Source organism: Mauremys reevesii, linkage group 2, assembly GCF_016161935.1.
Source record: "Mauremys reevesii isolate NIE-2019 linkage group 2, ASM1616193v1, whole genome shotgun sequence".
Lineage (NCBI taxonomy): Eukaryota > Metazoa > Chordata > Testudines > Geoemydidae > Mauremys > Mauremys reevesii.
In genome coordinates this window covers 245154183-245298361 of record NC_052624.1, presented here as the reverse complement: position 1 = coordinate 245298361, position 144179 = coordinate 245154183, and the positions used below count along the sequence as shown (strand labels likewise).

The following is a 144179-nucleotide window of genomic DNA, read 5'->3' as shown; positions in this document are numbered from 1 at the left end:
ATGGTACCCTGAAGAAACAACCTGAACAGACACTGGGTGTGACATTAACATACCTCCCAAAGTTTCAGGTGGCTAAAGTGGAACGCAATGCACTCAGGTTTGGCTTGACTGCCCCTCCGTAGACAGAGACAGAGGCATGGCTGGGCGAAACCTGAGTGGTGCTGTGACCCCGTGCACTGGGTCACAATGCTACTCAGTTTGGGGGCCCTCTCAAAGCAGGCCCAGGGAAAACTGCCACTTCCTCCTCTGGGCGGCCTTGAATGCAGGAAAATTTCTACAGCAACCCTGGCAAGGGGTTTTGGGGCTCAAAGCGAGACAGTCCCACAAAATCTGGGACTGTTGGAAGGTTTGTGTTGATCCTTTCTGGACTGGGAAGACAGGCCAGCAGCCTACACCTTCCTACATAGCTTCCCTTTATGAGGCTATAAACAGGATCACCACCCAGTCTATTTTTAGTTGCTTTCTTTTTATTTAGATTGGAAAAGACTAACACTGGGCATGTAGCAAATAGCTGTTTTAATTGATTCTACTCCACATGATGAGTTAGAAGCCCCACCCATGCACTGTTTATATTAAGTCATATCCTGAAGACCAATATTTTAGCTGTCAAATTAGGGATAAAATTGCCCATATAATTATCACACCTACACCTTTTTATTTTCTGGGTTTGGCATTCCCTGTCTGGCTTTGCAGTCAGGCCCAGCTATACTACTGCTGCTATTAATCTGTCTTTCAGGAATGTCATTGCCTGCTCAGCAAATTATTACATTGGAACTGCAGCTCATAAAATGCAGTAACTCCAAGACTATGTGCATGCTGGGGTTATGCCCCTTGCAGGTTTTGCCCAGATGACCACATCATCAGCATAGACTCAGACACAATCTGTCCATAGCTCTCAGTAGTGGAATATTTCTGGCACTAAATATATCTCCAAGGAAGTCTCTGAAAACTTAATCTGCCATAGAACCTATGAACTCTACAAACGTTTGCACATCCATGATGTGCTCATGTGATGCATCCAATTTTTGTAAACAGCTGTGCCTCTGCCATCTCGGTAATTAATTCCTTTTTGGTATTTAATAATGCACTTTGCTTATGTTCTCAGTAGGATCTTTGGGATCCATAAGTATTCTGAGGGCCATCTTTAAAAAAAGGCACAGAGAAACACAGCTCATCCCTGTAGTGGGCTTATCTATTGGCTTTATGCCACTTAATATAACCATTCATAATTATTTTCTGAACTTTAGTCTTAAGAGCACCAGTGCTCACCCCAAAGTACAGAGACCTGGAAAAACTGTCTACCCAGTAAATGCCGCACAGTAATGCTCCAAGCCAGCAGAGAGTGGTGAGATCTGTAAGTATGTGGGCAGACTTATAGGAAGGGAATGCCTCCCTCGTCTAACATTTTTATGATTATTCATGAAGATAGCAGAACATGATTCATTATAACCATGCCTGAAATCCAGACATGTCCTCCCATCATTATGTAAACGTAGCCCAGGGCCACAACATTTGTGAAGAGCCGCATCTCAGCCTGATTGAAGAAGAAAATGAAGTGGCAAATATAGAAGCCAGAAAGAGTCAGCTGGAGAAAAACTTAGCAGCAGGAAAGAGAAAGAATACTGGAATCATAACAATGAATATTCATTGCACATTATCCCCCAACAGTGTACTAAACAAATGAACAAAACTAATCTCAGTTGTAAAGTTTCAATTGTTTTCTGTACATATTTTTCTATTTCTCTATTCTTTTTGTCCTCTTTTTCCATGTGTGCCTCTCATTTGCATCCTTATTGTCATCCCTATAGTCAGCCTCTTTCTGTCCCCCTTTTCCTTTCCTTCCCTTCCCACAGCCACCATCACAGAAAAATTGTCCCTCATATTGTATAATAGGTGCTGGAACTAGGCGTGCTGCTGTATCCACTGGCTTGAAGTGGTTTCCATCATATACAGGGTTTACAGTTTGGTTCAATTGGCTCTCAGCACCCCCATTATAAAAATTGTTCCAGCACCCCTGTATTGTATATTTAATTTACCCAGGGGCTGATTTTTTACAGCTGAGTCTCACTTCCTGCACTCACAGGAAGGCTGTGGCATGTTCCCATTTGTGTACAGTTATTTGTGGGTGCAAAAGGGAGACTAGGTTAAGGTTCCTTTAAAAATCATAACAGTAGAGTCTGTGTCTCAGTCAGTTTTTCAGGATTACCTGTTTCTTTATGATCTTTGTCTGAAACTTTAACTATTTCAGATCCCTCTGTGTAGTCTGGTTTGCTTTTGCATTGTGTCTGATCAGTACTGTGCCCTCAACCATGAGTGATACACTCCAGCTGTCTTTACTGCTCTCTCTTCTGATTCCTTTTGCATTGCAGTTTATTGTGCTATCTCTGCCAGTGTGGTCCCTATAAATGTTATGACTTGCCCCAAAGCTTTCTGTGCATACATTCACTACCACAGTTTTAAAGCATATTCTTACACAATGATTTTTTCCTATATATACTTGACTACACGCAGGACATAGTTTTAGGGATTGCTTCACAATTTGTCTCCCTAAGTATTGTTGAGAAAACACCCAGTACAGTGCTTTTCCCTCTTTGTGATTGTGTCCCCCCTACTGCCATTTCAGTCTGTCTGTGGTTTTGCGGGGCCTCTCCCACAGGTCATAATGTGTTTTTCTCTCTGTTCATAAGCTTGACAGATTTCTTAGTGAATCTTCCAGCGTTAGCTGATTCTCTAAGCAAGTGCTCCCAAGCCTCCTTTCTGTTCATCCCCGAGAACACTTGATCTCATATCAAAAAGGCTCTCATGACTCCATTACTTCAGGAATAAGCTTTTAATCTCACATCTGTGAAAAGCATCAAAGGTTTCTGCAGTCTGCTGCATCTGGAAACAGAGCGTTCAGCATTCTGATGTTTCTATTTTAGTGCCGGTTAAAGAGAACAGCAGGCATCATGTTTGCTCAGGATGACGTCTAAATTGGCTGGACTGTATCTATTAGCAAGTTCAAGAATATTGTATATTCCAATTGTTTGAAACCCTGCCACAGTTAATGATAAGGCAACTGTTAGTTTACCAAACTTCTTGTTTGCTCCGATGGCTGTAAAGTAATAATACCGGTTTGAATGCTTGCCAGCTGCTATCCGTATTTCCAATTATTTTCAGGGCTGTTATGGGCTCTTATCATATCCATTATGTTCTATTTTTCTCCTCTCTTTACTTTATGGTCGGTTGGGTTGTCACTATGGAGTTCTCACACCCTTGTAGTACCATGTCATGGGTAGTCAGTAGTAATCCAGAGCTGTAAGAAATGGAGGTCTGAGGATTCAGTTCAACTCATTAAGGCTCATTTGTCATGAAAAGTGACACAAGCATTGCCAAAACTTAAAAAAGAGACATACCCCTTGGGTCTCTGTCAGAGTCAGTTGTAATCCATGAGGTGTTTGATCTCCTGTGTTCATTTGTCAGCAGTGCTCATTTCTGTACTGCTGGCAAGATGCTACATTGCATGATGCCATCTCTCTCCTTTCTTCCAGGGTCAGACACAGGCACTTTTTGATGAGATGTGTCTTATACTATGTGAATGCTTTTCTTGCGCTTGTTTGTATTTCTGATATTGGAGTAGAAAATATATCTCTGTCTCAGTCTGTCCTTTGTTACAGGGGACGCACAATCACTCTTCTCTGGGTTCAGACTATGCATTGTACCTTCCTGTTTCTGCTTCCAAATTATGGTGATTGATTCTGTATTTGGTGAGAGTCTGCCTTCGTTTTACATATTTCTCTCTAAAGGGTTGTCTGCTACTGTGATAGTTCTGTGTAGCAGTTTAATATTTTGCTGTTTTAGTTCTTCCTAATGACTCATATTTTTGTGTTTTAAGTGCTGTTCTACCCTCTTGAGCAGGGCCATTTGCTTCACCAGTCAGGCAATTAGCACAGTTGAGTTTGGGAAGCAATGGATCATGGATCATGTTTTTACATAGACTTTATTTTGAATCCTCTAGCATTTTGTGGTGGAAGGAGCAAGGGAACATACAAAGTTGACTTTTATTGATGGCCTTTAGTCATTATGGAGCCTTACTAGTTCCAATGAGCAGTAATGGCTAACTCTGTTGTAGGACTGTCCTTGGAGGTTATGACAAGAGAAATGTAGCTTACCATGGATGAAATCCATCCTGCGCAGACTGCCTATGCAAGATTGGGCAAGAGGGATAGAGGGGAATGGAGATGCAACACCAGAGGGCTTCTGCATCTCTTGAGGGTGAAGCCTGAGAGAAAGTCCCATTTGTTGGGGCCACTTTTGTCGGCTGGTATAAAGAGTATGTAACAAGGCATTGAACATTGGGGTGCACATGTGCATCCCAGTGTGCCTACTACTGCCCTTGGACCTTTTCAAACTGGGAGCTGTAGCCTCAGGGTACATGGTTAGGATCCAAAATGTGACCAGTTATAAGACTTTTTTGCGTCTTAGCTGAGAGCAGCAAACAAGAGAGGCCCAGGGGCAGATCAGCCCTCATGGTGGTGATGGTGCAGGGGAGGTGTTTACTGTAGACAGAAAAGGCTGCTAATGTGTCTTCTCTCCCATGAAAGCTGGGGCTACCACAGGGGAAAGGTGTGTCCTGTCCTGTCCTCTCCCAGCTGGCTGAAGCTGGTAAGGCCTCTGCTGGTTATTACTCAGTAGTTTCGGGTGATTTGTTCTGGTTTTGAGTTTGTGTTTTGGAAATAAAGCAAGCCCTGAACAAAAGGACATGGAGACCTGTAGCTGGGCTTTATTTTCTGTCCCTGCCTGGTGAATCAGCACACTGGCCTAGAGAGTGGCATTGAGGGTGAGCCAGGGCAGGAACCAGGGAATCCATGATTATGTGTTTGCAGTGCTCCCAGCATAATACAAAAGTGGTATGGGGGACCCTCATCCAAATCACCAATACAGTTTTTGAATAAAACTGGGCATCACACAACCATTGTGTCAGCTCATTGCTCACCTTCCTCCTATCCCAACCCAATGCTTTCCCTGTTTCTCATCATGCTTTCTTTTGTTGTCCTTCTGGTAGCTTTCAGCCCATCTGACAGTGTGCAGGGCCAAGTCAAATTGGATTAATTTTGTAATTAAGATGTGAGGAACAATATCAGATTCTTTCCTAATGAGGAAATATCATATATTATAGCTATTGCAGACCCTTTGATCACACGTTTTGCAAATTTCCCAGTCTTCCACTGACAAGCTGTAGTAAGCTCGATGTGTTGTCTGTGTGTTTGTCTGAAATTATGTGGATCCCCATATGCCATCCTGGAAAGTTTCATTTATGTATTACAGTTAGGCAAGAGTGGGGTGATATAGACAGAGAACCTGTGGTATAGTCAAATAACCTTCCTGCATCAGACAGTCTCAATACACTGTGAAGTCATTACAATGGATGACACACTCATTTAGGGCTGCATTAAGCCATAAAGCTCATCCCCGAGTAAGGGGCAGCAGGAGGAGCTCTGGGGGAAAAAATACCTCACAGTCATCTTTCCTTCCCTGCTCCATACTTGTTTCCAGGATAAGGGAGAAAAGGAGAGAAAGTAATTACTGCAGCCCATAAAAAGCTTTTCTTCTCCTCTCCTGCTAGCTAGCATGTATGTTGGGTGGGTGGGAGGAATCCTCATTCTTCTCTGGCCACCACCTCAGGGGAAACATCAGGCATGCAGCACCTACTCTTCCCTGCTGCCCACAATTCAGGGAGCCTTCTTTACCTTCTTTCTCTGCATGGCCACATTCTGGCATGGCACAATCGGACCCTTATGGAAGGTTCTGTGCTTTGCTCAGTCACCCATAACTTGAAAGAGCTTAAATTGAGCTGTTTGACCTACCCCCATAGTTTCTCAGAGCCTGCCTTGCCACTGACTTGCTAGGTGAAGCACTGGCATTCATGTTTGCCTCAGGGTATTGAAAGGTAATGGAATTTATTTACAAGTAGAGCTGTGTGAATAACTGATTTTTCAAACCAAAAACATCTTTTCTTTCAAGCTGACCCCAAAATAATTTTTTTCAGTGGACCAAGAAGAAAAAAAAATCATTTTGGTCAAACAAAACATTTCATTTTGTTTCTGAGGGGTTACCACTTTTTAATATTTGTAAATTTAGAAATTAAGTCATTTTTGAACAAAAAATTTGAAAAATTTCATTCAGAGAATGTCAAAATGTAATGTTTTGATTTTTTTCAGAAATTTTTTAAAGTTTTTTTCCAGCTTAAACTGTTCAGCAAATTGGACGTGAATTCGCAAAATGTTTTGCCCAACCTCAAACCTGCATTTTTCAGTAAAGAAAAGTTTCTCCTCTATTGACTATTAAGATTGCTAGCGTGGCCCCTTGTTCTCAGCAGGTAGTTGGTAGAATGGGCATTTCTGGATACCCATCCAAGCACAACAAAATTGTTTGTTAAATGAAACATGCAACCATAGAATGTTCTAGAAACATTTGTTACTGCTAAATATCTAGTTCAGACACTTCTTAAACATTCCTGTGTCTACCCCTACCCTTCAGCTGAAGCAATTCACATGGCTTCTGTGCATAGCATAGTGTGATTATAAGAATATAACGTAAGAACATAAGAACGGACGTACTGGGTCAAACCAAAGGTCCATCTAGCCCAGTATCTGTCTACTGACAGTGGCCAATGCCAGGTGCCCCAGAGGGAGTGAGCCTAACAGGTAATGATCAAGTGATCTCTCTCCTACCATCCGTCTCCACCCTCTGACAAACAGAGGGTAGGGACACCATTCCTTACCCATCCTGGCTAATAGCCATTAATGGATTTAACGTCCATGAATTTATCTAGTTCTCTTTTAAACACTGTTATAGTCCTAGCCTTCACAACCTAAGGTAAGGAGTTCCACAAGTTGACTGTGCGCTGCGTGAAGAACTTCCTTTTATTTGTTTTAAACCTGCTGCCTATTAATTTCATTTGATGACCCCTAGTTCTTGTATTATGGGAATAAGTAAATAACTTTTCCTTATCCACTTTCTCCACATCACTCACGATTTTATATATCTCTATCATATCCCCCCTTAGTCTCCTCTTTTCCAAGCTGAAGAGTCCTAGCCTCTTTAATCTTTCCTCATATGGGACCCTCTCCAAACCCCTAATCATTTCAGTTGCCCTTTTCTAAACCTTTTCTAGTGCCAGTATATCTTTTTTGAGGTGAGGAGACCACATCTGTACACAGTATTCAAGATGTGGGCGTACCATGGATTTATATAAGGGCAATAATATATTCTCAGTCTTATTCTCTATCCCCTTTTTAATGATTCCTAACATTCTGTTTGCTTTTTTGACCGCATCTGCACACTGCGTGGACATCTTCAGAGAACTGTCCACGATGACTCCAAGATCTTTTTCCTGACTCGTTGTAGCTTAATCAGCCCCCATCATATTGTATGTATAGTTGGGGTTATTTTTTCCAATGTGCATTACTTTACATTTATCCACATTAAATTTCATTTGCCATTTTGTTGCCCAATCACTTAGTTTTGTGAGATCTTTTTGAAGTTCTTCACAATCTGCTTTGGTCTTAACTGCTCAAGATAGTTTAGTATCATCTGCAAACTTTGCCACCTCACTGTTTACCCCTTTCTCCAGATCATTTATGAATAAATTGAATAGGATTGGTCCTAGGACTGACCCTTGGGGAACACCAGTAGTTACCCCTCTCCATTCTGAGAATTTGCCATGAATTCCTACCCTTTGTTCCCTGTCTTTTAACCAGTTCTCAATCCATGAAAGGACCTTCCCTTTTATCCCATGACAGCTTAATTTACGTAACAGCCTTTGGTGAGGGACCTTGTCAAAGGCTTTCTGGAAATCTAAGTATACTATGTCCACTGGATCCCCCTTGTCCACATGTTTGTTGACCCCTTCAAAGAACTCTAATAGATTAGTAAGACACGATTTCCCTTTACAGAAATCATGTTGACTATTGCTCAACAGTTTATGTTTTTCTATGTGTCTGACAATTTTATTCTTAACTATTGTTTCGACTAATTTTCCCGGTACTGACGTTAGACTTACCGGTCTGTAATTGCTGGGATCACCTCTAGAGCCCTTTTAAAATATTGGCGTTACATTAGCTAACTTCCAGTCATGGGGTACCAAAGCCGATTTAAAGGACAGGTTACAAATCTTAGTTAATAGTTCCGCAACTTCACATTTGAGTTCTTTCAGAACTCTTAGGTGAATGCCATCTGGTCCCGGTGACTTGTTAATGTTGAGTTTATCAATTAATTCCAAAACCTCCTCTAGTGACACTTTAATCTGTGACAGTTCCTCAGATTTGTCACCTACAAAAGCCAGCTCAGGTTTGGGAATCTCCCTAACCTCCTCAGCCATGAAGACTGAAGCAAAGAATCCATTTAGTTTCTCCGTAATGACTTTATCGTCTTTAAGCGCTCCTTTTGTATCTCGATCATCAAGGGGCCCCACTGGTTGTTTAGCAGGCTTCCTGCTTCTGACGTACTTAAAAACATTTTATTACCACTTTTGGAGTTTTTGGTTTCCTTTGGAGTTTAACGGGTGTGAACTCTGCATGGACTCTGATCATGGAATCACTAGTGCTATATCATCATAGGTAAAACAGGCAAACACTGCTTTTTCAGGAGCTACAATGAGTTTCATAAGTACAAGCAGCAAGCAAAAAAACCTGAATAACGAAAAAAAGACTCAAGTTAGCACCATATTCTATATCTGCCATTTATTAACAGAGCTGCCCACTCCCGTGTCTACTCTTTCATTGAATTTTTCAAGAAAAAAGCCTAGTAGCCATCATGTTGTTTGCTTTGCACCAGGCTGACATAAACCAGCTTCCTCATAGGAACATTTGGGCAATGCCCTTGGCCGTAACAGAGTGGCCAAACTATTATCTGGCTCCTGATACTGCTTCCCTTCAAGTCTGTTTCTTCCTCTCTGGTTGAAAAGAACTTGTTCCTTGGGTAAACAATACAAAAGGAGTGGAAGTTAGCAGATGAGCATTCCGCTCCATTTAAACAGCTAAGGATAGAGCATTGAAATCGGAAAGTTGTGAATGAGAGCTGGAGACGATAAAGTGTTCTGCCAATAAGGAGAAGCGGGGAGAAAACAAGCAAGCAGGGAAGGAATGGCAGTGGGAGGCAGGGAAGGGTTTTCCTCTCCTAGCAGATCTGCACAAGAGAAGTGGAAATGAGGTGTAGAAAAGAGAATGCCTAGAAAGGGGGGAAAAACCCACAAGAAGGAACAAAGAAAATTACTGCCATGGGCTGCCCCAAGAGACAGATGTTTATGTAAAAGGTGCGTTGAGGTGGGGGGAGCAACAAGCACAACAGCACTTGTTCGGGAATTTCATTTTGAGTTAGAAGAGGAAATATAAGAGGGGGATGAGAGGGAAAGTGATGCACATGGTGTGGCAATGCAAAGGTAAGAGTGGTGCTGAGTGAATGGGAAGGTGGTACTTGCACTCTGATACTTAAAGGGTTACCCCTGCTATGGGGAGAATAGGGCAGGGGAGTGGTACATCTTTTAGGTGACAAATCTGAGGAACTGTCCCAGATTGAGGTGTCATTAGAGGAGGTTTTAGAACAAATTGATAAACTGAACAGTAATAAGTCACCAGGACCAGATGATAATCACCCAAGAGTTCTGAAGGAACTCAAATGCGAAACTGCAGAACTACTAACTGTGGTTTGTAACCTATCATTTAAATCAGCTTCTGTACCAAATGACTGGACGATAGCTAATGTGATGCCAATTTTTTTAAAGGGCTCCAGAGAACACCCCGGTAATTACAAGCTAGTAAGCCTGACTTCAGTACTTGGCAAACTGGTTGAAACTATAATAAAGAACAAAATTGTCAACACATAGATAAACATAATTTGCTGGGGGAATAGTCAACATGGTTTCAGTAAAGGGAAATCATGCCTCACCAATCTACTAGAATTCTTTGAGGGGGGTCAACAAGCATGTGAATAAGGGGACTCCAGTGGATATAGTGTATTTAGATTTTCAAAAAGCCTTTGACAAGGTCCCTCACCAAAGGCTCTTAAGCAAAGTAAGCTGTCATGGGATAAGAGGGAAGGTTCTCTCATGGATTGGTAACTGGTTGAAAGATAGGAAACAAAGGATAGGAATAAATGGTTAATTTTCAGAATGAAGAGAGGTAAATAGTGGTGTCCCCCAGAGGTCTGTATTGGGCCCAGTCTTATTTAACATATTCATAAATGATCTGGAAAAGTGGGTAAACAGTGAGGTGGCCAAATTTTCAGATGATACAAAACTACTCAAGATAGTTAAGTCCCAGGCTGATTGCGAAGAGCTACAAAAGGATCTCTTAAAACTGGGTGACTGGGCAACAAAATGGCAGATGAAATTAAATGTTGATAAATGCAAAGTAATGCACATGGGAAAACATAATCTCAACTGCACATATAAAATGATGAGGTCTATGTTATCACTCAAGAGAGAGATCTTGGAGTCACTGTGGATAGTTCTCTGAAGACATCCACTATCCATTAAGAAAGAGAGATAATTAGACAGACAATATCATATTGAAATGGAGAGTTCACTCTCCCATTGAACCTTTTCTGCCAATGGACTTTGTTTTTTGCCCTACCTGTGGTTTCTTTAGTGAAGATAACACAACGCATCTGCTACAGCTGACATGGAGCTGGTTTCAGCATCTGGACCAACAAAGCATTTAAAAGAGCCCAAAACACACAGCATCATCCACTTTCCATTAATGTAATGCAAAACAAAGACATTTTAAAATTGAGATGTTTAAAAAAAGAATCTATACATGCCAAGGAGGAAGGTAATTTTCATCATTGTTTAAAGAGATCAGGAACTAGTTTCAAACTTTGGCTTCTATAAGCCAGTAGTTAAGATTAGCAGTTGTTATAATAAGACAATGTTGTTTATTGACCATTCTAATTTACATATCACCTGATAAAAGCCTGGTGGGATAGAAGGGGGATGGGAAGTGAACAATTACTACTTCATCCATTGGGAAAGTTTTCTATAACAGAAAAATTAAAAATCATCGATAATGTTAAACTAAAGAGTGTAATAAGTACTAGCAGTGTTAGTATTTTACAACAGTGGGGAAAAAAGTTGCAACTGCAATATATGTGTGTACATAATTAAAATTAGAGTACAAGCTCTTACAGGGAGGGGCAATAACGATTTGTTTGCATGGCAATGAAACATGCTGTCAGTGCTGAAAAAATAATTTACCCCCGAACATATTGGCTAGCCAGTTTCCTGGGTTAAGGGTGAACATCTAGAGATGTCCTTGCTGTAGATGAGAAAGGATGTGGTTTCGTAGGAAGTGGGACTCGTACAGAATTCAGACTCACCCTGCTTTACCCACGGAATGAGAAACAAAACTTGGAGAGTGACAGTAGCGACTCTGTCCTGGCACAGATCCCAAAATTTGGAGGCTCTGCATTTGGCAGTTAGTTGGGTGTTTTAAAATGAAAATAGGGCTGTGGAGAAAGAAGGGTGAGAGACAAGAATGGACTTCAATGCAGAATTCAAAGATGAATGAACTCATCCCAAAGTATGCTTCCCTTTTAAGCAAGCAAACTTTAAAGAAGAGGAACTGATAACTGTTCAAAAGAGTTAAGTAGCAGCCAATAAGATTATTCAAATTCTCCATTAACATGACTAACCTTTAGCATAATAATAATGAAAAAGCTCTGATCCCTTAGTCTTCCAGACATTTAAAAATATTTTAAACATTAAAAAAAAGCAAAATACTGCTGAGAGAAAATGTTATTTCACTTCAAAGGCCTGGTATTTAGAATGGACCTTGCTTGGCCTCCTTTTTTTGCCTAAGCAAATGCCTGAAAGCCAAAGTGAGGACACAAACTGTCTGATGTCTGGGCAGATTCACTTAAGGCAGTGGCTCTTAACCTTTCCAGACCACTGTACCCCTTTCAGGAGTCTGATTTATCTTGGGTACCCCAAGTTTCTCCTCACTTTAAAATTACTTGCTTACAAAATCAGATATGAAAATACAAAAGTATGATAGCACACCATTACTGAAAAATTGCTCACTTTCTCATTTTTACCATATTATAAAAAATAAATTGGATTTAAATATTCTACTTACATTTCAGTGTATAGTATATAAAACAATATAAACAAGCCATTATCTGTATGAAATTTTAGTTTGTACCGACTTCGCTAGTGCTTTTTATATAGCTTGTTGTATTATCTAGTTTAGTTGACGTGCCCCCTGGAAGATCTCTGTGGATCCCCAGGGGTATGTGTACCCCTGGTTGAGAACCACTAGCTTAGACCATGTCTACATGAGATGTTAAACTGGATGAGTATGTTTGCACTAAATATAGCAAATTAACTAATCGAACTGAAGTGTGGCCCACACTGCTTTATTATACTGATGTAAGGTAGTTTGTTAATCACTGTGTCCACACAGCTCTGCACTTCTCTGAATTAACCGTACAGCCTTCTGAGCAGATATCTCATGGTGCATGATCTACCACTTGCCTCTATGCATTCTGGGATTTTCTTCCATTATATTGCATTGCATTATAGCAGGGGTCCCCAACATAGTGCCCGCGGGCGCCACGGCGCCCGCGGGGGCATCTTAATGCACCCGTGTCATGGCCCCCGGGAGAGCACCCGCCAAAATGCCGCAGCAGCATTTTGGCGGGGACGCCTCTCAATGACGACGCTTGTCGCCGACAAGTGACGTCATCGAGAGGCGTCGCTCCCGAATTTCGGCGGGGACGCCTCTCGATGACGTCGCTTGTCAACGGCAAGTGACGTCGAGAGGCATCGCCGCCGAAATTCGGCAGTGGTCCTTTGGCTGGCGCCCAGCCGAAAAGGTTGGGGACCACTGCATTATAGAATGCCTACCAGAAGCTACAGGAATTCTGAGACTTAGGGACAAACTAATAAACTCTCATGATTCCTCCCCGGTATTCCATAATTCATCTGTATTTTGCTACCGCCATTTTTTATTTGCTGTCAGGTGGCATGGATGACACATTGCTGAGCACTGTGATAATGATAGTCATTAGAATAAACAGGATGATGCACATATTGGCAAACACACAGCTGACTGGATTTGGGTCAGAGGGTTTTGGATGCCATGGAAATATGACTACTGGTGGAGGAGGGGCAGAAGGATGAAACTGAGCAGTTACTTCTGCAGCTTTACTCAGTAGAGTACTGCTTCTTGGCTCAGTCAACTAGCACTGACTGGGGGAACAGGATAATGATACAGAACTAGGATAACCAGCAGCAGTTGCATAACTTCAGAATGTGGAAGACTATTTTCCTACAGTTCTGTGCGAGCTCACTCTGGAGCTGCAGCGGCAGAACACCAACATGAGCTTTCCCCTCAGTGTGGAGAAAGGTGGCCATCACAACTGGGAAGTTCACCATGCCCGCTGGCTCCTGGTCAGTAACTAATCAGTGTGGTATTGGTAGATCAACAGTTATGGGTGTTGTCATGGAGGTGTGCAGTACTATTCACCAGCAACCACACACCGCACCATAGTAACTCTAACTCAGGAACTAATCCATGCAACAAACCTCAATGCCAACTCTGCCCACATATCTACACCAGCGACATCATCACAGGACCTAACCAGATCAGCCACAACATCACCCGTTCATTCACCTGCACATCCACCAATGTAATATACGCCATCATGTGCCAGCAATGCCACTCTTCTATGTACATCAGCCAAACTGGACAGTCCCTATGTAAAAGGATAAATGGACACAAGTCCATATTAGAAATGGCAGTATACAAAAACCTGTAGGAGAACACTTCAGACTCCCTGGACACACAATAGCAGATTGTTTATTGCCAACGAAGCATGGTGCTAGTGCCCTGGATCAATGGTTACAGGTACACTAACACATGTATGCCCATGACAATAGACACCTGTAGCTCAGCCCAACATGCACAGCAAAATAAACCAATGTTTGCATTCAGCCAAGTTTCTGAAAAAGTTTAACAATGCTGAGGATGTGATTAGAAATGCCTTGCAATCTCTATGCATTTTGGAATTCCTGTAGAGCCTGATTTTGGCAATTTACCTCAACAGTTAACTGTACCTAAAATCTCATTTGTAGCAATGTATTATGACCCAAAATACATTTTTTCTACTGCAGTTTTTGTCTGTTGCTACAACATGCTTACCATGCACTGTGATGCTGACATGGGTGGAACAATGATAGACAAGGAGGGAAAGGAGTGAATAGCATGCAGTTCTGAAAGAATGGGATGGGGCAGTCCTGGTGGCTGATGACTGGGGGATTGGGCACTTGAGGGAAAGCCTTTATAGCTTTAACACTCCAGCCTGGATGCCAGTTTTTTGGGGGGTGGGGAGGTTGCAATTAAAAGCAGAGCAGGTAAAACATGGAGACAGACTGTCGGAAGCTGGACGTGATCACTCAATAATTGCCTGTTTTGTTCATTCCCTCTGAAGCACCTGGTGTTGGACACTGTCAGAAGACAGGTTACTGGGCTAGATGGATCATTGGTCTGATCCACTATGGCCTCTATTATGTTATTACTGTAATTAGAAAAGCTTAAATCCCCTCTCCCTGTAAAGCTAATTGTAATACAGCACAATACTTACTAGCAGAGGTCCCCTTTGAAGTATTTTCAGGGTGGCTGTACTTGTGGGACTCTTATGCAGTCTGAGTTCACCATGCCCTACAATTCCTGGCTGTCTGGAAAACTGTGCTTCTGCTCAGACCCCATACTATATGTGAGGTCTAAAGACACTTACTATGCCGTCCTGGGGTGCTTGCACTGTTGTCTGGTTTGCTTTCTGGAAAAAAATGTCCACCACATCATTCTTTTGGGGTGGGGGAGTGGAAACAGTCAAGCTGCTCATAATATGGACAAGTAGTAGGAGCATTACCAGAGGTCCTGTTCTTGTCCCTTGTCTTCAAATACTTCTGCAGAAGTTCCTTTGTTTTGACTTGGTACTGGGACAAGATCTGGGAGCAGCCACTCACCTTCATTTGCTCTGACAGCATCTTGTAGATGACTGCATTCCAGTTACACTTCTCTCCAGCTAGGACTGGATATGCAGCTCCCCGTCGGTGGTAATCAAGACCAGGAACTGTGAAGGGATCCATGCCAAAGCGGGCAGTGTTGGGGGTTGGGGCAGCAGCATCACTACTATCCTGGGAATACAACTGAATGTGTTAACTCAGCACTACCCGGTATTGAAGCGCATGGTGAAGATGATGCTCCCCCTCTAGCGGTGGAGACACAAAGGTAAACTGATTCAGGCATAAAGCAGTTCACTATGGGATAGCAGGGAATGCTTGATAGAAGCTAGGTAGTTAGGAATGTGTCCACATGAACCTTAGAGGAATTATATCCTGAAGAGTTACTCCTGTTTCAAAGACGATTAATTACTGTTACCTAAGAAACCAATTTTGATTAAATGATGCTTGTACATGGATACAAAGCACTTTAAAAAAACAAACCAACCCCAAACTAAAATTAATCTTATGCAACTTCCCAAAGTAGAGAAGCCCATAGAAATGTACATCTATACCCGCAAAATGGTACCTCCAGGCAGTTGTGGTTATAAGGGAAACTGAATACAAAAAACCCCATCAAATCCTTAAAACCACAACCTTAAGTATCAAAGTAGACACCGTAGCAAGTGTCATAATTTAAGATTAGTGCTCCTCTTTTCCTTCAAAGAATCCTGGCCAACAGTCGTCATATTCACTTTAACATGGATATATCTTCAGAATATGAATTAAATATAAATTGTAAAGTTGAAATGTTTAACTTCTATTTAACAAGTGTTGTGAAAAGTTATTCAGGGCAGCTTCTACAGAATTAGTGTGTTTTCTTCAGTACCTCCATCTAGGAGGCATTTATTTTTGTAGTAGAAGCAGAAGTGGTGGGGTTATTATATACCACTGCTAGAGAACTAACCACAGTGCATTGGGGCTCACATCATCTATCCCATAAGACAGATAGAAGTAAACACCACACATTTGAAGGTTAGGTTGCAGCAAGACAGACTATAGGAAGGGTATATATTTGCATTAAAATGCAATGGTACTGTGAAGTTGCTTTAGGCAAGTTAGGAAGCAGGAGTGCCTCAACAAGTATCAGTTACTATTCTACAACAGTGTTCTCTCCCACAGCACTTAAGTTTAAATGTGGTCTTCACTTCACTTCAACTATAAACAAAATTTAGGCAAGAAGTTAGTTCTACCTGACTTCAGAAATAGTTCCTCCCATCTACTCCTGGGGGAATTCTGGGCCACTGTGGATGCACAGACTTTATGTCCCCCACAGATTTCTTTGCTTCTCTGCAGAAAAATGACTCTCTGTTGGGGAAGCAAAGGGAAGTCACAAGAGTGGTCAGGCAAGCTCCCCCTCCCACAAGCAGTGTTTTGGGTGCCCAGGGAAGCTAGCAGAGCAGTAAATCACTATGGGGCAAGGGGCAGGATGGGGAATACCTGGCAGGTAGCTGCTACCCTGCACTAGGCTCAGCTGCTAGTCCCGGCTGGGCTGGGGAGGATGGGGCCAGGTGAGACCCATCCCCAGCTTTCTCCCCCAGCTGCAGGAAGCTCTGCAAACTCTCCCCCCTCTTCCTACATCCATCACTCCACAGCTGCAGGGGGAAGGATCCATGTACAGGGAGCTGCTCCCCCATCCATCCAGACCACCTCATACCCAGACCCTCCCACCAAGCCTCACCCCCCCCAAATGAGCCACCCACACCCAGATCCCCACTCCACCCCACCAAGCCCCACTCCCCCAGCATCTGGACCCCCCTGCCAAGCTCTATCCCTCCCACACCCACCTGCTGAGCCTCAACCACCTTCACCTGGACTCCCCTGCAGATTCCCATTACCATTGCACCCAGAACTCCCCAACAAGGCCTTGTGCACACAGAACTCTCTCAACCCACACCTGGATCCTCCAAACTAAGTCCCTCCACACTTGCATCCTGCCTTGCTGATCGTACCCACCCGCACCTGGCACAGAGGGGCAGGGCCCTGGGGTGTTTCTGGGGCAGGCCTGGTCCTTGCGCTGTGCCAGGGTTGGGTACAGCCTCACCACTGAGTCCGTGTCCCAGGGATAGAGGGGAGCTGCACAATGATCTCCCACCTCTGTGCTGCCAGTGGACTGTGCTCCCCACGGCTATGCTGGAACCTCCACATTCATTTGACAAATAAAATTTGCAGAATTTTAAAATAGTATGTGTAGAATTTTTATTTTTTTGTGCAAAATTTTTAATTTTTTGGTACAGAATGCCCTCAGGAGTACTCCCATCCTCCTCTTCTACATTCTAAATCCCACCACCAAAAAAACCTTGGGAGTTCCACAGTACTGACTTATATCATTGCATCAGATATTTGTGCATATTAGACACATTCATTTCCTCATTTCAGATTGTGTATGGTCCATTGCATGTCATATTCATAATAAAAAAAGGTGCAGGCCTCAAATTTAATAGAAAACCGTTTGAGCTTGACAGTTAGTGTTACCCTCCTCTTTCTTCTTGCCTGGTCATACCCAGGCTCACCCCTCTACCATCCATGAAGATTAATAGGAAGATCAATACAGGATATACACAGTAATAATAATTAATAATAATAAGTACAGGAGAGACAAGCTTCAGGGTAGCTAGGATCAGAATTAAAGACAGCAATATAGTCTAGTAGCCAAGGCCCAGTACTGTGAGTTGAGACCTGCATTCTCAAACTGGCTCTAACTTGGTGTATTACCATGGCAAAGAAGTCACATCACTCCTGTTTTCCTACCCAACCTTTTGTCTGCCTTGTCAATTTAAAATAAGATTTTCAGAGCAGGGACTGTCTCACTAGACAGTGTTGTACAAAGCCTTACAGAATGTAGCTTCAATTCTGGCAGTACTGTAATGTGTTCGAACTCTCCCCTGTAGCCAGGCTTTTAGGGGAAGAAAGGCAAAATAACGTTCCTTGTGTGCTGCAGAACAAAGTGTTACCTTATACCAAGTGATGTCTGTATAACTGATTTTTTTTATTGAACTCTATTAGAAGACTGTTGTAGATTATGTCATATGGCATTCAACAAGTACAGTTATACTGCTTCAATTCACTGCATACATTTTGAGTAAATCTCCAGCCCCTACATAAATACTGGTTCATTTGATCCTGTATATGTGCATCTTGTATGAAAGAAAGATCTTTTTTATAACTGAATATTGTACACAGAGGATCAGTCTTAGGTTTAACAAGTTAGGATTGTACCAGACCCCTATTGAGAGACATACATTAAACATTTCAATATATGTATTATGTTTAACAGTAGAAAAGTGTAATGAAGTCTAAATAATGTAACAGCTTAAATACATTTCGTAAGGGAACAAAAGACAGCATAAGAGAAGACAAAAAGAGCATACTGACCTATCTAATGACATTTAGTCATTAATATGCAACATACAAAGCCAATGATGACTAACAACCAACACTTGTTTGGGACATTATAATTTGTTCTCTCCTCCCCCCAAGGTCAGGTTTGCCATTCACATTCCAGACAACATCCGCAATTTGGGGTGGGGTAGGGAGGAAGGAAATGAATCAAGCTCTGCTGTAAAGATCAAGTTTCTTCTACCCACAGAGGGAAGACCAGCATATTTTGTTAAGGCTGCAGGCAGTTAAGGCTGCACAGCATTTATACAATGAAAATAGTGTGTACTATAAACAAGTTCAGTGGTTGTAGTAACCTTACTTGGTAGTGTTAATGTTTATTGGAAAACTCAAGTAGCTTAATGACCAACCAAGACAGGAAACTATGTTTTTACAACATATATAATATTAATTGGACTCAGAAGATTCCTTAAGTAAGTTAGTTATAATGGAGAACTCCAAATGGGAGTTAAATACCTTCCTGACTTTTTTTTATAATTATAATGCAACATAGAAGATACTGAACAGGGTGACCTAAAACTGCTCCAGGGCCTCTAGAAACAAGATCACAACAACTAATTACTAAGCGAACACATGTAATCAAAGTTTCTACAATAAAAGCCAGAATGGTAAGTTTTTTAATTCAAGGAATACCACTAAGTGTATAAAGGGCCACTGATGCTATTTGAGTTGAGAAAGCCCTCAGTTTCATATTATGCTTATTTAGATAAAAAGTTAAAGAGGGACTGAAAATGTGATATGATGACCTCTATGCCAACTTTAGTAATGTGTTCAGTAGTTACAGTTGTATAAAATTTAGTCTGAAATACCATGTCATCTCCTTTTAATTTTGCAATTCAGTTATTACAATACAGAGAAACATTTAAGAGACTTTCTTCTATCATGAAATTGTGGATGCAAGAGAACATGCATTCACTGATTGAGTTCTTTCAAAGGATTTACAGTAATTGATGTTGTAATGCCAAGAAAGCAACTATTGTTATGCATACAACATGCAGGCCAGTTAGTTTTCTCTATTAGTACACCTATTTACAAGCTATTTTAATCTTTATGATGTTTTCAATTTACTAACCTATATAAAACATGAGTGAATTTCCCCTGATGTTGATATTTAAGTAATCCAGTACGTGACCCAACTGAAGCTACCACAACAGAAGTTAACATGAGTGCCAATTTACTGAGCCACCAAATAGCTAACAGTGATTTTCTAGTCTCTTCAGAAGTTCATATTAGAATTCATCATGTGATTAGAGGAGATTTTTGGTACCAAACAGTAGTATTGCCTGCCAAGGATGTGACCTTTTGAACAGGCATCACAGTTCTGACTGAAAATACTTCCATGTTTTGCAAAAAGCAGTTATAGTTTCATACTGCAAGCTGAAGTCTTCCATAATGGAATTTTCTTATGCAGTTGATTTTTCAGAGATGGCAGAAAGATATTATTGCCCTTAAAGTTGTGCAAAAAATCCCCCCCAAAAGCAGAAGACTATCAACATGAGGGAATTTAAGACTGCATTTGTATAAGTTACTATGAGATCCCAATATGCTTAACCAAGTTATCTTAAGTTCTGGTTGATTATGGCTTAAAGAGTTGCATTTGAAAGTTAAAAATACATATATATTTGCCTAGAATGTTAAGTGAAGAATGACATTGTCTAAGCAAAATTGGGAAAACTCAAGGATAAGAATTTATCAAGTTAGTTTCTTATTACTTAAAGCATCTTCCTTCCCCTAGGGAGAAAAAAAAATAAAGGTCAAAACACCACACATACATGCAGAATAACCATATCTACTTTGCAGACAAAAATTCATTCTTATCAGTTCTGATATTCAGCAAGATTCCGATCTTTATCTAGTAAGATAGCCATATAGATATTTACAAGCAGGCTTTGTTTCATGACTAGTCAAAACAATGTGATGATTAATAGAGTTCTCTATCCCTCCCTCTCACCTACCCCTACCAAACCCAAAATATTGTTCTAGCAGCATTCATTGATTCAATAGTGCAAACTTGTTTCAAGTCCCTCTTTCCATGTTGTGCCATCTTCTTGGAAGACTTAGTTCAATAGCACTTTCCACAGTTAATAAAACTTTGGGCAATTGAGGGAGAAATATACTTGCACACATTTTAATTCCTATAAGCAGACACTCTGGTTTGCTCACCAAAGTATATTTTCGTCTTCTGATCAGACTAGTCATTGTTATGACAACTTTGGTAAACTGTACATAGATTTAAAATTCAGAAATCCTCATTTTGACATGCACCTACAATATGAGAGTTGAACTGCACCACAATAATTGTAATGTCATCTCTGTACATCCTAGCCAACTCTTCTGGAAGACTAAGCATCTTGGACAGCCGTTCATGATCGACAGCGCCAAACTCATTATTTCCCACTGCATGACGTATCAGATGAGTTGCTGCATTCTGATCTTCAAATGCCGAGGAGATTCTGGCTCTCCTTTCTGTTAGAAGACCGTGCATCTGTCCCAGAGTTACCTTATAACCACCAACAGCTATTGGCTGTTGGTGATGAACTCCAGTAAGATACTCTCCTACAATTCTAACCACATCCTGCCTATGCATGGTCTCCCACAGGCCATCTGTAGCCAACACCAGGAATTTATCTTGAGGCCTTAATTTGTGATGTATGACCTCTGGCTCAGCTGTGAGATATGGAGGAGTGTGATAGTTAGGAGGGATAAACTTGGTATACTCATTGTCATTCAACTGATCTGGTCCCGATTCTATAACTCTCTTCTGAAGTTCAATGCTCCATTTGAATTTCACATCACCAAAAGCTCTGAAAGGCATCAATAAGCCTAACAGCCTATCTTGTTTTACAACACTTTTCTCTTCAGATTTTGGGTGCTCCAGTTTTACTCGTTCTATTTCACTTTCATTCTGTGCATTATGATCATAGGACAGAGTGACTGCAGACCAAGATCCATCTTCTTCTTGAACACCAAGCATTGCCCTGCTGTCACCAGTATTAGCAATATGCAAATCAACACCATCTACGTGAGCCACGCAGGCGGTTGCTCCTGAAAAGGCCACTCGCAGTACCAAGTAATTGAGAAAAGAGTTTGGATCACCCACTTGAGCTTCTAATGAAATATCATTATCAAGCCTCTTGAAAGCATTAATTAAAGCCTCTTTTACATCAGTAGTCTCTCCAGTGTTGAGGTCTATGAGCTCCTGCCAGTAAGTTCTTAAACTGTTGAAATACAGTTTGGAAGCTTCCTTACTAAAATAATCATTGGGATGCTTGTGCCACTGTAGGATGGGCAACAGGGCACGGCCACTCTCCACTGCATTTTCTATTTCAAGTAGAGTCTCATGAGGTAACAAAGAGACAGCAATGTAGTAGAAGAGTCTTTCACTGACAGCCTGAGCACAAGCACAGCCTGCGTGGCCATCAAATACACCTAGAAGCATTCCTCTTGTTTGTAAGCATGTTGCCGCACTCCTCCTGTCTTCTATTGGAGCATTAGCAGGCAACTGGTTGCTATCAAAGCCAAGAATAGAACTTACATTTTTGCCATCAAATTCTGGGACTTTAAAGCTGTATTCATTTGCCTTCAGAATGCTGTTGACCTGTGGAGGAGTGAGGTAAAATCTCTGTGGTGTGGAAACATAGCTCCTTGCATGGATAAACTGATGAAAATTCTCTTTTGGACAGAGCGTTGCAAGTTTCTTCTGAGGTGCACATCTCAAATGATTGTGAGCCAAATGAGGTGACAAACAACAAAGATGTTTGTGATGGCAGTAGCACACTGCATTGTATATCCTGCCAATCTCACAGTTACGAATCAATGGAAACAGTTGAGTTGGTGCTGGCATGGCATCAGAGAATAATGGCAGTCTGGAGCTTCTGACAGGAATTGCTGAAAGACAAGAGGGAAAAACCACACACTAGTAGGTTTAGTGAAGCAGTTAGCTTTAGCATAGATAGATTTGTATCATAGAAAGCTTAGCTATAGAACAAAATAAGTTAGCGTTTCAAGACAGTGAAGAAAATAGTAAAGTTGATGAAACTGTACACCATTATACACCCACACCCGGAGTCCTTCTAGGGAAGGGGAAGAGGGAAAGGCGGTGTAAAAAAAATGCTTGCAGAAGTGTATCATCTTGTTCAAGAGCAATGTGAACTATACTGTACTTAAATATTTGATTTAGATATTTTGGTCTTTGGTACCAGACACAAGGTAGGAAGTTAAATGAGAACCATCCTTGTATGGTTAGGAGGGTTGCCAAAATGAAAGCAGACTTTTGTGAATTTATTTCCCAGTCTCACTTCCTGGGCCACAGGATGCTGTGGAGAGAGCAAAACTAATCCCAAGTTAGAAGTGCTGAGGTGAGAACAGTGCCTCAATGCTGGCAGATACAAGGAGCAGCTCTGAAAGTCTTCAAACTGAGGGCACATCTACACTGCCCTGCAATTTGGACTAAGGGGGGCACAAATAGCAGTGCACACCAAAGTGCTGCGCTTTAACTCACACATGTGGATGCTGCAGGTGCAAACTGAGTCTGAGTCCCAAGTGCACACTAAGTAGTCCTCTTTGAAGTTTCTACAGAAATAGAATTAAGTCCTGAGAGCATTAATTAAAGCCTCTTCTACATCGGAAGCCTCTCCAGTGTTGAGGCTCCTGCCAGTAAATTCTTAAACTGTTTAGATTAGTTTGGAAGCTTCCTTATTAAAATTATTGGACTTTGAAGGGAACATTAGTGCAAATGTGAGACCTTTAGGTTTATGCCCACAAGGTCCACATGGGAGAGTTACAGAGCAACACTTAGGCCACATCTACACTACCTGCCGGATCGGCGGGTAGTAATCGATCTATTGGGGATCGATTTATTGCGTCTCATCTAGATGCGATAAATCGATCCCCGAATCGATGCCCATACTCCACCTCAGCAGGAGCAGTAAGCTGAGTTGACGGGGGAGCTGCGGCAGTCAACTTGCCGCCATGAGGACGGCCAGGTAAGTCGAACTAAGATACTTCAGCTACGCAAATAGCGTAGCTGAAGTCGAAGCATCTTAGATCGATTCCTCCCCCCCCCCACACACACACACCCCTCTCCCCAGTGTAGACCAGCCCTTAGGTGCACACCGTGGGGCAGTACAGTAACTCCTCACTTAAAGTTGTCCCGGTTAATGTTCTTTCGTTGCTGATCAATTAGGGAACATGCTCGTTTAAAGTTGTGCAATGCTCTACGTCATTTGGCAGCCGCCTGCTTCATCCACTGCTTGCAGGAAGGGCAGCCCATTGCAGCTAGCTGGTGAGGGCTTGGAACCAGGGTGGACCGGCAGCCCTCCCATCAGCTCCCCGCTCCCCTAAGTTCCCTGTGCAGCAGCTGCCCAGCAGGCTAGCAACTGCAGCTGTCCCTCCTCCCACTGCCACGTGCTGCTCCTGCCCTCTGCCTTGGAGCTGCTCCCCGAGAATCCTGCTTGTTGTGCGGAGGGGGGGCAAGAGGGGGACTAATGTCAGTGTCCCTCTCCCCCCTGCTCCTGCACCCCGCTTACCCTATCTTCCATAGAGCAGGGGGGGACACAGGACAGGGCTCGGGAGGGAGGGAGCTTGCTGGCAGCAGTTGTGTCTCAGCAAGCTGATCTAATTAACAACGCAGTGTACATAAAGGGGAAATTCACACTCTAAAAGGCAGCAGGAATGGAGGGAGGGGAGACAACATTGAAGAGACACACATACACACGCGCATCTCTCGCTCACACACGGTGTGTGTGTGTGTGTGTGTGTGGGTGGGTGTGTGTGTGTGTGTGTGTGTGTGTGTGTGTGTGTCTCTCCCTCCCTCCCTGCTGCCTTTAGAGTTTGAGTGTGAGAAGAGAGGCAGAGCCAATTGCTAGTTCATTTTGCAGTGCTTGCAGGCTTTGCCCCCCCCACCACTCCCCCCCTGACTCCTCCACCTCAACCAACCTTCCAACCAATCATCATCACCACCACCACCCACCCACTATTATTAAAATTGTTTAAAAAAAAAATTGTGTGTGTGTGTGTGTGTGTGTGTGTGAGAGAGAGAGAGAATCCATCCTAACCCTCTCATTTACATTAATTCTTATGGGGAAATTGGATTTGCTTAACATTGTTTCGCTTAAAGTCACATTTTTCAGGAACATAACTACAATGTTAAGTGAGGAGTTACTGTATAGATATAGTCCCCTATCTAAATTAGGCCTTCTAGAGGAGCCTACACAAAGTTATGTGCACTGACAGTTCTATTAACTTTAGGAATGTCCCCTTAAATTGAGAGTTTGAAAACCAAAGATTATAGCATAAATGAGCCAAGAGATTCATACCTGGAAATTAGGTCTTATAATAATAATAATGGCCTTCTGCCTTGTAGAAACAACTTGAGAGCATCTACATTTGCAATTAATATAAACTATAGTTTGTTCCAGTGTCTTATTCTCAGGGAAAAAGTGTCCAGAATAAGATGTTAGTGTTCTTTATAAAAAACAAAGAAAAACCAAATCTCATTACAAAACTAGTGTCTCACTTATAAACTAAAAAGGGATTTTTTTTTTTAGTTAAGGCTTTTATTTGCAAGCTTTGTGCAAAAGGACAGGATGACAGATTTCAAATCCCTACTCTGAGATTAATAAAGTGGCTTCTTGCTAGAAAAGTTCAAGACAGGATATCTACTACAAAGGAATCAAGAATCAAGCAAAAGTATTCTACATAGCAACTGAATAGATTACTCAAGAATATCTCCCCTATGAAGAAGCTAGGTTGAAGATGCACTGACCACCACCACATCCCTCCAGATAATGGTCCCTGCTAAAGTCATCCAATTAAAAATCAGTACATAATTAGTAATGTTACTAATCAGAGTTGTGTGATGCAACTAACTTCAACAGTATTAAAGAATACATTTGCCCAGCTGCAAAGGTAGTCACATAATGAACCAAGTATTTGTTGAATAAACTGACAAATACTGATGCCAATAAAACATTTGGTGATTACAATTCAATCAGCTCTATTACTTCTCAGTTTCATTCTACTTTTTCTTTTTCTATAAGATCATGGTATCCTCTTCATGTGTTATCAACACATTTCCTCTTCCTTCTCTCCCTCCACACTCTCCTCTCCTCCTATTTTCCCCTCAAAAAGTTCCTCTCTCTGTCTGTGTATTTTTAATGAAACACACACACTTCCTCTTTTTAGCTTCAGTCTCTCCCACCTATCCCGCTCCCAGCCACATTGCTCAGAAGTTTTACCAGAGGCCTAATACGCTGAACACTATTCCTCTTAGTAACAACAGGCTGCCACCCCAATCCTAAGTGAACGTGCAGCAGAGCAGCCAGGGCTCTCTCCAACCACAGACTACTTTGAAAGGGCAGGGTGCTAAAATTCTTACCAGCATGTTGTCCCCAGACTCAGCGCAAGGGCTCCATCATTTAGGTCAGCCTCCAACTAACAAACATCTGATAAATTTGAAGCTGCCCTCCCAGACAGGCTTTAGAAGGAATAATATTCCCTGTCATTTTCTCGGCTCTTGCCATAAGGTAAGTTGGTGTGAAGGTCTTCACTACTCTACCCCTCCTTCAAATTTCTGTATACAGCTATGGTGGTGGTGTCTCTGATACTCTACTTTTCTAATTCTGTTTTTGGATCTTCATTCACTGTGAACAGCTTTAGTGTCTGCCTCAGTGAAAACTGACTCAATTGTTGTCTGTTTCCATTGCACCTTATGAGGCTCCTAAAACCAGCTGTGAAAACTCAAAAAACTTCTGCTGTTGTTCCCAGCTTTCCCCAGCTTCAGCAGACGTACTGAAACACACTTGTCTGTAGACTTAATAAAAAAGCACTGCACTGGTTTACACACAATTCATATCTGGACCATAATATGGTCTAGGTTGCTTGATTTATTTATTTTTAAAATTAAAGTGAAAGCTTACAAACTTGTCAAAGTTGATGGCATTCACCCAAGAAAACTTCCAATTTGACCTGGGCAAGTAGGTTGGAAAGGACAGGCTTTAACACACATACACAAAGCATTCCACTACCACTTCGCTAGCTAACTCTAATAGTCCCTTCTACTACAGAAGTATGCAGAAAGTTCTATATACATATTACTTTTGAGTGTCATGTTCACGTAGCATCTTTTTTAGCAAGACAAAAAAGTCTCAATAGGTTCTTTAGGTATACTTATGGTCAGAAAAGTGGATATTGGGTGTTATGCATTTGTTCTTCATCAGATGTTTAGTGCATCAACATTTTATGATTGCTAGTTTCAAAGTCAAATTGTGTTCAGTTTCACAAATCACCCTACCCTAGCAATTTTGTAGAAAGAACTCTGCTAAGTTTTTGTTGTTTGATCCATGATGAAGCAAAAATACAAATAATGTTTTGCAGCTGTATTGGCTCTGCAGTGCCACCAGAGGTTAAGTTAGTGAAAACCTTATCTGTATCAGTTGAAAAACCCCACACCCATCAACAACACAGGGAAAACATATAGAGAGACGATGTGACATTAAAAGAGAAAAGCACTGAAAGGGCAGGCCCACACTTTTCTTTTTTGTTTTTGTAACTGCAAACATACTTAAGCTTTTCCTTGCCCTATATGCTTTACAGCAGATCACAGCCTATACTGACATGTGCATGAGCAGCCTATTTTGAATGTTAGCATAATGAGCCAGGATTTATTAAAGTTAACGGTTAAGTGATGTAATTCTGTACCTTATCAATGAATTGAGCACAAGTCTGCTCAGTTTCCCCTATAAACACTGATGCAAAGTATGGCCTCAGACCACAAGTAGGCAGCCTACTTTCATGATGGTCCACACAAAGTATTTTAAGAACCAAGTAGTGAAAATTTGGTACAAGACAAAGAAACAGGAAGAACTCAAAGGCAAAATTAGTTGGAAATATTACTAGTCAGCTTGTCAAGTGATCAGAGCCAAGCCTGCCTTAAAAGAGCCTCCAGGGCTTAAATGGCCTGGAAATAACACTTTTCAGACCATAAATGCTTTATAAACATTGTGTTTATAGCTATACAGATTCTGGATTTTTTGAATAGTGCTTATCACTACAGTAATGTACTATTTAGGTATTAATATATAATTTTATAACATTTTAAAGGCACTGGAACATTTGTTTTAGTCAATATATTAAAAGTCACCATATTTTGGTGCTACATAAAAAAATTGGTTCCTCCCTAAAAAATACTAATGATTAATTAATTGCATCAGAAACTCCCATATCTTACAATATGAAACCAACCCCATTCCGGTTTCAAAAGCCAGTCAGAGCTGTTCAGGAAAACAAACGATCAGTCTAGTCTATTGAGAAGGGATGTTGGAGAGAGAAGAACCATTAGGCAGGAGTTTTAGCTGGTCAGGTGTCAGCCCCCATTAAGAGCCAGCTAGCCCTTCTCTCCTGCAGGCAGTGGTTCTCAAACATTTGTACTGGTGACCTCTTTCACATAGCAAGCCTCTGTATGTAACCCCCCTTCTAAATTGAAAACACTTCTTTACATACTTAACACCGTTTTAAATGCTGGAGGCAAAGTGGGGTTTGGGGTGGAGGCTGACAGCTCCAGATCCCCCATGTAATAACCTCATGCCCGGAGTGGTCCCAGCCCCCAGTTTGAGAACCCCTATCCCTTCCATAACTCCCACCCGACCCCAGTCCCAGCTACTCAGCAAGGATGAGTGCGATACATACCGATCCGCCTGGGCCCAGGACACACACACATTCTCCTGTCACAACAAGAAGCCGCCAACATCCACAAAGCAGCAGGAGCAGCCCAGGGAAAGCAAGGCAGAGAGGTTACCAAGGAGAGCGCGGAGAAAGGAGCAGCCGCCGTTCTCCAACGTTGAAGCGAGACACGCACAGGCGGTTTGTGCCGCCAGCGAGCAGCCTTAGCAGCAGCCGCCGCCGCCGCACATCCTTGAGGATGGAGCGCGAATAACCCTACAGCGGCCCCCGCACCACAGCCCCCGCGCACATCAGCCTCCCCCGCCGCACCGGGAGGCAGCGCGCGTCGCCCCGCCACCCACCAGCCGGCGCGACGGCACCCGTCCCCGTCACACACACCCCGCCCGGCTCCGGACGAGCGGCACAGCGGGGCACAGTGACCCCCCGGCCCGGGCACTCACGCAGCCCGCCACACGCCCTGGCCCCGGGCTGTGTGGACACGCACCTGGCCAGCTCTGGGGACCCTTCCCGCGCTGCCTACGCGCCCAGGAGCGGGCGGGGGGATGGCGCGGAGCTGCCAGACCGGCGCGCCCCGCTCCCGGCTCCTCCGCGCACCCAACCGGCAGCGACCGAAGAACGCCCCGCAGGCGGCTGTGATGACGCGCCGCGGATTATAACCCCCTGCTGCTAGGGCCGGGCCGCCCATTGGCTGGGGGGAGGGGAGGAAGGGGCCACATGACGCAGGAGGCGCGGAGGCCCGGACTCACCGGCGGTGCCGCGAAGCGGTCCCGGCGCAGCGGACCGTCCCCTCCGAGCTCCCGGGCGTGACCCGGCCAGAGCGCGCGGGGCGGCGCGAAGGGGGAGGGGCGCCCACAGCTCTGCCCCTTTGAGGCGGGCGCCCGCCGCGCGAGAGTCGGGTCCCTCCCCCTGAGCCGCCGCCTAACGGGAGATGGGGTTGCCTCGCCTCAGCCGCCCTAGCGCGGGCCCCCGCCCGACCTCTCCGCAAGGGCAGCGGCTGGGCCAGGCAAGCCGTAGCGCCTCGACTCGCTGCCTGCAGCAACGTCCCTCCCCGCGGGCCCCGGCGCAGAGAGCCCGAGCCTCTCCCGCTGGGACCCTCGGAGCTTGCCCGCTCTCCTTCCTCAGCTTGGGGCAAACGCAGCCTTGCCGCCCCCTGCTTTCACCGCGGGGAGGGGGTTCTTGCAGTGCTCCCCCAGCCTAGCCAGTTTCTTCTGGCCATTTACTGTACTAGCGATTTGGCTGGAAAACGGAGCTACTCGTAAAGCAGCATTGAACATCTGCCCTTCCGTGGCCCCTATTGTACTGGCCTATTTTTAAATACCACCCTGCTGAAAATCATGAGAAGGTACCTCCTGAGCTGGGCAGCAGACTGGAAAACTAGAGCGTATTGCAAATTAGAGAAAACTCCTCTTTCTTGAGTTTGCACTTCTGGTTTATGGACTGGCCTCAGACTTCCTGCTGTAGTCTTCTTACATGTGTCTAAACCACTGTGCTCTTCCACAAGCTGCTAACGCACTCGCAACAGTCAGCTAAAGTGCAGAAGCTTGAGGGGGGGGGGGTGTTTTCCCTCTTCAAAGATTTTATGCATAAGGAGAGAAAGGGAGAAAAATCCTTTCCATCAACTTTCTCCCTGTTTGTACAACATTCCAATTTAATCAAATCTATTCGGAATTAAATTTTGAGTTTACAGAATTAGAGATGGTATCTTTTAACAATAGATGTGTAAAATTAGGATGGGCAGACATTAGGAGGATCGCTTCTGGGATTTCTACCAACCACAAAAATGGGTGATGTGAATAAGACTGAAAAGTTAAAGCTAAGGAAATGTCTGGCGTGTCTATTTGCTTGCTAATGTGAAAGTGTCCACGTCGAAAAATCTCGGGACACAAAATTATCTTCTCAACCCTGGAAGCTGCTCCTCTTGATGTGATTGAGGAACAGAGGGAAGGTATGGGGAACTTTACTCAAAGCATTACCGTTACTGCAGCTGTCCTTTGAGGGGAAAGCAGGTGTACTGTTTGCGAATTATAAATTAATTTTAAAATTACAATGCAATTTTCCTGTGGTCTTCACAAAATACTTTTTTAATAGGAAAAAAGTATTAATGCTCACCTTAACATCACAGCAGACTATTGGAGCCTGCACAATAAAGCTTGGATATTCTGTCTTTTTATTTAGCTTATTCTTGTTTTGTCCTCAGTCAGGACCAGAGACTTTTAAGTACTTAACATGAGCAAAGCTTTTGTTGACTTGCTTACCTCTATACACATACATGGTCTTTTCACTGTCTCCACCCATTCCTATCTTTAGGCTGGCAGAATGCCCACTCACAAGTTTGAACCTTTGCTCTGGCATACTCTGGATGCATTTAAATAACTAGACTGTGCAAAGTTAGAAGTAACATTCTTTTTGCAAATGAAGTGCTTCTATGATAAAATTAAAACATTGGCACTACCTGCATTTTTATCCTTCCTTGTATCTGTTAGTATATTAACATTTGTGAAGTGAAAGCAGTAAATTAAATGACAGGTGGTATTACTTAAGTCCCTTTGAGATGTCAGAATGTATGTACTTGGAAACTACTGCTCACTAACACTTTATATGAAGGTCAAATAGTAGAATATAATGGAAAAATCCTTAAAAATACTGCAATTGTCCAAAACATTACGGTTTAAAATAGTAATATTGTGGTGTGCTGGGTGATTGTGGCATAGTATCTATGTAGGAATTTATGCCATGTCCATCACTGTGGTATTATTGGATTGTATGTTTTTTAAAGCACATTTACTGATCAACAGGATGACCTTTAAGGTGAAGATTATTATAGGAAACATATATGAATAACCTAGCTATGTCTGATAAACACCTCTGTACATGAAGGATTTCATCAAAGAGCATAGAAGATTAATCATTTATATTATTTCTTTGTAGCACATAGATAAAAGTAGATTAGCAAAGTGTGCTAGGACTATGAGGGATCAGAACTGATTAGTATATAGGCAGGCGCAATCAAGACATTAATTTCCCCCCATCAATGTGTGAAAAGATGAGAGAATGGAGTCAGACTGCCTCTGAGTGTACTTGATTGATGATGATAACTACATTCTTTATGGGCATGCAGAAATGGGTTAGTATAAAATCACCACTGATCTCATGCTATACATGGATGGAAGCATGAATTTTGGTCATGTAATGCCCAGCGGGCATTAGTTACTGAATAGTTCATTGCTGCTTCAGCAACTCAGACAGCCAGTATCTGATAAATCCTTTGAGATACAAGAAGCATCCAAAAATCATGGCTAGTAGCCACAGAGCAACATTGCAGCAGCAGTGGTCCAGTTGTCATTCTAAAATGTTCAAGGTAGGAGCCACCATCGTGTTAGAGGTAAAAATGGGCCAAAATAAGTGTTACTGTATTTGACTATGTTCCTAAATCTCCAAGTCCATTCCACTACAAATTGGAATATGAGAGGGGAAGTCTTGCCCACTTCACAGTGGCAAGGTAGTTTGCTTCTGGCTGTAAAATTGGCCCACCAGCACAGAAGAGGCTAAAGAGAGCCTTTGGGCCCAGCTAGCCCCTGCCTGTTATAGCAGCAGCAAATGCCAGGCCTGGAGGGGAGAGAAAAGATGGGAGCCTGGTTCAGTTTGTGGCTGACTTGTCAAGAGGCAGGAACTAGCTGCTTTCCTACCTGAGAGAAGGCTCGCTAGCCTGCCAGCAGAGGCAGCCACTAGGAACCAAGCATTGTCTTTCTAGCCAAAAGAGAAAGAGACCTAGAAACACCCAGCCTAAGGGGAACCTGGATGACCGAAGCATGGAAACCTTGTGGGGGTATGACCCCACCAAATTTATGGCTGCCCCACCCAGAGGAACCTGGGACCACAGCAGGCTGCTGCCTAGGGTGCACAAGGAGGCACTACTAGAGACAAGGCAGGAACTTGGACTGTAGGGGTCATGCTGGAAACTGAAGGGGCAACAGTAGGAAGTAGCACAGGATAGTGAACATAGACTCGCTGCTGTGAGCTCCCCAACTCAGGAGTTGATTTACACAGGGCCCTGAGCTGGGGCCCAGTGGAGTAGGAGGGCCTGGGTTTCCCTACCCCTTGCCGTAAAGACTGAAGCACCTTGAGCACAGAAGTAGGCGCCAGAAAGTCAAGCACTCCAACCAGTAGGCCAACTGGCCCTTCAAGCCCTCTATTACAGAGGTACATAATCATCAGCCCTCTCTAGCCATGTGGTAGTTGAAGTCTGGTGGTGCCATTTGGGCTCATCGAAAACTGAAGGACTAGATGTTGAGAGGTCCTGGCTCAAATTTCTTTGCCATTCTCCTTCCTCTTTTGTAAGTAATGTACAGAAGCAAGGGCAACCCTGCCAGTTGAATGACTCGTGTCAGTGTCATACAGGAGATCAGACTGGTTAATCATAGTCATCTTGAACTCTGTGAATTAGCTGAACTGATATTAATTAATTGTCAGTTTGGGGAATGTGGAGCTCTTGCAGCCTTGGACTTAGTCAAATGGAAAATAACAATTAGCTGGGAGTACAGAGTGAGATTCTCTTCCTGACAACCGTACTTCAAATGTGAGGGTTATAGTCCTAGAGAAGCTATTTGAAAGGGGTTCTTGTCTCCACCTCTGAAGAAAATGATACCTCCATAGTCTGCTCAGGAAAGATGAAGTACAAAATAAGAGATCATCATATATAGCACTTTTACTCTTCAGATCACTTACAGCCATTAATTCTTTTGAAGTAGCAAGATCGATATTATCTAAAGCTGATCAGGAAATTGTTGATGAATTATTATTTTTCAGAAAATGCCACAAGTTTGATTAAGGTTTTTCAGGTCCAGAATGGAATTTCTAGTCAAACTTAGAGAGGGAAAGAATGCCACCCCCAAATAACCAAAAGATCAGTGGTTAGGGAACTCACCTGGTATGCGGGAGACCCTGGTGAAAGGTCCTGCTGTGCTCAGTTCAGAGCTAGGACGTTAACTTGGGTCTCTTGCATCCTAAGTGAGTGCCTAACCACCTGCCTTCAGCCTCTTGTTTTCTTTTAATCTCTCATATTGAAGCTGTTCCACTGTGTATAAATAATTAAATATACATTGGGCCAGAGAGAGACCAACTCTAGAGCACTGACTCAGGCAGAACAGGGACTTGAATATCAGTCACCTACATGCAGTTGATTGCCCTGCACTATTGGCTGTTCTGGGACAGGAGCTTGCTTCCTCATTTTTTCATGAAAAGTTTCAAAGTCTCATTTTCACTCTGCATCAGAGCACACAAACTTTTAAACCTCAGTTTTTTTGTGCATAAAACAGAATTCATATTTTCTGGCCAGCCAGAAATGGGTGGGGAAATTAAGTCACTCCACCTCTTTCCCTCATTCAAGGCCAAGGTGGATACTAGCATGAGCTGTCAGAGAAGTGACGAGTCTCTGGCTCCCACTGTTGTGCTCAAACCACATATCTCGCTGAGAGCAAGATAGTAAGTGTCCAAATAGCAGTGCAGGTAAAGTGTGATGTAGACTGGAAAAGTTTGATAGTTAAGCTAGCAAGAGATAGAAAAGGATTTGACCATAACAGTCTAATATAAATTCTACAAACAATAGATAATCTGTGGCCTTCAAATTCATGCTAGTTTATTGGCTTGCCAAGAATTGAGTTTCTCTATCTGAATGGAATGTTAGATTTTCCCCTCTTTTGTATTCTGGCTGACCAAAACATTTTGTTCTCTTTGAGCAATGCTCATTTTTGTAGGAAATGTGCCAAAGAATAAAAATATATTGTTCTATGATTGGTTAGCATTTGATGTCACTTACTGCTGGGGATGCAAGTTCCCAACACTTCTTATTACTTAAGACATGGAGCATCTAGCTGTTTCTCTGGATGAATGATTTATCATCTAAGTATACTGAAATACATCAGTTCCTTTCTATTGTGTCTGCAGCCAACAGTGGATTGATTCTGCAATGCAGAATTATAGGCAGCGATGCATTATTACAGCAGTCAGAGTGTTTCAGTATTCAACCCTGAAGCCTCTGACACAGATTTCCTGAAGAACTTTAGTATAGCTCATCAACACACGTTTTCAGTCAGGTGTTTGTAATAAACTTCTGGTTTAAATATTCACATAATTTTACTGAAAGTAAGTTCAGGAACACTGGGTGATACTTCAACTGATTTTGCATCCCCTGCCTACTTAATATTGTTGCAATATCCATCTTTGCATAGAATAAGAGGCACACTGCTTAAAAATATGCCAACTTGCTCCTATGGCTTCCATGCCAAAAAGCAGAACAATCTACTATAAAATCTTTCTCAAAATTCTGTGCACAAACCAAACTTTTCTACTTAGCAGGCTGTCATACCAACTGACAGCCCAAAAATGGTCTTACGCAGAGGATCCATAAAATATTTTGTGGGGAGTGGGAGTGGATGTCTGTGTGTGGCCTGAGGAAATATGGGAGAACAGGGCAAAGCCAAATACCTTGGCTACTATCCTGGAAAAAACAATGCATAAAGATGCAGTAGCACCTCCATATAGCATATTAATTAATATATGCAACCATGCAACTAGGGCTGAGAGTCTTGCCCAGATAATATTCCTGGTTTTGGATGGGAAGGAGGGCTCTTTAGCTGCTGCATTTTTTTTAAAGTTGACAGATATAGCGTATCTGTGGTTTGTCCCATTGCCTTTTATATGATATAATCTTTCAAAAAAAGTTAACTAAATTTGCATCTACTACTAGCTACTATCCAAGGGAGGGATTTGTTTGCATTGTTCCTAAGGAAGATTAATATTATGCTTAGTAATAGACAAAATATGTTGCGTTTATCTAATCCTCCTAAGACTGAAAAACATCCAATATTTAATCATTGTGACAGAGACCCCTTAATGGTTCTCTACTTTGTCAGCAGCTCATCTGGCCTCACATACTGACTGCACCTAACACTCTTGTTATAATCCGTATCTAAAAAGTATCATGTAAGAGATAACTGGAAAATTAATAATTCATCGATAATTAGTATTCTTGTGTGATGTATGTATGGGGTATGTACAAAGAGTTATGGATAGGTACTAGACTTACAGTTTAGAATGTGTTTGGCAAGCAATTCATAAACCCACTCTGCCCTAGACAATGGAATGTATTTGCTTGTCTAACTAGCTCGGTTGTCAGGCACAGACAATGAAGGCATATTTACATAAAATGTAAACAAAGCCATCAACCATGTGAGTAGGAGAGAGAACCTCAACTATAAAGATGGGGTCTGAACCTCAAATGATAAATAATTGAATTGATTGTATACAATATTACTGTATTATAACAGTGTATCATGCAGTCTTTTATGAAAGCTAATGACACTAATGGTGATTAATAGCATTGTAAAATGTATGTATTAACACTATATGAGGAATTGTGGATACTTGCTGAAATTATATTTCAAAGTCTGTGACCAAACAAAGAGAGAAACAGGTTCTCACCCAGACAATATAAATTAAGTATTATGGAATCAATGGAAGCCCTATTCATATATGAATCAGCATTGAGATGGGATCCACAGGAAGGGAAGAACAGCATGAGGTCACTCTGCCTCTTGAAACTGAGTCAATGAACTCAGCGATATGAGGGGACCCAAAGATTTTCGTTAATTTTCACCTAGTAAGATGATGGAAACCAGCACCGTGTACTGTTATGGAAGGTCCTGACTTTGACAAAGTCAGCCCTGGCTGGAAAGAAGAAAGATTTGTAAGAAATCAACCTTGAACAAAGACTGTAACTTGTTAAGTTAGTTCTTAGACATTAGAAAGCATATTTTATTTTTATTTGCTTGTTTTTTACTTTTATTTGCATTTTTGTCTTTATCCCTTGTACTTAAACTCCCTTAAAGCCCCCCTCTTTTTGATTAAATAGACTTGTTTTACTTTTCATCTAAACCCAACCCAGTGCTGTATTTGAATTTAAGCAATTGTTAATTCCAGTAGAAGTAATAAGCTGTGCGTTGCTCTCCTGTAACTCTAGCGCCCTTGTGGCCTTAAAGGCGAACATAGGAATGCAGCAGTCAGGACTGGCTCTAGGCACCAGCAAAGCAAGCACAATTCCAGGGGCGGCATTCTGGCCATTCTCTTTTTTTTTGCTTGGACAGCATTCTGGCCACCCATTAAAAAAAAATTTTTTTTGCTTGGGCAGTTGCGCTCTTGGAGCTTGGGATGGCAATTTTTTTGCTTGGGGCGGCAAAAAACCTAGAACCAGCCCTGGCAGCAGTGAAAGTCCCTTTCACCCCAGGAGCACTTGTTCCAAATTCCCCAGAGTGAACATACATACACACACACTGGAAGAATACAATGAATATAGGAAAGGGAAATATTTATTTATGGGGGAAAGATAGGGAGAGCGGTAAAACAGGATTGCATTCAACACAAGGCCCCACAGGCCCAATAAAGGAGGGTTTCAGGGCAGGTGGTGACACAAACCAGCAGAACCCCAAAACATCACTATCATTATCTGTTATTTTAAAAATTGGATGGCTCAATTGGACATAATCTTCCATTTCTACTCCAGATCAGTGTAATCAAGAGTTGTTACCATCTGGAAGGCTGTTTGGTGGCCTGTGTGGAGTGGTTTGTTGGTATTAGTTTAGTTCCCTGTGGACAAGAATACCTATTACAGAAACCACCAACATAAACGGTACCACTATGGACTTGCAGCAAGGGCAATCTAAGGAATGAGGGCCAGAATGTGTCTGGCTCTTATATCAGTCCACAAGGGGACGAGATGAAGAAGCTACCCCAAAGTGGGAAAGGAAGAGGTGGCCATGACACCTCATCCTTGCATTGACCCAGAGAGCAGAATCAGTACAGCTCAGTAGAATACCCTGTACTTAATGAAAAGGGATAGCAGTGGATGTCCTCTTGCCCCCATGGACTGGGGAGTTCAAGAAAGAATTTTTCTTTCGCAAAATATGTGTGGCTGCAATCCAGAGCTCTTTCTAAATGGGACAACTAAGGCCTAAATGAGCATGGAGACTGAAATATCCTCTCTGCTAGACCTGGTGCTCCCAGTCAGGCTAGAGGCATGAGGTATGAGGAGGCTCACATTACTGCTGCACTTCAATTTGTTCTGTAAATAAACAAAGGATTTCAGCATTCAGGGGTTGAGCACTTTCAACTTCCATTGAGTTGAATGTTAGGTGAGGGCATTCAGCACCTTGTGGGGATAGGACTCCAGGACTCACCAGTAAAATGCTATCTGAGCCTTTTCTAATAGTATGTGTCACGGACTCACAGATCGTGCCCACTCGTGGCCTCGTGCGGTCCATGGGGGGTGCCCCTTTCAGTGAGCAAGGGCGACTCCAGGCCCCAGCAAGCCAAGCACGTGCTTGGGGCGGCATGTCAAGGGGGGTGCTCTGCCGGTCACCGGGAGGGTAGCAGGTGGCTCCGGTGGACCTCCCGCAGGCTTTGGTGGAGCCGCGGGACCAGTGGACCCTCCGCAGGCACGTCTGCAGGAGGTCCACCGGAGCCGCAGGACCGGCGACCGGCAGAGCGCCCCCCCCGCAGCATGCCGCCATGCTTGGGGCGGCGAAATGTCTAGAGCCGCCCCTGTCAGTGAGACAGCCTTTCTCGGGGGTCCACTCTCTCCCGGGGTCAGGCCCCTCCAGCTCCTGGAGCCGCACCTCTCTGAGCCTTAGCACACCTGTTTCTTGCCGTGGGCCCCCTCAGGGAGTCCACGCGCTCTGGACCCCCCCGGGACTCCTCAACCCCGAAGGGGTTGATGCAACCCTGCTCTCTAGACCAGAGTGCAGGGGCGGCTCTAGACATTTCACCGCCCCAAGCAGGGCAGCATGCCACGGGAGGTGCTCTGCCGGTCGCCGGTCCTGTGGCTCCGGTGGACCTCCCGCAGGCGTGCCTGAGGAGGGTCCGCTGGTCCCGTGGCTCCACCGGACCCTCCGCAGGCACGCCTGCGGGAGGTCCACCAGAGCTGCCTGCCACCCTCCCGGTGACCAGCAGAGCGCCCCTCGCGGCATGCCGCCCCAAGCACGCACTTGGCGTGCTGGGGTCTGGAGCCGCCCCTGCCGGAGTGACTCTCAGCTAGCATAAAACAGGAGGGTTTATTGAGAGTTGAACACAGCACAGGAAACTCTCAGGGCCTCAGACCTGGCCTCCCTCAGCACAGCACATCCCAGTCCCCCTGCAGCCAGGTGGGCTCTGCCTGCTCCTCCTCTCCAGCCCAGAGGCCCACCTGCTTCCCAGCTGGGCCTCCGATATCCCCAGCCCCAAGCCCTGCCTCTGCCCATTGTCTTCTCTCCAGGGAAACAGGGTCATAAACAGGATGGCTTGGGTCTCCTCTCCTCTCAGCCCTCCTCTGGCCCCCTCTGGCTGGAACCGGCTGGTCAGGTCACCGGGGTCCTCTCTTCGCAGCCCATTGTCCTCCCACTGGCCAGAACCGCCTGTGACTCCTGAGCTGGGTCTCCGGGTCACCAGGTCACCGATCGCTGGGGTCTCCATTCTCCAGGCCGTCGGCCGGGGTCCCAAGTTCCCTCTCCGGTCCTCTGTAACAACAAACTCCCTCTTCCCTCACCTCGTTAGACCAGTAACACCCGGGGACACTGAGTCCCACCCCCTCTGCATGCAACCCACTGGAAAACACAGAAAAACCAAGAACCCCCCCGCCCCACTTCATCACAGTATGGTTTTGCAGTTCTTACTGAAATTACTAATAGAGTTTCACTTGGCAAAGCCTTCCAGTTCACTTTGACCAGCTTCCTGATTTATGCAGCCCAAACCCCTTTTCTTTCCTGAAAAAGCTATATGTTCAGTGAAGCAGTATGGTCAGACACCCACTCTGTTTTCTATTGTATTGTACTGCATTATACCTGCTCATGCCTTTGGTCTATTAGCTGTTAGAGCTAAGGACTTTATTATTCATTTGGTACATTTAAGATGGTATATAATTGATAATTTTGAATCCCATCAGAGTGATGATAGAAATGTATTCGGCTAGCACTCTAACTTGCTGACATTAGCATGAACAAAAACTTTGTTCAAAAAGGGATTAAGGTTAAATGTGACATCCCACCATTGCAAACTCTACAAAGCAAGTAAATAAGTTATGGGGCATCTCTTAACTACACCCTACTGCCAAACAGCCTGCTTTTACCTACAGTAACAAACTCCACACTGTCACACAGAACTTTCTGTCTTCAGCTGATATAGAAAGAGCCACATTAATTTCTTTCACAGTATAATGCAAAATCTTAATTAAAAACTTAACAGCACTATCAAATATCCAGGGTTGACATTGAGCAATAGTTAAGTGTGCTGTGCATTATGTATTTGTGGAGGAAGCTTGAGGGGGTGAGTAGGTGGACTAGAATACACAATATTTAGCCAGCCTTCAGCCAGTGCAGTTGCCTCTATGGAACCAAGCAGCAGAGACGATAGGCCACCAGTATTGGGGAATCAATTGGTACCACCTCTCAGCTAAGTACTGTCCAATGCTTTTTTCTTAGCATGGAGGTCTGAGTTGAAGATGCGTATGGAGATAGAGGATAGCCCAGAAATTCAGATTTGGAGCCAGGCTTGGATTCTGAACCACTACCTCAGAATTCAAAGTTCTTAGGAGCTGAGGTTTTAGTTAAGGTCCCATCTGCACTTATAACAATGGGGATTAGAATATTTACCAGACAAAAGTGGTCTGTCACCCACTCCTATTTATTCCAGTGGGAGTAGACAGATAGTTGTAGACTCAAGATTTCTGACTGCTTTGGAAATAACACTAGACAAAACCTAAAAGGATTTTTATAGGAGTTCCCAATTTAAAACCTACACACAACAACCCTGTGCCCCCACCCTTTTCTTTTTTTAGAAACTTCTTTGATATTAAGGGCTTGATGAGTTAGCTATAATGTTTTCCTTCTTGGTTAATAAGTACAGCTATTATCTTATGTAAACCCCATTCACATAAATATTTACTCTGTGCTTTAGACTTTGTCTATTTAGTTTATATGAATATTTAAAAAAAAAATCTAATGAAAAGTTAGTTGTTGTGCCCCTTGCCCCTAACTTCTGCTTACTTGTCTGGCTGACTGTCCTTGTAGTGTGCTGGAATTATTCAGACTACAGATTCATCTCTGGAACATGCTTTTGGACCACTGGCGAGCTCTTTTTGAATTGACTGTATGTTATATAATCAGTGTTTTATTTTCCTTTTGCTTTTGATCATTTTGAGGGGTGCTGATTTCTTAAATTTTGGCAGCCTTTAGCGCTTATGTGAGGCTCTTTTTTGCACTGTTGTAGAAGTTGGTGAGCTGCAAAGGTCATGGGAATGAGTTATTTAAAAACTGACACATGCTGGGTGCCAGCCAGTATAATATAGATAGAAGCTCGAGGGGGCATTTTATGGTTTAAATTTCAGCTTTGGCTATCACAGACTAATCAGGCTTTGTCAGTACAGTTTGTTAACAAACTGCACTAACATACCGCAGTAAGTATTCCTGTTTCTCTTATGTGTATTTACACGGATATAACATTAATGGTACTTTAAAATACCAAATATATTAACAAGCACCACCATCATAGCCACATTTTAAATAATCATTCAACTTTGATATTTACTTCAACCTTTGTTTTTCCTTTATATCTTTCAAAGGCAAATGCTAGATTAATTTCTTAATCTACAGTTTATCAAAACACCTGTCCTAAGCATCAAACCAACAACAGAGGGCCACATCCATCCGTCAATATCTCACCAGAGCTCCCACAGTGAGTCTGACCGAATAATATAAACATCATTCAAAGGAGAAATATGAAAATGGATGAACTTGGAGGTGCTAAATGAACTTTTCCTCATCCTCTATGGTGAATATATTTAGACCAATACTGAACTATCTGGAAATAATTTGGTTTGCAAAATCCAACATCTGCCACTTTGCTGGTAATCTTTATCTCCAGTTTCATGTAGCAAAATGTTAGTAATCTTCATGTGATTGCATCCGCCCTTAGCATAAATAAGATAACAAGGGTGCTTGCATCTGGGAGTATGAATAAAAATAATTTAATCAAATCCATTGAAAATTTATAAAAAACAAACCCAATGATTTTCCTTTCCTTTCCATTGTAATTAAATACATTCACAGATTTAAGATATGTGATTGCATGTATGTTACATATCAAAATGATAGAGACACCTTACATAGAATCCAAATGGTAATACCTGGGATACATATGAAGGGTAGTACTTGAACATATTATTAACTAAAACTGTCTGTCTGCAGTGGCAACATACTTTTTCTTAAGATACAGAAGCTTAAAGAAAAGAAAGCAGTAAAGAGAAATACTCCATACTCCAGTACAGCATACCTCATACCAATACCTCATACTCCAGTACAGCAGTTTCCCTCTCACCTTACTAGAGGTCAAGCAACTGGAACACAACATGGACTGCAGACAGATCAGTCCTGGCACGCATACAACACAGCTGTGTATCTAATGCTGTATGCCAGCTACAAGCTTGCATTTTCTAGATCGTTGAGGACATCAGGATCACTATAGTCATTTCAGGGAAGGACAAACATGCCCAAAAGATGCAGTTATAATAATCCATGCTCCTTGAAGCTTTAACTTGCACATATACTAAGGCGCAGTAAATGCAGAAGCGTGTTGTACTATAGTGATATGAAAACAGGTGTGATGTGATGTGAAATGATAGCAGTGATCGGATGCAGTGATGTGAAACCAGACAGTTCTCAAGCTATCAGCACACATTACGCACTTTCAAACAAAAAGGGGTTTCTTGCCATTCATTTTTCTTATGGATTTAAATGAAAAGCAAATGAATCCCTTGAATAACTAGAATTGTGTTTCTTCTCATTAACTTTTTATTTGGAGCCCATTGTCTTTCTGGAGTTAGTGTAGCGAGCTGGAAATGATGCTTGGATCAGAAAGCCTTGCTCATCCAGGGCCAAATCCTGACTCCCTGTACAAAGCAGATACATAGGACCTATGTAAGGGTATGTCTACACTACGGGATTATTCCGATTTTACAGAAACCGATATTTGGAAACAGATTGTATAAAGTTGAGTGCATGCGGCCACACTAAGCAGGGGCGGCTCTAGACCCCAGCGCGCCAAGCAGGCGCGTGGGGCGGCCCTTTCCCGGGGGGGCGGCATTTGGCTCCGGTTGAGCTCCCGCCGGCATGCCGGCGGCAGGTCCACCGGAGCCCGGGACGAGCGGATCTGCCGCAGGCATGACTGCGGCGGGTCCCCTCTTCCCGTGGCTCCGGTTGAGCTCCCGCAGTCATGCCTGCGGCAGGTCCGCTCGTCCCGGGCTCCGGTGGATCTGCCGCAGGCATGCCGGCGGGAGCTCAACCGGAGCCGCGGGAAGAGGGGACCCGCCGTGGGACCGGGGAAGGGCGGCGCAGCGCACCGCGCTGCTTGGGGCAGCCTGATTTCTAGAGCCGCCCCTGACACTAAGCACATTAATTCAGCGGTGTGCGTCCATGTACCGAGGCTAGCGTCGACTTCCGGAGAGTTGCACTGTGGGTAGCTATCCCATAGTTCCCGCAGTCTCTCCCGCCCATTGGAATTCTGGGTTGAGATCCCAATGCCTGATGAGGCCAAAAATTTGTCGCTGGTGGTTATGGTTAAATGTCATCAGTCAATTCTCCCTCTGCGAAAGCAACGGCAGACAATCATTTCATGCCCTTTTCCCTGGATTGTCCAGACAGACGCCATAGCACGGCAACCATGGAGCCCGTTCAGCCTTTTTTCACTGTCACCGTATGTCTACTGGATGTTGCTAACAGACGCGGTACTGCAGCGCTACACAGCATCCCGTTGCCTTTGAAAGTTAGCAGAGACGGTTACCAGCCATACTGTACCATCTGCTGCCTTGCAAGTTGATAATGATGGTTACCAGTCACACTGTACCGTCTGCTGCTGTCATGGGTGCTCCTGGCTGGCCTCGGTGAGGTCGGTCGGGGGCGCCTGGACAAAAATGGGAACAACTCCCCAGGTCATTCTCTTCTTTAAGTTTTGTCTAATGGAGAGTCAGTCTTGCCTAGAATATCAGGCAAGCCTACTAAAGAACCAGAGAGACAAAGGGCCACTCTGGGTCAGAGCCCCAGACATCCCGCAGAAATGATGAGCTGCATGCCATTCTAGGGGATGCCCCTGCAACAATGCCACCTGTTGCTTCCCTCCTCCCCCACCCCTCCTGGGCTACCGTGGCAGTTATCCCCCCATTTGTGTGATGAAGTAATAAAGAATGCATGAATTTGAAACAACACTGACTTTATTGCCTCGGCAAGCAGAGATCAAAGCGGGGAGGGGAGGGAAACCTCCAGCTGCTATGATATTCCAGGCAGAAGTGAATCTCCATTAGCCAAAGCTTAAAGAAGGGAATGACAAGGAGTCATTTTCATTTTTGCCCAGGCGCCCCCGGCAGACCTCACCGAGGCCAGCCAGGAGCATGCACGGGATGACGATGACGGCTATCAGTCCTACTGTACTGGCTGCCGTCCGCAAGGCAAGGGAAGGGAAGGGGATGCTGCTGTGTAGCGCTGCAGCACTGCGTCTGCCAGCAGCATCCAGTAGACATATGGTGACAGTGAAAAAAGGCGAGAAACGATTTTTTCCCCTTTGCTTTCACGGAACGGGGGGGGGGGGGGGCAACAACATATACCCTGAACCACCCGCGACAATGTTTTTGACCCTTCAGGCTTTGGGAGCTCAGCCAAGAATTCAAATGGATTTCAGAGAGTGCGGGAACTGTAGGATAGCTACACTCGTCAGTCGCCCCTCCCTCCGTGAGCGTCCATTTCATTCTTTGGCTTTCTGGTACGCTTGTCTCAGCGCCTTAAGTTTCATGCCGCACTGTGTTGAGTCCCTGTTGTGGCCTCTGTCCATGATAGCCTTGGAGATTTTTTCAAATGTTTTGGCATTTCGTCTATTGGAACCGAATTCTGATAGAACAGTTTCATCTTCCCATACATAGATCAGATTCAGTATCTCCCATACAGTCCATGCTGGAGCTCTTCTTTGATTCTGGGACTGCATGGTCACCTGTGCTGATCAGAGCTCCACGCTGGGCAAACAGGAAATGAAATTCAAAAGTTCCCGGGGCTTTTCCTGTCTACCTGGCCAGTGCATCCGAGTTCAGATTGCTATCCAGAGCGGTCACAATGGTGCACTGTGGGATAGCTCCCGGAGGCCAATACCGTCGAATTGTGGCCACACTAACCCTAATTCAAAATGGCAATACCAATTTCAATGCTACTCCCTTTGTCGGGGTGGAGTACAGATATCGATATTAAGAGCCCTTTATATAGAAATAAAGAGATTAGTTGTGTGGATAGGTGCAGGATTAATTTGGTTTAATGCTGCTAAATTTGAAATAAACTCATAGTGTACATCAGGCCTATGTGTAGGCAGAAAAAGAGTCTTTTCTCCACCCCAACCTGATAGCAGGAGTAGAGCAGCAGCACAGCCATTTATGGCTGTTACTACATCCCATGGGATGTAGTAAAGTCCAGTATCCTTCAACTACATGTGGTTTTGGCTAATAAATCTACAGTCATCCTCCCTGACCCACTTCCAAACTCTCTGTGCTGTGGTGAAGCAATGCTCCAGTGCACATACACTGGGCACAGCCCCCCTGCGTAGACTGTGCCTGAAGGGACGAGACTTTCTCATAAAGCTTTTCTCTGTAATATTTACTACAGGCAAGGCTATCTGAACCTTCCACTAAAGCCAGCTACATCAACCCAAAGGGGAAAGAGTTTACAAATACTTTAATTACAAGCATTTTTTCTCTCCCCTCTTTATCTTTATTCTCTCTCAGCTACTGATGTCCAGGTGGTAAAGACATTCTCTCCAGTAGAGACAACCCTACCAAAACCAAAAAATTGCATAACAAAACCATGCCTGATTAATTTATAAATACCTTCTCCCTCATTCCATTTGAATAGGGGTCTCTCAGATTAAGTTATGTTTTGAGGCTTTTCTAGTGACACCACACAGGGGATGTGGCCTTATCTTAAAGTCAGGCACAAACCGAAATGCCTGCCCGAAGAGCCAGGGATTTGTGAGATCCCATGTTATAGACCAGCAGGCAGAACAAATTGACCTAGAAGCAGACAGTACACAAGTAGTTAAACCAGGGGCTCACACAGTAGTTGACAGGTATTTTATTGCTCATTATGATTCCCCAAAGTGTCACAGGCTGCTCATAACAAAATAGCAAAAGAACACTTTATTAGCCCTAGCCTCTGATTTTGTGTACTTGAGTCCATAACAATATTCTTGTCACAAAGGCAGAAAACAAGAATGATACATAGAGCAGAACGACAGATATGGGAGAGGAAGGTCAGCATGATCTTTGTTGCATTCTGAAAGAAACGAGCAAGGGAAGTAATCAACTCACCCATCAGACCAAAACGCTCTGTACTTTGTTGTTGGGAACCCGAAAGGAAGATTTGGAATCTCAGGGTGTTGGGCAGAGTTTAGGTTATTACAGCCAGTTGGAGGTGGATTAAGATTTATTGGCACCCAGGGCACAAAGAACATTTGGGCCCCCCCCCACTCTCCTTGCCATAGCCCCCCCCCCCCCACCGCCCCCAGCCAGAAGCCGAAGCTGGGCCGTGACAAGAGCCACTCAGAGAGTGCAGGCTGCTGTGGAGACCTCTGTGGACCTTCCACTTGCCCTGGGCGGGGGCTCAGGATGTCTGAGAGCAGCCCCAGGCCCATGTCCCTGCCCCCCGGGGCTGCTTTCAGGCCCTCGCCCAGGGTAGGTAGAGGGTCTGGGGCTTCCCACAGCAGCCCAGGCTCCCTGTGCGGCTTTTACAATGGCCCAGCTCCAGTGTCCACCCAGGCCAGGGGATGGGGCCTCAGAGGGAAGAGGAGAAGCAGCACAGTTCTGGTGCCAGTGGGCCCCTCTTCTTGATCGGGGCTCCTAGGTGTGGGCCCCATGGGCCTGTACATTAATCCTCCACTGCATCCAGTCCTATAATCAAGCTGTTCTTGTACAGAGGAACACTGGGAGTTGCTTACATGAAGGCAACTCCATTGAAGCCAATGGGGGTGCATGAGCTACAGTGAGAGCAGATTTTTGGCTCAGTATCACAATCTCATGTTATACACCCAGAGAAAATCATAGCATTTTACCCTGTGACTGGTATTTCTTAATTTAATTCCTAATTTCACATTTTAACTCTCCTTTGCCTCTCACTCTGAAATTTTACTTACTTAATATTCTGCCTTTAACTGTCTGACTATATGTCCTTGCAGTCAACGTGAACAAGGAATGCGATGTTAATGTCAAATGGCTTCTTAAAATATAAAATACACACAAAGTTCAATTTAAAATAGTTTATAATCTTTGGAACATCTGCAAGGTAACATTATATGCAATTTATTCTTGTCTAGTTAAGGTCAGTAGCTTTTTATGCAGACTGCTAAATACAGTGAATGGTTACCATAGTTACAGCTGAATTTGAAAATTAACTTTATTTTATTATAATTCCAGCCTCTTATTGCAATTCTTCTTGCTCTGGTACAGTTAAAAATACATATCTACGTAATTAACTCTGATAGTCAAGATTTCTCTCTCATTCATTTAAAATTGCATTTGGCTAGATAATGGCTTAAAGACATTTTTAGGTCAGGAAATGCAAGAAGGTAGCTGCCAACTACTGTGAGCAGTAGTACAATATATTGTATTCCTGCTTTTCTGGTTTAAATTGGGTAGCTTAATATGTCATAAATACATATATATACATACCATAAAATAAATAGATTAAGTTGCACATTTTCCAGATTTATTTTAACAAATATGTATTGCCTGTATGTAATTGCATTATATTAGCATTTATTTTCACTAAAGGTCTGATCCAAAGGCCATTAAAGTTAACAGGAGATTCTTTCCACTGATTTCAGTGAGATTTGGATCAGGTCCTAAAATGGAATGTAGCAAGAAATAAGAGTGTATAACTTTACATGATATATACAGCAAAACAAATTCCTATTCCTTTGGATGGAAAAATAACATTCATATCCTCATCTCAAAATGACAACTCCATGAACTTTTCTATAGTTGTGAATAATTGATAATAATCCAGGACCACATGTCATAGTGAAAATAAATTGAGCCACCAGTGATAATGTCATTAACTTCAGGGCTTTTAGTGTATCTGGATCTATTAATTTCATGGGGAAACAGAAGCCTAGTCCATAGCCACATAAGAAATCACAGTCATTAGTCAACTTCCTCCATATGGCCTAGAGATTAGAAGTTTTGACCTTAGGCTGCAGAAACACAGGTTGCTACTTGGTGCATTAAAGAATTTTGGTCCCTGAGTGAGAACAAACATGAACAGCAGTAATACCTTCCATCCAATAGAGGGCTGTGGGACACATGCAGAAGCCAGTCATTACTCTGGGAGGGCATGTAAGATTTTTCCTCTCTTTGTAAATGTTTTCCTTGGATTTTTCTGATGCAAAAGGATTGCACAAATTACATTAAACTATTGATTATCTGACCACTTGGCACAAACCCACATAAAGTAACACTAGCAAATACAGTTGTTAACTTTGAAGGCTCGCAAAAGTATGGATTTATATTGTTACACAGTTCTGGTATAACATTAAGAAATCCTACAACTATCACTTTAAATATTAAAATTAAGCTTTAAAAAGTAAAAAAATATAAATGAGTAATAAAGCACTCTGACAGTATTAAATAAATTAATTTAATACATATTTAATTAATTTGCAACACATGTACTGTGATGGCACATACTTCACAGCAAAATAGAAATGCCGTTGTTCAACTATCCCTATTCTAGGCTTCTTTCCATCCTGAGTCTGAGTCATCTGATGAGTCATATAAGTAAAATGCGCAGGAATTCTGCCACAGAGGAAGAGCACATTTCCCCAATTACTCATAAGTAAAATATTTTTGGAGCAGAGCCTGGTGTGTGTTAGGAATATTAAGGGTGTTTCTGTTTAAAAAAAAATAAAAGGATCAATCATTGCTTCAGCTGCCATTGAATTCTTTCAAAAAGCATGCAGCCCAGATTTCCTTTTTAAATCACTTTTCATGGCTCTGTACGAAACAGAGTACAATACTGTCAATTTCAGGATCAAATAGAAAATGACTGTTTACTCATTCATCTCTGCATCATATTTAAAATCTATAGCCTGAGGACAAATTGGACCTGCACACTTGTCTGAAATGTGGGCTGTAGAAAGCTTATGGGTTTTAGAATCTTGAAGATGTACTTAGAAGATAAGAATTTTGAAGAAAGAAATACATCCCTAGCTCAATTAAAGTTTCTATTGTTGTACAAAATAATGTGTTGAATTCAAACCCTCGCAGCACTCTGATGTGTGGTCAGATTTCCTATACTAGCTAGAAGCTGATGTGGGTCAGGGAAAACCAATGCTGGGGGAAAATCACAGCTCTTCAAATAGTGCAGGACACCTTCTGCCCTCAGACATTCATGAACAACTCTCACTGACTCCCATGACATCTGCGGTTTGAGCAACTCAGAGATCAGAACTTGGGCTATCAGCAAACACTGCAGAGGTAGAAATTCAAAGAAAAAGGGATAAAAGTTGATCACTGTTGTATCTTTGGGTTCGATTAACCATGTGTAAATCAACACAGAACCAATTATGGAACAGAATAGTCCAGAATAGTCCATAATCAAAGTATTTTCCCTTAGTACATTACATCAGAACCTCTAGTATTTACAAACATTACTGCTTGTTAGGGAAAACAGTAGCATTATAATTAGGCTATGAAAAATGAATGAATCTCTGCATAAAGAGCACTTCTGATAGGCTCACTGATAACCTTGTAGCAGAGTCTCTACCACAGTTGCCAACTTTCACAATAAGCCAAAATCAAGCTAATCCCATTTCAAAACAAGGCCAAAAATAAGCCAATCTCCAAGAACCCCAACACTCTATGTGACTAGATCCCCCCAGTGTGCAGTCTGGGACTGTGGTGGACCCCCTGTGCACCCAACTCTCTCCCCACCTTACCCCTACTTGCCTCCCCCTTGCCCCTGCTCACTGGGAGCCAATAAAAAAAGCAGCAACAAGTTACAAGCCAAACAAGCAACAAGCCAAAAATTAGCCAACGAGCAAGCCAAATTTCTGTGTTTTTTTCCCACAGGTTTGGCATGTCTGATCTCTACTCAACACTGGGATGCTTCCTTTGATTGTGTCTGGGGAACAGCCCTGCTCAGTCTGAGGGCTGGTCTACACTAGGGGCGAGTATCGATCTAAGATACGCAACTTCAGCTACGTGAATAGCGTAGCTGAAGTCGAAGTATCTTAGATCGATTTACCTTGGGTCCTCACGGCGCGGGATCGATGTCCGTGGCTCCCCGTGTCGACTCCGCTACCGCCACTCGCTCCGGTGGAGTTCCAGAGTCGACAGGAGCGCGGTCGGGGAGCGATATATCGCATCTAGATGAGACGCGATATATCAATCCCCGAAAAATCGATCACTACCCGCTGATACAGTGGGTAGTCTGGACGTACCCTGACATCCTTTCCTGTCCCTCATTCATGCTGTGGCCCCTCTTACACTCCAGAAGTTGTGGAGGGCTCCCTCTTTGTCACTGGCCCTCCAGCCAGGTCCCTTTAGGGTTTGTGATGTTCCCTTCTGGAGTAAAAGCAGTAAAGAGTCCTGTGGCACCTTATAGACTAACAGACGTTTTGGAGCATGAGCTTTCGTGGGTGAATACCCACTTCGTCGGATGCAAGTAGTGGAAATTTCCAGGGGCAGGTATATATATGCAAGCAAGAAGCAAGCTAGAGATTTCCACTACTTGCATCCGACGAAGTGGGTATTCACCCACGAAAGCTCATGCTCCAAAACGTCTGTTAGTCTATAAGGTGCCACAGGATTCTTTACTGCTTTTACAGATCCAGAATAACACGGCTACCCCTCTGATACTTCTGGAGTAAGTCTCACCAAACTGGCTGTGTGGGTATCGTTCCCAGAAGTCCTCTAATTCATAGCTATGCCACTTCCCCAGTGGCTGGTATGGGAACCTGGGCCCACCCACTGCTCCAGGTTCAGTTGCGAGATGCTCAAATCTGCAGCCAAGCTCCCCACGGTTCCAAACCTTGCTGCTGTTTTGCTGAGCCTTTTCTTGCTCTTGCACTTTTCTGGGTAAGCCCTTCCTTCAGGCCCTGGGTCCCAGGGCTTTTACTCTCCCCCTGAGTTTCCCTGTTTCCCTCTCTAAGCCCAGAGAGTGACTGCAGTCTTCCACACTGCAGCTCTATGCCTTTTTTTTTTTAAATAGTGACGCAGACTTGACTGAATAGTCTATAGTCACTGCCAACTACAATTCCTCAGGACTTAGCGGTTTATAGCCTCTTGCTCTTCCCTGTGTCTTTCAGTAACGTAACAGCACCTTTTAAATAATACTCCAGTTCCCCAGTGTTGTTTTTAGTAAATCACATGATGAACATTTTTTTTGCCTTAAGATGTTTGAATTGCTCAAAACGCTTTTCTCTTTATCAAAGCCCTTACCTACTCATAAAAGGGGGGCAATTGTTTCTTCCACCTTACAGAGCACACATAGTCCATCTTTGTGTCTATTGATTCAAAAAAGATTTGTCTTTAAGCCGCAATGGCCAGTTACTACTAACAAAAGCATTGCACTAGTCCTATCCAGACTCTGAAGTATGTCGTAGTCCTCAACTCTAGGGGACAATTCAAAAAATTCCGGTTTTTCCCATTAATCCAATTTTTCCCCCCATTTCTATTTCAATTTTTCTGTAGTAGGCTTTTGAATTCCTGTTTACTCAAGAGTGTTTCTATGTTAATCTTTGCATTTCTTGCAGACTTTTTAGCTGCTTTGCCCACCATTTCATTCCCTGTTATCCGAGTATGCGCTGGGATCCAATTAATGCTGCGTGTATGCCTATCTTTACTAACTCTGTTATTAGAAACACAATGTTATTGATTAAATCATCTCTACATGCTGAGACACCCTTTTTTATTGCCATAAGGCCAGAGATGGAATGTGAAACAATGACCACTTCTGCTGGGCATAAATCCCAGATCCAATTCAGTGCTAGCATTAATGCTACTAGTTCGGCTGTCATGACACCTACATAGTCAAGTATTGTTTTAGATGTACTAATTCCAAATGTTGGTATATGATATGCCCTCCCTACTCTTCCAGTTTTTTTCTTTTTTACCAGTATGTATTTGACAAAATTGACTCCACTTTTCATCTATTCATCACTTCATTTTTAATACCTCTCTTTTTTACCCATAAGTTTATAAAATAAATCTAAATCCACATTTGCACATATGACTTTCCATTCATTATTAATTTTCCCATGACTGAAAGTTTTGACTTTGTTCAGCTTTCCCTCATCTTTCAACTCCTGCATCCACACTTTAACTCAAATGGCATCTGGAGTTCTAATGTCATGTGCTATAGTTCACCTATCAAATTCCCAACAATCCCCATAAATTTGTTTGGTACTTTCATCATTGTAGTTCCCATTACCTTTGGCCCAAAAAGTTAGATCTAGTAGTTTCATTTGTAGTGTAACTGGCATTTCACTAGAAGCTATCTGTAATGCATATATAGACGTAATAAATGCGCTGTACACAATTCCTAATGCTTAATTCTAATTTTTTACATGCTGATTTTGATGCCGACCCAAAAGCTTGGCAGCCATAGTCAATAACTGGTCTGATTGAGGCTCTGCAGACCATCAGCAGTGTTTTCTTATTTGCTCCCCAATTAGTCCCAGCAAGACTTTTAAGCAGGTTAATCCTTCCTGTACATTTATAATTAACATAGTTTATATGATCTCTCCAAAGTAATTTAGCATCAAATATTACCTCTTAGAGTTCGAACCTTTTAACTACACCTCTACCCTGATATAAGGTGACCCAATATAACGTGGTAAAGCTCTGACACGCTGCTCTGAGCAGTGTGTTAAGGGTGCCAGGCCAGGCCGGGACCGATGGGTTCAATAAGGGGCAGAGGGTCTCGGGGGGCGGTCAGGGGCTCCCCCTCAGGGTCTGGGAGGCAGGAGCTGTGAGAGGGCACTTTTGGGGGCCCCGCAGTCCCAGAGTGGCCCGGGGGATTAGCGGGGGGCTGGGAGCAGCCCGCTCTGCTTCTCTCGCCCTGGCCCCAGACATGTCGCTCAGGAGAGGGTGGTTGGGGGAAGGGATCCCCTGGCACTCACCAGCAGTGGTGGAAGTAGAGCAGCCCGGCCCCAGCTCACTCCACTTCCCACCGCTGGTGAGTGCGGAGGGGTCCTTTCCCCAACCTCTCCGCACTCACTGGCAGCAGGAAGCGGAGCAGCCCAGCCCCAGCCAGCTCCTCTCTGCCAGCTCCCAATCATGGCACTGCTGCCCGCTGCAGATGAGTGCAGGACCTTTCCCCAGCCACCCCCCAGCAACACGGCTCGGGCCAGGGCAAGGAAAGCGGAGCAGGCTGGGACCGCGTCACTCCGCTTCCCACTGCAGGTGAGTGCAGGGGGGCATCCTTTCCCCAATCTCCCCGCACTCACCAACGGCAGGAAGCGCTGGGGCTGGGAGCTGGCGGAGTAGAGCGGACTGGGGCCGGACTGCTCCACTTCAGGGGGTAGTGGGGGGGTGGATAGGGGTCAGAGCAGTCAGGGGATGGGGGGTTGCATGGGGGTAGGGTCCTGGGGGTGATTAGGGATGGGGGTCTCTGGAGGGGGCGGTCAGGGAACAAAGAATGGGGGAGGGGCAAAGCAAGTTTGAGATAACACAGTGAGATTTTTTGCCCCCCAGGACTGTGTTATATCGGGGTAGAGGCGTATACGTATTTGTTCTCCATACAGATACAGTTCACCTTCCTTTGCCTCATATTAAATGAGGATATTGATATAATAGGCATCATAGAAACTTGGTGGAATAAGGATAATCAATGGGACACAGTAATACCAGGGTACAAAATATATCGAAACGACAGAACAGGTCATGCTGGTGAGGGAGTGGCACTATATATGAAAGGGCAGGTCTACACTATGGAACTAAGTCGACCTAAGTTACGCAACTCCAGCTACGTGAATAACGTAGTTGAGGGGAACATCACAGGGGGATCCAGTGGATATAGTATTCTTAGATTTTCAGAAAGCCTTTGACAAGGCCCCTCACCAAAGGCTCTTAAGCAAAGTAAGCTGTCATGGGATAAGAAGGAAGGTCCTCTCATGGATCAGTAACTGGTTAAAAGATAGGAAACAAAGGGCAGGAATAAATGGTCAGTTTTCAGAATGGAGAGAGGTAAATAATGGTGGTGGTGTCCCCTAGGGGTCTGTACTAGGACCAGTACTTATTTAACATATTCATACATGATCTGGAAAAAGGGCTAAACAGTGAGGTAGCAAAATTTGCAGATGATACAAAGCTACTCAAGATAGTTAAGTCCAAAGCAGACTGTGAAGAGCTACAAAGGGATCTCATAAAACTAGATGATTGAACAACAAAATGGAAGATGAAATTAAATGTTGATAAATGCAAAGTAATGCACATGGGAAAACAATCTCAACTACACATATAAAATGATGGGGTCTAAATTAGCAGTTATCACTCAAGAGAGTTCTTGGAGTCACTGTGGATAGTTCTATGAAAACATCCACTCAATGTGCAGCAGCAGTCAAAAAAGCTAACAATTTTGGGAATCATTAAGAAAGGAATAGACAATAAGACAGAAAATATCATATTGCCTCTATATAAATCCATGGTATGCCCACATCTTGAATACTGCATGCAGTTGTGGTCACCACATCTCAAAAAAGATATATTGGAATTGGAAAAGGTTCAGAAAAGGGCAACAAGAATGATTATGGGTATGGAACAGCTTCTGTATGAAGAGAGATTAATAAGACTGCGACTTTTCAGCTTGGAAAAGAGATGACTAAGGGAGGAGATGATAGAGGTCTATAAAATCATGACTGGTGTGGAGAAAGAAAATAAGAAGGGTTATTTACTCCTTCTCATAACACAAGAACTAGGCGTCACCAAATGAAATTAATAGGTAGCAGGTTTAAAACAAACAAAAGGAAGTATTTCTTCATATAACACAGTCAACCTGTGGAACTCTTTGTCAGAGGATGTTGTAAAGGCCAAGACTATAACAGGGTTCAAAAAAGAGCTAGATAAATTAATGGAGGATAGGTCCATCAATGGATATTAGTCAGGATAGACAGGTATGGTGTCCCTAGCCTCTGTTTGCCATAAACTGGGAATGAGCAACAGGGATGGATCACTTGATGATTACCTGTTCTGCTCAGTCCCTCTGAGGCACCTGGTATTGGCCACTGTTGGAAGGCAGAATACTGGACTAGATGGACCTTTGGTCTGACCCAGTATAGCCGTTCTTATGTCTTTATGTTTGTAACTTTCCTTCTCCTTTGGCAGTGGAGTTTTGGCAATGGAGAACTTGAAAACCCATGCATGTCCCCAGTCAGAGGTCTCTAAATGCTTTGTTGAGTCTCTTTTCTGCCACCTCAGTATTCCTTCTCCTAATTTATAGAGCACAATCATCTGTGAAGAGAATGACATCTACCCTGACACTTATTTGTTTTGGAAGACCATTTATCATAATACAACCCTACCTCGATATAATGCTGTCCTTGAGTGCCAAAAAATCTTACCATGTTATAGGTGAAACCGTGTTATATTGAACTTGCTTTGATCCACCGGAGTGCACAGCCCCGCCCCCGGAGTACTGCTTTACCGTGTTACATCCAAATTCATGTTATATCGGGTGGCATTATATTGAGGTAGCGAGTATTAAATAAGGTTTGGCTTATAAAAATGGTACGCCACAGAGAAGTGTTAATATTATACATATTTGACATATTTCTCATCTCTGACCTGCATGTTGCTTTTGCTCAAAAATTCTGTAATCCCTACATACATTCTTCCCCTTATGCCTAGTGCATCTATTTTGTACAATAAGCCTTCTGTCCATGGCATGGCATACACCTTTTCAATATCTGGGGAAACAGCTATCATGAAACCCTTGTTTCTCACACTTTTTTGTATTTCAGTTTCTAATTTAGCAATGTGATCAATGGTACATCTTCCTCTCCTAAAACCACTCTGCACCTTATCTGTAAAACCATTGTTTTCCAAATAGACAACCAATCTTTCATTCACCCTTCTGTCCATAATTTTACCCAGACATGATGTAAGGGCAATTGATCTATAGGCATCCGCTTTTGTGGACAGTTTTCCTGGTTTTCATATTGGAATTACTAGTGCATGTTTCCACCCAACCAGTATCACTCCTTTTTCCAATATGGTGTTAAATAATTACAAGATAACATAATGTTTATGTATCTCTCTGAAAGCAGTTTAAGGGTTATGTATATTATCTTTACTTGGGATGTATTCTTGCTGATATCAATAGCTTTCTCAAGTTCTCACATATAAAATCATTCATTCAGTATAGCATCTTCATGTTTACCACAACTCCATAATAGATCATGATTCTCTTCAATGAACTGTTTTTTAATCTGGAGGAAAACTTCACTTTGGTTTTCATCATTCTCACCCCTTGGAAAGTTTCTGCTAAAACTTCTGCTTTCTCACAATCAGAATTCTTGTCAACTGTCTGAAATGGGCCACTCTCATTACCACTTCAAAAGTTATTTTTCCTCCCTTGGTATCCTGCTGTTAATTAAATAGTCTCATTAGACTGACCTCACACTTGATAAGGCAACTCACATCTGTTCATGTATTTATACCTGCTCCTGTATTTTCCACTGCATGCATCCGAGGAAGTGGGTTTTAGCCCACGAAAGCTTATGCCCAAATAAATTTGTTAATCTCTAAGGTGCCACAAGGACTCCTCATTGTTGTAGCTTATGAGCCACCTTTGACCAAAGATTGACTTGCGGGATTGCCATCACCTCGGTCAGAAAGACAAATCAAATCCAAGCCATGGGAATTGTTCCTGTCTCTCATACTAAGAAACTAAGACCCAAGAGTGAGACTTCTAATCAGACTGTGATCTTCGGATAAGCAGAATCACAGGTAAGTAATACTCCCTCTTCCCTGCCCCAAACCCAACACTTTAGAGGGTCAGCCCTCTCATTCTTTGCCTTTGGACACACAAGAGGGAGGATATAGGCCTGTATATCTCCCCAGCAGTATCTACATTGTTTACCAACAACAAAAAAATCCCACATTTTTTGTTTCTGCAGCAGTGCTGCAGAGACAATATAGCTGAGGAAGAAAAAGCAGGCACCATCAGAAAAATTGTCAGCTAAGCATTGATTGCAGGATCCTTTTGTTGATGATGTTTGGCAATAAGGTATGAAGCAAAAATGGAAAAATAAATTGCATACTTACACTTTGCTGAGACTATAGTTAGAAAAATCTTACTTTAACTTAAGTGATGAAATAGTTATAGACACCAAAACATTTTACAGAGTTACATTTCTGACCATAATTAAAATTTTAATTGCCTCGCTTTTATTTACTCTAAAATGCTTTAGTTTTTAACAGATGTGTGTAAATTAGATGTACCCTTAATTCCATTTATCATAAATAATAACCTCTCTATATATAGTAATGGTAGGAAGTAATTGGCATTGCAATTATTTGTCTGTAACTCTATATAGGAGCATGCCAGTAACAAACATTGAGATTATTAGAGAATAAAATGGATTTTAATTAATTTTGCCACAATATTTTCTATATCAACAACAGCTGTAACACCATTTTGTTCCTTTTACAGCCTCAAAAAATATTGACGCAGGGGGAGAAATGATACTGCAATGTAATTACAGGCACTTTAAAGGAATACAAGGATAAGACAAATAAATACAGTACAGAGACTGAAAAATCACACAAACAACAAACTCATCAAGGCTACAGATATAATACAGTAACAGATGTTTGATGTCATTAGTTTCTGGGGAAGAATTGGACAGGCTGTACATTTACAAAGCTGGTTTTAGGTTTCAATATCTGCAAAAAAATTTTAAAATCAAATGTTGTTCTATGACTTGCCACAGAGATATAGCCGCGTAATATTTCACTTTTCATATTGCTCTCTCATATCAGGTCCTGTTTCCAAACTTGATTATTTAGGGCTCCCTTTTTGCTTTTATTAAATAATTCAATAATAAAAGACTAGCTTTTGCTAAATGTTAAATAATTAAATAAATGCAAATATGTTACAATTGTCAAAGTTAGACTCAGGACTCACAGTTTGTCAGACCACTCTGTTTTATTAGCACAGCGCTTCTGCTAATAACACCCAGATAATGTGAGCCCCATGCAAGACACAAACTATCTTATTTATACAGATAAAAGGATGAGAACTTAACAAGATAACAAAGGGAGCAGAATCAGATAAGTTTACCTGGGCTAGGCATGCATATTTTATTTCCTTACTAATTACTACCCATCTTCTGTTAATGTTTTGCCATTAGCACCATTGTTTATGCCTAATGTTTCTTTTCCTGGCACCTGTATTTCAACATTTCTTATTTCTGCTTAAAGATACATACAACATTTCTTTAATCCATTCTTATTTTTACAATATAATTCATTCTACTTTCACAATCCCTCCTTTTGGTCAAGCTTACGCCATGACCAAAATTTTACTGGGTTCCACATATTAACCGTTCTTTATCTCTTTGTTCATCAGCAATATTCAAAATCATCATATTAGCACTCTGTTCTGGGGCAGTCACCTGAGTAGCATGCCTTACACAATTTTGGGTACAACAGGAGACTAACTGTAAACATACAAAAATTAGTAGGATTCCAAACAGGATAGTCAGGGCTCCCTGAAACAACCAGTTTCCTATACCACAGAATACTTAGCCACTTCCATAAAGAACTTGGCTCTTCATGGGGAATATATGCGATTTGTTCTAAGTGGCTAGCGTGATCTATTACCTCATTGGTATCGTCAGGTATAAACACACAACATTGTTTTCCAATGAGAGCACAGGTCCCTCCTTTGGCCGCCAGCACTATGTACAATGCCTGACGTTTTTGGAGGGCCACCTGTCGGACCGCCCCTGTTTCTTTGGCCAGGGCTCTTAAAACTTTCTCCAGTTTTATTTGCCATTATTTTAACTACTTCTTTTAACCTCAGGAGCCTTTTTGCCCGGTGTATTACTCCCCCAAGTGGGTTAAAGGAACTGCCAATAGTCTCTTCCCAGGTGTCATTACTGTTCCATATTGTATTAAACGGACGAGGTCCTCCAGTGAGGTCTGGGGAATTGAGTGGGATAGCCAGGACAGGAACATCAGTTTGACAGTGGGCTGGGATGTGGCTGCAGACCCAGCATTTAGAAATATTAAGGGTCTGAGCTATCCACACTTGCTGCTGGATAAAAGAATTGTCATTGTGGACTCCCCAGACCTTCAGACACCAACAGCCGAGGAACAGGCACCACATGTTGGAGGCAGGGCCCTTCTGGTTCTGACAACCTCAACTGAGGGAACTGTAGTCACAGTTTTATGTCCACCAGGCAGCAGGCGCTAGGCTCACTACTGCTTTTTCTTGGGCCTTGCTTTAGGTAGTTGTCTGCTTCTGGCAACCCTTTCGAGAATGTAGATTGTAAGGTATTGCCGGCTGTTCCTCTACGTCATCTTCTGGAGTCAAAATTGACTCTGCGTGGTCCTGAGGTGATGATTGGTTCGCTGGGGGTGGTGCATTCTTACACGGCAAAGCATGTATTCATGCTGCGGATGCCAGACAGTTTAACAGCCGTCTGGGTAGTAAGCAGTGCCTGATGATTCTTTGATACTCTTTAAGTCTTTTTGCTTCTTTCCTTGACTCTGGCTATAACAATGGCCTTCACACCTTATCTTTTCCTGATGCATTCATTCCTCATTCACACAAACAAGATTGAGAATACAAACAGTAGTATTTTATATCGAGCAAAAAGGCATTGCAAATTAAACCTTGCTAAGTTTTACAATGAATAACCAAGACAATTTACATTGAGACACAGGCCTTCAATGTTTCTCTAATTTACTTAACATAGACACAATAGAGAATCCTGTAAATTTGTAAGTGTAGCCAAGCCCTTAGAGAGGGCCCAATTTGTAATGCATATGGGAAAACAGAATTTTATAGTCCCAGAGGATCATTTCTTTCTGCTATTCAAAAAGGGTGGCTGGTAGGATGAAATCAAATTATACATTATAAACTCCAGCTCCTACATATCCCCCTTTTGACACTAAGATTATTAATCGCCAGTGTCACTTCTTATGTAGTAAAATACTGGGATGTGATTTGGGCCTGTGGCTCTAGCTTTGCATACATTTGTTTTATCCACCAGCATATTTTAAACATTTCAATTAAACACATACAATTTAAAACCAAAAACAATTAGGGGTAGTAACATAAGTATGCCAGTAGTTGTGGGAGACCATCCAGATAATATGAATGGTTCTGTTTCCCACATTGTTTTGTTTGTTTTTAGGAACTATGTTACCTTTTTACCTTTTTAAACAGATAATTGGTAACTGTTTGCCATTCAATGCTAAGACTGATAGAGAACTCAGCTAAATCAGTGCTTACAGTAAGCTGAGACTTTTTGGTTGTGGCAAATAGTAAATGTGATTATTGGTAAACACAGTACTTACATTACATGTACATTTGTCTACTGGTGGGTTGCTAACACTTTTATCCTTTTAAAACACTTCTTTCCAAGAATTAACACAGACATTGCCCGTTATACAATACTTTGATCTAATTATTAATTTTATCCCACATACAGGATCCTAGTGAGGTGTCTTTACTACAGGGCTTTGGAGCAACAGGCATGGATAAGCATACCCACTTTTGAGGAGTCCACTTGGTACAACCTCTAGTGTCCAATAGTTTCCCTTCCTCCCCAGCCCACTGGCTTGAGGTCTGAGGTAGCCAGAAGGATCCCAGGTGCAATCTGTGGAGTGGGCTAACTTTCCATATCTTCCAGAGCCTGTTGGTGTGCAATTTTAACAACAATTTCTTCACTTAACAAATTTTGTCTTACCGCACTGGAGACATACTGCATCCAGTTATATTGATAGGTATTAAACAATTTTTTTTTTGCTTTAACAGATGTATCAAAACCTTATTTTTTTTTTTATATTACCCAAAACATTTTATGTTCTAAATATCTGCATTTCAGTACATTTCATAGCTATTGAAGTATGATTTTTTTTAACTTTCATTTGTTTTTGTAATAGGTTGTTCTGTAGCTGGTATTAGCTTTTTCTGATTTTCTGAAAGACAAAAAACATTTTTCTACCCCTTTCAGGGTGGCATTGATTGTCGCTTAAAAGATTCCTTTCTTTTACAAATACCGTTGCTGATTGCAGGCAAAACAGAGGAATTACACCCATATTTTCCTGTGTGTTTTTTTTTTTTTTTTATAGGCAGGCCAGGTTTTAATGGCTTCTACTTTTTAAGGGTTATGGGGAAATTATTCCACTGTTGAGGTATACCACCTCATGAATTTAATAACTAAAGTTTTTCTTCTTATATAGCAGACCAAGTTTGTCATGTTTTTCCTGCTGTGTTGAGCTTTAAGTTTATTCACAGGTAATAGCTGAGAAGCATCATTACCATATTACCTTAAAGGATTTTTTCAAAAATCATACATACTATACGTTGTTACAGGGGTACTTACTAACATTACATTTATTTCAATGTTTAATATTAACAATAACATTAGCATCAAATCTATTAAAGATATCTTGTTATACCATGTTTTGTTTTTATTTAGGCAATTTCTTTTGTGCTGGCAGTTTTCACCTTCCTTTATCAGTTAGGTAATTTGCATCAACACAGGCTTGGTTTTTGGATTCAAAGCCATCAGCAGAGCTCAGAGACTCTGTCTTAAAAGGGACACAATCAACTTTCACCAGAGTTTTGATTTCTTTCCACTTTCAACTCCTGCTTACAAAACAAACAGAGATCTGAAAAAGAAAACACAATCTATTGCGGCTCTTTTTGGAGCCCTAATAGGATTTTAATTCAGTAGCATATTTCATTTGTATTTCTTTTACCCCTTTTTACAATATACACTGCACATGTCCTAGGGAAAAAGCACATTCCTTCTATACATTAGCCATATCAATTTTTACATACGATGTAACTGTTTCTTTTTTTTCTTACAGAGTTTTCATGTACCCTTATCAAAAGTGACAGTCTGATTACACAGAGCCATTTTAAGGCTTAATTTTTTAACATTGCTTCTTTTTGTTTTATGCACCTCACCTCTGCTGTTGCTTCAGAGGGGCACTGTTAATTTTTTTTGTTTTTTTTTTATTTTGTCCAGCTACGATTTGCCTCTTCCCACCACTGAATGAAACAATTAACCTCTTCTTTAGCCAATTTAGTTTTAGGTTGGCCGAGTTTGTCCTTTAAGATGTCCACTCGGTCTTTGTTCCAAGATTTTAACAGTGGCCACTGAGTTTTGGGATCCCCCTGAGTTAGCCTAGACCATTTTTCCAGAAATTTACAGGAGTCCGGACCCATCCTAAATACATAAAATGAGCCGGTGTTCGTTTAGGGAACTGTTCCGACTTAGACGTCTGGTTACCAGTACAGGAGGACTTTAGACACCAATCGCACAAGAAGGAAATTCGGGTTCGTCAGAGCAACACACAAAGGAGCCCACAGGCTACTGCCTCAATTGCCCTTGCTTTCACACCAGGGGTTTTACCCAAAGTGTGGTGCGGCTGCAATTGTGCAGATTCCACTCACTCAGACCGCAGGGACAGGAACCCCTTGGTCAGCCGATCCCCGGACAGAGATGGCACCCAGACTCAAACACTCCACAGGAAGACGGATAGACACAGAGACAGGACAGTCCTCAGTCCGGACAAAACACAGAAATAATTACCTGACCAGATTCCTGATGTCAGATCCTGGGATCCCTACCAGAACAGAGTGGGAACCAACAGGTTCAATGGCGTAGACTTCACTGTGGTCGTGCACCTTTCCGTTCTGGTGGAGGACCGCTCGGCCCAAATGCCCAGGTGCCGGCTTCCACGGTCGTCCTACAAAAACAGTCAGGAATCACACAGCCCCAGTGAAGACGGTTGCCATCTCGGTGGAACCTCCAAATTGTCAAAGTTAGACTCAGGACTCACAGTTTGTCAGACCACTCTGTTTTATTAGCACAGTGCTCTGCTAATGACACCCAGATAATGTGAGCCCCATGCAAGACACAAACTATCTTATTTATACAGATAAAAGGATGAGAACTTAACAAGATAACAAAGGGAGCAGAATCAGATAAGTTTACCTGGGCTAGGCATGCATATTTTATTTCCTTACTAATTACTACCCATCTTCTGTTAATGTTTTGCCATTAGCACCATTGTTTATGCCTAATGTTTCTTTTCCTGGCACCTGTATTTCAACATTTCTTATTTCTGCTTAAAGGTACATACAACATTTCTTTAATCCATTCTTATTTTTACAATATAATTCATTCTACTTTCACACAATGAACAAGAGACCAAAAATATATTTAAGGCTAATTTGTCAAATAACAAAATGTACAGTTGAGAAAAGGTTCTACTTCCTCTGTGCACACAAAGGGGAAGATTTTCAGAGGCACAAATAGAAGCTAAATGCCAAACTCCCATTGACTTCCTGTCATATTAATTTTGTGTCTGATATGTCATCTGTTGAGGATTCTCTTGCATTACAAGGGTGGTGGACTTGGTGATCTAATTTTTCTACCCAACACCATATGATCACAATATTGTAGCTTTGTTGACACAAAATTAGCTCACATGTACCATTAGATCAAGTTGATCAGGATGTTGTGGATCATTTTCAACCTCTGAAACTTTGTTGGATGTGAATCCTGAAATGGACCAGCATGCAGGTAACGTGGGCTTGTTGAAGAATACGAGGGATTATTCTCCTCTGCTGAAAACATCGGATATAAATGAGTGCAGTCCTCCAAACAATCTGCCCAAAATAGAAACAAGGGGCTTTGCTCCTATACTGTATTCAGCTTCATGGATGCAACTCCTCTTCACATCATTGGAAGCTGACATCCAAGAGGAAGAATTCTGGCCAAAACCTTTTGTTATATAAATCCTCATGCTAACTATCATCTATCCTCTTGCAAAGAGTTCTCCAGATAGGGGATGAGATTTGGCCAGTCATTTAAAAAAAATTTGAGAACAAATTTTTATGGCAGGTGGAGATACAGCATTTTGCCAAAAATTCAGATACCTCAAAATATGCTGTTTTGTTTTTAACCTTAGTTTTCATATAGCCACCTCACATCACACTAGAGTTACATCACATGGGCTAAGTCATAGCTGTAGTGTAAAATTCCAGGGTATTTCCTAGAAAACGACGACAAACTTCAGTAACTGTCATTTTTGCCTGCATTCCCAAACACACAAAAACCTGACTACAACAATAAAAAACCCTCCTAGGTCCTGGTGCAACTTTCCCTGAAAAACATCCATTCTGAACACATGAGTATGTGCAATCTCCGACCCATTGTCAGCGTTAAAACATAAACCACATGCCTGTTAAATGAGTTCTAACTGTACTTATAGGATATTCTTGTTGAAGAGATAAAGGTATGTGTGCGGTCCTGGGAAACTCAGGAGCAGAGTGAACTGCAAACTACTTTCAGTTCCCTGTTCCTGGCACCCTAGGCTTTTTGTTTGGTCTATCAGCTCTCATTAGGGCACTTTCCAGGGACAACCTCTGTGGCAAATTTTTCTGTGATGCTGCTGCAACTGGAGCATTCTGCTTTGTCTTTTAAAAGTCATCTAGAGCGCAAACATTCTGCACTGTTGCACAAAACAATTGCTCCTCCAGTGCCACATAAATGCCAAAAAAGCAGTTACTGGGAACAGCCAAGGGCCCCTGGAGATTGCTGCTGATAGAACAGAGTAGAAAGCTTGGCTTGGCAGGTGCAGGGGAAGATGAAGTTAAGACGCCTGTTTTTAAAGTGTTTGCATTGAAAATGCTCATCCAACCATTTCAATTTAGGGTGACATTCTGAATAGAAGAAAAAGGAAAATAAAAATAACACACAATGATTAAAAATCCCTAATGATGTGTCCCAGGGTGAACAGGGTATAAATAACAGCAGCAAGAAAGGGTGTTCTAAGAAATAGCATCCAAGTGCTATTGAGTAACATGAAGATTCAAACAAACAGCCTGAGTCCATGCAGACAGCTGCCTTCCAAAGGGCTTGTGCTTTAGAAGTAGGATGACCACATGTCCCTAAAAACCAGAAGATGCTCTATTTTCAGGACCCATCCTGGTGTTCCTGGTGGTTTTACAGAAAAACTTGTTTTGTCCATTTTTTTGAAAACTCCTGCCGACTTTGACTAGTTGAACAGCCAGCAGTGACAGCAGATGGGCTGAGTCCATATATATATATGGATCTCAAGGAGCGCATCCAAGCGCATCCAATCAGGCCTGTCAAATGTCCTGCTCTGCCATCCCCACAACACCACTCTGAACAGACTAACAGTAACCTCACTGGTGACACAGAGCACTTGGACTCCTCAGCAAACTCCTCCTCCTGTGCTGCCCTCTCCAGCCCCCTGATTTAATTAACCCACTATACATTTTGGCAATCTGGGCTCCTTATCCCACAGTCAGCGTAGCACAGACCAAGCCACAGTGTTGGCTCAATTTGGGGAACCCCCAGTAAATCACAAATACCATGTGTCAACATTTCATTTAAAAATATGTTAAAGAGTGGGTGAAACAGCATATTTCCTTGTGCACAGCAAAAAGCACTCCCCTTTCAGCCTTAGTAACATAATTCTGAGGTTATGGGTTCAAGCAGGAATCACCAAGTTGAGGTAGGCTGGAACACAGGAAAGCTGTGATAATATGGGCATTTACCCTCCAGTGCAACAGCACCAACCCCTTGTGACTGGGGAGTTTAGGGGGTTACCCAATCAGAACTTTAAAATCTATTGGGATTTCCTGAATGCATCTAACTGGGAAGTTAGGAATTCTCTCTCCAAGTTTCTGAAAAGAAATTGAAACTTTTATATGAGGAAACCAGTAAGACAATATTTTTAAAGTCAACACTGTTCCAAGACTAAATAAGCAAGAGAAAAGCTATTTTAAAATGTCCCTGTTTCAGTCTTGGCCAGATTACAACTTTCAATACTCATTTATACTCTAAAGAAAAATTATATTTTATAAATACATTATTTAATCAGGGCATTCATAACTTCCCCACTAAATAATTAATCTAACATGTTCTTTTTGGAGCAAACATTTTCATAGTCTGTGCCTCTAGACAGAAATGGGAATTAAATAATTGATGAGGTTTCAACATGTGCTTTTGTGGATTCTTCAGATATGTACATTCTCTGCAGCAGTCAGCTGGTGCCCAAATTAACTAGTAGGGCTGAAGGTAGCCAGTGCCCCTTGTCTCAGCTTCCTACACTGCTGTAATATGTTCATAGTGAAAAACAGGACAGTGCCTCCAGTGGTGTGATAGAGAAGCATTTTGGGCAGGATGGAAATAGAGGAGGGATCCTCTCTATTCCCTCCTCACTCTGGGAAAGAAAATCTGGGAATTTCACAGTAAAGGGCAGGGGGGGGGAGCTATAGTGCCAACGCAGAAGTAGCTTGGACAGAGACATACTTTTCAGAAAAAAAATTATGAACATTTACACACAAAAAATTTAAAACGCCATGTGATTCTTTGTAGCCATTGGTCACATTGACCCAGCTTGCCAGAGGAGTAACACATACAACACAATTCAGGAGGATTATTTTTAAAGCAGAAAATCTCAGTGAACACCTGATGGTCACCATATTTGTTTACAAAAGCAGTTCAGAGATGCCTGAGAGACATATTGAGCCAAACTCACCCCTGGTTACATAAGTCTTCTGGCCAGAAGTTCCAGAGTGCTCTCTAATCTTTCTATGGGAAAAAGGGGAAAGTGCTGCCATAGAGAGCTTCAATTACATAGGCTACATACCCACAATGCCTCTAGTGACACCTTGTGAGTCATCATAAATAGACATGAACTTGAATTTTGCGGGGTAGTGGACTCCCAGAAAGGCTCAGAGGAGAAAGAGCTCAATATGAAGTGGCCACGGTTCAGCTCAAGGGTCCTAAAACGTGATCTTGGTTCCTGTCATGGAGGACAGCTTCAGCAAGGCCCTGCCTACCCTGCACCTGAATAACTAATCTGAATAACTGAATAACTAATCTGGTTTAGGGGGTGGGACCTCTAGGTATTACCACAGGAATTCTCCAGTCTCCATTTTGCCTTCCCCACTATGCTTCATGGCACCTATCCCATCCGTTGGAGGAGGATGCCTCTCCGGTGCAGTTTTGCACCGCTCCCCCTTGGCCGTCCCACTAAAGATTGCCCTCCCTCTGCTCAGGCAGGGCATCAGGAGCATCTGAGGCACCCAGATCAGGGCCCAGGAGTCTAAGGTAGGATGCTTTGGCACCCCAATGGCAGCCTCAGTGGCAATTCTGGACCCCTTGGGCATACCATCAGGCCCAGAGTACCCACCCACGCCCCCAGCATCCCACTGTCTTCCAGAGGCAACTCTCAGCTGCCCACCCCAGGACCCTCCACAAAACCTGGACCCAGCCCCACATTCGCTTGTGGAGGCTATGCCCAGTGCTCATGAGAACCCAGTCCCCGAGGATCAAGAGGCCACCATGGAACCAGTCCTACCGGTGGCTTCCTCCTCGTCATCCCTTGACGAGGCGGGGGCAGGCACTTCAATGTTTGGGCCACCACCCATGGATTACAAGGCCCTGCAGGAACCCCTCCAACGAGTAGCCCTGAAATGAACCTCCAAGTGGAGGAGGGGGTCGAACACGAGGACCCTATAGTGGACATCCTGGCACCAGAGGGGCCCTCTAGGGTGGCCTTCCATATTATAAAAACTATTCAATCCAATGCCAAAACTATTTGGCAAATGCCTGCCTCCGTTCCTCCTACAGCCAAGGGGGCTGAATGTAAATACTTTGTTCCCACTAAGGGATATGAGTATCTCTTCACCCACCCTCCCGCATGCTCTCTCATGGTGGAGGCCATAAATGAAAAAGAGGCAAGGTCAGCAGGCCTCTGCACCCAAATCAAGAGACTCTAAATGGCTTGATTTGCTTGGAAGGAAAATTTATTCCACAGGGGGTCTCTCTCTCAGGATCACTAATCAACTCATGGTCCTGAGCAGATACAACTATAACTCATGGCCCTCAATCTTCAAATTTAAAGAGCTCCTCCCCTCTGAGGCACAAGCGGAGTTGGGAGTCATTGCCGAAGAGGGTAAAGTTGTCGCCCAGACTTCCCTTCAAGGCTCCCTTGATGCCGTGGACTCGGCTCTGGTGTCTGGGATTGCGATGAGGTGCAGTGCCTGGCTCCAATCCTCTAGTCTTCCCCCGGAGGTCCAGCAAACCCTACAGGACCTTCCCTTTGATGGCCAGGGCCTATTTGCTGAACAAATGAATTCCAGAATACATAGCCTAAAGGACTCCTTGAACACAATAAAGTCCCTCAGCATGCACACTCCAGCGACCCAAAAGCAGCCCTTTAAACTGCAGACCACCCCGTAGGTCCAGACAGGACTTCTCTTGTAGGAGAAGTAGATACAATTGACGCAAGCCATCATGTCCTCCCTCTGGGCAGGGCAAGGGGCAATTCAAACCCCTCTTCGGGCCCTAAGCACTCCTTTTGAATGTGTGCACGAGGACGGATTACAAGTCCACAACCCCGTTAGCTCCCCTCCTTTCGTGGACCGTCTATCCTGCTTCTACTGTGCATAGTCCCTTATTATGTCGGACCGGTGGGTGCTCCGCACGGTAGAGACGGGATATTCTATCCAATTCTGCTCCTTCCCAGTCTCCCATCCCCCTTACCCATCCCTCTTCAGGGATCCCTCTCACAAGCAACTTCTTGTCCAGGAGGTACAGGCTCTCCTCACTCTAGGAGCAGTGGAGGAGGTCCCTCAGGAGCTCAAAGGCAAGGGTTTCTACTCCCGATACTTTCTCGTCCCCAAAGAGAAGGGGGACCTCAGGCCCATTCCAGACCTGTGGGAGCTCAACAAGTTCTTAGTCAGCTTGAAGTTCCGTATGGTCTCCCTGAGTACAGTCATCCCTTCCCTAGCCCCAGGAGATTGGTACACCGCCCTCGATATGAAGGACACTTATTTTCATAAATCTATCACCCCAGCTCACAGACGGTCCCTCCGCTTTGTGGCGAACAAGGTGCATTATCAGTTCACGGCTCTCCCATTCGGGCTGTGCACAGCACCTTGTGTTTTCACCAAGTGCATGGTGGCTGTAGCAGCTTTTCTCTGCCACCACCACGTGCACGTCTACCCTTACCTAGACGACTGGCTCCTTCGGGGCTGCTCCCGTCAGCAGGTGGAATCGCAGTTGCAGACAGTCAGACACATTCGAACGATTAGGTATCATTCTCAATGTCAACAAATCGGTGCTCACCCCAACTCAAAGGATAGAGTGCACTGGAGCAGTTCTGGATGCAACTCAAGTGAGAGCGTTCCTGCCAGAGACGCGTCACCTGGCCCTCTCACAGATAATCAGCACCCTTTGCAGCTTCCCCACCACCATGGTGAGGCAGTGTCTCAGGCTCCTAGGCAATATGGCATCCTGCACTTAGGTGGTTCAACATGCCAGGTTATGCCCTTGCAAGCGTGGCTTGTGTCTGTGTATCGCCTGGGCCGCGACAGTCTGGACATAGTAATGACCATCCCTTGGCACACCCTCAATTCCCGGTGGTGGTGGCTGGATCCCTGCATGGTAGGCACCTGGGTTCCTTTTCACCCACCCCAACCCACCTTGACTTTAGTCACAGACGTGTCTGCATTGGTCTGGGATGTGTATCTTGGAAGCCTGACAACTCAGGGCTTATGGTAAGTAGAAGAACTGGCTCTGCATATCAAAGAACTCAGGGCGAGCTGCTGCTTTTCTAACACGCTTACAGGGCCCCTGCTTTTCTAACACACTTACAGGGCCACTGTGTAGCAGTATTGACAGACAACACCATGGCCAGGTTTTATATAAATAGGCAAAGTGGAGCCAGCTCGTCTCCTCTCTGTCAGGAAGCCCTCCTACTGTGGGAATTTTGTCTAGCTCACTCCATCCTTCTCCAGACCTCATACCTGCCAGGCATTCAGAACGTGCTGGCAGACAGTCTGAGCAGATGTTTCCTCACACACGAGTGGTGGATTCACCCGGACATCATCCACTTCATCTTCCGCAGTTGGGGGTTTCCCCAAATTGACCTGTTCACCACACGGGCCAACAGAAAGTGCCCAATCTTTTTCTCCTTTAGGAGTCACAGTCCAGGCTTGGTCACAGATGCATTCATGATTCCATGGTTTGGTCAGCTGCTATACGCCTTCCCACCATTCCCACTCATCTACAAGGTGCTTCTCAAAGTCCGCAGGGACAAGGCAGATGTTATTTTGGTGGCCCCAGCTTGGCCTCGCCAGTGCTGGTACCCCACCCTCATGGACTTGTAGGTTCAGTCACCAATACAGCTACCTCTCACTCCTGACCTCATTACACAGGACCATGGTTGCCTCCTTCAACCAGACCTTCAGTCTCTCCACCTCATGGCCTGGAGAATCCATGGCTGAATCAGGCAGAGCTCACTTGTTCAGATCTGATGAGGCAGGTACTTCTAGAGAGCCGCAAGTTGTCTACTAAGGCCACATACAGAGCAAAATGGAAGAGGTTCTCCAGCTGGTGCGCCCAAAGGCAGGTGCTCCTGCTCCAGGATCCCATCCCTTTTATTCTGGACTATCTTCTGTACCTGAAAGACCAGCATTTGGTTCTCTCAAGGTCCACCTTGTGGCCATCTCGACTTTTAACCCAGGTGATTCCAGGTGTTCACTGTTCGTGCACTGCATTGTGGGATTTTTCCTGAAAGAACTGAAGAAGACACATCCCCCCATCCCAGCCTGGGACCTTAACCTAGTCCTCTCCCGCCTCATGGCCCACCCCCATTTGAGCCTTTAGCTTCTTGTTCATTCCTCTACCTCTCTTGGAAGTTTGCTTTTCTGATGGCTATTACCTCAGCACAGTGCATGTCTGAACTACGGGCCCTCACCTCTGAGCCTCCGTACACTATCTTCATAAGGACAAGGTACAACTTAGACCTCATCCAGCTTTCCTTCCCAAGGTGATGTCCCGCTTCCATATTAGCTAGGACATCTTCCTGCCAGTTTTCTATCCAAAGCCACACAACAGCCCTCAAGAACATCTGCACTCGCTGGATGTTAGGAGGGTGTTCACTTTCTATATCAATCGCACAAAACCATTCCGCAAGACAACCCAGTTGTTAGTTGCTATAGCAAAGCGGATGAAGAGTTTACCAGTCTCTTCCCAGCGGATCTCCTCCTGGATCATGGCGTGTATCCGCACTTGTTTTGACTTGAAGGTTCCTCCGCCTGCCATCACAGCTTACTCCACGAGGTCGCAGGCCTCGTTGACAGCCTTTCTATCCCAAGTACCTCTCCAGGAAATCTGCAGGGCTGCGACGTGGTCTTCAGTGCATACTTTCATGTCGCACTATGCCATCGTCTACCAATCTAGGGATCATGCAGCCTTCGGCAGAGTGGTACTTCGGTCAGCAATACTTTGACTCCAACCCCACCTCTGAGGCAAGGCTTGGAAGCCTTACCTCTAGGATTTGCGCCGCCCCAAGCAGGGCAGCACGCTGCGGGGGGTGCTCTGGGGTCGCCGGTCCCGCGGCTCCGGTGGACCTCCCGCAGACGTGCCTGTGGAGGGTCCCCTGGTCCCGCGGCTCCGGTGGACCTCCCGCAGGCATGTCTGTGGGAGGTCCACCGGAGCCGCGGGACCGGCGGACCCTCCGCAGGCGCGTCTGCGGGAGGTCCACTGGAGCCGCGGGACCGGCGGACCCTCCACAGGCGCGTCTGCGGGAGGTCCACCGGAGCCGCCTGCCACCCTCCCGCGGGACGCCGCCGCAAGCGTGCACTTGGCGCGCTGGGGTCTGGAGCCGGCCCTGCTTGGAAGTCACCTAACTGGAACTGATATGAGCAGGGATGGTGCAAGGATGTTTCGCGCCCTAGGTGAAACTTCCACCTTGCACCCTCCCCCATCCCCGAGCCCTGCGGCAGCTCCCTGCGCCCCCGTGCCCTGAGGCATTCTCCCTCCCCGCAGCAGCTCCCCCATCCGCCCTGAGGCACCCACCCTGCGGCAGCTCCCCACCCCACCCTCCGCCCTGAGGCACCCCCCACGAGGCAGCCGTGTGGCAGCTCCTCACCCCCACTCCATCCTGAAGCACACCCCCTGTGGCAGCTCCTCCCCACCCAGCCCGGGGAGCCATGCGGCAGCTCCCTGCCCCAGCTCACCCCTGCTCCGCCTCCTCCCCAAGCATGCCATCGCTGCTTCACTTCTCCCGTCTCCCAGGCTTGCGGCACCGATCAACCTAGGCGCAACAAGCCTGGGAGGCGGGAGAAGTGACACAGCAACAGCCTGCTCGGGGAGGCGGAGGAGGGGTGAGCTGGAGCGGGGAGTTCCCCTGCGTGCCACCCCCCCGTTACTTGCTGCAGGCGGCCCTCCCCATGCCCTCCTGCCCCAGCTCCCTCCGCCTAAATGCCGGCGGTGACCGGGGGTGGCCGAAGATCCGGCCGCTGCGATCGCCGTCAAAGAAAATGCTGCCCCCCCCAAATCCTAGTGCCCTAGGCAACCGCCTAGGTCGCCTAATAGGTTGCACCGACCCTGGATATGAGCAAGCACTCGAAGAATTAAAAATGGTTACTCACCTTTTTGTAACTGTTGTTCTTTAAGATGTGCTACTCATATCTATTCCATTCCCCCACACCGTCCCCTCTGTCAGAGTAGCCAGCAAGAAGGAACTGAAGGGGGGTCTGGCCAGCAGGGTCACATATAGAGTGCCATACCGGCACCACTCCAGGGAGCTCCACGGCCAGCCCGACAGATGCTGCTAGGGAAAAGTTTCTGACAGCCGTGCACGCAGCTAGCGCACATACCTAACTGGAATAGATGCGAGCAACACATCTTGAAGAACAACAGTTACAAAAAGGTGAGTAACAGTTTTTAATTTCAACAGTCTTCTACACACCAAACAGGACAGTCATACAGAGCAATCTGGATAGTTTGGTAAGCTGGGCTCATTCAGACAAAATGTGTTTTAATACAGCCAAATGTAGTTAGACATCTAGAAACAAGGAATGCAGGCCAGGTCTACAGAATGGGGGGCTGTGTCCTGGAAAGTATCGACTCAGATAAAGAATTTAGGACTCATAGTGGACAAGCATCTGAACATGAGCTCCCATGGCAATGCTGTGACAAAAAGGGCTAACGCAATCCTTGGATGTATACACAAGAGAACAGCAAATAGGAGTTAGGGAGGTGATTTTACTTCTGCATATGCTATTAGTGAGACCCCTACTGGAATACTGCATCTAGTTCTGGTGTTCACATTTTTTAAATGATGCTGAAAATTGGAGAGAGTGCAGAAGATTCACAATATTTATTCTAGGGTAGGAGACAAGGTCTCCCAGTGAGAGACTTCAGGAGCTCAATCTGTTTAGTTCAGTGATCCCCCACGTGGTGCCCGTGGGTGCCGTGGCGCCCGCTGGGGCATTTATGTCCGCCCGCCTAGTGCCCAGCAGGGGAGAGAAGCCGTGGCCCTGCGCCTGCCGGGGACAGAGAACTCAGGCTGCGGGCACGGTGTTCTCTGTTCCCGGCAGTTGCGGGGCCTGCCTAGTGCCCAGCAGAGGAGAGAATCCAGGGCCCCATGCCTGCTGGGGACAGAGAACTCCGGGGCTGCGGGCGCCAGTGTTCTCGGTCCCCAGCAGGCGCGGGACCTGCCTAGTGCCCAGCAGAGGAGAGAATCTGGGACTCCGCGCCTGCTGGGGACAGAGTACTCCGGGGCTGCGGGCACCGGTGTTCTCTGTCCTCACAGCTTCTCTCTGGATTCATATATTATGTAATATTAAATATGATTTTTTTGTATTATTTAATGTACAAATACAGAATAAGCCTTGAAAAATTGTTGGCGCCCGCCACACTCTTCTGAAAACATAGATGTGCTACTAGTCACAAAAAGGTTGGGGATCACTGGTTTAGTTTATCTGTTCAGCAAGCTTTGCATGAAGCAGAAGGATTTCAATACAGAATTCATTTCTACACTGAACTCTGTCTATAGGCAGTGTTTTTTACATTGAACATTTTCTACATTGATATTACTTGTGATGCTCACTACTGATAATACTATATAATATACTAGTTTCCAACATTAATAAAATGCACATGTATAACAGATTTTATATTAGCTGTGACAAAGTTACTTCTCTACCTTGGTGGGTCCTGCACTTATTGGCAGATTTGCTCACCTCAGTGATTTTCCCCACAGTCTGGGTCAACTTCTCCTGTGTCTGATAAGGAGTTGGGAGGTTTGGGGGGAACCTGGGCCCGCCCTCTACTCCGGGTTCCAGCCCAGGGCCCTGTGGATTGCAGCTGTCTATAGTGCCTCCTGTAAGAGCTGCATAACAGCTACAACTCCTGGGCTACTTCCCCATGGCCTCCTCCAAACACCTTCTTTATCCTCACCACAGGACCTTCCTCCTGGTGTCTGATAATGCTTGTACTCCTTACTCCTCCGGCAGCACACCCTCTCAGCTCCTTGCACCTTTTGCTCCCAGCTCCTCACATGCACTTCCTCTCCTCTGGCTCCCCTCACCTGACTGGAGTGAGCTCCTTTTTAAACCCAGGTGCCCTGATTAGCCTGCCTTGATTGGCTGCAGGTGATCTAATCAGCCTGTCTGCCTTAATTGGTTCTAGCAGGTTCCTGATTACTCTAGTGCAGCCCCTGCTCTGGTCACTCAGGGAATAGAAAACTTCTCATCCAGTGACCAGTATATTTGCCCTCTACCAGACTCCTGTACCCCACTGGCCTGGGTCTGTCACATAGCCTTTTTGAGCATTTCAAATTGTGGAGTTCAGATTATTTTTAAGCAGTGAGAAAAAATTGTATTTATTTAAAATGAGAAGTACAGTGTGTACCTTTCTAGAACGTAAACACAGCAAAGTACATATTACTCAAACTTAAAGGACAAAAAAAAAAAGATCTGACCTGAAATTTTCATGGATTATGAACTAAAACCAGGAGATTATAATAAAAGCCCTGATATAACTAGATCTATAATGGGAGCTATCATTATGTAACCCACACACCTTCTGGGTGTGGTGTTGTGTGCCATCTAGTGGCACTGAGACCAGTTAGAGAGATAAAATTAATCTGCTCTACAGCCTTAGCTAACAGGCAGGTAGCTTTTAGCTCATGTGATAGAGGTTCATGCACTAAGCTCCAGAGGCCCCAGATTTGATCCTGTCCACTGATGACCGGGGTTTGTCAGCATTACAAGTGGCCAGCAGGGAGGCTGGGGGAGAGGGCCAGAGAAGAGCCCCACAGAGGTGTGGCAATCGGCCGTTGAGGCAATGAGTGAGTGCCTGAGTAGTGGAGTGTGTAAGGTACCTCCTATGCTCCCCTCCCCCCTCCCCCCACATACACACACAGGGTGGGAGGTGAACTCTGCGGATGAACCTCTGAACTCTGGGGCTGCACTGGTCAAGGATAGCAACTGTGAGTGGGGTACAGAGAAGGGACAGGCATATTAAAGGGACTTTTGGGTTGCTGGACTTAAGAACCTGAGGGGAAAAGGACACTGTCCAACTTACTTGAGGGTGGGTCTTTTGCTCATCGTTTGTTTATGAACCCTAGTTGTGGTGTTTTCCCAAATTAATGCTGAGTTACTTCCCTCCTTTTATTAAAAGTTTTTGCTACACCCAGACTCTAAGCTTGTGAGAGGGGAAGTATTGCCTCTCAGAGGCATCCATGGGGTGGTGGTGTGTATTGTTGAAATGGAACCCCTAGATACTGAACCTGGCCCTTGTTGCTGCTGGCTTCACTTGGCAGAAGGGTTACATTTTGGGGGGTTACAATTATAAATGCTAGACTTCCAGAGAATAGACTGTTCAATACCAGTATGTTGTTAGCATAACCATTCTCATATTTCTAATATTCAATACTGAGTCTGGATTATGCTGAGATTCAAGAATAACATTAAGATCAATATGAGAAGAAAAGTAGACAGTAAACCTTTCTGAAACAAATAATGTTGAACATAATTTATTCACCATACTGAATGACTGTCTTCATGCATTTACTGCCATCTGCTGACAGACGTTTATACTGAGATAGCCAATGATTCGATTCTGTGCATGAAACAAGCTGGTAACACAAGAAAAACCACGTTACATTTAGGGTTCAGAATGTTTTACGTAATCTAACCTTTGAAATATAAATGTTCTTATAATGACAAACTAATGGCATTACTATATATGTTACCAATGGTATTGTTATATAGCTACAACTTCATACAATCTGAGCAGATTTTGATAAAGCAAAAGCTCATGATAAATTTATTACATGAAATGAAAGGGCACATAACCTTCTTGAAAGTTTTGGTCTTATGTTTGAGCATGCTTATTGGGATATATGTGCAATTTCCCGCTCCTCTCTCTGCCAGATTCTTTCTTTTAGAGGACAGGACACATGAATGGTAGGGCCCTGCTTGAACTTTAAAAGCTCCTGCTCCCTGACATAATCAAATGATGGGTATTTTGACTTTGCCAACTCACAAGAACAGAAGTGAATGGGAGTGAAATTATTAGAACAGCTCAGAAACCCCTGATCTGTTTGCTGGCGGCAGGAGCTGGTGCAATTTTTGGCTTGGAGAGCTGATGTAAACATCTCATTTATCATTTTAAAGAAAAAACAAAGCTTTTTTACATTAGATAATTTTTTATTTATTATTTTTTGCACTATGTGCCCCAACCAATGGCAAAGAGTACATTCAGCAGTCATTTCTTTATTTCAGCTTCCCCAAAGCTGTACCAGCTGGCCAGCTCCTGTACTTGCTCTCTGTAATGAACCCCGCCACCCTCAAAAAGTAAAAGCATCATTCCGTGAGGTCACAACTACCTTTGAAAATGGAGCTGTCCAATGGAAATTCAAGTAACTGTCTATTATAGAGCACAGTTTTGCAAAACCTGTTTTATATCCCAAGAGCTAATCTGTTTTTCCTGAAAGAGATACGTGAGGGGTGCTGGAAAAGTGTCTACTTCAGTCCCTTTGCATGAGTGCAAATTTTCTAAGAATAATCTTTAAAAAACCCAAAAAACATAAGAATGGCCATACAGGGTCACACCAAAGGTCCATCTATCCCAGTATCCTGTCTTCCAACAGTGGCCAATGCCAGGTGCCCCAGAGGGAATGAACAGAAAAAATGGTTACTTACCTCTCGTAACTGTTTTTCTTCGAGATGTGTTGCTCATGTCCATTCCAATTAGGTGTGTGCACGCCATGTGCATGATTGTTGGAAGGTTTTTCCTCTAGCGGCACCCATCAGGTTGGCTGTGGAGCCCCTGGAGTAGTGCCTTTATGGCGGTGTATATACGTCCTTGCCGAACCGCCGCCTGCTCAGTTCCTTCTTGCCGGAATACTCCAACAGAGGGCGGGATTTGGAATGGACATGAGCAACACATCTCGAAGAATGGTTACGAGAGGTAGGAAACCGTTTTTCCTTCTTCGTTTGCTCATGTCCATTCCAAATAGGTGACTCCCAAGCAGTACTCTTGGAGGAGGAGGAGTTGGAGTTCATCTGGTCGCAGATTGCAGCACTGCCCTGCCAAACTCTGCGTCATCCCTGGACTGCTGTGAAATTGCATAATGTGAGGTGAAGGTATGGATAGAGGACCATGTGGCTGCGCTGCATATATCCTGAATCGGCACTTGAGCCAGGAAAGCGGCAGATGATGCTTGAGCTCTTGTAGAGTGCGCTGTCAACGTTGGGGCCAGAATCTTGGCCAAGTCATAGCAAGTCCTGATGGATGACGTGATCCAGGGTTATATGCATTGGGAGGAGATGGGAAGCCCTTTCATCCTCTCTGTGACAGCACTGAAGAGCTGTGGGGACTTCCGTAACGGCTTTGTGCACTCGATATAAAAAGCCAGGGCGCGTCTCATGTCCAAGGAATGAAGCATGCGATCTCTGTTATTGGTATGAGTCTTGGGAAAAAACACAGGTAGGAAAATGTCTTAATTTATATGGAACTGAAAGACTATCTTAGGAAGAAACGCAAGGTGTGGGTGTAGTTGCACCTTGTCTTTATAAAGACAGTGTAAGGGGGCTCAGATGTCAGTGCCTTGAGTTCGGAGACCCTTCTAGCTGAGGCGATGGCCATGAGGAAAGCTATCTTCCAAGACAGGCAGGGCAAGGAACGTTGCCACGGGCTCAAAGGAGGGGCCCATAAACCTGGCGAGGACTAGACTGACTCCCAAGGAGGAAGAGACTGCCTCACCTGAGGATACAGTCTATGCAGCCCCTTGTGGAAGCGGCCTACCATCGAGTTTCCAAAGACCGACCTACCCTCCACCCCTGGGTGAAAGGCAGAGATGGCGGCCAAGTAAAACCTGATGGAAGAGGTTGCCAACCCCTGCCATTTCAAGTCAAGCAGGTAGTCCAAAATAAACGGGATCAAGGCTTATGGTGCAGGAGTACCCTTCTGCATAGACCAAATTGAGAACCGCTTCCACTTGGCAAGGTAAGTGGCTCGAGTAGAGGACTTCCTGCTTCTGAGAAGGATGTCCTGAACTGAGTCGCAGCATTGAAGTTCAGACTGGTTTAACCATGGAGCTTTCACACTGTGAGGTGGAGGGACTCCAGGTTGGGATGTCATAACCTGCCGTGGTCTTGTGTGATGAGGTCCGGGAACAGGGGAAGGGCTACGGGCCTGTCCACTGATAGGGCCAAAGTGTGATGAACCAGTGTTGGCGAGGCCATGGTGCTATGAGGATCAATGAGGCCCTGCCCAGGTGGACTTTGAGGAGGACCTTGTGTATGAGAGGGAAGGGCGGAAACACATAGAGCAGGTAACTCACTCATGACAGGTGAAACACTTCCGTGATGAAACCTGGGCTGAGGTTCAGGAAGAAACAGAAGTGCTGACAGTTCCTGTTGCTCCGTGTCATGAATAGGTCCTAGTGGGGAAAGCCACACCTCTAGAAGATATCCAGGGTGATATCTGCTCTGAGGGACCATTCGTGCCCATTGAATGAGTGGCTGAGCCGGTCTCCTAGCTCGTTCTGAGCTCCGGGCAGATATGACGCCTCCAGGTGGATGTAATGGGCAACGCAGAAGTCCCACAGGTTGAGGGCTTCCTGGCACAGGGGAGAGGAGTGAGCACCACCCTGTTTGTTTATATAAAACATCACTGTGGCGTTGTCCATCAGTACCGACACACAGTTGCTTTGAAGATGAGTTTGGAATGCCTGGCATGCCAGATGGACCACCCTCAACTCTCTGATGTTGATATGCAGCGATAGTTCTGCCGGGGACCACATGCCCTCTGGCCTGATAGTGCCCAAGTGTGCTCCCCATCCGAGTGCTGAGACGTCCGTGACTAACTCTAGTGAGGGCTGCAGTTTAACAAAGGGTACTCCCCCGCAGACCACCTGAGCCTGCAACCACCAACCAAGGGACTCTAGAATCTTGGGGGGAGTGTGACTATTCTGTCTAGAGAATCCTGACTGGGCTTGTACACCTGTGCCAGCCACATTTGTAGGGAACAGAAACACAACCTGGCATGCTGGACCACATAAGTGCAGGCCACCATATGCCCCAGCAGTTTCATGCAGTTTCTGGCAGTGGTTGTGGGGAATTGGCAGAGGTTCTTGAAATTGTCCCTGAGAGCTTGGAAGCGGGCCTCAGGCAGGGATGCCCTGGCTTGCGTGGAGTCCAGGAGAGCCCCAATGAATTCTATCTTCTGCGCTGGGGTCAGTGTGGACTGGGCAAATTCAGCATGTGGCCCAAACTGAGAAAGATGGCATGAGTGAGGGCCAGGTGCTCCTCCACTTGTGCTTGCGACCTGGCCTTGATGAGCCAGTCATCTAGGTATGGGAAGACTTGGACCCAACATTTACGGAGGAAGGCCGCCACGATGCCCATGCACTTTGTGAATACCTGAGGGACCGCCGAGAGCCCGAACAGAAGTACCGTAAACTGGTAGTGCTGGGCATTGACCACAAACCAGAAAAATCATCTGTTGGCTAGGATGATGGAGATGTGGAAGTACACGTCCTTCAAGTCAAGGGTGGCGTTTCAGTCCCCTGGATTCAGGGAAGGAATGATGGAGGCCAGGGAGACCATGCAAAACTTTACTTTCTTTATGAATATGCTGAGGTCTTGCAGATCTAGGATAGGTCTGAGCCCGCCCTTGGCCTTGGGAATGAGGAATTATAGGGAGTAGAACTCCCTGAACTCCTGAGGAACCTCCTCTATTTCCCCAAGAGTGAGAAGCGATTGCACCTCCTGCTGTAAAAGAGGTTGCTCATGAGAAGGGTCCCTGAAGAGGGACGGGGAAGGGGGATGGGAGGGAACTGATTTAGGTAGAATATCCCACCTCTACCATGCTCAGTACCTAGCAATCTGAGGTAATCTGGGCCCAGGCATGGTAGAAGAGGGACAGACAGTTCGCAAAACGGGGGAGAAGGATCTGGGAGATGGACCGGTGCTCCATTCTTGGGCGCACCTTCAAAAATTAGGCTTAGGGCCAGGAGGCTGTTTGGACAAACTGTAGCCCTGGTTGGACGAGGATCTCGATGGCCTCCTCCTATTGTTCCTGCCCCTCCTTCTGTTGAAGTCCTGCCTCGTGCTCCCCGAGTAGAGGCACTGGGGAGGCAGGGTCTTGAAGGGCTTCCTCTGTGGAGCAGGGGTGTGGGTTCCTAGGGACTAAAGGGTTGCCCTAGAATCCTTCAGACTGTGCAGCCATGAGTCTGTCTGTTCTGGAAAAAGACCAGCACAGTTGAAGAGGAGATCCTGGATGGTATTCTGGACCTCCACTGGAAGGCCCGACACCTGAAGCCACGAGCTTCTGCGCATAGTAATCGCAGTGGCCATGGTCCGCGTAGCCAAGTCCGCAAAGTCCAGGGCTGCTTGGAGGGAGGTCCGGGCCATGACCTTGCCCTCTTCGAATATCGTGGTGAACTCCAAACAGGAGTCCATGGGCAACAACTCCTGGAACTTGGACAGGGAGGCCCAAGAGTTGTAAGCATACTGGCTAAGCACCACATGCTGATTGGAGATGCGAAGCTGGAGCCTCCCTGGTCGAATACACCTTGTGACCGAAGAGGTCCAGTTTCTTGGCCTCCTTGGGTGGGAGTGGGACCCGGCAGTCCTTGCCGCTCCTTGTGATTGGTAGCGTCCACCACCAATGTGCCCAGCTGGGTATGGGTGAAGAGGTGCCTCATACCCCTTCTCTGGAACAAAATAATCAGCATTCTACCCCTCTAGCTTTTAGTGGCATAGAGGCTGGAGTCTGCCAGAGCACCTTAGCTGTATTTACAATAGTCTTAATAAGAGGAAGGGCCACCCTAGAGGGCCCCTCAGGAGCCAGGATATCAACCATTGAGTCTGAATCCTCTGCGACCTCCTCGGCATGTACGTTACAGTTTTGTGCCACCTGGCGAAGGAAGTCTGATGGGCCCTGGTGTCCATTGATGGCAGAGAGGTAGTCGTCCCAGCCACTGCCTCATCGGGCGAGGAGGAGGAAGATGCCTGGGAGGGATTGGGTCCTCTTGCCCTTCCAGTTCCTTGGTGGTAACCAGGACAGTTTCAGGTGCATCTGCTATAGGTGTCTTTCCTTGCACCAAGGGTGGGGCAACAGCTCCCATCTGAGGGTCAGATTGCCCCAGGTCTTCCTCTCGGGACGCAGCCTGCACTCCTGGATCCCTTGAGACCTATGTGGCTGATGGGGTCCCATGGTGTCCCAAGGCCACCAAAGTCGCCCTTGAGCCTGGTCCCTGGGCCTGATGGTAGGCCCATGGAGTCCAGAAGGGCCACTGGGCTGGCCCCTGCCACTGGGGAGGCCATGACACCGTTGGCGCCGGTTGGGTTGCATCGCTTCTCAAGCGGTGCCGGGATCTAGAGCGGTACTGGCTCTGCCTGGAGATGTAGGATTCCACCTCTGACTCAGAGAAGTACTCAGATGCAGACCAAAGCGGAGGAGAATCCAACAATTCCGGAGATCGGTGCCGCGGTGAGGATAAGTGATGACCCATCATCGTGGGCTTGCCCCTATGTCTGATGGTGGCCAGTGCCACCATCGGTGCTGCCAACATCGGTGCCATCGATGTCGGTGCCATGGTAGGTGTCGGTGTCAGGGCATGGGCCTGGGGATTCAGCAGTCATGGCGATCAGATACCGTGCTGCTTCAAATGTGTCCAATGTGGAGGGAAGATCGAGAGCTTCTCCCTCCAAGTCCTCCAGCACCGGAGAGTACATCCACACCAGACTCGACAGCCCCCGTGTCATGGCCGGAGTCAACAGCTGTGCGACTTACAGGCCAGGTTTGGGGTGTCCCAACACAGGACACACCCCACTGGTGTGCTGTGCCGGCGAGCGGCCCCTTTCTGCCGCCCTCTTCTTATGCGGCACCGGCGATTGTGAACGGTACCGCAAGGTGGAGCTGGGCCTTGGGGCTGAGGAGCGGTGCCAATGGTCCTTACTGGAGTCCTTCCTCTGTGTGACGGTTCCTGCACTGATGCCAGCGCGCTGCACACTGAGGCTGCTGGTGCTGGCTGTGGGCAAAGTACAGATTCTATTAGGAGGAGTGTCAGGCGAGAATCTCTCTTCTTCTTTGTTCTGGGCTTAAAGCCCCTGAAAATCTTGCACCTATCCACCTGATGACCCTCTCCGAGGCACTTGAGGCAGGAGTGGTGCGGATTGCCAGGTGGCATAGGCTTCAGGCACTTCTCAAAGGGCTTAAAGCCCTGGGACCGAGGCATGCCCCGGGACAGTGGAAAGGGAATCAGGGAAGATCCCCAGCTAAGTACTAGTCAACTAATTAACATTAATGGGTAACTACCGTATTTACAACTATTCGAAGAAAGACCGCTAAGTAGGCACTTGGATTGATGAGTCACAATTTCCCTTTACAAAAACCATGTTGATTCTTCCCCAACAATCATGTTCATCTATGTGTCTGACAATTCTGTCTCTACTATAGTTTCAACTAGTTTGTCCAGTGTGGCTGCAGATTGGCCAAAACAGTGGCTGAGTGGCTTTGTTCATTCCTGACAGGTACTTTTTAGCTGGTGCTGCTGGGTAATTTCTAATCAGCCCCAAATGCTTTCTCCTATGGAGTTCCCCAGGGTCAGATTTATAGATGTTGGTGTGAGTGAAGTCACTAGGAGAAGTGATAGGGTAGTAAGATCTCAGTGTCAACAATATGTGAAGGCCTAATCTACATTGCTGTCTCACCCAGTCACAGATAATTAAGATGTGGACAAGAGAGAGCTTGTTGAAGGTCCACCTGGATACGATAGAGGTATTTTTTTAGGGGGGATGGAAATACAGTTTATTTGGTGGTGATGACCCTATCTATGCAGGAAGGCAAAAGGATGGGTAACTAGGAGCTAATTTTAGTCCATGACTTAATTATGAAAATTAAGTTTTCAGTAGCAATCAGGAATCATTCTTCCACCTTTTCAATATTTGGAAGCTGCAGCTTTTCCTGAGGCCATTGATCTCATTAGTTCTTTGTAACCCACAGACTGACTTGCTGTATTGTGCTTTACTTGGAACAAGCTTCTGTCTCAGAAAACAGTAGCACTACTGCTCAAAGGCCTGTGCCTGAAAGAACTGGCGGCACCCAGGCTCTGAGACAGACACTCTCTGTAGTTCAGCAAGCATATGCAAAAACCTAACTAGCATTATTTAAAGCCAGCAGCATCAGAACTGACTACATATAAGGAATTTGGTGGTGGTTTTTTGTTTTTTTCCCCCTCTCATTCATTCTTCCCTTTTGATGTATGTAAAAAAATCTAGAGACTTTTCCTTTTTACTGTTTTTTAGTATTTATATATGGATTTTAATTTTCCTTTCCGCACACTCAGTCCCTTTTCTAAAATGTATCATGGCATATAACCCAGTCATTGTAAGTTGTTTTTACTTTACATTGACTTTTTTAGCACTGTTATCTTAGGGCATCAGCACCCAGCGATAAGCTAGTTCATCCAGCAGGTGTGGTGACGCACAATATTGTATAGCAGAGCAGCCATTATGCTATACGCTCACCATCTACAAAGCCCAGTTCCCATGATGCACCTATAAAAGTCCTTCTGCAGGTTGAGGGACAAGGACGATATCACAGAGGCAGCATTCCTCTCCCGTAGATCAGTTCCTCTCAAGCTCCTTGAAGTAAGAGGAATGATACAACCCTCAATCATCATGATATAACAATTATCATTGACCACAAAAATCCCCAAATCCTTAAAAATTCCCTTATTCCTCAGAGAGACACGTACAATGGAAAGATTGAAATATTATGATTCATTATAAAATGTTTACAAGCATAAAGTAGAAATCAACTAACTGAATATGAAAAAGATCCACTATAATTAATTAGTAAAAATATGTAATTGGGAAATTCAATCAAAAGTGTTATTTCTTGAACAAATGTCCACCAAAATGAGAACAAAGCACAACTGATGCTTTTCACGTAGCCATTATAAAGCAGGTATGAAAGAAAAATTCAACTGCCTAATGGAGGTTTCATCATCTGCAATTATTTCATGACTGTCTCTCTCAGTTGAAACCACACAAAGTGGGTGAGGTAACATCTTTTATTGGATCAACTTCTGTTGGTGAGAGAGAGAAGCTTTTGAGCTTACATAAAGTTTTTTCATCTTGGTAGCTGTAGTACCCTCTTTCTTACCTAGATGCCCATAAAAAGAAAATACACAGGAGGAGAGATATTTAATTAACCCTGAAAGAACATTTTTGTATTTACTTAGAATTTGTTTTTAACAAGTGAAACCCTCCCCTCAATAAAATCCCTCCAAACTGTAAGGATTCCAAAGCTTTTGTGTGCTCTGCCCAAAAGTTGTATGTAGTGTTGTTGTAGCCAAGTTGGTTCCATGATATTAGAGAGCCAACATGGATGAGGTAATATCTTTTATTGGACCAAAAGTGGTATGTAAGTTACCGGTGTCTTCTCTGAATTCAATCTCAAAATTAACAAAGAATGAGTGGAAGCTGCTTTTCAAAGAGGAACTGACCATTTAGGAAGAATGAAAGGGGAAAGATTATTTCCTATTCAGAGAAAGGTGTTCAGGTCAAAACTAAGCTGTGGCTAGAACCCCCATCCATCCCCCTCACATAGGCAAGTTTTATTTGAACAGCTCTTTTACCTGGTCACTGAGAGCCAATTACAGAGATGAAAATGCTAAGCAACACATCCACTCAGGGACAGTATTGATGGTTCTACTAGTACCTAATGACTCTCTTAAATCTAAAGTTACTAAAATGACTATAAAATGTGGTAGAAATCTTGAAAAATATGCTAAAAAGTAAGAAGGAGGGTTAATTTACAAACCAAATTCATAATATAAGACACACCAGAACTTCAGAAATTATATAGAAAACTAACTTTATTGTAAGCAAATTAACACTATGAGAGCATACTTTTTAGATGCTTCATTATGCACCTGAGTTGTGACTACTGTGTGATACACACAAACACTGTTATGCAGTACCTTCCCACTGAATTATTTCCAGATTATACTAGTGTAATAAATCTTAATTGATTAAGCTTACTAAATACAAATTAAGAGGCAATATAATTGAATTGACTCAAGTAAGCAATAAATCAAAACATTTTTGAGAAGGTATGTTTAAAGAGTGGTTCTACTCTGAAAAGTGACTGTATAAAAACAGCACTTTCTTATACGACAGATCTGCATTGCATGCATTCAAGGTCTATTTGCTCATTTAAGTGACAAAAATTAGTTCCTAGAGCTTTTCACGCCTGTTAGCCTGTGGTTAGTCTTGCGTTAGTCAAGACTCAGTGAGCTACCATCTTGTACAAGACCATTTTGTACCTCAGCAACAGAATTGTTTATTAAGATCTGCTAAGTTATACATGCGCAAAGGCATTCAAGGCAATGGGGCTGCACAGGACTCATGAGGGCATAAATTTGGGTCGCAGAATTTTTATTACTGGCCATGATGCATAAGATGGCAAAAGGCTCAGTTTGCAGAGTTGGCAATTAGAAAAAAAAATCTTTATACTTTTCAATAGAGCACATTTGATAAAGAAATAATTGAGAGACACCACCGCAGAACACTACAATGTCATTTATACAGCCACTATTCAGAGGAGAAGCATGCTTTAAAGACACCATAACAATAACAATGAACCAAGCTACAGTGAGCCCTATTTACTGTACCTGATTTCCAAGCTATGGCATCCAATTTGTCCACACCAGCACACACAGTTTTGTGAACTAATACTTGTTCACACAGATATTGGAATTTTTGCACTGAAAACGCTTTACGACAAAACTTGCCTGAACAAAGTACTGTGTGTACACAGTTATCTGTGTGAACAGGTTTTAGTGCACAGGAACTGTGTATGGAAATATAGTCTTGTGATAAGCTGCATGTGAATAAATGGATGCCCCACTGAAAGTCAGGCCCTCAGATTATGCCATCTAACTTCACCATGACCTCAGGAGAGTCACAACATTTTACCAGTTAATGGTAACTATTTCGAATTAGCAAGTAGCATTTGTTTTTGCAAACCAAAAGTAAGCATACTGGGGTCTGTAATGGCTTTGAGACTGAAATCTATGGTAACCACAGCTTAAAGACATGATATGGCACCATAATAGACATCTTCCTCTTTATGTAGCTAAGAAGAATCTCAAATATAATACCTCTATCAGATATGTTGGCCCTGGGTCAGATAAGCACATTTAAAATTAAACATCTGCTTAAGTCCCATTGTCTTAAATGGGACTTAAGTGCTATTCTTAAATAGAGATGCTTTTCTGAACTGGGATCTTTATGTTTTTTGCTGATGATTGTTCCCTGCTGAATTATCTTAAGATAAGTGGCATGGCTATGAAACTGTGACACCATGCAGTGGAGTAATCATTTATTGAAAAACAAATGTTATTTTAAAATACACTAGAGCAGGGAGACTTTTCAAAGGCACGATTGGGGATTAGGCACTCACCTGCCCCTTTAGCCTTTGAAAATCTCCCTGAACTCTTAGTAAGTAGCATTTTAACAACTATTCAGCTGATTACGTTCCAATGGCTGAAGTAATGTATGTGGGATATGGTCACTATTTTAAATCATGAGGAAATGATGTCAGAAAATGGGATAATCAGGGAATATATTAAAACAGTAATATAAGAATAGGCACTTGCACAGCTCTTTCCATCCACAGAGCATCTCAGTGCATTTAAAAAAGGTAAGTATCAGTGCCTCAATTTCACATCTATGAAAACAAGCCCAGAGCAGTTAAGAGCCCTGCTCAAGGTCACATTAATTCCACAGAAGATCAGGAACAAGGAATCAAGGCCTCCTGCATCTCCATCCTTTGCCCTATTCACTGGGCCACACAGCTGTACGGTTGTGAGACTAGCAAATGTTCAAACACACATGTGCTATGTTATATGCAATCAATGCAGAAAAAAAAAGCAATACTGCCCCAACGATAAAGTAGACAAACCCAAAGGGTGGGCTAAAGTGGATCAAACTGCATCAGCAATCAAACAATTTAAACTTTCACGTTGAAGTTATTTTAGATAAGTGAGAAAGCTTCAACTACTTAGTCTCAATGGTCTTCTAAGTATTTGTTTAAATACTAGTTAGGAATTCATGGCAGATCCTCACTTGTGGTGAACCTGAAATACATTTGATTGTATTTCATAGTAAATTCCGAAAATAAGGGATAATTTCTTTAAGCTATTTTGGAAACACATGTACATATGAGGAAAATTATAACTCCAGTCAGCAGCAGAAGCACTGAAATTATCTCTTAAAAAGAAATGGCATATACCCTCACTGAAGGCAATAAATTGATTTTATCTTCTGATAATGACAGTACTCAGCTTAATTTCTGACTGTCTTGGTGTCACGTATCAAGACATATGGTTTACTATTCACAACACAAAAACCTCTGAAAGTTATACAAAAACAAAACTTTCTAGCGCACAAGATAAAAAGAAAAAAAGTCAAAAGATTTACATTAATATTTACATAGCACTGCGGACTAATCTGTAGCTCAGGACGGTTTCATTCCATGATTAGTTCTTGTACAAAGTATTTCATCTTTTGAGTCAATTAAATAAGAAATCTTTCATCCACCAAGGTTTTGGATGCCAAATTCTTCTGCCCAGCAGTGTTACGAATAAACCTAAAAATCTAAATATAATATTAAACAAGTTTCATAACAATGGAAGAAATATTTTAAATAATTCAGTTTCTGTACATGATACAAAATAATTAATCAATTATGTACTCTGTCAAATGTTGGGACTTTCCACAACAGTACACCTGCACTAGGCTTTTTAATTTAGGAATCAAATGTTAAATGACAGATATTATTACATCTCAACAGTTAAGATGCTTGAGCCCAGGGACTCTAAAAACCTGTAAACTATGATCGTGATAATGGTAATATCATATGACCTGGATTGTCTGTGTGTCACACTAATGATACTGTAATCCAAGATGTTTTTCCAAGAGTGGAGAGTCAAGCAATTTGTTATCATGTCCAAAATAAGAATCCTTTAATTATATTTGTAGCATCCCTTCCCTTCTGAGGAAGAGACTGAACCCTCCAAATATTTTTGATATTTGTACTTATTACATCAGAACTTTCTATTCATATCTTAAACAGTTTATAGTCCAAAAATCTTTACTACTGGGGACATTTACAAAAATGATCAAGTTGATCACATATGGAATTGTGTGATGGAGAAAGAGGAAGAAACTAAACATTAATGGAAATACATTCATTTTGGTGGAGCTTTCCAAAAGGGACCTAAGAGAGTTAGGTGCTCAGCTCATTAGATTTCAGTGGGATTTGGGCACTTAACTCCCTTTGGACCCTTTGAAAGTCCCAGCATTAGCTATTCGGGGACTCTGATTAATCTTCATTGCTCTGTGTATTTTCTTTTGAGTGCTGTTATTTGTGTCCTATACATACATGGTGCATAAACATGCAATGTAATTTTTTTTTTGGTTCATAAGTCTTTTCTTATTTTGAGAAAATCCAGTATTTTTTAAAATAGTTTGTTAGTATAGTTTTCTGTGAGCACACCCTATGAAATACATGATTAGATAAACTACCTTATTTTTAAAATATGGGGTTTAAAAAATGCAAATTTACCTCCTGTTGCAAATATGTGAGAACAGCTGCTAGGACAAAACTTTGTGAAGCCAAATCCACAACAGAGAAAAACAGTATATCGAAGATGAGAAGTGTGGCCTCATTGCCGTAAAAGAGAACATCGCTGAAAGAATGTCCTTCATCTATAGAAAGAAAATAACTTCTTGTAAACAAATATAAATTAAATCTGAATTTCTGTGATGATGATTTGTGACGTTCCCTAATACAGGTCAGCATACCTAAGATTATAGGATATTAGAGGGAGAGAGATAGCTCAGTGGTTTGAATATTGGCCACTAAATGCAGGGTTGTGAGTTCAATCCTTGAGGGGACCATTTAGGGATCTAGGGCAAAAATCTATCTGGGATTGGTCCTGCTTTGAGCAGGGGGTTGGACTAGATGACCTCCTGAAGTCCCTTCCAACCCTGATATTCTATGATTGATAAAACAATAATGGAAATTTAGGACAAGGAAATACACCACAGAAGCATAATTATGATATTGTTCTTAACCAAAAATAACATAATAGCTTTTAAATATAATCTACAATATAGCTTTCCTGACAAAGTGCCAGATTTTCAAAAAAGAGGTGTGCCACATTCGCAACTACATTCATATACCTACATGCACCTAATCTGAAAGTCTAAATCAGATTGTCCAGATTGATGGTAAACTTAGCCATTTTTATGTCATATCCATGTCTGAGTTCCTTGTCACTAACATCTTGAGCAAGTGCTGACTCTGGCCCCGATTCAGCAAAGCAATTAAATGTGCTTAAATGCTTTGCTGAATCAGGGCCTCAATAACAGGAGATCTTTAGTTATGTTTCCTCATTTGGTTTTCAGGACAGAGAAATCCCTTTGTTTTAATATAGTATGTTTTCAAGTTCAGATCACTTATCCTCTTCTATGTCTTTTATCAATATGTAACATTCCCTACAGAGAAACATGAATTTATACACAATAATAATAATAGCAAAGAAAAAGGAACAATATAAAAATATCAGAAAACATTTTGACCAGAAAGCATAAAATCTATAACAGATCTACTTGAATATAAGTAATTGGAAAAGAGAAATCCTCTCCCAATTTTTCCACAGCTTCAAAGAGGCATGTGTCTAATCTGGTTTCCTAATGGTTAGCCAATTTCCATATATTTTAAGGTAAATATCTCCTAACTGTGGCTTGGCACATTTCATGGAGTCTTTTATCTGCATTTTATTCTCTCAAGAGCTAGCCAAAAAAGGCCCAAACTCAACTTTACACTGGCTGTGGTTAGCATACCAACCTCCTCTGCCATTTTGTTCCTCTAGGTAGTAACATTCAACTGTTTATGTCATCTTTAAACTATCACTCAGCTGCAGATTCCAGATATAGCATAGGCTCCACAAAATACAGGTAATATAATACTGACCTGATTGCCACATGAAGTGACATGTGGTTATCCCTATATTATGCAGGATACATGAGGGAACACATTAAGCCTCTCTGCTCTAGTTTAATGGATGCAGTGCAGGATTTATCAACAAGTGCAGCTGAAATCCTGTAATTTCCCCTGTTCCTCTGAAACTGGTCTTTCTTGTTCCCCCTAAGAAAAGTTACTGCTCATTAAGTGTGGCCTTGTACATCTGTGAGATACACATCCTTGGCACCACAGGAACTTTCTAGAAAGCAGTGCCTGTTGGGGTTGCACAAGTGCTGTTTCCCAGCACCAAGTATTTGGAGGAGAGGCTATAAAAAAAGCTGTGCAGCCTCAACCTCCTCATTTTCTTCCACTAAACCTTGGAAACAGAACTCTAAGAAAGATGGGAAGGTGAGTTGATATTGTGAATATGCATAGGTAAGAGTCTCAAATAATGATAGTTCCTGATGAGTAACCTTGCTTTTCCTTCAGAAAATGGCTTCTGAAATTTCCTCACTTCAGGCAGTTTAACAAGCAATACAGTCACCAACTATGCCGAGAGGCATTCTAATTAAACAAGGACTGCTGGCCAGTATCAGACCTAGATGTCAAGTCATAAAGAGTACTATGTAAACGTGTACACACCTCCAAGTAGGAACCCTTCAGATACTTAAGACCTGTTACAAAGGCATGTCACTGAAGAACAACCCTCATGACCCAAGGTATTGTAACCCTGGCTAACGCACGCATGGCAGCTATCTCCCATATCCTGACAATTCTCATTGTCACACCTCTGTTGTAAACTCCAATTTAGAGTGTGAACCCCAAGGGCAGGGACATGACATTTTATTGTTTGAATAGCACCCTGCACATTTATAGTGAAATAAATATTAAGTCAAAGAGATCAAGCTGATACCATTGTAAAAGATACTTTTTTCCATTGGTTCCATGAACTCCATGCCAATAATTCGTTCAAGCAGCAACTTGTCCTTTACAATATAATCCATATCCTTATGAACCTACAAGAGGAAAAAAAACCCTAATACTTAGCTCTGGGATCCTCAGGATAAAAAATGCTAGAAGTGCACTTTACAAAAGGTAGAGAATAACTACTTAAAATAGCAGTATGAATTAAAAGACTACTGTCCACTGTGTTTACTCCTGAGGGAATTCTGAACCAAAAATTTAAAAATTCTGTGCACAATATTTTAAAATTCTGCAAATTTTGTCAATAAATAGATGTGGAGGCTCCAGCATAGCAGCAGGGAACACAAGCCAATGGCTGCACGGAGGTGAGAGATCACCCTGCAACTCGCCCCCAGGACACCAACTGAGTGGTGAGGCTACACCTGACCCTGACACAGCACAAGGGCCAGTCCTGCCACAGTCCGTGCTGGAACCTCCATATTTGTTTATTGCCTCAAGAGTAGCAGGTGAAGCAACTCACCAGGGTGAGCAAAACTGTGCCAGGCACACCAGGTGTGGGCAGCCAGGCTCAGCGCGGCAGGATACAAGTGTGGAGAGACTTAGTGTGGGGGGATCCAGGTGTGGGTGAGAGGGTTCTGTGTGAGCCAATCTGAGCACTGGCAGCTCTGTGGGGTAAGGTCTGTGTGCAGAGGGCATCTGGATGCATAGGGGCTCGTTGGGGGGGTTTCTGGGTGCAGGGGCAATGGGACTCTGCAGGGGGCTCCAGGTGAATGTAGCTGGGGTTCATGGGGGGTGTTTCTGAGTGTGTGGACAGGGGGCTTGGTGGTGGGGAATCTGGGGAGCTCAGCAGGGAGATCTGGATGGAGCTGGTTGGGGCTCAGAGGGGTTGGGATCTAGGTGTGGGGGGCTCGTGGGATGGTCCAAGTGTATAGGAGGTGGGGCTTTAAGTGCAGGGGGAGGTCTGGGTGCAGGGATGGGGGTCCAGATGCAGGAGGGTTGGGCAGACAGGGGAGCAGTAGTAACAATACAATCTCCAATGACCAGTCTTTAACCTTACATCCCAAAAGGTAAATAACAACCTCTCATCTCTCACACTTTCATTCTATTTAGCCTGATAAATAAAGTCTGTATACGTACATGGTCAATAAAGGAGCCAAGAAATTTGTTCATGGTATGGTATGCCTTAGTACTCTGTTCAAAAGTAGTTGCAGATGAATCTAAAAGTCTAGCAGGACCATGTTTCTGAAAAATATTATGATGGGAACATTAAATTAAAGATTGCACACATCCTTGGTCTGTCATGTTTTAAATATAAACATAGCAAAATGCCAGTGTAAAAAAATATCATACATACTCTTGTTAGGGTTTCATGAATCCTATCATACTGCTGTCTCATCTTGCTTGAAATGGAAATCTGAAATGTCTGGCCATCTGTGTTGGGTAATAAACCTCTTTGACTACACAAATTTTCCTGCACAATTGAAAAAACCCATAAAATAGCATAAAGAAATGGAAATATGCATGTACAAGCCAGAAAAGTCAAGAATTTTTCCATCTCTTCTTTCTTATGCAAGTGCAGAAGGTTAGATATATCTGAATATTTGAATCCTTTGGCACTGTTAAGTCTATGATAGCAAAAGTATTTTAGGACAAGAACCCCTGATCCCAGTTGTTGTGAGGATATTTCCTACTTTAGACCAGAAGACAGTTTGTTAGTTTTAGAACATCTTTGATCTTCACACACACACACACACACACACCACTTATTGTTAAGCGTTTACAATTTATTCAGTTCTTTCCCCTCATTTTTTGCTTTCCCTCACCCTCTTTCTTTAAATTCCCAACTCTTTCCATCTTTTCCTTTGTTCCTACTTAAAAAACAACCCCAAAAAAACCTAACAGCAAAGGAGGAAAGACTAATGTTTCAAAAACTGATGTTCTCACAGAATGAAAATGCTTCTCTCTAAATTACTTTAAATTAAGCTATTAAAGTGGGGAGAGAATCAATTTAAAGGGAACTTTTTAGGGATAAAAAAACTACATTTCAAAATTAAGTTTTTCCTTATCTTATTTACTAGAATATCAAAGTTATTTGTATCTTTATGATACTCACCTTTTCTCCCTACTTCATCCTGCAGTGATGCAGGAAAACTGACATGTAATGACAAGTCACTAATATCGAATTAACTTCACTGCAGGATTAAGCAGATGCATATTTTATGATGAGGGTGAAAACATCTATTTAAGCTGATTTCTACAATAAATTAGTAATGGCACCAGAGAGCTGCATTTGGAATTGAAGAATGCAGACAGAATAAACTGTTTTCTGTACAAGTATTTTTCAGATTTGCCTCTTTATGAAGGTCTCTTAGTAGACACCTCTTTACAGAGTGTTAAGAGAGTCTAAAATCTGCAGTATCAAAACAATAGTATTTAACTACATGAGAAAAAAAATTTATTTTAGAAAGACAGAACTTTCGATAACCCAGGGAATCAGTCTTTGAAGTAGAAGAACTAATAAGCGATTGCTATTCCAGGACCATCTCTTACAATTCTTCCTTCTCTCCATAAGGAGAGAACAAACTCAGAGTCCAATATGGCATACAACTGTGCACCTGTTATGCACCAAACTCTCTACATTCAGTTACAAAAAAGGGAATCAAAAGACGTATATTTGTATTTTCTGTGCATACCGCTTCTCTCTTTAGGTTCATATTCATTTCTTCCATATTGGTATCTGCGTGTCCATGCACAGACCGACCATGGATATAATACCCAAAGCATCTGTGTGACAAGAGAAATACTGAAATCTAAAAAACAAAAAGGGGGAAATAGTTTATTTAATACATGGATTCAAAACTAAAAAGTTACTAATGGATACCAGCAGAGCCAGCTCTATTACTTGGATAAAATAGGTCCTAAAATACCAAAATGTATGTGTCAGAAAAATGTTTAGTAATGATTTATGTGCAATACATATAATTCAATTTACCTAGGGCCACAAAACCCCTTTTGCCAGTCCTAGAGTTCAGATTATTAACAGCAAGAGTCACTAGCTGTTCTCCTGAGTAGAAAAATCTAAGTCAAGGACTCTGGAGGGGGGAAAAAAAAAAAACCTATAGCTTTTATCCTAATAAAAAAAATTCAAAAGGCATTCAGTGAAGTAGAATAAATAAGTTCAATGGTTTCAGTTCAACTCGTAGCAAGCTATATATAACAGAAATCTACTCAGTAAGAAACATCACTTGTCCGTCATACTAAATATGGTTTCTTAAAGCTATCTGGGTCACCTCCATGCAGTAGACTTTAGTTTAGCTCTCCAGCCTAACTTACACAACAGACCTGGATTCAGGTCTTTAATTCCACAGGGTAACAAGATCCAGAAGCTTTGTGGAAGTGGCACGTTTAGGCCGGGAGGGCTCAAACAGAAAAAATGCTGAATGATATTAAAAGAAAACAACACACTTTTTCTGGTTAAATAAATGAGCTGAATTGACTGGTTCTGGTTGTGTTCTACCTTGGTTGATAAGAGGACAGCTACAAAGTCTCAAGGGTGACAATTTAAATTGGAAGAAATCTGGGGTGGATCCAGATGGCAATCAGTAAGTGGGGTTACAAGAGAATGATGACATCAGTAAGGGGTATTTAAATTAGAGTAAAGGAAATCAATGGATAACCAAAAGTAGCAAGTAGAAATTGTAACCATGAAAATATTAAAACAGAGAAGCTTCTAAGAGGAAAAAGCTATAATACAAACAAATAGAAAGGCCTACAATAAATGGACTGCATGCCTTCCTTCTGTCCTGATTTGTTATTGCTTCATTCTTAAATAAAAGCATGAAGAATTAGTCATATGCCTATATGGAGTTACATGCCTGAAACCCTGTATGATGTTTATTACAGTTTACTCTTTAGAACCTATTCAATTTATTCATAAATGATCTGGAGAAAGGGGTAAACAGTGAGGTGGCCAAGTTTGCAGATGATACTAAACTTCTCAAGATAGTTAAGACCAAAGCAGATTGTGAAGAACTTCAAAAAGATCTCACAAAACTAAGTGATTGGGCAACAAAATGGCAAATGAAATGTAATGTGGATAAATGTAAAGTAATGCACATTGGAAAAAATAACCCCAACTATACATACAACATGATGGGGGGCTAATTTAGCTACAACGAATCAGGAAAAAGATCTTGGCGTCATCGTAGATAGTTCTCTGAAGATGTCCACGCAGTGTGCAGAGGCAGTCAAAAAAGCAAACAGGATGTTAGGAATCATTAAAAAGGGGATAGAGAATAAGACTGAGAATATATTATTGCCCTTATATAAATCCATGGTACGCCCACATCTCGAATACTGTGTACAGATGTGGTCTCCTCACCTCCAAAAAGATATTCTAGCACTAGAAAAGGTTCAGAAAAGGGCAACTAAAATGATTAGGGGTTTAGAGAGGGTCCCATACGAGGAAAGATTAAAGAGGCTAGGACTCTTCAGCTTGGAAAAGAGAAGACTAAGGGGGGACATGATAGAGGTATATAAAATCATGAGTGATGTTGAGAAAGTGGATAAGGAAAAGTTATTTACTTATTCCCATAATACAAGAACTAGGGGTCACCAAATGAAATTAATAGGCAGCAGGTTTAAAACAAATAAAAGGAAGTTCTTCTTCACGCAGCGCACAGTCAACTTGTGGAACTCCTTACCTGAGGAGGTTGTGAAGGCTAGGACTATAACAATGTTTAAAAGGGGACTGGATAAATTCATGGTGGCTAAGTCCATAAATGGCTATTAGCCAGAATGGGTAAGAATGGTGTCCCTAGCCTCTGTTTGTCAGAGGATGGAGATGGATGGCAGGAGAGAGATCACTTGATCATTGCCTGTTAGGTTCACTCCCTCTGGGGTACCTGGCGTTGGCCACTGTCGGTAGACAGATACTGGGCTAGATGGACCTTTGGTCTGACCTGGTACGGCCTTTCTTATGTTCTTATGTTAACCTAACCCATATTACAGGCAATTTGAAGCTTTCTTGTACACCACGGCAAGAACCCCAAGCCTGCTGAGGATGCACACAATGATATAGAACATTAGCTTTGGATATTAGGTAGTACAACATTATATTTAAAGCTAAAAAAAATGGAACCTCCTAATAATTTCTAATATATTAATCCATTTTAAAAGATAGCAATTACAGTGATGAAATCAAAATTACTTACATTGCTCATAGAGCACAAATCAACAAATTGTCTTATCTTATCTTCTACAAATCTCTCATAAAATGCAGCAAAGAATATGATCTGAAACAAACCAGATTTTTATTTATTAGTTCATCAGCTTTGACTTTCTTTTCTCAAGTATAGTACAACTAGCTTAAAATGTAGCAGTCGCAAATGACGAACTGCAGGAATTGTCAGCTTCACATTGGGCTCAGTAAAACCTGGCTGCCCTTTCTGAATCTCTCTTCCAAGGAGGAGAGTTTCAGCAATCACTTTAAAGGCTTGGTTTAAAATTTGAGGACACTCTATGACTATTTAAAAACAAAATAAAGCAGATAAGAGAAGACTTCTCAGAAAGGAAATTCAAGATGGTGACTGAAAGGCAAGATCTTATGTAAGCCATGAGATACCTTGCGACTTGGACAAAATTTTGAAGTCCAAAATTTCTAAATAAGATATAGGTCCTGATTCAGCAAAACACTTAAACAGACACTTAAAGCTTTGCTGAAAGAGAAGTTACTGATGTCCTTCAAGTTAAGTGATTTGGTCAACTAGGGTCATAATGATGATTCAGAGTTACATATTTCAGAGCTGTACCTGTAACATGGCAATGACTAGCCAGAGGACAGTAGACACACCAAATCTGAGAATGCGGCTCCAGGGAGCAATGTAACTCTCACTGCTTCTTATAAGACTCGAAGAAGAATCCATTAATGCCAGGTTTGAAAATCCAACAACCTGAAGAGAGATAAAAGAAAAAGCTTATTCTTAAATCAGGCACCTATACATAATACAGCAATGAATAGCATCACTGAAAAAAAAACCATTATTTTCATTCTAATTTCTTCTTCTAGAGAGTTTCAGTAAATAATAAAAATTAATATAAAGCAGGGACTGGGAAAGCAGGATCTACTAGGGACAGTGAGTGCACAACACATGGTGAGCTTTAGAAATCACACTCCTCTAATGGGAATTGCTGCTCTGTGTTGACATGCCCTAATAGTAGATTTTTTGGATTCACATAATGGACTATAGCAATGGCATAGAAAGCCCCATACCAAAACACTGGTTTCTTCCTTTAAGACAACTTTTCCAGATAAATCTTTGAAGGTTGCCTCACATTGCTGTAGGGATTGCAAACATCAAAAGCTGGCCCTAATGTTATATCAAAATTTGATTTAAAAAATACCTCCAAAAAGAAAAGAACTGCAAGCACTTGAAAGAGTGGATTTATTTTCCTCACAGTCTGAATTTCATTCCATTCATTTGCTATAAAATATGTCCTCCATATGCTCACAGGTGCAGCGGCACTTTTTATGCCACCTTCACCTAGAAAAAATACAAAGAGTAAAGCTTTCAAAATGTTATTCTTTGAGAAAGTAATGTCTGAAGTTATACAAACAAGAATGTTTTCAGTTACCTTCAACGGCTTTAAGGATTTTGCCTTTAGGACGCTCCCAGTCAATAAAGAAAACATCTACAGTAAGTTGTGAAAATAGCTTATGCAAAAATTGCAGAGCCTAAGAAAATCATACAATGAAAAGTAAATAAAAATAAACTTGCAGTAGCGTTTAAGAAAAGATAAAGTCATAACAAACAGATCCTCTTCCTTTAACGTAACAAAACTATGAATAATACTCCCAACTGTACACCAGGTTATATCTTCATTATGAAGTTCTTGTGCCATCATGAATTAATTTGGAAAGTGTTTGAAATTTTTAAAGAGTTATGTATTATTGTAAATCATCAGTACAGCTCCTCTATGGGACCTCATACTTAATTGGTACAATAGTGATATATGCAATGTCTAGTGTTATCAAGAAAATGTAAGCAATGTAAAATGCATGACAAAAATCAACTTGTTCCAGTCACCTTACTAGGGAGGAAAAATTGATGAAAGTGATGGCCCAATAGGGCATATTACTATTTTTAAGTACAAAATAGTATCCAGCATAATTGAAATACTTTCCCCATGTAGGGAAACCACTAAATTCTGAAGTCTACAAACGAGTTTTTAAAAAAGTGTATCTTGATTTCTGTTTCTGAGTTATGTCCAGAAAAGAGGGGAATATTTGAGAATGTCAGTCTATCATGCATGACTGTACAGAGAAGAATAGCTGACATTTCTACCAATATAAGTGATCAGTTAAAGCAGTGAGTCTTGCCCACATGCTCAGGGTTTAACTGATCGCCATATTTGGGGTCAGGAAGGAATTTTCCTCCAGGGCAGAATGGCAGAGGCCCTGGAGGTTTTTCGCCTTCCTCTGCAGCATGGGGCACAGGTCACTTGCTGGAGGATTCTCTGCAGCTTGCGGTCTTCAAACCACAATTTGAGGACTTCAATAACTCAGACATAGGTTAGGGGTTTGTTATAGAAGTGGATGGGTGAGATTCTGTGGCCTGCATTGTGCAGGAGGTCAGACTAGATGATCATAATGGTCCCTTCTGACCTTAAAGTCTATGAGTCTATAAGTTGCCACTCTACAAAGGGAGCGGTTAATGAATTCTACTCGATGGTTAGGAACGTTTTTTGGCCATGATTTAATATAGTGATGTTTATTCTTCTCTTTAGAATTCAATGTTTTGGTTTCTGATACAATTTTGACTGTTATTTTACTCAAGTCTCTTTCCACCTGGTACTCTTAAATGAATACGAAAGACTTCCTATAGGTGATTATTCATCTGTTTTCCTTCAAAAGACAGGAAAAATCAATTTTCAAGGAAAAATGATTTTGCCCAAAAGGATAAAACTTAAAACAATTCTTTCTTCCATATATTAATAAAATATAATATTCAAGATATTTGTAAACAGGTATAATGAAAAACAACATCCATTAAAATGTCATGATTGCCATTAGAGCAAAACATCTACCTTTAGAGCAAAAGCACATCCTACATATGTAACAAAATCCTCTTCTTGAGATGGAAGTGGTAAAAGAACTGAGACAAACTGCTGTGCCTGTAAGTGAAGAGCTACAATTAGATAATATAGACTGCATGCGTAATATCATACTAAATACCAGAGTTGGTTGAAAAACAGTGAACATTTCTGGAATAGATTTTGTTGAAATTTCTCATGTAATAATTTTGAGTTTTTGAAAGATTTTGACTAACTTTATTAAATACACTGCAGGCACTATGAAGTCTCAAGGGAGGGGAAGAGGTGAACACAAAGGGTAGGCACAAAACACAGGGTGTTATGTATACAACTTGCCTTGGCAGTCTGACAGAAATGGCAAAAAAAGGAAAATAAAGTTGTGTGTAAAATATGAATGCAATGTATTTACTCAGAAAATAATATCTGTATCTCAAATCTGAAAATTCTACTTACTTTGAAGAAAATAAGCCAGTAAAGTCCTGTTCCCACTGTGATGATAAAGAAAACATTGGCAAGGTCTCCAGCATAAAACAGCAAGAACTTCAAAACTGTCTGTAATTATAAAAGTGTATTACACAGAGCTCTAAAATGGGAAAATTACTTTATATATGTGTATATATATACACTGTAATACATAATATGTTATATAGTTCAGTTGTAGCTAATACTATAGTTGAAAATTGGTTTCCATTACAACCTGTTTTCATACCTGCAAGTCAATTATAGGGCTCCCTATCCGCCTCTTCCAGCCAGCAGTCTTCAGAAGAGACCATAAAACTGCCAGTCCACCAAGCACACCCAATGCAATCTAAAGAGAATGAAAACAAATTGTTTGCAGATTTGTTTTGTCTTTTTTATATAAAAGTTAACAAATACGCTGACAGATTAAGGGAGGCAAGACTTACATCTGTCTGAATTTGAGCCTCTGATTGGTTCATTTCATAATTAACTGAGAAGGAAACCTAAACATTAGGATACAAAAAGTAAATAAATACATATAACAAACTAACTTAATGCAGCTGCTACAACCAGTGTTCCAGCTATCCTCATAATGATGTGCATCCTTCACATTCCCCAGAGAAATTACTGAGTGCTTGATATTGCTCCTTCATCAACATGAATCAGGGATAATTTCACTGAAGTAGACTGAGTTACACTGATGTAAGGGGAAAAAAGCAAGCCCTTAATAATTAGTTTGCTCAGTCACATATGATTTTCCATCAATGTAAAGGAAACCAAAAACATTAAAGGATCTAAAATAACTCTCCTCAGACTGTACATCTGTTCTTAAAAAAAATTGATTGAGGTCAAAAGAATATGTAAAGAGGATAGTAAATCTTTGTCCTGTGATTTCAGACTGAATCTCCCTAAGTTTAGCTTTGTGACTTTTGGAAGATCTAAAGTCCAGAAGTAGGTGGAAATGGATAGCACATTCAATTTGATAAAAAAGACTGAGGCTAGTGACTATTGCCTTGGTTCTGAACACATGTGTGGCTGCTGCCGAGAGAACCAATATGGTCACTTAAACTGGATTTGAGACTAAAAATATTTAGCTGCAGAAAGACAAGGGTTCATAAAAGGCAGGATGTACTTTCATAAGTGATTTTGTTGACAGAGCAGGCCTCATGTCAAATTTGTCTAAAAGTGGGAGAGTGCTACATCACAACTGACAGACGAGGGGACAAAATTTTAGGTGCACCAGGCCCCCCCCCAATTTTTTGTTTTTTTAAAACTTTCCCTACTTTCTGGTGTCAGATGATTTGGCCCACCCTACTGTTCCTGTCACTTCCAGCTGATTCCAAATGGCTTTTCTATAAGGCAGTTTTCTTGTCTGATGGGAGGCACTGTTTTAGACGCGCGTGCGCGCGCACACACACACACACACACAGTATTCTTCTCTCTTATTTTTCTACATGTGCTGTCTCCCACTTCTTTTCCATCATGCCACTCCAGCCTGAGCAGCTCTAGCATTCAGCGCAGCAAACACTTTCAGCACCAAATACGTCCAAACAGAAGCCTATCAGTATCAGAGGCCTGAGTTGCTGAGAAGGGTTCATACAAAGAAAGAATAGAAGGATATTTTGATATCAGCAGTTTGTGTATGTTTATTCACTGTAGAACAGCTATTCTACTACATGAAATCTCACTTTTTAAAAATTCTTTAATGCATAGTCATCTATTGCAAGTGACATAATACTAAAGGAAAAGACATTGCACTGTAGGTTTTTGATCTTTTACCAATACTTGAATTTGATTAAGCCAGAACACTCATGCCACATTTGCTTCCTGTTAATGCATGGATTTTAGAGGAAAATATGCCATTTCTTGATCAAAATATTATATTTAGTTCACAAGAGTTGCTTTTTCTTGCAATTCTTCATACATTTGTTTCTATTTTTTAATTGGTACTTCAGCATGCTATACCACTATAAAGCAAATACACAATCTTAGATGACTTGTTTTTTAATTTATGGAAGGTTCAAATAAGGGAAGTGGAAGAGGAAAACATTTTCAACTGTTTTGTTTTAAAAATGTATTATATTTTATTGATATATACTATCTTAATACTGACCAGATTTAGAAATTCTGCTTATTTCATCTTTAAATTTGTAACTGTCAAAGAACTGTGAGCACCCCTAATAATTCTGTCATGTTAGGACAACAACAGAGAAGAACTCACCATCACACTCTGGGTATCTGGGTTTTGGACAAGAACATCCTTGTAGGCAATGGTAATTAGAGGGGGATAGATAGTTCCTCTCTGAGTATTTGGAATAAGACGAATACTGCAGAAATACAAAAAAAAATATTTTTAGCTGGAAAACACAAACTGATTGGAAAGTAAAATACTAAATATAAATCAAAAAAAACTGATCAATAAAATTGGATTTAGAAATAACACTATATCACAATTAAAAAGTGACTGGAATACAAAAGTGTACTTTCACCCTCTCTACAAAAAAAAGTTTACCACAGTAACTGATTCTCCAAGGTGATTCTTCATATGGATATGCTCTTAACACTCAAGCTTAGAATCTTCTAGCTATCCACTTATTCCTGCCTTTTAGAATTCTGAAAGTACACAAGTGGGAGTAACCCCACCTTGCCTTTCAGTTTCTTCCCTTAATTCAGGGGACTCTAAAGAAGTGGGGAAGGTATGGCAGGAAGTGTTGATTCCATACGTGCAATCATCTAAGATAACGTACTAAATGTGGTTAAGTAACCATTTTTTCCTTTCAAAACTTTCCGCACTCTTAACAGATTAACAAGCAGTTAATCTCCAAAAGATTGGTCCAAAGGTTGTAGTTAAAGCAACTACAAGACTGCTATTTCAGATTGGGCATGAGATCTACAGGCAAAAGTTGACAAAATAATGTTACATAAGAACCTATACATCTCCAAGCAGCACACTTCCATATTTCACTGACAGACACAATGCACATATATTTTATACAGGCTGCCTTAGATCTATTTGAATGTTAGGGGATGGAACAGCTTCCATACGAGGAAAGATTAAAAAGACAGAAAAGTGACGACTAAGGAGGGATATGACAGAGGTCTATAAAATCATGAATGGTGTGGAGAAAGTGAATAGGGAAGTGTTATTTACCCCATCACATACAGTACCACAAAAGCTAGGGGTTACCCAATTAAATTAATCAGAAGCATGTTAAAAACAAACAAAGGGAAGTACTTCTTCACACAATGCATAGTCAGCCTGTGGAACTCGTTGCCATGGGATGTTGTGAAAATCAAAAGTATAACTGGGTTCAGAAAAAAAATTAGGTAAGTTCATTGAGGATAGGTCCATCAATGGCTAATGGGGACGCAACCCCATGCACCAGGTGTCCTAAACCTTCAACTGCCAGAAGCTGGAACTGGACAGAGAATGGATCACTCAAAATTGCCCTGTTTTGTTCATTCCCTCTGAAGCATCTGCAATGACCACTCACAGAAGACAGGATACTAGATTGACCATTGGTCTGACTCAGTATGGCTGTCCTTATGTCTTCTGGTATGCATAGGTAGCTGAATGTCTCCCAGCTCGTAGCAATTATGCATAGTCTCATCAATCTGGACAGCCTTTGAGCTGAGATGGACTAACTTCTGGGTCCCTACCTCCACATGCCACAACATGTCTGGGGAACCTGGGGAGAGGTTTGGCTCAATATAGATAACAAATTTAAGCCCCCCATAACCTCTAAAATATTGGAGCATGACCTTCCTCAATACAACTGAGGCTTGGGAGAAAAGATAAAACACTATAGACAGGTTACAGGCCTGTTTGAGATGGAAATCAGAGATCACTTGACACAGGAATGGTGTGTGTGTGTGTGTGTGTGTGTGTGTGTGTGTGTGTGTGTGTGTGTGTGTGTGTGTGTGTGTGTGTGTGTGTGTGTGTGTGTGTGTGTGTGTGTGTGTGTGTGTGTGTGGCACAGGAACACATTTTCCTTATGAACCATAGTGCATCAGCTCTCAGTATTATAGCTCTGATTCTCCAGGCTATGTTATGACTTTAAAAACAGTGTCTACACAGAGACCTGGTAGAAAGAACAGACTAAAGAGAGTTCATGAGCTTTGCGAGAATCTTATGATCTACATCCCAAGGCAGAGGTGGTTCATTGTACCAGAGGAAGTACAAGGAACAAGCCTTTCATCTGTGTACCTTAGGGTGGAAAGATAAGATAACAAAGTGGACCCTGAAAGCTCAAGACAGTTTTAACTGTTTCAAAGTAACATACAGTCTATGATAAAAGCATTTGACTCTCTTGAATCTACTACAGTTTGAACTGTCCGCATGGAGAATCTCTACCACTCTACCAACTAGGTCTGGCATGTCAAAGACTTCCTTTTTTCCAACAGGATCTTTTGGCTCTAATGATCTAATGATTCCAGCTATCCAGAAGCCAAGGTGTCAGCCTGAGACCCCTCAAATCTACATTCCCCTACACAAGGGAATTCTCCACTGGCCATCTCCTACCATTTTAAAAGTTCACTTTGTGCACAGCTTATATGGTGAAAAATTGACTTAGCAGACTGTAGAATCCTGACCTCAATCTTAAATGGTAGATGAGAACCAGAGTAACTTCAGCACCGGCAAGTCCAGTTTTGAACATTCTGATTTTGATGAGAGAGACAGAGTGCTGTCAAAATGTCCTACAGAAATTTTGCCTACTTCCTTCTACTTATGCAATAAGAAAAGTAGCAAAGGATACACTGACACAGGCCTCTGTTCCAGGGATGCAATCTGTAGGCTTGGAAGAAACAGTGCAACTGCATTTCATATGGTCAGCTTCATCTTGTATGTATGTATAACCTACATTATCATTTATTCACCTGATGGTTATTTTGCTAGCAATTCGAATTATTCTTGGTTGTGTTCCCAAGTCATTCTCTTGTCCACTTAAACTATCCCCCAAAAACATCCGACGAGTCAAAAGCCAATTGTTCATATTGCTGCCTATGAAAAAGAAATGGTAAACCATATAATGCTTTAAAAATAGTAGTTCAAAACTACAGCAGGAATGAAATAAGTCTGACTAAAACTGAAGTGATTTATATCATTGTATTAATGATTATACATATTTATTGCTATTATTTGTATAGGATTGTATTAAGAAATTCTTTAGATGATTCTTTGTTAATTACCATATATGTCCATTTAACCTCAAATCTCTGACTCAAACCCCTCCGCCCCACTCCTCACCTTCCCTCCCCCCAATAACGTATAACAGCTACAAAAACAAGGAAATTCAGATTTAAGGATGGGGATGTAGTCAGCCTGGAGTCCCCCACCTTGGGTTTAATGGTTTTCACTCTCCTTTTGCCTTTGCCCTATCTACCAGGACAATACAATTAGATGTTGTGGCGTATTAACTTTTCTTACCTTTTCTTTATTTCTTCCTTGGCTCTCTTTTTCCATTTCTTTGTTTCCTTCCATCTCTCACCCATCTATTCCTACTTTTTGTTTTTTATTTTCCCCATGCCTTAAATTATTTTTCTCCTTTTCCATCTCTTTTACTTGTAAGTACACACTTTCCTTTCCACCATCTCCTTCCCAACAAGCTCTCCTTCTCTCACTGCTTAGCTCCTCCTGATCTCTCTCTCTACTGGGATTGGTCCACTTCCCAGCGTCCACTGTAGTACAGAATACAGTATATGCAACTGCCAGCCAGCACTGCTGAAAAGGCAGCTAGTGTGCACTTTAGCGTCTTCCCTCTCAGATCCATTGAAACGCTGCTCTTAAAGATGGTCTCTGAGCCCAGGCTAATAGGTCTACAGGCCTCCCTTTACATGTGTACCTAAGCTAGCTTCATCCAGAGCGAGAGAAAAAGGGGAGGAGATAACTTACATACTGCAGAGAAGCAATTGATGCTAATTTAGTGGTAAGACACTAAATGCAGATAGTTCTGCCAATGTTAGTTTTGATACAAGATCTGCATAAGTGACGTATGTTTGGAGACTTTTGGAATGTCAGTGGGCATTAGGAAGTGTGAAAGACATCTTATCTGTGGATTTTCTTGGCTTTTGTAGGTTTCAATTAAATTACTATTTTCTGAAAAATGAACAAAAACTGGAATTTTTTATACACACTCACATATATAATATTGTGTGTAATGGTCTATGATAAAAACATACACTTTATATAATGGCCTAAATTCACTGGATTGGCTATGCTCTACTCTGCTTCAATGCTAGTGTATCTAGGGGAGGGGAGAACAAGAGCAAAAGTGGCATTAAACTTGGGGCCAACAGACGCCAGCCCTGATCCTTGGCACAAGAGTGAAAACCTCAGCGCTGTTCTGTATGTCTGAAATCTGGGCCGTTACATGTTTTGGCAGCTGGGAATCAGGCAGAGGTAGCAGCTCCATAGCCACACCTTCACTGTGTGGGGGGAATCCACAGGTAGCTGGTTAAACTGCCTTTAAAAATCTCCTTTGTGCTTCCAGAGCAGAACAACATTGATTTAACAAGCCAGTGGATCTGATCCAAATTTATTAGCACACGCATTATTCAAGCAACATGGTAAATGAATGGTACTATTGTGCTTGAATAAAAGAGGCAGTGGGATATCTGCATTTGCAGTAATACAATCATGAGCTTGAGGTGGAAGGCTATGCATTAAATTAAAAACAACATAAGCTCATGTACCCATTATGGTTAATATTTTACACACACAAAAGAAATTTGCCTCCCCTACACAAATGTATGCAACCTTCTTTCTTCCACATGGTATTCTGTATTATTAGTTTCCATAGGATGTTAATGTGCTATGCAAGATTCCTGTATCTAGTTTCTCATGCACATGGGCTCACACTTTTAAACAAATGCACGTTCATTCATCTGGACAGCTGTATTAGGGACCAAATCCTATATTCAGTGTGTATCTCAAGTAACCAGGTAGCGTACTGAGGAACTGGCAAGGTAGGAAGTGGCAAGGGTGGCGGTAGGGAGTAATCCTTTCTCCCAGATCACCAGAAAAACAGCAGAATCAGTGCATTGTTCCTGTTGCTCTACTGCCACCTCAGGTCTGGATCAGCTCACATTCCTACCATATCATCCCCACCTATGTAGGAGAACGGATGGTGGATCCCTGTCAATGACAATACTTCATCTATTCCACTCCCCTCCAAAAATAACATGAAAATCCACCTGTATATTAAGGTGGAAGGAGCCCCCATAGATCTGAATTCTTGCCAGCTCCTTCTTCACTTCCCAAATTCCATAGATCCTCCATGGGCCTTTATGCACTGGCATGACTGTACATAATATCAGTCATGCCAGTGTAGACCAAGCATATGCAGCCAAAGCCTCTTACTCCTGCACAGAACGAGGGTCAGGTTTTGGCTCTAAAATTCAAGAAGATTTTTACAACTACGGTAAACTGTGATATATTTAAAATGGAGGAGTGATTTTTAGGAGCAATAAAAGCTATTGGTATACTCATGTTCATTTATATTTTTACTGATGGTATGTAATGTAATTCAATTCACAGAAAGTATAGTCAGTATGATATTCCTACCTTGATTCACAGACATTTCATTGTATTGAAGATTTAAATTTAAAACTGGCACGGCCCACAGATATTGCTGTCCACTATCATCATCATGATATTCAAGATACACATCATAAAATATCGGATTAGCAAAATCGGATAACATCTTGGAAACAGAAATTGTACACTATAGAAAAAATGTGAACAAAATATGTAATGAAATAATTAGATGACAAAAGTGACCTTTTTTATTTTAAAGTTTTGGAATTCCTTCCCCAACCAAACTAAGAAATCTGTCTCTTACAAAGAGCATGCAACAAGACATTCCAGCAATTAAGCTGTAGAAAATCCATAATTTTTAACTAAGCCACTTGTAGTTTAATGCACATGCACAGACTTCAAACTCAGAAAATAAGCCTCTAGCTGTTTCCTCCCTTCTTGTTTTATATCAAGAAGGAAAAAGAAACATACTTAAAGAAACATATGGAACAAATATTGTGGCATTTAACAATTTTTTTCTGTTCTATCACAGAACTTTAGCCTGTTCTAATCACTGGATAGTTTTGAATGCAGCTTAATATGTAAGGTACTAATTAGATGGGGATACAATCTTTATAATCCATTTTCAACTTCTGAATCTATGTCTAAGGCTTTGGCTACACTTACACTTCAAAGCGCTGCCGCGGCTTTCCTACCTTGATTCACAGACATTTCATTGTATTGAAGATTTAAATTTAAAACTGGCACGGCCCACAGATATTGCTGTCCACTATCATCATCATGATATTCAAGATACACATCATAAAATATCGGGAGATATTTTATGGGAGACAGCTGGGAGACAGCTCTCCCAGCGCTGTCCGTACTCCACCTCCCTGTGGGGAATAACGTACAGCGCTGGGAGCCGCGCTCCCAGCGCTGGGGCTTTGACCACACTGGCGCTTTGCAGCGCCACAATTTGCAGCGCTGGAGAGGGTGTGTTTTCACACCCTGCTGCAGCGCTGCAAATTTGTAAGTGTAGCCAAGCCCTAAGAGTATGTCAACGCTGTAGCAGTATAAACAGGGGTTACGCAGGTGGGAGCTCAAGCTAGCTGCCTGAGTACAAATCTGCCCATACCCCAAGCATAAGTGCTAACTCTGGTCAAGCTAGAGCATGTCTGTCTACCTGCACCCGGAAGCACAGTTGCAGCTGTAGTGTAGACATACCCTTTGTTTATTAAATTTACATCCAACAAAGGGATTCATGTGGCTATATGCATTGCCTAGTCACAGACAAAGAAAGCAACTTCATTAACTATGGACCAAAACATGAAAACAAAACAAACAAAAAAAACAGCACCACAGAGGGGTGAGCCAAGCTGGCATAATTCAGTGATCCACACTGAATGGCCAATAGCTTTCCATTTCTATTTTCAATATCTGAAGACAGATAAAAGTGAACTCTACTATGTTTATATATGTGTAAAAATAGTAAAGACTATTTAAAGGTCAGAGACATTTGTATAAATAACTGGGCAAATATTTATGTGAAAACTAAAGTGATGTACTGTAAGATTTTCACATCACTCAAAATGCAGCTAGAACAGATCTGCTATTATACAGCAATAAATAATGCACTTTCTTTGCTACTTCAGTTAGGGAAATTTTCCAAGTGCAGATAAATTAACAATAATTATAACAACAATGAATAAATAAACCTGTGCTAGGTGCTATATAGTTCCACATAACTTTACAAATGTTAAGCGATATACCTAAGAAACCCTCCCCCACCATGAGGTAAATTTTATCTCCATTTTATAAAAAGGGAGAGTGAGACAAGTTAAAGGTAAAAAAGAACTAAATAAGTTCATGGAGGATAGGTCCACCAATGACTACTAGCCAGGATGGGCAGGAATTGTGTCCCTAACCTCTGTTTGCCGGAAGCTGGGAATGGGCGACGGGATGGATCACTTGATGATTACCTGTTCTGTTCATTCCCTCTGAAGCACATGGCATTGACCACTGTCAGAAGTCCTGATAATGGGTTAGATGGACCTTTGGTCTGACCCAGTATGTCCATTCTTATGTGAAATGCAAAGAATCTGAGTGTAGGGATGTCAGGCATATTGTGTCTTTCTATTAATAGTGAGGCAACAGCAGAGCAGAGATTTAAAGAAAAAAGAATCCCTCATTGTTCCAAGTCTCATGCTTATTTCACCAGCCTTCACTGACTGTATGGTATGTAATGCTGCATTGTTTTGTGATGTGATTGGTATCTGAGACTTAACAAATAAACTCATTTCACTCAGTATGCTAAAAGACAGGATAAGCAACAGTTTCACAAGAGAAAAGCCAGTGCCACAACTCCTGGCTCAACTTACTCATTTCTTTTCACACATACACCTTCACTGACAAGATTCAAAAATTACTCAAATAAAAGCTCCAAAATAAAATTTTACTTCATGCTTACACTTTGTTGATAAGTTGTTCCAAAAATATAAGCAGCATTCAGCCTAGTCAGTGTGTCAGGACAAAGCTGCACAAAAAAAATCATTAGTTTAGACATTTTTGTGTACATTAATTCAAAGGCACAACTTTCTCAACTTGTAGAATACACAATACCTACGTAGTTTATACACCCGCAGTTCTTATTAAGATTTATTTAGTTCAAAAGGAGATACTCTTTTTAAATTCTGAAAACCAGAATAAAATCAATGATTTACTATGGTACTTTGAGTATTGCCTCTGCTTATTCACACTTGTGGGATGCTCTTTGCTCCACCACCAAACTTCTCAACCTTATGGAAAGCAATGTCCAACAGGACTGCATGAACATCCTCTCATGGCACTGACTGTTCAGACCTGGGATTACAAAAACTATGCAGCCTCACTGCATCAGTTCCTGCGGCTAAACCCCAGAGTCCTATAAGAAAAGAACTCCAAGGGAGAGAGGAAGGTAAGTGGATCGTATGAATAAGCAGATGTGACACTCTCAAAGCACCAGAATTACTCTGGCAAGAAACTATTATTTCTCCCTCAAGGTGGCCTCTTCATTTCCCCCACTTGTGGGAAAGTAGCAAGCAATGCAACTCTCAGGAAGATTGCTTGAGTTATGATTAAATAAGGACTGCAGAACCATCTTGCCAAAGTAAGCACCAAATTTAGAGAGAACAGAACTGTGTAAACGTGACTAGAACCCCAGGAATCATTACAGACATATTATTGATATTGTCTTAGTCCTACACACACAATGTAATACATTAAGACAGGTACTGAGTTCCCTTACACTGATTCCCAAAGGCTACAAAACGTTTTGTAATTAGGAAATGAACAGTAGTCTTATCCAAATAAAAACTCAAAGCCTTCTTAGTACCTAGGACAGAGAGTCTAGTTTCCCATGGGTGATAACGAGCTTTGGAGGTTAGTGATCTGATTCAGAAGAAACTCAGACACCACATTTGCAGTAAATTTGTGAGGCAGTAGCAGCACAGTCTTATCCTGAGGGAATATTGTAAAGGAGGAGAAGATATTGAAACCTGCAACTGACTTACTCTTCCACAGTGATAGCAGAGTTTGAGACTCTTCAACAGCTATCCTGATGAGCCTACCAGCACAGTTGATGACAACTCACAGACCTAAGGCCCTACTAAAAATGCCTTCCCAATGTGAGGATCCAACAGAGCCAGACTCATTGAACGTTCGCCAGAAGAGTATGCACCTGAAAGCCCAACCATTTATTGTACACACCAACCACAAATGGAAGAGGAGGAATCATGGGCCATGCACACACAGCTGCTTATGGAAGGGAAAGAACTGAGTTGGCTGGGACCTTAGCTCTGAGTGACTGATGCCATGAGAGGCCAGCAAGCCGTGCCTTCTAGAAAGTTTCTACGTGCTCAGGAGTTACATTGGTGTGAATGGGAAACCACCTTGAACAAGAAATCACCTCTAAAAAGCTATTTTTATTATATAGGCAATTCCATAATCAGAATAAGGTTGCATTAAAGTAACTGTAGTTATTTGAACACCCGGGTGCTGTATTTGTGCTCCTCTCCATTTTGATCTCTTCTCTAAAAGGCAACCAATATTTTGATAGTGTAGGAACAATGTAATTAAAAAAATCACACTTACCTGCAAGACACCTCCTTCCAAATTTTGCCATTTAAGAAAGTTTCCCTCTGCATCATATGAAGCTGCGATAAGCTGCAGTTTTATATTCTGACAATAGAAGGCAAAACTCTTTTAAAAGACTGAATAATAAATTTTAGGCACATCCATCCCATTTTTTCAATAGTTTACTACAACCTTGGATATAACATTTCATTTTCTCGTTTTCTATTTGCAATATGAATATTAATCTTGGTTCCAAGATTCCATGCTTTGTTCCATGCTTTTTAAATTTACTTTCCAACTCTTCTAGTATCAGCATCATCAGTGTGACGTGAAAAGTAAAGGTGGTAAGAAAAATATGTACTAAAACTTTTTTCCATAAGAATTTGCTGATTTGTTGAAATCAAAATGTTCCAGGGAGACAGTTTGATTTTGAGGAAGTTCTTTTAGAAACCAGGCAGGGTTCCAACATACTCAAGGCCAGGAACCTAAGGGTTTCCAGGGTCTGTAGTGCTGGGGCAACTCGCCAGACAGATTGCCTCAGGCAAGGACTCCCTTTTGTGAAGAATTTCAAAATTTTTGGTTTTTGTTCCAAATCAGAATGAAACTAGTTTTCAAAGGAGTGAAATCCCTCATGAAACAGAATACTTTTCTCCACTCAGCTCTAGTGAGACATTAGTTTGGTTATTCCCTACATATTGGGTGCCATATTATGCCATGTATTTCTAAACACAACGCTCCAGAGAAATTAAGAGGGGATCTGCTTAATAATCAATGGACTAATACATTCCTCAAGGTATATCCAAGGTGGCTGCTGGTGAAGAATAAGCATAAGGAGGACAACATTGTTTTGGCTAGGTTCTAAAAACAGTAGCTAGGTTTTTTTTGTTTTTTGTTTTTTAATTTCTCAGCAACGGAATGCAGAGAAGGGCATATTTTCTAAATAGGTAGTTAGCATCCAAAGGATATTTCCACAGCAAATGATTGTCCCTTTGAAGAATTAAATAAATTATGACCAATACTTAGCCATAACATGAAAATAATGGTTTAATCGTTAAAACAAAAACAAACAAAACAAACAAAAATCAAAGCATTGCAATGTTAGTTAAAAAACCACTGACTAAACTGTATGTGAAAACTTAATGATGGTTGTTATTTCTGAATTCAACTATAAGACAACTTATGATGAACTCGAAAATGTAATTGCTAGACACCTTATTATAACCAGCACCCTTTTTTGGTACTTCATTCAAATTTTAGAAATCATTTAACTTAAACAAATTTATGAGGATTGTGTGCAAAATAAGGGATTAACTGAATATCCTGGAGAAAAAAGGACATTCTGTATTAAAATGTTAGCTAAATCCATGCCTTGTGCAACTCAATTAGCTTTAATGGAGTTATACCAGAGATTAATTTGGCCCCTTAAAATATCATCATGTCTTGTACCTCACAATGCCTACCTTGTTTGTTCCTTTAAAACTGAAGCTTGTAGGGAACTGGGTTGTATCAAGTACTTGAGATGCTAATCCTGGCTGGTCACCATAGTACAGCCATGGAAGATTCTGTCTCCTGCAAACAGTTATATTTTGTTTTCTTCACAGGGCCTTAATATTTTATGCAAAACTATAAATTTGTAGCAATTTGTATGTAAACATTAATACTGAAAAAATGTGTGAATCAATAAAATTATAGAAGATGTAACATACCAGAAGGATACTGAATGAACAGTGCCTAGCCCTGCTGTATTTGCATAGACATATTGAAACAGACCACATGCATCACTAGTGGTAGAGCTTAATGAGTTCATGTTCATCACACACATATTTCCAAGTGCTTGGCACGATGTTAGATTGGAGTACAGCTACAAAGAAAAAAACAGTAAAGAAAACTATTGCTGATAGCCACATCTTGTTGGTATGGCAAAAATGAGGTAGTTTTAAACCTTAACAATTCATCCCTAAAGCATTACTTTTACTCTGAAGTTTATTGCTTTGTTTACATCTAATGTCTTCCTCCAAGCACACGCTCTACAGTTATATTTGGATTATGCATGGCAACACAGAGTCAGTATTATCACCTTTTTATACACAGGCCACCTTGATTTTCAGATTTTATATATTTTTTTTAATTTTAGGTTAAAGCAAACAGATGATATAATGGACTAGTAATTCCAAAGTTTGGGGGTAAAAAAATCCTGATTTTAGAATTCAGGTTGCACAGGTTTTACGTCAAAGATGATTTCCCCAAAGATCTAAGATCAATACATATCTAAGTTGAGTAAGTTGACAAGCATCACCTACTTCATCTTCAGCGCATGTTCCATCATACTGGAGATTTACATAACATAGGACAAAGCAGAGAAGGCAGACTCTGTGGTGATTATTTCTGTTCGTACAGATTAAAGCTCAATGATTAATTGAAAGCCAACTGGTAAAGCCAGCAGCCAATCATCACTGAAAATTTGAACCAATTATGAATATCATCAAACATCCAAGGTAAGATGACTGCTGGTCATGCAGGATTTTTTATTTTAAGTATATCAGATTTCTAGGTTTTCAAATAAACCCTTGTTTACACATTATATCTCTCTTTCTTGAATTCCTTTTGTTCTAGTCACTTGCTGTGACTTGTACAAGACACAAATCTATATGTAGACTCTTAGAGTCCAAGCATTTCTTAAACATTAATGGATTAATCCTAAAAAAACATTGAACTAATACCATCCCTACTTAATACTGTAGATGGTTGATTGAGGCACAAAGAGGCTAAGTGATTTGCCCAAGATCACACAAGAAATCTGTGGCAGAGCAGGAAAATGAACTCTGATCTTCTCAATCCCAGTCTAGTGTCTTAACCCTACACGCTCTCTTCTCTGTGTCAGAAAAGGTTCCAATTAACCAAATCTGAGCTAATAAAAGAAAAAGCAAACTCAAGTAACAAAATATTTTTTAAAAAATCAAATTTAAATCTCAATTTTCAATAAAACAAATTTACTCTTTGTAAATTAATGAAAAGCTTCCCCTTTAGGATAAATCAAACTAAAAACCTATACATTCTCATAACCTTTTAGTCTTTTTTCCCTCTTCTTGGAAGAGGGGTAGTCTTTCTAATAATTCCCAAAGAAGTGAAGATTCTCCTATACTATAACTCCCACTAGCATTGATTACTGTATAATGTTATTTTTAAAAACACAGTATCTATTTTCTCTGCCATGTATACTGTTATCTCAAAATAAGTTTTCTTTAAAAATAAATTGAATACATTAAGTTTCAAAAATTAAAGTGCCATGTATTATGTATTTCAGATTTATCAGATTAATATTTCTTCTCAGTAAAATACAAGATACAAATTCAAAACATGCTCAAAACTTACCCAACAAGCAGCTGCTGATGCTTGTAGGTTTTTCAGAAACCATGCTGATACCACTGTTATACCCTGTAAATAAGGAATTATTGCATCACAGTATCTGTTTTCAGCTGTAAATAGAATGTCAATTAACTCAATATATCAGAGTCTGGAAAATAATATAGCATGCCAACTGAAAGACTTGGAACTATTTTTCTAACTTTTCTAAAAGCTCTTTTCCTTAAAAAATAATGTCCCTTTGGAACTGATCTATCACTCAGAGCTACAGCTTGGTACAAAACAGGTAGACTATAGCAAAGGAAAAGTTTGTGCTGCTTCAGTAAAATATATTTTCTCCAAGATATTAATGCCTGAACCAAAAAAGAAAGACTTAAGCTTTGAACCTGCACGCTGCCACAAATGGGCAGATCGTACTGCCCTTGAGGGGTGCCAGTGACTTCAAAGGGGTTCTGAGCAGGTACAAGGGTCCATGTATGTGCAACAGCTTCAGGGCTTTATTTGCTGAAACTCACTGAGTTTGATAACAGTAATAAAAAGGGAAATAATGCAACTAGACAGATCTAAAATGAAAAAAAGGTATCTTTTGTCTATGAAATACAAACTGAAGATCTGTTTTCAGTAACTGAAACTATTTAGAAAGCGTGACTAATCTTGCTTTAAAACACACTACTTTTCTCCTCCTCTTTCATAAAGCACTCTTCAATTCTGAACAGAAGAACAAAAGAATGGCCATTCTTGGTCAGCCCAATGGCCCACCTAGCCCAGTATCCTGTCTTCTAACAGTGGCCAGTGCCAAGTGCTTCAGAGGGAATGAACAAAACAGGGCAATCATCAAGTAATCTATCCCCTGCCTTCCAGTCCAGGCATTAGTCAGTCAGAGGCGTAGGGACACCCAGAGCATGGGATTGCATCCCTGACCCTCTTGGATAAAGAGCCACTGATGAACTTATCTAATTGTTTTTTTAATACAGTTATAGTTTTGGCCTTCACAATATCTCCTGGCAATGAGCTCCATGGGTTGACTGCTTTGTGTGAGGAAGTATTTCCTTTTGTCTCTTTTAAACCTGCTGCCTATTAATTTCATTGGGTGATCCCTGGTTCTTGCATTATGTGAAGGGGTAAATAACACTTCCCAATTCACTTTTTCCACACCACTGATGACTTTATAGACCTCTATCATATCCTCCCTTAGTCATTTCTTTTAAATCTCTCTTCATATGGAAACTGTTTCATATTCTTAATCGTTTTTGTTGTCCTCCTCTGTACTTTTTCCATTTCTAATATTTCTTCTTTGAGATGGGGTGACCAGAACTGCACAGAGTATTCAAGATGTGTACATATCATTGATTTATATAGTGGCATTTTATTTTCTGTTTTATCTATGCCTTTCCTAACGGTTCCTAACAGTCTGACTGTTGCTGCACACTGAGAAGATGTCTTCAGAAAATTATCCACAATAACTACAAGATCTCTTTCTTGAGTGGTGACCACTGATTTAGACCTGTGGTAGGGCAGCTGCCCCACACAGGCAGGGGAAGGGTTAAGGCAGCCTTGGAGAGGCGGCACAGAACTCAGCCAATCAGGAAAGGGTTTATTGGGAGAGCCAATCAGGCAAAGGCTTGCTGGAGCAGCACATATATAAAGGGCTGTTCAGCAGAGCAAGGGGAAGTCTTTCTCTGGAGGGCAAAGGAGAAGGACTGTCCACTGAGGAGCACTGGAGATACTGCAGTGTTGGGCAGAGTAGCAGAGCAATAGGGGAGCTCTTGGCTGACCATGGCCAGACTGAGGCCTGGAAGCAAGGGCAGGGAAGGTGCTAGGGCTACAAGGGAAGAGGCCTAGGGAAAGTAGGCAGAGGGAATAGGAGGAGGGGCAGTAAGTGGCTGCCAGCTACAGGGTCCCTGGTATGGGACCCACAGTAGCAGGTGGGTGTGGTCCCCCTGCTCTCTTTATCCTGACTTGCCAATGAGGAGAGTGGCCTAATCCAGACTGCAATTTGCCCCTGAAGCCAGAGGCTAGACTAGAGACTGCAGCTGGCTGCTGAGGTAAGTGGAAGGACTTAGGACTGCCTGTCCCCTGAAAGGGGAGAGACAGCAGGCTGGGGCACAGCTGGAGGGCTGTGTCCTGAAGAGGACTCTATGGTCCATGAGAAACATGGGTCGAGAAAGTGGAAGTAACGGCGAGTGAGATACCACTAAGAAAAGACACCCTGGTGGTCCAAGAGAGCTATTTCCCAGCACGACCAGCCGCGGCAGTGGGTCTGAACTGCTACAAGACCATCATTTTGTATGTATACTTGGAATTCTATTTTCCAGTGTGCACTACTTTACATTTATCAATATTGAATTTCATCTGCCCAGTCACCTAGATTTGTGAGATCTCTTCTCAACGCTTCGCAGTAACTATCTTCAGTAATTTAGTACTGACTGCAAACTGCGTCACCTCACCATTTACCCCTTTTCCAGATCATTTAGGAATATGTTCAACAGCGCTGGTCCCAATACAGATCCCTGGGGGACACCACTATTTACCTCTCTCCATTCTGAAAACTGACCATTTATTCCAACCTTTTGTTTCCTGTTGTGATGGGGTATCTGCCCCACACTTGCAGGAAAGGGGTTAAAGGCAGCCGTAGGGAGGCTTTGCAGGAGGCAGCCAATCACAGAAGGATTTATAGGAACAGCCAATCAGGGCTGGACTGGCCCATATAAGAAGGGCTCCAGAACTGAGCAGTTTGTCACTTCCTAGAGCTTGAGAAGGGATGAAGATAGGCTGCCCTGCAGGCAGAGGACAGCAAGCACCCTGGACAGCGCAGTGCTGCAGGCAGAACCCACAGAGCTAAAGGCAGCTCCTGGCAGGCTGCAGGGATCTGCAGACTGAGGCCCTGATGCAAAGGCAAAGAGGGTGCTGGTGCCATGTGGGAAGTGACTAGACCGTGTACTGCAGTTTGCTACTGAAGGGAGTGGCTGGACAGTAGACTGCAAGTCCCCCAGGAAGGGGGTGAGGGAACACCGTATGGCACAGCTGGAGGGCAGTGTCACTGAAGAGGACACTGCAATCCTGGGAGTGACGTGAGTCCAGGAACAGAGGTGACAGCAGGCCAGACACCACCAGGAGAGGGTGCAGCACTAATTCCCCAGACAGCCAGCAGCAGGTGCTGCAGTCGTGAGTTGTTCCCTATCACACGTGGTAGAGAATGCGGGTGCACGGTCACCCCTGATATAAGGGGAGGATAGAGGACTGTGTGAACGATTGCCTGTCTCAGAGTTGAGAGTCTGTTTCTACCTTCTGTGTCCCTCAATGGAGTTGGGGTATGCAGAGGCCTTCTTTGGAGAGGATTCTTGTGCCTTCCCAGACTGGACTCCAAAGTCAGTGCCCTGTGAAAAGGGGCTGACAAGCAGCAAGGGCAGCTTCAGGCACTGTTGCTGCAGGTGCTCACAACCCAACAGAAACAATGGGAGGCACAGGAGTATCTGCAGGCCTATATGACCCCACTAGCAGAGCAGCAGCGGTACCTATTTAAGCTGCTGTGAGGGCATCCATAGAGGCTGCGGAGAGCAAGGGAGGATGCCAACCACCAGGACTGGGGGCCCAATGGCTGGGCCAAGTGAATGTTATGCCTGTGGGCAAAATGGACCCTGGAAGAGAGTGCCCCTACTGGAGTGGGAGACAGAAGCCTCTCCCAGAGACTAGGAAGGGGTGAGAGCCCAAGAGAGTCCCTCCTGTGAGGAAAACAGGGTGGAGATGGGCATGTGGGCAGCAGGGGCACATGAGGAAGGGGTGCCATCTTAGTTGCAAGGCTGAAGCTAGCCCAGGGGAAGGGGCTGAGCAAGGGAAGGACAATGGGAGGCCCATAGCCAAGGGGAGGCAAAGGGCTTGATTCTGGTGTCATGAAGAGGGCCTTATAAAAAGGCACTGCTCCCTTTGGAGAAGGTGGGATAAAAAAGGGATGCCTGAGAGCTGGGTGTGACAGGTTTGGTCACGAAGATCCCTTTGGGACTGTCACCTGATGTGCTGAAATTACTTCTGAGCCTGTTTTCCCTGCCAGCTTGGGACTTCTAGAACCCTGCCTTGTTGAGCCAGACACACTAGTCTGCTGCAACACAGACCCAGAGTCTGGTCCACACCCCCAAAGCTGCAAGCTTGAAGTGGAAACAGCTCTGCAAGTTACCTGACTCCAGCACCCAGCTCCCAATGGGATCCAAACCCCAAATAAATCCATTTTACTCTGTATAAAGCTTATTCAGAGTAAACTCAAATTGTCTGCCCTTTATAACACTGATAGAGATATAGAATCATAGATTATTAGAGTTGGAAGGGCCCTCAAGAGATCATCTAGTCCAACCCCCTACTCAAAGCAGAACCAATCCCCAAATTGCCCCCTCAAGGATTGAACTCTCAACCCTGGGTTTAGCAGGCCAATGCTCAAACCACTGACCTATCCCTCCCCCAGATAACGTCCTGTAGTTTTAGAGGTAAAGGTTCCCTCTCCACCTGACCAGGGACTTGAACCCTGGACCCTCAGATTAAAAGTCTGATGCGCTACCAACTGAGATATGCACAGCTGTTTAATACCTGGGGGAGCAATCACTTACTCTGGGTTTACTAATAAACAAACATGATTTTATTAAGTATAAAAAGTAGGATTTAAGTGGTTTCAAGTAATAACAGACAGAACAAAGTAAGTTACAAAGGAAAATAAAGCAAAAACACACAAGTCTAAGCCTAATACATTAAGAAACTGATTACAGGTAATATTTCACTCTCAGATGTTCCAATAAGCTTCTTTCACAGACTAGACTCCTTCCTAGTCTGGGCTCAATCCTTTCCCCTAGTACAGTCCTTGTTAGTTCCAGCAGCTATCTCAGGTGGTAACTAGGGATTTTCTCATGACTGGCCACCCTTTGTCCTGCTTCACCCCCTTTTATAGCTTTGGCACAAGGTGAGAATCTTTTGTCTCTCTGGGTCCCCACCCCTCCTCCTAAATGAAAAAGTACCAGATTTAAGATGGATTTCATTACCAGGTGACATGATCACATGTTCTGTGACACCCCAGCCTCCGTTCTTCCTGGGCTGAACACAGGAAGGTTTGCAAGTAAACAGAGCCATTTACAGTTCATTGTTTCTGAAGCACCCTTAATGGCTTCCACTTAATATGTCTACATCAGTAATGCAAGTTTATATTTTATTCTCCTAACTTCAGACATAGAAATAATATGTGCAAACAAATAGGATGAACACACTCAATAGATTATAAACTTTGTAATGATGCCTTACAAGAGACCATTTACTAAAGCATTGTCCAGTTACATCATATTCACATAAGCATATTTTCAAAAAGCGTATGGAGTGCAACGTCACACTGGGCTGGGTCAGAGACACTTAGCAGGGGGTAGTAGGGAACGGGTGGATAAGAAGACCCTGATAGACAAGGAAACCCACCTAGGAGCAGAATATGCCACGATAGAGACTCAGACCCTGGAGGAGGGAGGCAGATGGCTCCTCCTTGTTGAGAGCCTGATGCAGGAGAGGGATATCCTATGGGTCCTGCTTCCCTTGCAGCTGTGAAGATAATTCCCCCTTCCCACCCCACCAAGTGATTGGTCTTAAGTGGGAGGGTGTGGGGCATCTGCCGCACACTGGTAGAAAAGGGGTTAAAAGCAGCCCTAGGGAGGTTGTGCAGGAGGCAGCCAATCACAGAAGGGCTTATAGGAGCAGCCAATCAGGGCTGGGCTGGCCTATATAAGAAGGGCTGCAGAAGAAAGCAGTTTCAGTCACTTCCTGGAGCTTGAGAAGGGAGAGGACTGGCTAACTTGCAGGTGGAGGGCAGCAAGCACCCTGGACAGAGCCATGCTGCAGGCAGAGATCCAGAGAGCTAAAGGCAGTTCCTGGTAGACTGCAGGGATCTGCAGACTGAGACCCTGTTGCAAAGGCAAAGAGGGTGCTGAAGCCATGTGGGAAGTGGCTAGACTGTGGACTGCAGTTTGCCACTGAAGGAAGTGGCTGGACAGTAGACTGCAAGGCCCCCTGGAAGAGGGGGAACATAGTGTGCACAGCTGGAGGGCAGTGTCACTGAAAAGGATGCTGTGGTCCTAGGAGTGATGTGTGTCCAGGAACAGAGGCGACAGTGGGTGAGACACCACCAGGAGAGGGTATAGTGCTAATTCCCAGGACAGCCAGCAGGAGGCACTGCAGTGGTGAGTCATGCTGTCACACCTGTCTCAACTAGTTACTGATCCGTGAGAGAAACTTCCTGCTTATATCAGGTCTGCTTACTTTAAGAGCCTTTGGTGAAAAGCTTGTCAAAAACTTTCTGAAAGTCCAAGTACACTATTAACTGGACCACCATGTCCACATGTTTGATGATTCCCTCAAAGAATTCTAATAGATTGGTGAGGCATGATTACAAAAGCCATGTTGACTCTTCCCCCACCCCAACTAATTGTGTTCATCTTTCTAATAATTCTGTGGGTTTTTTTTTTTTTTTTTTTTTTACACTATAGTTTCAAACAGTTTTCCTGGTACTAAAGTCAGGCTTACTGGCCTGTAATTGCCAGGAACACCTCTGGAGCCTTTTTTAAAAAGTGGCTTCACATTAGCTATCCTCCAATCATCTGGTACAGAAGCTGATTTAAATGATAGGTGTTATACCACAGCTAGTAGTTCTGCAATTTTGAGTTTGAGTTCCTTCAGAACTCTTGGGTGAATACCATCTGGTCCTGTTGACTTATGACTATTTAATTTATCAATTTGTTCCAAAACATCTATTGACCCGCTGCTTTAATCTATGAAAAACTAAGTCAACCAACTGGCAGCATTCCTTAATTTCAAGTCTGGATCCTATTGCTGCTTTTTTCAAACAGCTAAAATTTGAGCAGATTTCCACCAATAATATACATTCACTAGCTTTGGCATTTTGAGGAACCATATATTCTTATGAGGTTTTTAAGGTCAGGCTTGACAAAGCCCTTGCTGGGATGATTTAGTTGGGGATTGGTCCTGCTTTGAGCAGGGGGTTGGACTAGATGACCTCCCGAGGTCCCTTCCAACCCTGATATTCAATGATTCATGCACAAAGATTTTTCTTCTATCATTACCCACATCTTTGTGTGTATATCCAGCATTTTTGCAGAAAACTTCAAATCTTATTTGTGCCCATTTCCCTTTAGGTCACACTAATAGACTGATGATGGACATTGTTAATCAGTGTCCTTTGAACCTTCTAGACCCTGTCAGCTGGTTGTCTTAACATAAACTACTAAATATTAGACCAAGAAGTCCAAGGCTCCCCACGAACTCTGCAGCAAATTGGCTATAAACTCTTTGGAAGGCCTCTGGTTTCTGTGGTGCATTGGTGTGGCAGTTTAGAAATTCTGTAGCAGCCTCATTTAAATTTGAAAAAAAATCAGGGTTTTAATAAATATTACAATTATTACAGTACATTTATTCTTGTATATATTTAAACATATTAAAAACTGAAAATGTGGAGATTGGCAACATTATAGGCTATCATACAGCCAGTTATAGAATATCTGATTTCATGGCACCTTCTGACAAGCAGCTGATGTTCCGTGTAGTTTACCTCAACATTTATCCCATAGTCAATACGTGGTAACCATGATATATTTATGGTTTTCATGACTCATCCAGTTTTTACACTCTAGCTTTTCATTTCATATTTTAATGTTTAAGTTTCTACCCTCATGGTTGCAAGAAATAATCTTCCAAACATGAATTGAGTGTAAATAATACAGCTGTTATTGAGCCTGCAGACAGCCTGAAAAAAATAGCTGAGAGTTGTGAACTCCTCCACTGCTCGTTAATTTTATTGAAGCCTTAATGCTAAAGACTAATGATGAGAATTAAGTAAACATTAACTACACAGTTGCTAATGGACTGAGAAAGGGTTAGGAGAATATGCAGGCTTTTTTAGCAAATCATAAACTTTCTAAAAATTTAACTTTTGAGGTATCAAAATTTGTGAAATCAGGTCGAATCTGACATTAGTTTAGGGCGACCAAACAGCAAACATGAAAAACTGGGACAGAGGGTAGGGGGTAATAGGAGCCTATATAAGAGAGACCCAAAAATAGGGACTGTCCCTATAAAATTGGGACATCTGGTCACCCTACATTCTTTTCAGACGAAAAGCTAACTACTTCAGAAACGTCAGTGAACCATTTTGACATTTCATTTTGAATCAACATTTTTGGTTTGATATTTTGTTTTGAAGCAACATTCTAAACATTTTGTTAGACTTAAATAAAATTATTTCAGTTTTAAGTTTAATCGAGACGACAATTCAGTTTCAGTTCAACTACTAAACAAAAATCAGTAATTCATTCAGTTCTAGTCATGATTTAAGCACATAGAAAGGGAAATTACACATTAGTACATGAAAGAAATAAGAAGGGAAGGACAGAGGGGAAGCACAAAGAGAAGATGGAGAGAAAAAAACGGGGACAGGAAGATAGGATAATGTTAGTCTTAAATCTTCTCACTGAATGATGCTAAATAAGGCACTGAATAAAGAGTGGTAACTAAATTTTTAGTTACTACAGAAAAGCATATTCTACTTGGGATCTTTGTGCAAACTTCCAACTTATATCAGTGGGAGATCCACTTTGGATTCAGGGAAGTATACAGTCTTAAATGCTTACATTTGCCCATAGACCATAATTTAGACAAGAATACATCTTTCTCCAGGAAAAGTTGGACATCTCAGTGTACACAGTCTAGAAAAGGATAAAGACTGATGTAGAAAGAGGGCAACTGAATTACATAATCTCTGTGGTTTATAAGAGAAGAAAGTGAACACAGTTTTGAAGCCTGGCCCTTTCTTTTTAATTATAGTTTTGTTTTACTGATTTCTCGAAGAGTGAGAATAAGTGTTCCCCAAATGGTGTCTCCAAACTCTTCTTATAACCCAGGGGTCGGCAACCTTTCGGAAGTGGTGTGCCAAGTCTTCATTTATTCACTCTAATTTAAGGTTTTGTGTGCCACTAATACATTTTAACGTTTTTAGAAGGGCTCTTTCTATAAGTTTATAATGTATAACTAAACTATTGTTGTATGTTGTCATAGGTTTATTCCCCACTTTGAACTTTAGCGTTCCCAAGATGGGGACCTGCATAGGCTCCTCTAAACTAAAATCCTAGTTTAGATCTGGTAAAGCTGCCACCAACTAGAAATTCCAGTGTCTAGTACACTCCCTGTTCCCCCAAACTTTCCCTGGGGAACACAGATCCCAACTTCCTTGGATCTTAACACAAAGGGAAATAATCCATTCCCCCCACCTTCTTCCCCCTCCCCTTGTCCTTGGGAGAGATTCCTTGAATCAAACAAAGAGGGATTCACTTTTCCCCCTCCCCTTCCCCTGAAAATCCAAGTTCTAAAAAGAAAAGAAAAGATTTTATTAAAGAAAGGAAAAAAAAGTACACTATCTCTGTATTACCAGGATGCAAAAATACAGGGTCTAACTTATAAACCTGTAGAGGCTTCCCCCCGTCCTTTCTCAGAATAATCAAAGTAACAGCAAACAGAAATAAAGAGATTTCTTCAGCAAACACACAATTGCAAATGTATAAATCAATTATAAGACTAAACCGCCTTTTAATACTCACTATACTGAATAGAAGAAAATACTTCAGGAAACCTTGGAGAACTTGAAGAATATGTCTGGCCTCTCTTAAATCCAAAGAGAGAACGCAATCCAAACAAAGGACACAGACAAAGACTTCCCTCCACAGAGATTTGAAATTATCTTGTCCCTTGATTGGTCCTCTGGTCAGGTGTTCCTCAGGTTACTGAGCTTGTTAACCCTTTACAGGTAAAAGACCTTAACCCTTACTATCTGTTTATGACATATGTAAAGTAAATAAGGTTTTTAAAATGTTTAAGAAGCTTCATTTAAAATTAAATTAAAATGCAGAGCCCCCCAGACCAGTGGCCAGGACCCAGGCAGTGTGAGTGCCACTGAATCAGCTCGCATGCTGCCTTTGGCACACGTGTCATAGGTTGCCTACCCCTGTTATAACCCAAACTACCATTTTACTGCATCACTCCTTTGGAAGACCTGTATTGTAGCAACCTTCCCTCAACAGAAGACTCTCTCTCAAGGATATCACATGAGTTCAGTAGGGATAAGGGGGAGCTGGAGAAAATGAAAGCTAAACATGCTACCTCAGTTTGTGATTGCAGCACCTAGGTGTCCAAGTCCTCAACTATGGCACACACTTATCCCCTTGAATTACCAGGCCAGACTCAGAGTGAAAAGCTTAGTGTAGCAATTGTTTGAAGGTATATTTTAATCACTTCAACTATTAGTATGAATCCACAGCTGACACATCATATTACACAGAATGTTGGTACAATTTCAACATAGTCTGCAACCCTTTCCAATCTTGGATACAATTTGACACTAATAGCTTTTATTGAAGCCTGCTTCCAACTGAAGCAATACAGTATTTAACTTGCCTATTTCTAATGGTATTTGCAATAATCTTGCAAATAGTTCTTATGTGTATCTTCCCCCAACCTAAAGTAAACTGAGCTAACTCTCAACTGTTTGAGGGTGGAGTGGCTGCTATCTGTTTAGTGTAATTGTATATGATTAGCTCACATCTCTGCACAGGTAAAAGGTAGCTACTGGGTGCAGGGCCACAAAGGGTAAAAAGTGACAGACTTTATCCTCATGATGCGATAATCAATCTGACAAATCTTGCAGATGCCTTGAACTAATTCTGCACTGATCTACATGGTGACGTTGATAACCAGCCTACAAAGTCTTAAAAGGAGAACTAGGATGAGAGATACTGTTTTTGGGGTAGAGTCAATGTGTTTTGTGAAGAGAAATTATACCTCAATCTGTTAGAATTCTTTGAGAGTGTCAGCAAGTATATGGACATGAGTGATCCGGCAGATACAGTGTACTTGGACTTTCAGAAAGCTTTTGACAAGGTTCCTCACCAAAGGCTCTTAAGCCAAGTAAGCAGTCATGAGATGAGAGAAGGTCCTCTCATGGATATGGTTAAAACAAAGGATAGGAATAAATGGTTTGTTTTTGCAGTGGTGATAGGTAAATAGCAGGGTCCCCCAAAGATCTGTACTGGGACATATGCTGTTCAGAATATTCATAAATTATCTGGAAAAAGGGGTAGGCAAAGCTTGCAGATGATACAAAATAACTTAAGATAGTTATGTTCAAAGCTGACTGCAAAGAATTACAAAGGATCTCACAAAACTGGGTGACCGGGCAATGAAATTTTTATGTTGATAAATGCAAAATGATGTACATTGGAAAACATCCCAGCAATACAAAGTGATGGGATCTAAATTAGCTGTTGCCATTCAAGAAAACTCTTGGACTCATTGTGGATAGTTCTCTGAAAACACTTGAACAGTATGCAGTGGCAGTCAAAGCTAACAATATAGCAACCATTAAGAAAGGGATAGAAATATATGCCACTGTATAAATCCATGGTCTATTCATACCTTTAATACTGTGTGCATCTCTGGTCCCCATCTCAAAAGATGTATTAATTGGAAAAGGCACAGAGAAGGGCAACAAAATTAGGGATATGGAACAGCATCCATATGAGGAGAGTTTAAAAAAAAAAAAACTGGGATTGGTCATCTTAGAAAAGAGACTACCTAAAGGGGGAAGGATACAACAGAGGTCTATAAAACCATGACTGGTGTGGAGAAAGTGAATAGGAAAGTGTTATTTATCCCTTCACATAACACAAGAACTAGGTGTCACCCAATGAAATTAATAGGCAGCAGATTTAATACAAACATAAGGAAGTACTGCAAACAATGCACAGTCAACCTGTGGAACTCTTTGCCAGAGGATGTTATGAAGGCCAAAAGTATAACTTAGGTTCAAAAAATAATTAGATAAGTTCATGGAGGATACATCCATCAATGTCTATTAACCAAGATAGTCAGGATGCAACCCCATGGTCTGTCTCCCTAGACCAGTGATGGCCAGGAGATGGGAGTAGATGACAGGGTGAATTACTTGATGATTGCCCTCAAACACTGGCACGGACTTCAGGCTGAAACCCATTTTGTGTTCACCCAAACATATACTTTTAAAGCCTATTGGAGAGAGATCAACACCCAATTCAGTTTTACTCAGACTTGTTTTGTTATCAAGTCTGCATAGACCTGTTGTCTCTAGCACTTTCTCATCAGTGGGCTGATGTCCAACCTGCACCAGCCAAAGTAGTTTTGCTGGTCATTATAACTATCACTAAAGCTTAAAGATCTTTTCTTCTTCAAGTTAGAGAGGGGCTTCCTGCCTGACTTTTAACACCCCTTGACACTCAGTATTGAGTGATGCTGGAAAACTACCTGTAGCGGGGTGGTCCCCCGCTCCTGCCCTGAAGGGCTTAAAACAGCCCAGGAGAGGGCTGTGGCTGGGGCAAGAAGCCTGGGCTGATTAGGGAAAGTAGGCTTAGCTGGGGCCATGCCCCAATCAGGCCCAGCTGGCTCCTATAAGAGGCTGGGAGCCAGAAGCCTAGTCAGTCTCCCTCTGGCTGTAGAGGGAGATGGGCCTGGCTGCAGGAAGCTAGAGACTGGGTACCTGAGTGAAGCAGGGCTGGGGAAAGGCAGAGGGGCTGGGGAGCTCCAGCCTGGAAAGCCCCAGGCTGTGGCCTAGCACAAGGTCAACAGGTACTAGGGGTTGCAGAGGGCAGCCCTGTGGTAGGCCAAGGCAGCAGGTCCAAACCCAGCCTTGCCAGTGATTAGTAGGCTGGTACTGCAGTCTGCCCCAGGGTACGGGGGCTAGACAATGACTGGCAGTAGCCAGATACTGAGGTGAGGATAGTGGGTGGGGGTTCCCCTGGGAGGGGGAGACTCTGAAGCTAAAAGGGGTTCCTGCCAGGGGGGAGCACTGCAGGTGAAAGGGCATCGAGTCCAGGGACACGGCCACAGGACAGGCGGATCACCGGACAGCAGAGGGTGCTCCTGGCTGGAAAAAGAGCTCATTCCCAGAAGGCACCAGCAGGAGGCGCTGCAGGGGTGAGTCTGCATGTCTACACTACCCTTCATTTATATAGTGCTTTATATCCCAGCATTTCAAAGTACTTTTCAAAAGGTAAGCAAGTTTTGTTTTGTTTTTTCTTTTAATAAACACAGAGCAATGGAGCCATTTAAAATTTAGGTGATTTGTCCAAGGTCACACCAAGTTATTTACAGAATCAGGACTATTACCCTGGCTTCTAGACTTCAGGCCCTAATTAAACCAATTGACCATGCTATTTCCTTGACAGATAAGTACTTCCTCACATAAGCCATCTCACTGAGAGACTACTGTATGTGCAGCAGATTGGGGTAGAGTATGGAAGATAAGAATCTGACTTGCAAGATACATAAGTAAATGGAAAAACTGAAATACCAGGCATGAGAATGTTCCATTAAAATTAAATTGGGTAACAAAATGCTCTTAAAACATTTCAGCACAAAAAACCTATTCATAATATATAACATGAAGCTTGATAATGTTAAGAACAAAAACACTTACTAGCTGTCCATAACGTACAGTTGCAACTGCCTTTGAGGGGAAGTTTTTGCTGTTACTGAAGCATAACCCTCCAGTCTGAAAAGATAAAATTAAGACCAATTCCAGTTAAATATTATATATATCACACATACATACACACACACAACCCACTTTACAACATAACTTTTTTCCTTTACACTCTGAAACTGTTTCACTTACCAAAATATTTGGGTCCGAACAGTCACAAGACTCGCTTATATTGATGAATGTTTGTTCACATCTTATACACCTATAAATAGCACACACGAATATATAAACATGAAGAATGCAATTTTAAGTGTTTTCTTCAACTATAAGACTTTATAATGTTAAGCAAGCTATTCTCTTCAAACATTAGATTAGAACAAGCTTGTTCAATTATGGAGAGTGTAACGTGTAGCAAGAACCACAAAAGATGAATATGATATGTTGGGGAAGAATCAGCACAGCTTTTGTAAAGAGAAATCATGCCTCACCAATCTACTAGAATTCTTTGAGGGGATCAACAAGCATATGGACAAGTGTGATCCAGTGGATATAGTCTACTTGGACTTTCAGAAAGCCTTTGACCAGGTCCCTCACCAAAGGCTTGGTATAAAAGGGAAGGTCCTCTCATGGATCAGTAACTAGTTGAAGTAGGAAACAGAAGGAATTAATGGTCCGATTTCATAATGGTAAATAGCAGGGATCTGTATTGGGACCAGTGCTGTTCAACATATTAATAAATGATATGGAAAAAGGGGTAAACAGTTGTCTGGGTATACTGAAAGGAGGACAGGAGACACCTGATATGGATTTTAATCAGGCTGCAACTTTATTATATAGATGTCTGGGACTACCCAGCAGAAAGTGTACAGTGCAGGCAAATTCATGCTTCTTCAAATCATTACCCAGGGCTTCCATCAGCCCCACTTCATTTTCCATCTAGATGCCCCCAGCCAACCCATGGCTCGGACCCTACCATCCACCCCACTCGTAGTATGATTAAGGTAGGCTATAAGAATAGGGGAAGGGGAGCATGGTTGGCTCCCTGCTGTACTAATCATAAGAGACTCCAACCCCTTTCCCCTGTTCTGTTCCTTTATCCTGCACCTTCTTTTAAGTCCTTTAACAGGCCATTTATCTGGTCACTGGATGCCTTCCTTATGGAGTACCTGCACTGGACATCCGCCTGACACTTACAAAATAAGTTGTGACATATAGCCTACCACCTTTTCTTCTTACCAGAAAAGGTCCTCCCTGACACCCGCTGGGGGGAAGGTTGGAGGAAAAAACACCCATTCCACTGAAGCCAATCTGGTGCAGGAAAAATTCCTTTCCAGCCCCACTTAAAAAGGAATGACTAGCACAATGCCCACAGCAGGTCCTAACCCCATCGGATATTTGCCATCTCTAGGGGAAGGAGGGTGGGTGCTGCCTTGTCTGCTGCATGGAAAAAGGGGCTTCCAATGCCTACCTTTATTAGCCTTCAGACCTGACATTCCTGGGGGGTGAGTCAGCACCGCAAAACTGACCACCGTTCATATTTTGCTGCAGTTTCCAACCTCATTCCCCGCCCCAGCCATCAAGCACAGCTGCCTTCCCTCGGCAAGCCCAGACAACATTCCCCCCCGCCCCGCTTTAGGAGCGGTGCAGTCAATGGCAAAATTTGCAGACAATACAAAATTACTCAGGATTGAAAGCCACTGGACTAAATATTTTTTTTTTCTGAGAACCCACCTGAAGAAAATTATTGATGCCCGCAACCCAGTGGAGCTGGGGATGAGGGGTTTGGGAGGGGCTCAGGGCTGGGGCAGAGGGTTTAGGTGCAGGGGTGAGGGCTGCGGGGTGGGGCTGGGAATTAGGGGTTCAGGGTGTGGAGGGGGCTTTGGACTGAGGCAGGGTGTTGGGTGCAGGAGGAGGTCAGGGCTCTGGGGAAGGGCCAGGGATGGGGGGCTTGGGGTGAAGGAGGAGGTCAAGGCTCTGGGATGAGGGCACAGGCTCTGGGGTGGGACTGGGGGGTTTGGGGTGCAGGAAGGGGTTCTGGGTTTGGGGAGGCTCAGGGCTGGGGCAGGGGCAGGGATTAGGGCCCAGTGGCTCCCAGTCAGCGGTGCAGAGGCAGGCTTCCCGCCTGTCCCGGCACCAGAGACCACGCTACACCCCAGAAGCAGTCAGCAACAGGTCTGGCTCCTAGGCGGAGGCGCACAAGCAGCTTTGCACAACTCTCACCCACAGGCACCATGCTCCCCTACCGCAGCTCCCATTGGCCAGTTTCTGGCCAATGGGAAGGCAGAGCAGGTGCTCAGGGTGGGGGGCAGAGCCCTGTGGCCCCCCTGCCTAGAAGCCAGACCCACTGCTGGCCACTTCCAGGGCACAGCATGGTGTTAGAGAAGGTAGACACTAGCCTGCCTTAGCTGGGCAGCACTGCTGATGGGACTTTTAATGTCCCGGTCGGTGGTGCTGACCTGAGCAAGGCAACCCAGTGCCTTACATGCTGTGACCCAGTACTGGGTCACGACCCATGGTTTCAAAAACACTGGTTTAGTCAAAAGCCAGTCATGAAGAAATACAAAGGGATCTCACAAAACTGGGTGATTGGGCAACAAAATGCCTGATTACATTCATTGTTAAGTGCCGTTGAATGCACAGTAGAAGAAAATCCTAAACTATACATAGAAAATGGATGGGTTCTAAATTAGGTGCTACCACTCAAAGATCTTCCAGTCAGCTGTAAATAGTTCTCTGAAAACATCCACTCAATGTGCAGTGGCAGTCAAAAAAAAAGACAAGTTAACAATGTTAGGAACCATTAGGAAAGGGATAGATAAAAAAACAGAAAATACTATAATGCAATTATATAAATTCATGGTATGCCCACATCTTGAATATTGCATGCAGATTTGGTCACCCATCTCAAAAAAGATATATTGGAAGAGGTACAGAGAAGGGCAACAAAAATGGGTAGTGGTATGGAACCGACTGCATATGAAGAGAGATTAAGAAAAGACTAAGGCTATTAACCCTAGAAGAGAGACCAACTTCAATTGCTGAGACAAGCATACACAGAGCTCTCCTTCAGCTCTGTGTAAGCTTGAAAGCTTGTCTCTCTCACCAGTAGAAGTTGATCCAATGGAAGATATTACCTCACTCATCATGTCTCTCTAATATCCTGGGACCAACAGAGCTACAACACTGCAGGTCCATCAATTGCTATTAGCCAAGATGGTCAGAATCACAACCCATGCTCTGGTTGTTCCTAAATCTGGGACTGATAGAAGCTCAGAGTAGATGACAGGGAATGGATCACTCAACAATTGTCCTATTCTCTTCATTCTCTCTGAAGCATCTGGCTCTTGTCACTGTTGGAAGATGGACCATTGGTCTAATCCAGTATGGCTATTCTTATGTTCAAAACTTCAAATTAAGTCCTGGGATCACATTTCAGCTCAAGTATACAGAGGTTTTTTTCCCCTTCTGTGTTCATAACACAATGTTTATTAGAGGCCTGAGACTAATAGGAGCTGGACAAAAATTAGTTTTACCAGCTCAATTCCATTATTATTCAATTAGCAACAAATAAAGCAGTACATATTAATATAAGAACACGTTGTTCCTACTCTACCATCAGTCGGCAGAAAGACTGGAGTTGCAAATTTAGGATACTGGCCCTGCAAAATAGCTAGCAACCTCTACTCCTGTGACTTGAACATGAAACCTCTTGTCTTACTGCTATTTAGATTGCCACAAAACAATAGGGACATCGATAGTATATGCAAGAGAGAATGCCTTAATTAACCAGAAGTATTCATATTTTATCCAACAGATAGTTTGTTCCCGGGGAGCGTTCCATTTAAATCACGTCATCATCATCAGGACCCATACAAAGCAGATCTGAATACATAAATTTAGAAGAAGCAAGAATACTTACCTATCTCCCAAGACATTTGAAGCAGAGAATGATGGTTCATTTGCATCACATCGTATACACAATGCTTCATTCAACAACTTGCCATTAACATCTCTTTCCACTAAGTGGGGAGAGGGGGGAGAAATGTAAATGTGAGCAATAACATGCTATGGAGTATTCCGCATGGGTTATAAAGCTGATTACAAAAATAATGCTTTTAAAAGAACATATCTAGGAAAACTTGGCTCAGACATTAATACAAAATCAGTTTGCATTTTCTAAAACTCCTGAGTCACAATTGACAAATATCCTGTGTAAGTAATACATACACCCTAGTAGTTTTAATTATAAAGTAGGGGCAAAAATGAAGCAAGTTTCTCTGCACTTGTGTTACAGAGGAATTTATATTCAAAACAGGAGATTTGTAACTAAATTGCAAAATTTTGGCATAAGTCATTCTCTTTGAACAGCAGTAATTTGATCACGATTTTTATGGGACAAGATGCTTATATTTTGAAATTTAAGCTTTCTAAAGCAACTAATAAAACCACAGATTAAGTGTTAAAGAACTAAATTACAGATGCTGTGTAAAGATGATGCACATGTGAACATATCACAAACGCAAGTTGTCCCCCCCCACCCTCCCAAAGCTCTTTGGGGTTGTTTGTTTACATTTTTTTTTAAACACTTTAGACTATTTGCTATGGGGATAAGAAATGTATTTTATAACCCTCATGATGCTTAAAGGGAGATGTTTCAGCTAAAAACATATTCTGGTTCTTAAACTGGTATTCTTTTTCTAATGTTAAATGACAGTTGGATGTATCTTAAAGTCACCCTCGGTCACATTTTTTTAAGACAAATCAATTATCAGGAAGAATGAACCTAGTACAAAGACATCTGGTTTCTGTTGTTTGTTGTTTAAACATTTTGGATAACCAATAGTAAACATTTCTACAGCAAGTTCCTGAGCCTGTATATAGCCAGAAAGCAAGCTGTGCGGTGAGGAAAACATTGTATCTTGTATTGCTCTTATTTTCAGTGTAAGAGAATAATCTGGCTTCTCTACATCCAAAAGGGTTTGAAATGGGAGACCTATGATTCAGTTACAATAATTCCTGTTAAGAGTGTTTTCAGAACTGTGCTACCTTGCAGCAATGAGTAAGATCTTAAATACACCAAATTGACAGAAGCCTTTTATGCTTCAAGCAGGTCTATAAAAATCAGGATATACAGAGATCATTCTACGATTGCCAGGGGTAGGCAGAAGGGGTCCGGTAAGAATAATCTGTTTTTTTATTTGCTACTTTCAAATGCAAGGAATAATGGCTAGAGGACAGTTTTGTCTGATATAGGTTTGTGGGGTGAGGGTGGGGGGAAGATGGGTTTAAAAAACAAGATGAATACTTTTTTACATTAGAACTGTAACTTTGATAACTTTGGCTTGCTGTGGTAATACACAATGCTGTTTTGATAAACTCAGATGTTTAACAACATTTCATATTGCTTATCGATTACTTACCTAAAATTTCATTAATGGCGCATTTACATTTTCCTTCCGTAGTTAAGCCTTTAGGACAAGTAATACAACTCCACCCATCTTCAGTAACGCCACTCTAAAGTTTAAAATATTTGTAAAATCCTTCATAAAAGTCCTCTAGAACTGAAATACATTATTTAAAATAGAAATTATTCAGATATTCTAACATGCGTAACATTCAAAAAGCTGTCTGAAGAACATACTGAAGACCATAGCAAGGAGAACCATCAATATATTCAATGGGGCTTCATTCAGACTTAAAGATCCAACTGATCTTTTCAGAGGTTTGGGGTCACAATACAGTACCTAGTTAGAGTATAAGAGGAGTTTTTAGTTTGCTTTTTTTAAAAAAAGCATTAGCTGAAATCCATTTATGCCATCTTGGAACTAAAGTGTTTAAAAGTGCTTGTTCTCCAATAGAAATGGAGTAAGAACATAAAGGCCGTACCGGGTCAGACCAAAGGTCCATCTAGCCCAGTATCTGTCTACCGACAGTGGCCAATGCCAGGTGCCCCAGAGGGAGTGAACCTAACAGGCAATGATCAAGTGATCTCTCGCCTGCCATCCATCTCCATCCTCTGACAAACAGAGGCTAGGGACACCATTCTTACCCATTCTGGCTAATAGCCATTTATGGACTTAGCCACCATGAATTTATCCAGTCCCCTTTTAAACATTGTTATAGTCCTAGCCTTCACAACCTCCTCAGGTAAGGAGTTCCACAAGTTGACTGTGCGCTGCGTGAAGAAGAACTTCCTTTTATTTGTTTTAAACCTGCTGCCTATTAATTTCATTTGGTGACCCCTAGTTCTTGTATTATGGGAATAAGTAAATAACTTTTCCTTATCTACTTTCTCAACATCACTCATGATTTTATATACCTCTATCATGTCCCCCCTTAGTCTTCTCTTTTCCAAGCTGAAGAGTCCTAGCCTCTTTAATCTTTCCTCGTATGGGACCCTCTCTAAACCCCTAATCATTTTAGTTGCCCTTTTCTGAACCTTTTCTAGTGCTAGAATATCTTTTCTATCTTTTAACATCTAACAACATCAAAAAAAAGAATGCTATGGATTTTGACAACTTATCATCAATGCAGAAGTGACTATAGGTAGGGCCCTACCAAATTCATTGTCCATTTTGGGCAATTTCACAGTCATTGGACTTTCAGCTATTTAAATGTGAAATTTCACAATGGTATAATTACTTCTGCACTGCAGAAGAGCGGCAGCTGTTAGCCAGGCACTCAGTTTTGAGAGCAGCACCCTGCCAGCAGCAGCAGCGCAGAAGTAAGGTTGGCAATACCATACCATGCCACCCTTACTTCTGCGCTGCTGCTGGCAGTGGCTCTGCTTTCAGAGCTGAGCTCCTGGCCAGCAGCCACTGCTTTCCAGCTGCACAGCTCTGAAGGCCGCACAGAAGTAAGTGTGGCAATACCATGACCCTCCCCCCATAGGCTTCCAACCAAATACTAAAAAATAGGCAAGAAAAAAGAAGCAAAACAACTGAGCCTAGGGACTTCATAAAGGAGTAGTCTTTGTGTAGAGAGAGAGCCATCAGTCACTTAGGCTATGTCTGCTGTAAGGTATGCAGTGTAGCTGCTCTCCTGCCAAAAAAATAAAACCACTCCCTGCCCCCACAAGGGATGGTAGCTTTGTTGTCAGCAGAGCATCTTGCACTGTCCACAATGGTGCTTTTTGTCTGTAAAACTTGTCTCTTGGGGTGTGTTCCCCCACCCCAACCCCTGACCAATAAAAGTTTTATTGATGAAAATGCGGTGTAGACATAGCCATAAAGATAAGAATATAACAAATGGAAGGAAGCGAGGACTAATACGTGATTAAATCAATATTTAGACTACCCTTAAGTTTGCTCACTCATGACATTTTATACATTTTTTTTTCTTGAATCATGCTTAAATTGGTCAGCCTTTAAGCAACCTGTGTGTTCTACAACTTGTTTGATTAGAAAAGTATTTGGTTGTATGAGAGTGATCAAACCAAGAAGTTATTCTAGGCAGATTTACACTTGCCTATTGACTTATTTACATTTGTTGTTACTGTTTATTTCAGTATCCTTATTCTAGCCTCACTGAATTTCTTGGCAATGGCTCACTTTTGCACACATAAAATTTACAGCCTTTAAACATTAAAGTCAAATTTTCCCACAAACTGAACAATTTTCTCATCTTGCATTCAAAGGAAGCTCCCCACATTTGTCTTAGACAGCTAAAACTGTTGTAAGATGAATTACAAGCTTCATAAATATGGCACTTTTACCTATATCTGAATACAAATTTTGAATAGTTCTAAATAAAAATACTGCTGATAAAACAGTAAATTAAACTTTTTTGTAATTTTTTTAATTGAAACATGAAGACCTATAAAACTGCAAAAATGTATAATCACATCTCAACATGTAAAGCTTATACCTACCATATTCTCTGGGCATTTTTCACAAATAACAGAAGGCCCACCATTATTAGAAACCATCTTGAATCCTGGTAGACATGCACATGAAATACCTAAAAAGTAAAATGTTTTGTTTTTCACCCCAATTTATACAAATAAAAAAAACCAACTCTATTGTAGAGCAATGGCTGCAGCTCTTAAATGAAGACTCTCAATTTCCTGCTTAGACAAGTACAATGTTTGAATAAGAACCGCAGTAAAAACATTCCTTTTAGAATGTTCATGTTAGTTTACTTTTTTACCCTTCAAAAGTAGAATTATTCTGCTAGATTAAATAACCAAGGAAAACTACTGTCTTTTTTGTGTGCAAAGAGCTTCAAAGCTATTTTAAATTCAATACTTTTAATAGTTTTTCCTTTATTCAAACATGAATAGTAAAATAACCTATCCTCAAATACTATTCCATGGGCTTGATGCTGTGAAGTGTACAGTGCTTGCAACTTCCACTGGTTTCAGCTGTGAAAGTTCAGGGCACGCCATGCCACACAGGAATGGGCCACTAATTGTTTACATTTTTTGCTATTTCTATTACAAAACAAAAGCTGATATTTAATATGTAAAATATGGAACTTTTATATGTCCATACTCAATTTGACAATGCCATTTTAAAAAATTCTCAGAACTTTTTCATATCCTTATTCCCTTCTTCATGTGAATATACAATACTCATGTATCAACAGCATGTTTTGAATTTTTCATGTATATACATTTCAAAACAGAAGCTATTCTAAATGTTCTCAGCTCTGAACAGATCGCATAATACAGTAGAACTCAGTTACAAAAGCCTCAGGAATGGAGGTTGTTCATAACTCTCTGAAATGTTCATAAATCTGAACAAGCCTGGGGCTATATATAAAGATTTCTCTGCCTCATCTGTCCAAGATTTACACAAGCCAAGGAGACTGAATTTCTTCCTCAGCAGTATTATTGTAGTAGAACTTGTCAATAAGAAGACGACCTTCATTTCAGGTTTAATCCTAGTCTTAAAAACAAACCCAAAACCACCAACAAACTAACCACTACAGAAATGAGAAACTTGTCTTGCAAAGTTTCCACAAGGTAAAGTTGTTGCCCTGGGATGGTGAACGTACCGCAAATTTAACCCACCTGTGCTATTCTGAAAAAAAAAACAAAAAGTCTTAGGACAAAATTCTCTAGATCACCACTTGCTCCTGGCAGCATCACTACCCCACTATCCATGTTTGATCACTGGAGACATGCCAGCATTTCGCAGGTAGTTCACGTGCAAAGAGCGAACATCCCGGTTTCTGACATGCAAAAGATTAATTAAAACAAACGCTTCAGTGTCGTAAGAGCCAAAGGTTGAACAAACCCCCGCTCTGCCCCTGATTAGGCTGACGCACTGCTCAGGTCCCAGGGACTACCACAAACACGGCTTTAAAGGGACTTTGTGAACGCAGCCCGCAGGCACCGGCGGGCCGTAATATGGCGCAGCCCCCTCAGCCCAGGGGCTCTGCCAGCCCGTGACGGAGCGGAGCCTCCCAGAACAGCTTCCCCCCAGAGATGGGGGTTCACCCACCCGCAGAGCCTAGTCAGAGAGGGCGGGGGAGGGTTAGGCTCCTTACACACCCCGCCCCGCCTGCTAGGAGACAGGCCTCCCCGCGGCCCGCATCGCGGCTGGGCCCCTCGCTCGCTCTCACCCCAGGCGCTCCGCCCCTGGTGGGGCCCGCACTGGCCGCACGCCAGGCTGGAGATATCGAAGTAACGGGCACCGCCGCAGTCCTGCGGCTGGCGCAGAGGCAGGGAGAAGCTCTGCCCAGCCGAGAGCCGCACGCTGAGCACCAGGAGCAGAGCGGCGGCGCCACAATGCCCCGCCGTCGCCATGGCTACTCAGCTCCCAGCAACCTCCCGCCCCCACGACGATTGGCGAGCCCCGCCTCTCCGACGAATAAAGAACAGTCCGGGCCACGGCCAGCCAGAGGGGCGAAGCAGTTCACGGCGGGTGCTTCCTCTTAGGAATCCCAGGGAGCTGCACATGGGAGGGAAGGGTGAGCCGGTGGCCGTGCGACTCCTCACCTGACCTGTACCACAGCGGAACTTCAGGCTTAGAAAAGCACAATGTGGTGTGAGGGAGAAAAAATTACAAAAGGCAGTCAGTTAATTTAGAGAATGGGTGAGTGTGGCAGAAAGAGGGAGACCATAAGAACGGCCAGATCAAGGGTCTATCTAGCCCAGTAGTCTGTCTTCTGACTGGCCAATGCCAGGTGCCCCAGAGGGAATGAACAGACCAGGTAATCATCCAGTGATCCATTCCCAGCTTCTAGCAAACAGAGGCGAGGCACACCATGCCTGCCATCCTGGCTAGTAGCCAGTGTCCTTGATGGAAAGTATCTAGTTATTTTTGAGCCCTGTTTTCACAACATCCTCTGGCAAGGAGTTCCACAGGTTTACTGTGCATTGAGTGAAGAAATACTTCCTTTTGTTTGTTTAAAACCTGTTGCTTATTCATTTCATTTGGTGACCCTTAGTTCTTGTGTTATGAGAAGGAGTAAATAACCCTTCCTTATTTACTTTCTCCACATCAGTCATGATTTTATAGACCTCTATCATATCCCCCCTTAGTCACCTCTTTTCCAAGCTGAAAAGTCCCAGTCTTATTAATCTCTCCTCATACAGAAGCTGTTCCATACCCCTAATAATTTTTATTGCCCTTTTCTGAACCTTTTCCAATTCCAATATATCTTTTTTGAGATGTGGTGACATCTGCACATAGTATTGAAGATGTGGCATACCATGGATTTATATAGAGGCAAAATTATATTTTCTGCCTTATTATCTATCCCTTTCTTAATGATTCTCAACATTCTGTTTGCTTTTTTAACTGCCACTGCACATTGAGTGGATGTTTTCAGAAATCTAACCACAATGACTCCAAGATCTCTTTCTTGAGTGGTAACAGCTAATTTAGATCCTATTATTTTATATGTATAGTTGTGATTATGTTTTCCAATGTGCATTACTTTACATTTATCAACATTGAATTTCATCTGCCATTTTGTTGCCCAGTCACCCAATTTTGAGAGATCCTTTTGTAGCTCTTCGCAGTCTGCTTTGGACTTAACTATCTTGACTCGTTTTGTATCATCAGCAAAATTTGGCACCTCACTGTTTACCCCTTTTTCCATATAATGTATGAATATGTTGAATAGGACTGGTCCCAGTACAGACCCCTGGAGGACACCACTATTTACCTCTCCATTCTGAAAACTGACCATATATTCCTACCCTTTGTGTCCTATCTTTTAACCAGTTACAGATCCATGAGAGGACCTTCCTTCTTATCCTATGACAGCTTACTTTGCTTAAGAGCCTTTGGTGAGGGACCTTGTCAGAGGCTTTCTGAAAATTTAAGTACACTATATCCACGATCCCCCTTGTCCATATGCTTGTTGACCCCCTCAAAAAATTGTAGTTGATTGGTGAGGCATGATTTCCCTTTACAAAAAACATGTTGATTCTTCCCCAACAAATTATGTTCATCTGTGTGTCTGACAATGTTGTTCTTTATCATAGTTTCAAGCAGTTTGCCCAGTACTGTAATTGCCAGGATCACCTCTGGAGCCCTTTTAAAAATTGGCATCACATAGCCTATCCTCCAGTCATTTGGTACAGAAACTAATTTAAATGATAGGTTACAGACTACAGTTAGTAGTTCTGCAATTTCACATTTGAGTTCCTTCAGAACTCTTGGGTGAATACCATCTGGTCCTGGTGACTTATTACTCTTTAGTTTATCAATTGGTTCCAAAACCTCCTCAAATTACACCTCAATTTGGGACAGTTCCTCAGATTTGTCACCTAAAAAGAATGGCTCAGGTTTGGGAATTTCTCTCACATCCTGAGCCATGAAGACCAATGCTGTGATAAATGAAGCTGGGGGGGGGGGGGGGGATGGTAGCTCCCTTTTATGGACACCCAGCCAGCCAGTTAGCAATTAAAGTCTCTCTTGGTGGCTGTTCTCTGCCTGCTTTACCTGTAAAGGGCTAAAAAAGTCCCCCAGGTAAAGGAAAGGGAGTGGCCACCTGACCAAAAGGGCCAATGGAAGGGCTAGAACTTTTCAAAATTGGGGGAAAAAGCTTTCCCTTTGTGTTGTTCTCTGGAGGACGGAGACACAGAGCAACAATACTGTAAGCAGCTTTAAAAACGGGTATGAAAAACCATTAATTCATACCTGAAACCTACTTATCTAAAACCCCAGATATGTAAGTAAATCAGGGAATGTCTAAAAAAAATGTGATTAGGGTTATTTCTTTTATTTCTTATTGGCTTGTGAACTCCTCTGTGCTAACCCCAAATGCGTTTCTTTTGCTTGTAACCTTTACGTTAAATCTCAAAAGAGCTATCTTGATGCTTAATTTTTGTAATTGTTTCTTTTAAAATCTAGCAAAAAGCCTAAGTTCCAAATAAAAAAAAACAAAAAAAAACAGGAGTACTTGTGGCACCTTAAAGACTAACAAATTTCATGAAGTTGATGGATTTCCAAATGTATTTCCCTTCTTATTGTTTTTAATAAAATTTACCTTTTTTAAAAACAGGATTGAATTTTTGTGTCCCTAAGAGGTTTGTGCATATGTTGTTTAATTTGCTGATGACAACAGCTGATTTCCTTTGGTTTTTTTCCTCAGCTCTTCCCCGGAGGGGGTGTGTGAAAGGGCTTGAGGGTACCCCACAGGAAGGAATTCCCAAGTGTTCCTTCCTGGGTTCTCAAAAGGGTGGATGATTGCACTTGGGTGGTGGCAGCATCTACCCATCCAAGGTCAGAGAAAAGCTGTGACCTTGGAAGATTAATACCATCCTGGAGTGGCCAGTATTCATTTTTAAAATCCTTGCGGGCCCCCACCTTCTGCACTTGAAGTCCCAGAGTGGGGAAATCAGCCTTGACAGATGCAAAGAATTCATTTAGTTTCTCTGCAATGGCCTTATCATCCTTGAGTGCTCCTTTAGCATTTCGATTATCCAGTGGCCTCACTGGTTGTTGTACTTTAAAAAAAAACATTGCTATTACTTTTGAGGCTTTGGCTAGCTGTTCTTCAAATTCTTTTTTGGCCTTCCTAACTATATTTTTACGCTTCATTTGCCAGAGTTTATGCTCCTTTCTATTTTCCTCACTAGGATATAACTTCCACTTTTTAAAGGATGCCTTTTTGCCTCTCACTACTTCTTTTATTTTGTTGTTCAGCCAGAGTGGCACTTTTTTGGTTCTCTTACTATGTTTTTTAATTTGGAGTATACATTTAAGGTGAGCCTCTATTATGGTAGCTTTAAAAGTTTCCAAGCAGCTTGCAGGGATTTCACTTTTGGCACTGTACCTTTTTTATTTCTGTTTCACTAACTTCCTCATTTTTGTGTCGTCCCTCTTTCTGAAATTAAATGATACCGTGTTGGACTGCTTTGGTGTTTTCCCTGCCACAGGGATGTTACATTTAATTATATTATGGTCACTATTACCAAGCGGCCCAGTTATATTCACCTCTTGGACCAGATCTTGTGCTCCACTTAGGACTAAATCAAAAATTGCCTCTCCTCTTGTGGGTTCCAGGACTAGCTGCTCCAAGAAGCTGTCATTTAAGGTGTCAAGAAACTTTATCTCTACATCCTGTCCTGAGGTGACAAGTACCCAGTCAATATGGGGACAATTGAAATCCCCCTTTATTATTGAAGTTTTTTTATTTTAATAGCCTCTCTAATCTCCCTGAACATTTCAGTCACTATCACCATCCTGGCCAGTGATTGGTAATATATTTCTACTGCTATATTCTTATTATTCAAGCATTGAATTACTATCCAGAGAGATTCTATGGTACAGTTTGGTTCATTTAAGATTTTTCTTCATTTGATTCTATGCCTTCTTTCACATATAGTGTCACTCCCCCACAACATGACCGGTTCAGTCATTCCTATATATTTTGTACTCTGGTATTACAGTGTCCCATTGATTAAATGGGAGGGAGGGAGGAATAGGTTGAGAAATAAGGAAGAAAAAAAGATTAATAGGCTGGGAGAAAGAGGGAGAAAAGGAACAAATAAAGGGGAATATAAGAACAGCATAAAATATAAGGTGAGCGAACCCAGTAAGAGGAGGTTGTATAGGCCAAGGCAGAGGCAGGAGAAATAAACTTGGCTCAAAATATATTTTTTTTTTAAATGTTTGCCTGCAAAACAAAGGTAAAATAAGAAGCAGCGAGCAGAAAACAGTAAAGGGGACACAACTCTAGATACCTTCCTCTCTCAGCTCACCTTTGACTGTATCCTGCTTTACTTTTTATTTGGAAAGGTGGGCAGAGTTATGGTGTAGAAGAAAAGTGGCTGGATGAGAAGGTAGAAGAGAGAGAGGGTAATTTCTTCTCCCTTTTCCTCAGCTACCAAAACCCACCTGTATCCTGAATGCTTCTCTAAATCCTACCAAAACTTCTGTACACTAGATGTCTTCATTATTATTCCTGACCATCCTTTTCCTGACACAAAATTACATAACAGTTTATGATCCTGTGTGCTATTATTGCTTGGAAACCATGTTTATCACACCAGTTGCTTCCTAGCAGTTCCCAACTGGATACACATTTCAGCAATAACAATGACTCTCTTAAGGGTCTGGTTACCTGGTGACAGAGACTTTTATCTTCCTGTGCCAGTAACATTTCTCCTGGAGACAGCAAAGAGGCCCAGCTGTCATATAAACTCAATCCACCTACATGTTTTGTTCCACCAACTGTCTTGTATCTTGTCCCCAGGCAGCATGACTAGAAAGCTGGAGAACCCCTTCCAGAAAAACTGGCACCTATTTCCAAACCAAAATTGAAGATAGTTGTTATTCAGATGGAGAGCAGAATCCTGACTTAATGCTCTCACCTAATGCCCAGTCTCTAAGGCCTGGTCTACACTGCTAAGTTTTTTCACCAAAAAGCAACTTTTGGCAATGAAACACTAGAGGTGTACACACTGCAAAGCCAATTTTTGCGATGAAACTCCTCAGTTGGAGCGCTGTAATAAAACCACCTCAACGAGTGTCATAAGGCTTTTGCGCCAAGGTTTTATCGTTGTAGTGCCAGTGTAGACTCCGTGCTTGATTTTAGTGCTGTTATTGGCCTTCAGAATGTGTACCACACTGCCAATCCTCATCATTCTGGTCAGCAGTTTCAACTCTGCTGCCCTGCCACCAGGTAAACAACCTTCCATCCCTCCCCCTTTAAAGCTCTGGGAATTTTGAAATTCCCCTCCCTGTTTGCACAGCATGGAGAGCTCACATCACATCCTCCCAGGTGACCATGGCGGCTCCATGCAGCAAACAGTCTCCCGCTTGGATTACTGGAACTACTGGATCTGATAAGTGTTTGGGGAGAGGAGGCGGTCCAGTCCCAGCTGTGCTCCAGCCATAGGAATTTCGATACCTATGCCCAGGTTGCATGCAGCTTGCGTGAAAAGGGATATGACTGGGATATGCTGCAGTACAAAGGTGAAAGAGCTGAGGAAAGCTTACCACAAAGTGAGGGAGGCAAACCGTCACTCCGGTGCTGCACCCCAGACCTGCTGTTTTTAGGAGGAGTTGGACGCTATCCTAGGTGATGACCCCACCTCCACCACCAAGAGCACTTTGTACTGGTGATCCCTTTCATTTAGAAAGCCTCAGAGTGCGACCCCCCACTTATAAATTAAAAACACTTTTTAATATATTTAACACCATATAAATGTAGTGATGAGTCGGGCTCCGCGGCGCCGGTCCCGGTGCCGACCGAGTGGCTCCGGCCCGGCCCGGCTCAGGGAGTCGGGTCCCGCAGCGCCGGTCCCGGTGCCGGCTGAGCGGCTCCGGCCCGGCCCGGCCCGGCTCAGGGAGTCGGCCCTCACGGCGCCGGTCCCGGTGCCAGTCAAGCGGCTCTGGCCCAGCTCGGGGAGTCGGGCCCTGCGGCGCCGGTCGTGGTCCCAGCGGAGCGGACCCGGTCCTGGGCCCAGGCTGTGTGGTAAGGGGGCAGGGAGCAGGGAGGGGGTGTTCGGTGGGTTGTGGAGGGGTGGATAGGGGTCAGGGCGGTCAGAGGGCAGGGAACAGGGGGATTGAATGGGGGCAAGGGTCCCGGGGAGCAGTCAGGAAGGAGCAGAGGTTGGATGAGGTGGTGGGGGGCAGTCAGGGATAGAGAGAAGGGGTGGTTGGATGGGGCAGGGGTTCCGGGGGGCCATCAAGAATGAGAGGAGGGGTTGGATGGGGTGGCAGGGGGCAGTCAGGGGACAGGGAAGGGAGGGGGGTGTCAAGGAACATGGGGGGTTGGATGGGGCACGACCCCGTTGTGAGATGAGGAGGAAGGAACCTGTTGTTAATATTTTGGCAACTTATCACTGCATTTATATGGTGTTAAATATATTTAAAAAGTGTTTTTAATTTATAAGTGGGGGGGTTGCACTCTGAGGCTTTCTAAGTGAAAGGGGTCACCAGTACAAAAGTTTGAGAACC

At 42.6% G+C, this 144179-nt stretch overlaps 2 protein-coding genes across 13 annotated transcripts; both read right to left on the bottom strand.

The window, feature by feature from the left end:
• Positions 1 to 17225: 17225 nt before the first annotated feature.
• PDP1 (pyruvate dehydrogenase phosphatase catalytic subunit 1) lies at positions 17226 to 28984 on the bottom strand. 6 transcript variants are annotated; one of them, XM_039526989.1, is made up of 3 exons: positions 28870 to 28902; positions 28130 to 28164; positions 17226 to 22330 (listed from the first exon to the last, which is right to left on the bottom strand). In XM_039526989.1, exons 2-3 carry the CDS (start codon positions 28158 to 28160, stop codon positions 20682 to 20684), a joined length of 1680 nt encoding a protein of 559 aa, XP_039382923.1. In that variant the 5' UTR covers positions 28161 to 28164; positions 28870 to 28902; the 3' UTR covers positions 17226 to 20681. The 6 variants fall into 6 exon arrangements, with proteins under 6 accessions (XP_039382923.1, XP_039382922.1, XP_039382924.1 ...); XM_039526988.1 differs by lacking the exon at positions 28870 to 28902 and adding an exon at positions 28608 to 28753; XM_039526990.1 differs by lacking the exon at positions 28870 to 28902 and adding an exon at positions 22944 to 23014 and having other exon boundaries at positions 28130 to 28173.
• Positions 28985 to 63028: 34044 nt separating this feature from the next.
• TMEM67 (transmembrane protein 67) lies at positions 63029 to 137563 on the bottom strand. 7 transcript variants are annotated; one of them, XR_005594273.1, is made up of 30 exons: positions 137380 to 137563; positions 135683 to 135771; positions 133233 to 133326; positions 131732 to 131831; positions 128005 to 128074; positions 127807 to 127881; positions 114288 to 114350; positions 112622 to 112776; positions 112376 to 112484; positions 110934 to 111020; positions 109273 to 109338; positions 106851 to 107010; positions 104165 to 104288; positions 101508 to 101613; positions 99733 to 99789; positions 99537 to 99635; positions 99281 to 99379; positions 98822 to 98908; positions 97370 to 97469; positions 97139 to 97278; positions 96547 to 96687; positions 95950 to 96030; positions 93430 to 93546; positions 92091 to 92207; positions 91874 to 91978; positions 90726 to 90828; positions 88409 to 88551; positions 87262 to 87438; positions 83299 to 83415; positions 81589 to 81800 (listed from the first exon to the last, which is right to left on the bottom strand). XR_005594273.1 is itself a non-coding variant. In XM_039525483.1 (29 exons), exons 3-29 carry the CDS (start codon positions 135737 to 135739, stop codon positions 87358 to 87360), a joined length of 2736 nt encoding a protein of 911 aa, XP_039381417.1. In that variant the 5' UTR covers positions 135740 to 135771; positions 136826 to 136986; positions 137380 to 137468; the 3' UTR covers positions 84636 to 87357. The 7 variants fall into 7 exon arrangements, 3 of the variants coding, with proteins under 3 accessions (XP_039381417.1, XP_039381415.1, XP_039381416.1); XR_005594272.1 differs by having other exon boundaries at positions 87274 to 87438; XR_005594275.1 differs by lacking the exons at positions 81589 to 81800; positions 83299 to 83415 and adding an exon at positions 63029 to 63045 and having other exon boundaries at positions 87274 to 87438.
• Positions 137564 to 144179: the final 6616 nt, after the last annotated feature.

What these genes read in the sequence shown, in the direction of transcription:
- PDP1 (XM_039526993.1), bottom strand. Translation starts at nt 28,190, where the DNA reads ATGTTGGCGGCTTCTTGTTGTGACAGGAGAATGTGTGTGTGTCCTGGG. An exon ending in TCCTGGGCCCAGGCGGATCG is followed by an intron (nt 22,331 to 28,129) that starts GTATGTATCGCA and finishes CTTGTCTTTCAG; the next exon opens with CAATTCCTGTCAGAAGCTCC.
- TMEM67 (XM_039525481.1), bottom strand. Translation starts at nt 137,563, where the DNA reads ATGGCGACGGCGGGGCATTGTGGCGCCGCCGCTCTGCTCCTGGTGCTC. An exon ending in AGGCTCAAATTCAGACAGAT is followed by an intron (nt 99,636 to 99,732) that starts GTAAGTCTTGCC and finishes CATTCTCTTTAG; the next exon opens with ATTGCATTGGGTGTGCTTGG. An exon ending in TTCATGAAACCCTAACAAGA is followed by an intron (nt 91,979 to 92,090) that starts GTATGTATGATA and finishes AATATTTTTCAG; the next exon opens with AAACATGGTCCTGCTAGACT.